The sequence below is a fragment of the Eptatretus burgeri genome, chromosome 11 (genome assembly GCF_056783735.1).
Source record: "Eptatretus burgeri isolate ZD-2024b chromosome 11, Ebu_testis_v1, whole genome shotgun sequence".
In the NCBI taxonomy this organism is placed as follows: Eukaryota; Metazoa; Chordata; class Myxini; order Myxiniformes; family Myxinidae; genus Eptatretus; species Eptatretus burgeri.
This window is the reverse complement of record NC_140971.1, coordinates 17,819,113-17,951,612: the sequence shown is the minus strand read 5'-3', so window position 1 is coordinate 17,951,612 and position 132,500 is coordinate 17,819,113. Positions and strand designations below refer to the sequence as shown.

General features: G+C 45.0%; 3 protein-coding genes and 1 pseudogene across 6 annotated transcripts; 2 read left to right on the top strand and 2 right to left on the bottom strand.

Annotated features, from left to right (window-relative positions):
* Window positions 1-26,917: 26,917 nt before the first annotated feature.
* On the top strand, window positions 26,918-79,880 carry LOC147016591 (lysosomal protective protein-like). Its single transcript, XM_085845403.1, has 15 exons — window positions 26,918-27,155; window positions 27,276-27,451; window positions 28,007-28,118; window positions 31,591-31,641; window positions 38,605-38,691; window positions 40,688-40,843; window positions 49,441-49,532; window positions 55,249-55,333; window positions 60,261-60,346; window positions 61,367-61,448; window positions 61,574-61,710; window positions 75,209-75,284; window positions 76,931-77,020; window positions 79,302-79,406; window positions 79,637-79,880. The coding sequence occupies exons 2-15, from the start codon at window positions 27,276-27,278 to the stop codon at window positions 79,718-79,720; spliced, it is 1,419 nt and encodes a 472-aa protein (XP_085701529.1). The 5' UTR covers window positions 26,918-27,155; the 3' UTR covers window positions 79,721-79,880.
* LOC147016590 (homocysteine-responsive endoplasmic reticulum-resident ubiquitin-like domain member 2 protein) lies at window positions 79,835-92,864 on the bottom strand. 2 transcript variants are annotated; one of them, XM_085845405.1, is made up of 8 exons: window positions 92,603-92,864; window positions 92,441-92,518; window positions 92,032-92,195; window positions 91,613-91,729; window positions 90,485-90,793; window positions 90,278-90,356; window positions 85,869-85,972; window positions 79,835-80,683 (listed from the first exon to the last, which is right to left on the bottom strand). In XM_085845405.1, exons 1-8 carry the CDS (start codon window positions 92,726-92,728, stop codon window positions 80,671-80,673), a joined length of 990 nt encoding a protein of 329 aa, XP_085701531.1. In that variant the 5' UTR covers window positions 92,729-92,864; the 3' UTR covers window positions 79,835-80,670. The 2 variants fall into 2 exon arrangements, with proteins under 2 accessions (XP_085701531.1, XP_085701530.1); XM_085845404.1 differs by lacking the exon at window positions 85,869-85,972 and having other exon boundaries at window positions 92,603-92,863.
* Window positions 92,865-103,765: 10,901 nt separating this feature from the next.
* Window positions 103,766-108,000, top strand: LOC147016589 (uncharacterized; annotated as a pseudogene).
* Window positions 105,456-125,678, bottom strand: LOC147016588 (uncharacterized). 3 transcript variants are annotated; one of them, XM_085845399.1, is made up of 8 exons: window positions 125,055-125,678; window positions 116,158-116,214; window positions 115,895-116,054; window positions 115,543-115,694; window positions 113,157-113,489; window positions 112,433-112,634; window positions 111,964-112,074; window positions 105,456-106,488 (listed from the first exon to the last, which is right to left on the bottom strand). In XM_085845399.1, exons 1-6 carry the CDS (start codon window positions 125,073-125,075, stop codon window positions 112,581-112,583), a joined length of 777 nt encoding a protein of 258 aa, XP_085701525.1. In that variant the 5' UTR covers window positions 125,076-125,678; the 3' UTR covers window positions 105,456-106,488; window positions 111,964-112,074; window positions 112,433-112,580. The 3 variants fall into 3 exon arrangements, with proteins under 3 accessions (XP_085701525.1, XP_085701528.1, XP_085701526.1); XM_085845400.1 differs by lacking the exon at window positions 105,456-106,488 and adding an exon at window positions 109,494-111,194; XM_085845402.1 differs by lacking the exon at window positions 116,158-116,214.
* Window positions 125,679-132,500: the final 6,822 nt, after the last annotated feature.

Genomic DNA, 132,500 nt, shown 5'->3' with positions numbered 1-132,500 from the left:
ACGCCCACTTTTCCTCGGGCCAATGGGGAGCCAGCAAGAGAGGTGAAAGGTCGGAGGCAGAGGGTCAAAGATGAAGGAGCGAGGCCACGGGGGATATAAGGGGCCGCGTTCGTCAGTCGAAGCAGTTCAGTTCGCAGGAGGAAGAGTTGAGTTGGAAGCGGAGAAGCAGTTCGCAGTGGGCAGTTCGCAGTTGGGAGTTCGCGGAGTCGGAGTGAAGAGGATGGAGCTGTGGAGAGGCGGCGGCGGCAAAGGCGGACGAGGGGGTGCTCGCGTCGGATTCGGGGAACTGCGGAGAGAAAGGCCGGCGGCGCGACCGAGGTCGTGGTGGAGACGCTCGTCGCGGGACCCGCGATTTTGTGAAATCCTCCTTTCCCCGAGCATCAGCAACCCCCTCCTGTTTCCCCCCGCGCTGAGATAGTGCGACAAAAGGGGGCCCCCTTCCCACCCCCTACCAGACACTGTCCGCGAGGCCCGCGGAGTTGAGGCACCACCGCCGCTCCGCGTCTCATCATCAGACGGGTAGGCCCGACACGGTCTCGGCCCCAGGCCCGCCTACCCCCTCATCCTGGAGGGTGGTTCTCTTTTCTTTTGCTTTGGGAATGTGTTGTCGGCACCGTCTGTGAAGTAAAATTGTATAAGTGTTGCCGTGTGCTCGCGTAGTCGGTATTAAATCTGCATTGTCGCATTTGCTTTTTGTCTTCTTCTTTTCCATGTGCTTTTGGTGGAATTGTATATGTGTGCTTTCCGTTCATCGCGAAATAAATGTGCTTATTATTGAACTGTTTTCCCGCTTCGCTTCGTCATTTCTTTCATTGAATCCCCATCTTGCTTCACGTAAAGGGTTGGTCATGGGCAAAGACGCCCGATAATTAATCGAACCGTCGAGGCCGACGAATAACACCGCTCGGTTATCCCGATAGTACGGAACGGGTCGCTTAAGTGGCCCGTGTCCGAAGTCGACCTGCGGCGAGGTGCGATCGCCCGGTCTACCCTCCGTGTGGGTACTTAGGTAGGTCGAATTTGGCGAGCAACCCTATCCCACGCGGGGGCCGATTGGCTCGATCGCGGTGAGACCGAAAGGTCCACCCGTGACTGGTTCCCGGCGTTAGTCCGAGAGGGTCACGACTGGATTGTCCGTCCGGTGGGCGACGTGCCGCGATTCGAGTTACGTGGCCGTCAGCACGCCGGCGGGCGCGAATCCGCGACACTGGTGTCAGGTCGTGCGATATAAACTCATCGCCCTCCTCGTAGCACTGGTAACGGAGAACGGGAAAACGGGCTGTCCTGTCTCCAATTAAATTCACGGGAATCGGTCCAGGGGTGAGAGGAGCGACCCCCGATTCCCTCCAAATTACGAGCGATTCAAATTAACCCTTAAAGAGAAGCAAGATGGCGTCTCAAGGCGAGCGGGTGCCGGGTGGATTAGGTATGTGTAATAGTAATGTAGAATCCATGGCTCAGGACGAGATCACCGTGCAAGAGAAACCCGTACCAGAAGGTTGGGAAAGGCATCGATGCCGTTCATCTGGTCGGTTTTTTTTATTATAACTCCACCACTAAATGTAGTCAGTGGGAGTGGCCAGGGCAGGTGACAATGCGGCAGGTTATGGAACTCGTGCAGAGCATAATTGACGAAATGAAAGAAAGGAACAACGAAATGAAGAGAAATACGCAACAAATGGAAAATGCGGGGTGAGATGCAGAGCATGGGCATAGGCCTGCAGGCAGGCATTATGGCGAGGAGCGAAACGCGGACCACGGGCGAGAAAATGGAGCTGCCACGTGCTGGGACGAACGAGCTGGGGGGGAGTGCAACGGCTGTCAGGCCCGCGGTCGGGGCAGGCGAGAAAATAATTTGGGAGACGTGTAAGACGAGACACGAGGTAAAGAAGGTATTAGAAAAATTAAAAGAAAGCCAGGAGGAGACAGAGGAGGGATTGAAGGTCGAAACGGTGGAGCGTGAGAAAAGACTTCAAGACATGACGAAGAGAGTTGATAAGCTGGGACTGGAGGGAAAAACGGACACAGAGGAACTGGGAAGACGGGTAGAAAACCACAAGCGCAAGCCGGAAGAACAGTTAGAAGCCAAAGCAAAGTCTGAGTGTGCGGAGATGAGAAAGGAATTGGAAAATAAAGTTTCTAAGTTACAGAAACACCAAAACAAAGAGAGGGAACTACAAAACGAACTGAGAGTGTTAAAAGAGGAAAGGAAGAGAACGGAAAATGAAACTTTAAGAAACCACACTGTACAGATCGAACAGCTGGAAGCGAAGGCCAGACTAAAGAATGAGGAACAAGAAAGAGTAATGAAGGAAGAACGAATGAGACAGGAGAAAGAAATCAGTCAGTTGAAAGAAATGACGAGATTGCAGAAGGAGGAACAAGAAAGACAGTGGAATAGAAAACTGAAAGAGTATGAATTTGAAACTGAACGACAAAAGGAAAAAAATAGGTTTGAATACGAGGAGAAAGTAAAGGAGCAAGGAATGAAACAGGAAGGAGAAATCACGAGATTGGAGAGGGAAGAACGAGAGGAACAATGGAATAGAAAACAAAAAGAACATGAATCTGAGGTTGACCAATTGAAAGAAAGGCTGGAGTACGAGGAGATAGACAAAGAACAGCAAATGAAACACAAAAAGGAGATTAACCAAATGAAGAAAACCATGAAACTGGATAAGGAAAGACAGGAGAGGAAACTAGGAAGAGTAATGAGAGAACAGCGAATGAAACACAGGAAGGAAATGAGCCATTGAAAGAAACTATGAGATTGGAAAACAAAGAGCAGGAGGAACAGTGGGAGAGAAAACAACAACTATATGAGTGTGAAATTGAACAACTAAAACGGAGAGCGAGATTGGAGTCAACGGAGATTGAGGAGCTACGGAGGGAGAACGAACAGCTAATGGGGCTCAGAGAGAAAGAACGACTCAGATGGGAAGGAAAAAGGAACCAGGAAGAGACAGAAAAAAGGAACCAGGAGAGAAAATGTATAGAGACACGGGAGACAGAAAAAATAGAGGAGAGACTGCACGATGAAGACGGGGTAAGTGACGCACACACACACACAGAGGTAGTGGAGGACCATGAGGGGGAGCTGGCGGACTGGGTGGAGGCCCAGTGCGAGCAGCTGGATGGCCTCCTCCAGGAACGAGGGGAGCGAGTATGCCCCCTTGAGGCGAGTCACGACCAGGTGGGTTCGGTCGTGCTTTGCGAGGTTGAGGGGACGGGTGCTGTGGACAGGTGCACGGAGAGCTTGGGGGGTATAGAGGCCCCGGAGACCCTTGTGGGGACACGAATCCCCAGTGTGGTTGTCCCGGTGTGTGTGGTGCAAGGTGTGAGTGCGTCCCCGTGTGTGGAAGCGACCCCGTGTGTGAGTGGTGTGGTGGCGATGGTGCCGGAGTACGTGCTTCCCAGCACGCCGTGTGTGGATGAGGCACCGCGGTTGAGTGCCCCCGCGTGTGTGAGTGAGGGACGGTGTGGATGAGGAACCGCGGGTGAGTGCCCCCGCGTGTGTGGACGAGGCACGGAGTGTGAGTGAGGCACCGCGGGTGAGTGCCCCCGCGTGTGTGGGTGAGGCACCGTGTGTGAGTGAGGCCGTGTGTGTGAATGAAACGGCCAGTGTGGATGAGGAACCGCGGTTGAGTGCCCCCACGTGTGCGAGGGAGGTAGCATGCGTGAGTGAACGGCCGAGTGCAAGGGAGACCGTGTGTGTGAGAGAGCGGTATGTAAGGGAGATGTCGGTGGGCATGCGGGAGCACGCAGCCGCGTCTCCCGGGGTGAATGTGATGGAATGGACTGTGAGCGTCGTAACACGCGGGAGTGCGTGGGTCGAATGGCGACGACGGCGACATGAGAGGAAAGAAAGCCGAGTTGCGGCTGTAGTTGTTTCGGGGACCGTGCCGGGTTCACCCAGCAGTGAGCACGAGGTCCGTGCTGTGCAACGCACGAGACCGCCACGTGCTCGCTTGCGAGAGTGAAGTCCCGGTCCGGAAACGCACGCGGTGGATTTGCCGATCCCGCGGACGGACAAAGTTTAGGCAGGACTACGGATTTGGACCGGACAGGTTCTCCACGCGATCGTGTGTGTTGAGCTCCAACGGGCAAAGCACATGTGTTCGCGTGGGGAACCCCTCGAGACGTGGGGCTTGTGTTTTTTTTTTATGCGCACGGTGACGTCATGGCTGCACGTGTGGTTGGAATCCGGCAGGAGGGGTATCCCTGCCGGATGGTACCGTCCAAGGAGGGACGAGGAACACGTGCAGCTGCATGACGTCACGGGCAGGTGTAAAGTGCGCGAGCTCTGAGTTTCCGCGCTGGTGCTGCGCATGTAGAAAAAAAAAAGAGCAAGCCTCACTTTCGGGTGCACAGGATTCCTGGGCAAGGGGTGGAAGACCCCCTTACTAGGGCACAGGATGGAAACTAGTTAGGGGGAAGGGTTAGCTTAGTTAGACCGACTTCATGGGGCAGGGGTAAGTCCTCATGGAGTCCGTGGAATGGATTAGTTAGAGGGATTGTAGCCAGATTTAGGTGGGGAAATTGATTAAAGAGATTAGGAGACAGTGACAGACCTGTGAATGTGTAGAGGGGACGTAGCTTAGCTACGTAGTGTTAAATGGAACGTGCTATAGTATAAGGGACGACGTGGGAGCACGAGTTCGTTTGGGGATGTAGTTAGAAGGATGGCAGAGTTCAGCGGTGAGTGTGTTGAAGAGTTGGTGAGTGAGTGAGGCCAGCGGGTCTGTGTGAGTGGAGCAAATGGGGAATGCATGGTGCGATGAGTGATTGGGGGGAGGAGTGACTCCCGCCCAAGGGACCCCGGGGTCAGTGTAGAGTGAGTTAGCTGGGTTAGTTAAATTGAAAAATGGAGGTCGTTTTGTTGTTGGTGGGAGTGTAGGCTCGAAACCCGTTTGGAGGGGTGCAGGAGCCCTGTTGCCGGGCTGGGAGCGTGGCTGCGAAAAGTGAGTATCGCTGAGTGGGTACCCCGGGCACCAGGCTAGTCGGCCGTGGTAGGCCAAGGGCCCATGGGGGGCCGGGATAGCGTAGTGGGCACGGGTGCGTCTGCTTGGTGCGGAGGCCCGGGGCGCCATTAGCCGCATGGGCAGTGTTGTGGGCAAGGGTGACCCTCGGAAAGGGGCCTGGGAAGCCAGCCTGCCACGTGTGCGTTTCAGGGGAGGTGCCATGGGGGGCACTCCCTGGTGTTAGGGAGCTGGTAGGCTCGGAGGCAGTGTAGTGCCCGGGGGTGCCATCGTCGGAGAATCGGCAGAGGGTCGTGCCTGCCAAAGGGAGCCACGTGTCCCAGCCAGGAGACCGTGTGAGGGCACGGAGAGAAAATTGGGGGGCGAGGCCCAAAATTGTGAGGACACCAACACAGGCGACGGGAATCTGGGTTGTTAGAACCAATAGTTTAAGCGAGAGGCGCTTGTTGAAAGCCCCGGGGTAGTTTAACAGTTAAATGGTTAGGGTAGATTAGGAGATGTACCATCCATCCGCACCATCCATCCCCTCGCTCTCGTTATGGGCCGCTGGACCCACTTTGGGTTACATCGCCGAACTCTGGGGAGGCCATCCTGAGGCTTGGATTGGGCCTCGACACAGGACGTTAGCTCTCCCTTATTCCCCTCCGGGAAGGGAACGTAGGGGTTGGGAGTAGGCTAGGTGACAGGATAGGTTAGCCGAACAAAGACGATAAAGGGGGTTAGGGGACGATTTATAGAGGGGAAGTAAACATAAAAATAAAAAATAAGTTGGGGCTAAATTGGGGTTTGACAAATTAAGGGAGTGGGTATGTACAGTGACAGGCAAAGGCGATAGGTGGGAGGGAGACAGGTAGGTAGGTCCGAGCCCGCCTTCCAAGTGGCCAGCACCACCGCACTCCCTCCACCAACCTCCACTGAACGGCAAAGGCTGGCCAGCTTCATCTGCTGGCTGCGTTGCTGCAAGGCAAAGGCCGGCCCACTTCATCGGCAGCTGTTGTTTTGCTGCAAGGCCAGTGCCGGCTGGATCGTCTGCAGCTGCTGTGCTGCAAGGCCTGTGCCGGCCGGATCGTCTGCAGCTGCTGTACTTCAAGGCCTGTGCCGTGTTATAATTTATTGATTTTATATATAAAATTATAATATATATATAAAATATATATATATATATAATATATATATATATATATTTTATATATAAAATTTATAATATATATAAAATTATAATATATATAATTGTTTATAATAACAAGACCACGTGTTATAATTTATTGCTTAAATAATTTATCTTTTATATATTACTTCCGACATGTACCGGGGGAATCCGCAGAAAAAATTAGTTACGTTCCAAGGGAAAACCCGCGATGAACCGGGGGCGCGATAGGTGAACCGCGATGAAGCGGTGGTTGACTGTATATATATATATATATATATATATATATATATATATATATATATATATATATATATATAATATATTTACGGTGGTGGAAATTCACAGAACACTATTCAGGTTCCCCAGAGATCAGTTCTTTCGCTTAGTACGTGTTTCAGGTTAGATTCCCCCACTGATGTATAACGGGTCTTGTTCGTGTTGCTGGGCTATGAATCTTTGAGTTCGCCGTTATTCTTTTCCTATCTTTTATTTTAAACAAACAACATCTCAACAACAAACTCTACAACCACGCCACCTCCACCACAATGCCAACAACTCTACAACCACACCATCCCCACCACAACGCCATCAACATCGCGACACCATCACGCCCCCCCCCCCCCAGCAACAGCGGCAAAGTGCCGTTGTCGCAGACACACCGCGCCATAGAGGCCACCTTCCACCCTCCGTGTGCAGTCAGCCGTTTCACGGCTGATTTGCATAATCAGATCAAGTTGAGCTCTGCCTTGGAAAAAGCCAGCCAATCAGAGCGTCCATGTGCAAATCAGCCGTGAAGATGGCTGATTTGCATAATCGGATCAAAATGAGCTCTGCCTTGAAGGGAACTGCCCAATCAAAGGTGAAAGGGGTGGAGCCAGACTGGGGTGAAGGTTCAAGGGTGAAAGGGAGCAGCGCGGGCTTCGGGTGAAGAAACCTAAAGCGGCTTCACCCCCCAGGGCTATAAAAAGGCGTGTTGGGACGCCGAGAGCGCGGTTCGTTGGGGAGTTTGTTGGAGAAGTGAGTCGTTGGTGGAGGGCAGCTCGTTGGAGCCCGTCGAAGAGAGTGGAGCGTGGAGAGTCGGGCGCGCCGCCAGGCCCTGACCAACCAAGCCCAAGAGTCGTCGAGGAGAGTGGAGAGTCGGGCATGCCACCAGGCCCCCAACCAACCAAGTCGCTATTCGAGCCGCTGCCGTGTTGCCAACGAGCCAGCGAGACGGAGACACCAAGGGTCACCGAACCGAAGACCACCGACTCGCCACCAAGGGGCGGTCAGGTAGCTGGCCCAGCCTCTCGGAGCCTTCCGGTCATCCCGGCTCTGAGTACATTAAAGGCTTACGAGCCCGTTTCTTTCCTTGGGTTTTTACCTGAAAGTCTGTGGTGCCTTTTGTTCCATGAAGTAGAACTGCCATAAGTGCATGCTTGTACAGAAATATAGAACTCGGCTGTAGGCTTTTTGCTCGTGTATTTTTCCCTAAGCCCCCATTGCTTTCCTGCTGTGAAAATAAATTCCCATTGTTCAAATATTCACCTGCTCATTTGCTTCATTTTCCTTGTATTGACTGCCATGGCACGTATCGGGAATTAACTGACTAATTAAGCCGATAGAAGCGATAATCTGGTCCGACGGAACTTGGCAATATCAAACCGCTCGGCTACGCACACGGAACGGGCACGCTTAAGCGGCTCGTGTCCGTACAAGTTCCCGTCGAGGTATAAACTCTCGGCATTTCTGTCCGTTGGATATATATATATATATATATATATATATATATATATATATATATATATATCCAAATTAATATTTCCAATGTTTAAATGAAACTGCTCTGCTGCTCAAGAGAAAGACGCTTTGCTGCTGGCACCTATTGCCTGGTGGTAATTAAATAATTCCCTAAGAGCAATTGCAATAGACGCCTTGTTGTCCAAGGATGATTATATGACGGCATTAAACAGAATGTCGTATTTTGAGAATGTGGTTACTCAATGGTGAATGGAAGGTATGATCAAAGTAATAGGCTTGTGTCTCCATTCACTCGGCCTCTTCATATTTTGTCTTAACTTTGTTGTCACCCTCTCCTTCTCACGACCAGCCTCGTATTCCCAAACTGCAATCATGATCTGAGCATGTCCATCACCCCTTCCCTCGCAAAATTACCATGTCTGCTGTTCCCTTTATCATGCTTGCCAGCTCCCCATCCCCCCCCCCCTTCCCCATTCACCCTTGCCAGATGTTTTGCTCTCCCATGTCTTTTGCAGTCCAGAATAGTGTAAAAACAATTGCTCTGTACATTTGGGAGAAAGTGAATCGTGTTTGTTATTGCTTGTCTTGTTATCCTTTTTTCCCATGCGCATGTTTGTTGTTATTTGTAATTTGATGTGTGCTGTTAATAAATGGTTTCAGACTCCGAAAGAGAAGAACTGAATTTCTTCCACACATCCTACCAGTATCTTTCTGTTCTAATCTCTACCCATACAGAATCCTGGACATTTATTCCTTCCTTAATGTCACCCCTTTCTCTTGATGCAATGCTGTCCTGATGCAGGTCAGGATGGCACGGCGGGGAAATGGCTGCCCATTCAAATGTGTTGAAAATGATACGCTTAAAAACTACGATAAAGTGAAGATATAAGCATTTAAAAGCCAAACCTTTTATTCTTCAAAGTTTTCTTAACAAAATTGAAAAATATTCCAAAATACGTCGCTCCATTGTGCCAGATCGAGAGATCGCAAAATTCACCGATGTGTTCATCTTCAAAATGTTGATAAATGCCATCGTGCCGAGCATAATGGTAATGGCTGAAGCAATAAACAATGATTCTCATGGAAGGAAGTGACATTCTCTCTTGGGTATTGCACCCATACCAAAACAATTTTTTTTTTTTTTTTAATCAGATTAAAACACCACAAAAGTGCACCGAGGCGATGCCATCATGTTGGCATGACAATGCATGGCCTGGTTTTACACTCTTGTAGAATATGGCCGTCGTAGCTTTGTGAAGATTGTACTGCGTTTCATTCCAGATTGTAATCACCAATCGAGAGTCTTACCTGCAGCTTCTATCATTTTCCGAAGGAACCAAGTGTTAAAGCAACAGTGGATTGAACAAATAAGGTGATTTGTTGTTTTATTTTTCGTCTTCCATCTCTTCTTGTGCTGTAGTCCTGCATAAATGCACATAAATGGTGTTTACCCCCTTTTTTTTTTCCAACACCTCAGTATTTACTCACTTAATTTTTTTCCAAAGAATCATTGATCAATTTCAAAGTCATAGGCAATAACTTTTTTTAATTTCTTCTCGTAAATGATGGACCTGGGCGGGTCCACAGCCAGACTTGACCACGATAGAGGAATGGTGTTCATCATTTTATTGCAGTGCCCCAGGGTTCATTATGGCTTTGTTTGTTTTATGCCCCGATGACATTTTGCATTGACATTTTGCATTTGCCGATGACATGCTTCACGATTGTCGGGAAAAGGACCGTGTTCGTGGGAATAGGCCCGTGTAATGTTGGTGATAGATATCAGAAAATTCCTTCAATATAAATCCCAGGATTCCACTCTAATTCTCAGCAAAAAAAATCATGCCCTGAACAGCTTACAGTTATTGACAGTGATACAAACTGTGAATCTGGTCAGGGCCTGACTGACTTACAGATGGCTTCACCGACAGACGGACTGTGCTTTTCGTTTATACCTCACCTGGAACGTAGTTCCTTGGAGCTTATGGGATGGCGCATCGTCTGTCCATCCATCTGTCTGTCCACAAATACTTACGACTTCTTCTCTAAAACTACACATATGATTTTATGAAACTTTAGCACAACGTTCATCATCGTGTTTGCACCAAAGTATGTTCGTGGCATTAAAAATATATATTTTAAAAATCGGGCCTGAAGGGGGTTTATGGAGATTGCACCCAAAAGAGGTATTTGCTTTCTTCTCAGAAAAGACACATAATTCCAATGAAATTTGACTACAACCGTCAGGTTGCAGCACGTCGCTGCATCCACTTGCATCCGGTACGCCAGGGGCCTCCGTCTGGCCATCCGCCAGGCATATGCCTGGCCATCCCCATCTCCTTGAGATGCTGATCAACATGCTGTAACCATGAGGCACATGGTCAGCCCATTGGACTCCACTCATGAGGCTCCCTCGCAGAGAGAATATGGTGAGCAGGATCAGCATCAGGAAAACGAGCCACATGTCCATACAGCCACAGCTGACTCTCACAGACTATGCAGGTTACAAATCTCATTTGAGTCTCTCTCAGCAACCGCTCATTGGACACAAAGTCCAACCAGCGATAGCCAAAGATTCTCCGAAGAGACCTGGTACCAAAGGAATTAAGTCTCCATCTCAGCTCTCTGGTCAGAGTCCAAGTCTCACATCTGTAGAGCAAGACTGGAAGCACCAAAGACTCTGGCAGCACCACACCCCATGACCGAGGGAATCCATGACTCCCCAGGCCTGGCCCAGATGTCCATTGACCTCTGGCTCACAGCCAGCAGAGACATGAATATCACTACCAAAGTAAGTGAAACTCTCCGTGACCTAAACATCCACACCATAAAAAGGTACAGACAAGAAAGCAACATCCAAGATGTCAGTGAAAGCCCGGATCTTAGTTTTGGCCCAGGAAACCCATAATCCCAATGGATCCGACTCCTGATTCAGTACCTCGAGGGCCCCCAAAAGGATATCCAGAGTCTCCGCAAAGATGACTGCATCATCTGTGAAATCAAGGTCAGAGATCTTGAGATTCCTAAACGGTGCACCGCAGCTTGATCTCTGACATCCACTCTAGAATCCAGTTCATACAAGTCCTGAAAAGTGTGGGCGTCAGTACACACCTCTGACAAACACCAGTAACAACTGGAAATAAGTCGGATCTGGTATCACCACATCTCACAGCACTCTCAGTACCAGAGTTTAGTTCAGACATCAGATTGATCAGTTTTGGTGGCACACCATGAAGACCAAGAATCCTCGAGAGGGCATCCTGCTTCACTGAATCGAACGGTTTTCAGAGATCAAGGTAGCCTGTAAGCAGCCTGTGCCAAAACTGTCATCTGCATTCGGTGAAGACCTGAAGGGTAAGGATACGATCAATCGTTGACCTCTTTGGTGTTTAGCCTGACTGCTCTGGTCACTGGTGTGAGGGCAGATGGTGGCAAACCTAATCAAGAATTATCTGAGCAAAGACCTTGCCTGGCACTGAGAGCAGCATCACCCCTCGGTAGTTGCTTCAGTCCAGACGATCACCCTTCCCTTTCCAGAGATGGACAACAATAGTTGGAGAGCTGGCTGAGCTTCATTCTCAAATTTGCGCCCAAAAGGTTTGTTGATCTCATTGGCCAGTGAAGACCATCCGATTTATATAAAGTGATTTCTTAAGTGCGGCTTTCTTGGGGTTAAGGATTATTTGATCCTTCAAGTTGACCCTTCTAGCCCTTCCAATCTAAACATCGCGCCCAAACTGCCCCTTCGGTATTTGGACACATAGTGTGAGATGTGTTTTAATTACATTTGTGAAGAAGTTTTAATCCCTGGGGTTAATGAATAAGAAAGGGCTAATTAAGGGTTCATTAAGGGTTCGATCTCAATTTGGCGCCCAACACTCGTTCTGATCTCATAAGATTGCTTCACCCACCCACTAACTAAATTCATCACTTAAGAACGATTTTTGTCTGGGGTTTACGGATAAGAAGGGTCTTAAGGGCGCAAGGGTCTTCACATAGCCCTTGGAAAAATAATTTGATTGAGCTGATGCCCATTCATTTACATGCCGGGGGGGGGGGGGGTCTATAGATAGTTACAAAAAACACAAATTACAACCATTTAAGAAACCATAATGTCTGGGGTTAATGAATAAGAAAGGGCTAATTAAGGGTTCAATCTCAATTTAGCGCCCAACACTCGTTCTGATCTCCTAAAATTGCTTCACCCACCCACTAACTAAATTCATCACTTAAGAACGATTTTTGTCTGGGGTTTATGGATAAGAAGGGTCTTAAGGGCGCAAGGGTCTTCACATCGCCGGAGAAGGAAACACGAGAGGCAGAGGGCACATTGAGATAATGAAAAAAAAGCGATGAGGCGGGTGTAGTCTATGTTGATTCTAATGTGTATTGTAATGTGTGTGGCACGATGATCATCAAACGCAAGTGATAAAGAGGCAAGATGAACACACAACATTCTCAGTGAAATCGATTTGATATATACACTGACGGGCCATGTTGTGATAACCGGGGGACATCCGGTTATCATGTCAATTCAACACATTGGGGGTCGAAAAATGAACATAGCATAAGGAAATTGAAAGTGAAGAGGGTGACTATACGATGCACTGTCACGGTCATTATGAGTTTTATTAGGTGACTACAAAATATCGTCCCTGTGCTAACAGTCAGAGGGAGATGACATGACAATGCCGTGAACACAGAATGATATAAGAAATCTGTCGAATGTGCTCGAAGATGGGTCTACGTCTGGTACACGAAGAGATGCATGTTTTTTTTAACAAACTCCAGATGCGTGTCTCGACTCCACTTCTGAACTGTTCTCTGAATCAGAGCCAGCGATACGAATAATGTGATAGGTTATCAAAAACTAAACGTGCTACATATCAGAGACTATAACGAATAAAAATTATTGACCATTACAAAGTAAAAATAACTTTGAGGATCTCGGCCCACCTAAACAGGCTTGACATTTCAGGTATTTTGGCTCATTCACCCTTCAGAATTATCACTATCATGATCATTCATCATCATCGTCATCATCACTTCTTGCTTCACCTTCAGATGATGAATCGATCATCAGATCATCCGTTCTGGATGGATCACCGTCAGCGTCCATTTCAACTGGTATTTTTGGAACAAGCACCTGGGGCAGTTGCTGTCCATCAAACCAGATGACTCTAGTGACCATCAACGATTTCCCATCCCGCAGTTGGAGATTTCGGTATGGTAGTCAGGTGGGAACTGCCCCCACATTGTAGCCACAAAACCAGTCCTTACACTATGTGGCCGCAACTCGGCTGAGCAAGGCGGAATGCTGCTGCCTTCGATGCTCTTCAGTTTGTCGAACGGTCACATGGAATTTGATTTGCGGTTATACGTGCGATTGACAACATCGAATCGGTTGTTGTTCAGCGTCGTGGTCTTTTTCACACCGTACATGAGGCAGACGAACTCCTCGAGGACGGCAAACATTTCATCGTCCGGCTCTTTGTAGCTGAGGGATGAAAAACCCCGAATGAATTTGTCGTGGGCACACATTATATCATACGGCCGTTTCTTCCCTTTCCTTACGAATGCTGATGTGTAGTCGCATCCCGTGAATGCATGCTGGCCAGGCAGAGCTGCGCACACATCCGGACCGATTTGCGCTGCTACATTAGTAACGTTCACGTAGCGTCGATTATCCTTACTGGACGTCCCAACTTCCATCCAAATTGTACATGTAAATCGATGAACATGGTGAAGGAGAATCACCAGTTTGTCGGTGTCAGAGGCACGCACTACAATGTCGCCATCTTGACAATCAAGGTCAGCCACTGTTCTGTCAAATGGAAGCACAATCTCGCGTCTGCCTCTGGGTGATTACAGAACAGATCTTGAATTAATTCTTTCTGCACTCCACCATTCACAATAGAATACTTGGCACATTTACCATTGACACCGAGGAAAACGATTCTTCCTTCCAGAATATGTCGGTACTGCTCCCCAGCCCAGTCATCCATCATGAATTCCGGTAGACCTCTCTTGAAGGAACTCGATTTCAGAGCTTTCTCATTGTTCTTCAGTCTTATCTGGTCCGGGCCACTGATAACGTAACGTTGCTCTTCGGCTCTTCGTCTTTCCCGTTCGCAGTCCTTAATAGAAGGTTCCTCGTAAGTGTCAAACGCTATATCTATACGTTTTGACTGGTGGGATAAGGCCGCAATGAGGATACCCCGTGACAGACCACCGTAGGTCGGGAGTAGGTTTGTTGGTAGGCAGTGAAGGAGAAAATTTCCATCTATCAGATGTACCTTCACATCAGTCGGATGGCCGTGATCAGGTACTGTTTTCTCCAGCTTGTCGAAAAGGGCGCTCTTTGCTGTATGCACCATTGAACCAACGCGCTTACACATAGACAGCGGCACAGGTGTGAGTGGAAATTTGGAGGAATTTGAGGTCCACTTCGGCCTTAGCCGTGATGAAGGCTCGTCTTCCGAGTAACTGGCTTGTACGTTTCAGTTCTGCCTCCTTTGAGTTCTGTGGGACACGTCGGTTGGTTACGCACTGTTTCGCAAATGTCAAAAGTTTGTTGCGGGTAATAGGTCACTCAAAGCGGGTCGGATCATCAAGGCATTCGCGAACGAATTTCTCATGCATCCTGCGACCTTCCTGCGGTACACTGAGCAGAGAATTATTGACGTCAACGGGGACACTCTTTCCTGTGCTGATATTGATTAGCGGCGCATCGGTATCGATGGCGAATGGATTTACCGACGAGACAATGCTTGAGGTGATTCGCTTGAGATCCTCGTTGTCGCGTTTGATTCTCGATGGACTGAGTTACATTTGAGTGTCGCTATGATGTACCAGTCCGGCCATAGCTAAGGCCTCACTTGAAATTGCTGCACGACTGCCCTTCGTGACACTCCAACGGACGCGCACAGTGTAGTTGTTTGTCGCCGATGTGAATCCAGTCATCCTCGATGCTGCATCTGCATTGACTGTCTGCTCTAATGTGAGGTCAACTGGAAGGCGTGCAAACTCGTTATTGGTCCTTCTAACCGAGAACGCTCCAGCGTTCAGTATGTTGGTCAATCCTGGATGCGTAATTTCTATATTCATGAGATCCAAACGGTATTTGGCCATCCATCTCGCGTAGTTCTGCCGGTTCATGGCGAAAAACAAATCAGTCAGCTCGGTGAGTGCCATGGTGAATAGCTCAACGTCATTTTCACTGCATGCACGGTCAACAATACGGTAGAGTTCGACAAGCTTCACATACATCATCCAGAACTGAGGTGTTGGTCCCTGAGTGCCGACAAGAGTTTGGTTCGTATATTCATCATATGCCCTACAGACATCACGAAACGTATCGCTCTCGCATACTGTGTCGATCTCCATTGGTGTGGTGAATTTGAAGACCTTTAGCTCATCAAGCACTTGATCTTTTTCCAGGTTTCCAGAAAATGCTACCTGTACTGGTAGAAGTGGATCTCGAAAAAGTGAAAAATTTTAACCCTGTCCCACAAATTTATATTTTCTCATCTATATCCGAATTTATATCTGCACCTCCGGAGCGTATTCTACGTTTATTAAACGGTTTTCGATGAAGACAACGCAATGGAACCAGGCATTCGGAATGTGGTTGTAATTTGTATTCCAGATGCTATGTGGAATGCCCTTAAGACCCTTCTTATCCATAAACCCCAGACAAAAATCGTTCTTAAGTGATTAATTTAGTTAGTGGGTGGGTTAAGCAATCTTATGAGATCAGAACGAGTGTTGGGCGCCAAATTGAGATTGAACCCTTAATTAGCCCTTTCTTATTCATTAACCCCAGGCACTATGGTTTCTTAAATGGTTGTAATTTGTGTTTTTTGTAATTATCTATAGACCCCCGTCATGTAAATGAATGGGCGTCAGCTCAATCAAATTATTTTTCAAAGGGCTATGTGAAGACCCTTGCGCCCTTAAGACCCTTCTTATCCGTAAACCCCAGACAAAAATCGTTCTTAAGTGATGAATTTAGTTGGTGGATGGGTAAAGCAATCTTATGAGATCAGAACAGGTGTTGGGCGCCAATTTGAGATTGAACTCTTAATGAACCCTTAATTAGCCCTTTCTTATCCGTTAACCCCAGGGATTAAAACTTCTTAACAAATGTAATTAAAACACATCTCACACTATGTGTCCAAACACCGAAGGGGCAGTTTGTGCGCGATGTTTAGATTGGAAGGGCGAGAAGGGTCTACTTGAAGGATCAAATAATCCTTAACCCCAAGAAAGCCGCACTTAAGAAATCACTTTTTATAAATCAGATGGTGTTCACTGGCCAATGAGATCAACAAACCTTTTGGGTGCAAATTTGAGAATGAAGCTCAGCCAGCTCTCTCACTCCAAGGCCGTTCTTCCAGTCAGTTTGGATGATGCCTGTGTTCCAGGCACAGCACAGAACTGCATGCAATGACACGAGTCAAGCATTTCCACCAGCCTTAAGAAGTTCAACATGGATGCCACAGATCCCAGGAGCTTTACCCCATTTCAACCGGTTCATCGCAGCCTGTGTTTCCATTGAAGGTGAATCACAGTTGATTTGAGGGTCAGAAATTGGGCTAGCACCACCCCCTAACATCCATCTCAACAGCTGGTGGATCAGCCTGGTACAGCCGCTCAAAGTAACCAGCCCAACAGGCCTTCACATTGGACTCCTTTGTCAAGAGCCCACCACCCTTTGCTCTAACTGCCGTACACCGAGTGACGGGCCTGGAGAAACGTAATGTTTGAATTTCCCTGAAAGCCGAATGAGAATGACTTGACCATCGATGATGCACATGGATATATACAGATGTCTATCTGTAGGACGCACGTGGTCCAACAGCAACCCCCTTCAAAGGAAACTGCCTGCTTACCTCCACTGATTCGTTCCTCTTTTGCTGCCTGTTGTACCAACTTTCACACTCTCTTCAATCTCATTCTTACCTCCAAGTCTTCAAGACAGCCGTTTACCACCATCTCAAATTATCCCCCATCCAAAATCATGATCTTTTCTCCACCCATTAAACCACCCACCACCCTCTCAAATTTTTGCTTTTGTTTTCATCTCGTCCACCCCTTGCGTTCCTTACCTGCATCTCTTGTTTGTCTATCTCCGTCTATTTTCTCCCGCCACCCTGCTGTTGGCATTTCCCCCTTCTGCTGTTCATTTTGTTATGTTGTGCCCTGATTCGTTCTGTATTCCAGCTCTTCCACAAGCCTTGACTATGTACATAAAATTGCATCGCCTCCTCATGGTCAAATCCAACATGTGACAGTTGTACTCGTTCCACCAGATAAGCATTTGCAGAGAAAACTAGGACACTCGGTGGAGTGCATACCTCCAACACGAAATGCCTGATCCACAAGAACATATCAGGCCCAATACATTTTTGAAATATCATGCTTGACAGCACTATATCGTTTTTGGCCCCATCTCTCAATGGTGAAGAATCACTTTGCAATTAAATAATTCTTGTATCTAGATCCAGATTCCGATCTTCACCAAAATCAAATCATTTTGTCCTTGTCACACACTCAACTTGTCCACCAAGTTTCATCCGAATCCGTCCATAACTTTTTCAGATGTCGTGATATATTTCGTTTTTGGCCCTATCTCTCAATGGTGAAGAATCACTTAAAAAATTATCGAATCCGTATCTGGATTCGGATCTTCACCAAAATCTAATCAGTTCATCCTTGTCACACCCAACCTGCCCAAAAAATTTCATCTGAATCCAGTCTACAACTTTCAGTCAAATTTTTAATTTCAGTCCACAACTTTTTGAGATATCCTGCGAACAGACAGAGAAACACACACAAAGATAAATAAGAAGACGCCGTTGTGCAGAGCATGATTCTTGCAAAATCCATCAAACAACTTTGACCTCAATTATAATTGGTGGTTGAATTAAATGGCCAAATATGCAACTCCTCTTCAAATTTCAAGTGAATCGGATAAAAATTGACAATTTTACAAAAACCACCTTAGTTGTTGACCTTGGGCCGACATTGACCTTTTGGCCTATGTGGACCTCCAAAATAATTGGCTCGTTGAATTCATTGACCTGAAATATATTTTCTCTTCAAATTTCAAGTCAATCGGATTAAAATTGAGGATTTTAGAAATACCACATTGGTTGTTGACCATGGGCCTTTATTGACCTTTTGGTCCATGTTGACCTCAAAAAATAATTGGTTGGTTGAATTCAGTGACCTGAAATTTAAATCCTCTTCAAATTTCAAGTGAATTGGATGAAAATTGAGGATTTTAGAAATCTCAACGAAGATGTTGACCTTTTGACCTCAAAAACAATAGGCTTCTTCCTTATGACAAACTCTACCACGTGGTGAAGTTTCATGAAGATCAGTTTAAAATTGTGACCTGTATGCGATAAACAGACAAACAAACACGACAACAGAATCGACTGACCCAATGTACAAGAAAAATCTTCGATTTTGCAAATAACAAACAAAAGACATTGTGCAGAGCATGATACTTGCAAAATCCACCCCCTCTCCCTTTCAAAGGTTGCCATGGATACATCAAATTGTCCATTTCATTACCTCCGCTACCGAAGGTGAAGGAAAATTATGTTTTCACCCCTTCGTCTGTTTATTTGTATATCTCAAAAAGTTGTGGACGGATTCGGCCGAAACTTGCTGGGCATGTTGAGCATCTGACGAGGAAGAAATCTTTAAATTTTGGTGACGATCCAGATCCGGATTCAAGAATTATTTGATTTTAAAAATAATTATATTCACAATTGCGAGAAAGGGCCAAAAACAATATATAGCATGATATTTCAAAAATGTATTGGGATCAGGCTATATGTTTGTTTGTGTGGATCAGGCAATGCGTGGCGGAGGTATTGTTACGGGTTTGGAAGCCTCTTGCACACAGTCAGCAGTCCCAAAGTTTAGTTATTTCGTTAAATATATGTGTATAGTTAGAATCCACCCCCTGTGTCTAACGGGAATTTCATGTGTGCGCTGCGAGTTATTTTGTAGTTAGTTTTTTTTTTATATTCCCCAACAACAACATCCTGCTTCGTTCCACCACCCAACCAAACCTTCGCGCACCGACTCCATTATCCACATGTTTTTGGCTGAAGGCGTGAACAGAGCCTCCATCGCCTCAGATCGAGGCTCCGCTCCGAAGATGGGCAGGGATTGTTTCCTCCAGCCAATGGACAAAGAGCGAGCAAAGCCGGGGCGCTCCAGCCAATGGGAAGCCAGAAGGCCAGAAACGACAGAGCCTCTTCGGGGGGGGGGGGGCGGGCCACCAACACGCCACCTGTCCAATGGGAGGCAGAGTTACCTCAGGACGGATCCCTCCCACCTCACAGGAGGGGTTGAATAATTGTCGGTGCGATCCGTGTGGGTTGTCTTGTCTGGTCTGCTGGCCATCTTCCGTCTTGGTGCTGGCTGGCGTCTGCTGCTTCGTCTTGGTTCCTTGGCGCTTGGTGCGAGGTTGTCTGTGTGGGTTCGAGTCCCAAGGTGGTGGTGGAGCATCCGATCTTCCCAAGCCCTTCCACAAGAATCCCGAGCTCCACAAGGGCAGGTCGGCAAGCCATGCGAATGCGGCCAGGTACCGACCAAACTGACCTCCAGCCTGTCTATCCCCTTGGCTGCGAGGGTCGAAATGAAGACAATCTGGGTCCATTTTTTTGGGGTGTGTGTGTCTGGGGTGGTGCCGTCCTATAAGTAGAAATTGTATGAGTGTTGATTGCTCATTGTGCATTGCATTTTATTCGGAATAAGTCTGCACTGTGTCTTATTATTGTAAATAAATATCTGTTAAATGTTCCAGTTCGTTGTCTGTCGTTTCTACCATTGACCCAGCATGGTGCGGGCTTGAGAAAGAGTGAGGCCGTTTGTGCCCTAAGTTGTTCTTTGGACCGATGCGGCTTTGGTAACTCCCGCTCGGTTACGCCGGATCTGAGTTGGTAAGAGCGACTCGGTTCGGACAAAGCCGGCCGAGGGTGTGGCTTCCCCGGTAGTTAGACGGCGTGAGTACTTAGGTAAATTGGAATAGACAAGTGGACCCCACCTCACGCCGTCGAAATATTGGCGACCACTGTGTTTAAGCGACCCGTCGACTCCGGAGTTATCCGGGGTGATGACCTTTCAATTCCGGTGTTCGGTGGGAGACGGCCCGACTGCTCCGTCTAGCGGTCGTCCTCGCCACCGAACCCGGCACCACAACAATATTGGTGTCAGGAGTGTGATTCGGACCCCTCCACCTCCATAGACAAATTCACGGTGTAAAATACCATGTGTTATGGTGTGAAATATGTTGTGGTGTAAAATACCATGTGTTATGGTGTACAATACCATGTGTTATGGTGTAAAATACCATGTGTTATGGTGTACAATACCATGTGTTATGGTGTAAAGTACCACATGTTATGGTGCAAAATACCATGTGTTATGGTGCAAAATACCACGTGTTATGGTGTAAAGTACCATGTGTTGTGGTGTAAAGTACCACGTGTTATGGTGTAAAATATCATGTGTTGTGGTGTAAAGTACCTCGTGTTATGGTGTAAAGTACCACGTGTTATGGTGTAAAGTACCACGTGTTATGGTGTAAAGTACCACGTGTTATGGTGTAAAATACCATGTGTCATGGTGTAAAGTACCACGTGTCATGGTGTAAAGTACCATGTGTCATGGTGTAAAGTACCATGTGTTATGGTGTAAAGTACCACGTGTTATGGTGTAAAATACCATGTGTCATGGTGTAAAGTACCACGTGTTATGGTGTAAAGTACCATGTGTCATGGTGTAAAGTACCATATGTCATGGTGTAAAGTACCACGTGTTATGGTGTAAAGTACCACGTGTTATAGTGTAAAGTACCTCGTGTTATGGTGTAAAGTACCACGTGTTATGGTGTAAAGTACCACGTGTTATGGTGTAAAATACCACGTGTTGTGGTGTAAAGTACCACGTGTCATGGTGTAAAATACCATGTGTCATGGTGTAATATACCACGTGTTATGGTGTAAAGTACCACGTGTCATGGTGACGGTATCACGTGTCATGGTGACGGTTTTTCTTCGGTATGACGGTGTTCAGTGTACAGTGCGGTTATGATTTAAATCGTTGAGCGGCAGCCTATTAATTATATTACATTTCAACCGCACTAGAAATCGAAGTGTCAAAATCACCATCATACCGAAGGAAGGAAGAAAAAAAACCTTAAAAAAAAAAAAAAACCAGGGAGTCTGGAACACTGACGCTAACCATTTCCTTGATGTGTTTCGACTTATGAGTACCTTCCAAGTAACGTGTGTCGATGTGTGTCACCGATCGCGTAACGTGAGTACAACACGTTACTCATAAGTTAGAAATAAGACTCGGGTATACTAAACATTACCTCGACGTCTTTCGCCTTTTGAGTAACTCACAAGTAACGTGTGTCGACGTGTGTCAACGATCGCGTGACGTGCCTACAACTTATGGCCAGCGTTATGCGGAACGTGTGAGTTATACGCTGGTATAAATCTTAAAATTTCAAGCATGGAAAATTTGAGGACAACCGAAAAGTACAACGTTTAAAGCCAGCGTACAACGACGTATGGCAGTGTTTTTCAGCGTGCTCTCAACGTTATCAAAACTTACCCATAACGTATTCGACGTGCACCAGCGTTTTAGACAAATTTTCCAAAAATCGGCATAAGCTGGCTTAAACGCCAAGGTGTGACTGGGCCTTAAGGGAGCCATTTCATATCGACTGTTTCATTGGAGTGCTTGATTGAATGCTTAAGCCACTTTGCGAGCACTCTCCTAGCTGCTTGGTTGTTCATTTCGGGAAAAAGTACCCGTGCTTTCAATCTCACATCAATTTGACGTACGTTTCCTCCTTTGATGGATCCCACGGTGCTGTGCGGTGGATGTCTCGAGAGGTGTCTCATCCACTGAATATGTGCAAGGATCGCTTTGTGCGATGTCCATTTATAATCCACCTCTCACTTCGACATCGATGCATCATAAACAAATCAACAAGGTCCATCCGACCAGGTGTTTGCCATGTTTGTTCTTGCTGTGAAGGCATAAAGTATAGATCGACATTTTTGTGTTATGTGGCTTGGTACATTTTTAAATTGAATTTCGATAATTACCCACATTGAATCCTCTTTCAAAGAATGCTGTTTCAAGGGAAATTTTTGTGTTGGTCGTTTTTATTTACTTGATGTGTGTGTGTACATTTGCACATGTGTGTACGTACATAAACTGTATTACCACAATGGCATTTGGCACCAGTGTGTGTGTGTTATTGGTTGTTGGTCGTTGGTTGTTATCTCCATATAGGGGTCTCAGAAAGTGGAACGGAGCCCTTCCTGGTCTCAAAGTATCCACCTCCATATGAGTGTGTGTTTGTGTATGCGCGAACATGTGTGTGTATGTGCAAGTTGCTGTTGTCTGATATCTCCACATGTGAGTGGGTTTCAGGAGATGAAACTTAGACCTACCACGTCTCAAAGTATCCACCTCCGTGTGTGTGTGTGTGTGTGTGTGTGTGTGTGTGTGTGTGTGTGTGTGTGTGTGTGTGTGTGTGTGTGTGTTCATGGAAGAGCCTATATCAGCTTCCAACGCCAACTTTGCTGCCACTTTCTTGGATGTCACCCAGTGATGGACCTTTATTAATTGTGATAGCAGGGTGGGTTGGATGTCCTTTACCATGATGACGCCAAATCGGTACTGCAGAGAGTTTGCTGAGCTTAATGTTTCTTGCCTCCGTTTTCTGTAGTCTTTCGATCTCAGCAAGCGATTTTGACTTCGTATTTGCATCAGTCCCAGATATTTCCTGCTGGTGTGTGAATTCATTTTCCAAGGCATGGGTCTCTCGTTTATCGTTGGGGGTGAAAAGGTTGAGATCGTAACTGTCAAACCATCCACCGTCCCGAAGTCCGCTTGAAGGCAACTCAGTTGTGAAAAAATGAGTACCGGTATGCTTGGCAACAGATTTTCTGAAGCGCAACACCTCGTCATAGGTTACGGCGTATCCATACTCATGCAATAGTTCAACAGCCTCTTCAGATCCAAAGCGATGGTGTTATTTCACCACAAGTCAGAGGGTTGTCTAATTAAACCATTTGGCAAGATGATACTGTATTGACTGAGCCAAGCTAAGTGATACCTTTGTCACTGCACCACCAGACAAGCTTAGTGATGAAAGACATTATCTTACTGGTCCCGTCAATGGTTGACAAATATGTGAAGCTGCTGATGTCATAATTCTTTTGAATTGGAATTGACTTGACTTCCGACCTGATTTCAGCCAAATGTTCAGCAACGTTGTCTTCATCCTCGTCCACTACATCAGTTATTATGTGGAAAGGAACAGTGTCAAAACCAAACCAAACTTGCACAGCCATTGATTTGCATGACGAGCAGATCGTTGCCAAAGTGTGAGCTCAATTTCGTCACCAACTGTCGACATGAAAGAGTCCGTATATCGTCCGTGTCCTCCAATCCTCCCAGGTAAATTTGGTGAAGTTCATTGGAGTTCCAAATACGGTGTGCTGCACATACATTCTTCTTCATGCATATGGCAGCTTGGCTGCTGGCTGGCTATCATTTTGTTGAGGCACGACTATACCGCTGACGCTGTACCTCGGAAGTACACCGGTACTCATTTAGTACACCGGTGTGTACTAAACCTCGGATGTATGTCGCTGACCTCGGAAGGAAGACAGGCTGAGTCAACCCCACCTGGTGTTGATTCCATGACCAACGGGGCTTGAACTCAGGACCTTAAGATCCCAAGCCAGCCACCCTAACCACGAAGCTTATACCAGGTGGTTTATACAGTGACTGAATAACTTTGTCAAGAGACAGATCCTCATTGGATACGGACTGCGAGGCAGTAGCTGAATGAGCTGCTTTGGCACTGCGATCACTGAAGAATGCTTTGCGGCACTCTTTGTGATATTGTGCATCTGCCGCGTGTAGATCCGAGGGGGCAGCTGAAACCCTGATACGAACACCTTCAGCTAATTTGTCGCCCCATGCATCACATGACTGTAGAATACGGTCCTTGTCAGATGGCTGACTCGGTTGATCGGTAGTGCTACAATGGCATACCATCTGCCATCGTTGAGGATGTTTTAGCGTTTGAGGCAAACACATTTGGCCACAGAAGATGCAGTGTTCCTTGAATTCAAAATTGCCGAGTTTGGATTTCCATTTTGGCGCAGGTTGACATGTTTCAGAACATTCACTTCATCCTCGCTTCTTCCAATATCGAGCAATGTGGGGAGCCAATGTGTTTGATGAAACACACGACCTGTGACAGTTGACAGTCAAATGTGGATTCTCTCGCAGTTGTACTTCTAATTCCGAGTGCAAACTGTCATCCCGTTACTTGCAGACAGCAATGATCGTTTGGATTATTTTGGGCCCGGAGGTTGAGAGCGCTTTGTCCGTCTTCCTACACTTGAAAATGCAGCTGGCCATATTCATCTGCTACCACAATCACCTGGAAACACAAATGCAAAATTGGTCTAATAAGTCACAGAAGTAAAAGCACATTTCTTGCTGGTATAACAACGAAACTATTGCAATTTCTGCATATTTCCATCAAATAGCAGCCATCTTGGTGGCCATCTTGAATATCTCGAATTTCCTGAGGTTGCCAGGATGGCATCAACCTGATTTCGAAAATGCAGGGTGGAAAGAGACAGAAACCATTTTAAAACCTCAGTCATACTGAAGGGCACGGTTGCTCATGTAAATGCATGACATGGCAACTGGACCATTTTGTGTTCGTGATATTTCGCTTTGTATGCAGTTGAAGCTCATGGAAGAGCGAGAACACTGACCGAATGGATCACGATGCAACATAACAAAAGGAACAGTACAGAGGGGTGGGAGGGGGTTGGGGGTTGGGGGTGGGGTGGAGAACATCAGGTTTGAAGGATGACAAGGAACTGACTCTTGGTCTTAGTCCCCAGCCTTTTGGGTAGTATGAGGAATAGCTTTCTGTAATATGAAAGCTACATGTTCAACAGTTTTTGAAATATCATGTACTCAAGCCAAATTACTGAGATGAGAACAAATGAGAACAAATTCAGTCAATCACAGCCATGAGCTCATCAGAATGACATGTCGTGTGGAATAGATATGTGAAATAGCGAATACAAGGAAATCAGACACAGGTGGAGGCCATTCAGCCCATTGAGGCTTTGGCACATCAACACCACACGTATCTATCAACACAAGATCCAAGGAAGAAAATGCAATTTATTTATTTTTTTTAAGTGTTTTTAAAATATTTATTTCAGTTCTTGGAGGTTTTTTTTCTCATCAGGGGAGAGGGCAAGGGCTTGGTTAAAAACACACATCAACTACCCAACACCCCTTTATGAGAACCCCACCAGCAGCACTCTGTACACATGCACACAATCACCCATCAGTGCTCAAGTTACCTCAAAGTCCTGCCAGCACACCTATACCCCTCGATATCCATAACTTCCAGGTACCCATCTAATTCTAAAAAAAACAGACAAGTCTGAAGACGACGATGGTTCACGAGGGGTATTTGACGATGTAGATTGTTTCAGAAGTCAAGGATGAGACAATGTGATCATGTTTGACCAAGTTATAAAAATGATCAACATGATGTGGTACTAGTGACAGGTTATTAGCTGCAAAATGTCGAAAACCCGGTTTCGTTCAACACCTTTCAAAATTTGAACTTTGCATAACCTTTAAAGGTCCCAAAACAATGTTGTGGACATTAAAATAAGGAAACAGGATATGTGCTATAGCTTATTGGAGTTAGTTCGTCGAAGAAGGTCGAAAACCCGGTTCGATTCCCACAACTTTGAAAATTTGACCTTTGCATAACCTTTAAAGGTCCCAAAACAATGTTGTGGACATTAAAATAAGGAAACAGGATACGTGCTATAGCTTATTGGAGTTAGTTCGTCGAAGAAGGTCGAAAACCCGGTTCGATTCCCACAACTTTGAAAATTTGACCTTTGCATAACCTTTAAAGGTCCCAAAACAATGTTGTGGACATTAAAATAAGGAAACAGGATACGTGCTATAGCTTATTGGAGTTAGTTCGTCGAAGAAGGTCGAAAACCCGGTTCGATTCCCACAACTTTGAAAATTTGACCTTTGTGACCTTTAAAGGTCAAAGGTCAAGGATTATGACCTTTGGTGCAAAACTTCCTCTGGAACATTCCAGGAACAAAATAACGTCATCTTGGCTATATGGCATTTCGCACTCCTCAGATTATCCATACTTTGATGAAATCAGCGTAAAAACAAACTTGAAGGGGGCGCCACAGGCAAGGTGTTCGAGATAGAGCAAAATGGTTTCAAGACTTTAGGTGGGGAATGACCTCAAGATTATGCATAAAAAATATTGTCATCCTCGCTCTCAAAGTTTGGGCAGTCGGATTATTTTTATGTCAAAATTCACAATTTTCTAAGTTTTTGACCTTGTGACCTTGACCTTGGGACGAAAATGAAAAATCGGACAGCGACAAGTTTTAGATCATTAATTTTGCTATTCAAATACCGAAGAACCCATTCCATTCAGTGAATTCCCTCGGAGAAGATAGATTTTTAATCCGACTACCCCCTAAAAATGGCTATTTTTTGGACGTGGCTCCACCCACAATTGGCGTAGCACCCCTCGTCCAGGAAAACACAACTTGACATTGATATCGAACACATAACCAAGTTTCATCAAGATCGGATCAAAGTCCACGGAGATATGCTCTGGACAGACAGACACACAGACACACAGACAGACACACAGACAGACACACAGAGACAGGCACACAGAGACAGGCACACAGAGACAGACACACAGAGACAGACACACAGACATAACGAATATAGTGGTCACTCTGGCTGGCACTCGTGAACCAAAAAGACCTCTGACGACGATCAGCAGTCCTTCGAGCGGTGCAGCGATGGCGATTAAACACACAGACCCCGAGGTTGGGAAGGAAAGGCTGCGCCACGACGTCGGTGGTAAAACGCCATAAGTAGTTTGACGGAGGGGACATTATAGGACGCCATAGTTTTTTGTTCTTTTTTTCGTTTTTGAGTCCGAAATGAAGTGAAGCGTCGCAGCTGAGACCTGCGGTTCCACGTGGATCGAAGCCAGAGAGGGTGGCGCTTCGTGCAGGTTCCTTATTATCCTTCGTGTTCCTCTTTTTAATTAGAAAACGCAAACAAGGAAACACTTCATCTTTCCTGCTCACGGAGAGAGAGAGGGAGAGAGAGAGGGAGGACAGGTACGTTTTGCTGCACTCGCCGAAATGGTCGTGTTCATCAAAACGATGACCGATGTTTCCTTTTGATTTTAACGTGCAGCTGTTGTCGTTCGTCGCTAACGATGTCTACCTGTTTTAAAGATGCTTCGTGGGATGCTGCTGCTGCCGGGGATCGTGCTTCTGGTCGTGCTGGACCTTTACGATGCTGCGCCGGGTGAAGACGTTGTGGAAACCCTGCCGGGGCTGAAAAATCAGCCTCGTTTCAAGCACTACTCCGGGTATCTCAACGCCTCTGGCACCAAAAGGCTGCACTACTGGTCAGTGAAGTGTCTTACGGGGTCATCTATTTAATCGGTACGCAAATATGGCTTCCTTATAGCGTCTTCCACAAATGCCCGGTGCCCCCCTAACCCTAAATTTACCTCAACATCCTGATCGCAAGCTCTTCTTCTTGATCGCGACTACCCATGCAAGCACACGCCCCTGCGCTTTTCTCCTCTTTCTCTCCCTCCCGTCGTGTGTGTGTGTGTGTGTGTGTGTGTGTGTGTGTGTGTGTGTGTGTGTGTGTGTGTGTGTGTGTGTGTGTGTGTGTGTGTGTGTGTGTGTGTGTGTGTGTGTGTGTGTGTGTGTGTGTGTGTGTGTGTGTACCTAATAAGTATATGACGTCTTGTGGACTGGCTAATACTATCTAATGTATCATATGATCCCATTTTGTTGTACTCGCTGCCCATTAAAGCTGATTGTTTGGATTGATGGTTGTCCATCTTCAGTGACCCTGATGTGCTGAGCTTTATTAAAACAAATGCCGTTTGATTTCTCTGCATAGTTCTGCTGTGGTGATTATGTTTGTTGTCCTTGATGCTCTTCTTCAGGTTCATGGAATCTCAGAATGATCCAAAGTCTGACCCCGTGGTGGTGTGGATGAATGGAGGTCCAGGCTGTAGCTCGATGGAAGGTCTTATTACAGAGAATGGTCCATTCCTGGTGCGTTTATTTTGGATGTATGACGTTTAAGAAAAAAAAATATATATTTTTTAATTTAATTTTTTTAAATACAACAAGCCCAAAAAGATACAATGATACAGTTTATTAAAAAAAAATTGCATTTTGTCACATGATTTATCAAGTTTCCTCTGTTCTTCAGTACATCTCGATGTTCACCTTTAGTTGCACCGAACATGTCTTAACAGTTAAAGACTGGAGGGGGAGCACTCGGTAGAGTGCAAAACCTCCACCGCCAATACTGCTAGGTCACTCGAGTGAACCTGATATCCTATTCATTCAATTTGACGTCAACAGTGCTCACAGAGTTATAGTTTGCAACTTTCCCTTTTACTTTTAACTTTTACATACTCAATTCATTCGTCATAACTGAATTCCTTGAGACGGAAATTGAATTTACGTGGGTATATCCACCTGAAGTTCCAAAATCAGCCGCAATTATAATTTTGGCATGTTTTTTGTTGGAAATCACTTATAACATGGAGATATGCAAAAAAAAAATCGAAATTTTGTTGAAAAAATAGTTGCAAAAATTTTTTTTTCTCTAACAATTTTTTTTTGGGGGTGGGGGGGTTGGAAATCACTTAAAACATGTAGAAATGCAAAAAAAAAAAAAAAATCTAATATTTTTCAAAATGCCCGCCATAGCGGCCATATTGGATTTTGGACCAAGTCCATAATCTTATGGCATGATCCTTGGACCATACCTAATCCCCCCCACCAAGTTTCGTCAAAATCTGTCGGAGTTTTTCCGTAATACTGTTCACAAACAAACAAACAGAAAGAGGTGAAAACGGTAACCTCCGATCTTCGATGGCGGAGGTTAAAAAAAAAAAAATCTGGAGCATCGAGGCAAACCAGCCTCGTGGGACTCACCCTGCTGCCTACACACCGCCCAGATTCAATCTGTCCCATTGAAAAAATAATTTTCTCGGAGGTTTTGATTGATTTGAGGAAACTTTTACTTTCTCCCCCTCTCTTTCTTTCTCCTCCTCTCTTTCTTTCTCCCCCTCTCTTTCTTTCTCCCCCTCTCTTTCTTTCTCTCCCTCTCTTTCTTTCTCTCCCTCTCTTTCTTTCTCTCCCTCTCTTTCTCTCTCTCTCTTTCTTTCTCTCTCTCTTTCTTTCTCTCACACACTCCAAGGAGCATTTCCTGTTTTCAGGATGGGACAGACAGACAGCATAAGCCCATTATATAATACTAGCCGAAACCCCGTCACAGACGGATTCCGTTCATTCAACCACCCTCACCAGCTCACCCACACTCGAGGGACATGGACTCGACAGGGCGTGCTTTCCCCCGCCTACTCATTCCCCGCCCCGCCCCCAACTGTTCACTCCCCGCCTCCGCCCGTCTCTTGATTTCCCCGCCCCACTTGCTCCCGGGCCCCACCCCCTGTCCACCCCTCACACTCAACCCCGCCTAATTCACCCCAGCCCCCACCCACTCATCCCCCACACCATTTCCCCCCCCCCGTCTCCCGCTTTCAATTTGCTTACCTTGCCCCTCCCCTCTTCACTCCTTGCCCCCGTCTCTTCATCCCCCGCCCCCGTCCATTGCAGACGCTATTTTTGAGGAGTGGAATTGCACCTCTCAGCGGTAACGGTCTGTCGACGGCAGACGTAATGACGTCACCGAATGACCGATGATGTCATGACGTCCTAACGCCTCTCGGCGGTGATGCCACACGTGGCCATGTAAAACGAAAAGTGTTTATTCTGCTTCAGAGTTGAAGTTTGACTATTGCCTCCATGTGCGATGCACTCTTACAAGTCCCATGTTTCTTTCAGTCCAGGTCACAGGACCGAGAAAAACGTGACGCGACCGCCAGGAGCACAAAATTGGTCCTTCAGTATTAATATATAGAGATAATTATCGATAATTAAACCTTCTGATAAGCCTCTGCAAATAACTACATAATTTGGTGTTATCAGGCGAGTGTGGAGGTTTTGTTCCCTGTTGGTATCTGGACCGATAAAGTGAAATGAGGAACAATTCATGGTTTCATGCTGGTAACCTGACTGACTGCATTTTCCATGCCATGAGGGCGTTTATGTAGTGGGGGGGGGGGGAATTTTTGTGTCTCTGCTGCCCTGAATGATCTGGTTATGGTCGGGATTGGTAGTGGGCAGGGTTTGGGGGTGAGAATAATTGATCTGAAGAATGCTTCTTTTTTTTGAAATACTGATTGATAGACAACTGCACTTGCTATTTGCTAAGTATTTTGTAAGTGTTTGATACACACAATTGTCTCTCCTTCCCATTGCACAAAATGCTTTTATTCAACATTTTAACAGCAGAACATTGCATATTAAACATGCCAACAGTACAAGATTGCATCGTCGAACACTGCGGATTGAAACATGCTAACAGTACAACGCTGCACGTTCAAACATGCTAACAGTACAACGCTACACGTTCAAACATGGTAACAGTCGAACACTGTGTACTGAAACATGCAAACAGTCAAACGGTACTGCATGATCAAAAATGCTTCATGTTCCAACATGCAAACAGTCAAACAGGATTGCAATATAGGAACATGTAAACAGTTAAACAGGATTGCATGTGGAAACGTGCTGATGGGAGAAAGCTGTGTGTGCCCGAACCCACTGGTAGTCGGAGCCTGCGTGTGCTCGAACCCTCCGATGGTCAGACACTGTGTGTACCTGAACCCGCCGACGGTCGGACGCTGCATATCCTAAAACTTTCTACCAGCATCCCCATCTCTCATCTGATGTTTATTTAGTAAGAGAAATAAGCTGCTTTTTGTGGGCAGATAATGCCAGTTTGGTAGACCAAATGGCAACTTCTGATGTGACTTGGAGCAAAATAAAGAAAGAAAGAAAAAAAAAATGGAATAATAGGACCGCACGTCTGAAACTCACCTGGATCAGGATCAACAGTCACTCAACCCCCCCCCCCACAGACCCCTTAGACTCTGACTTTTATTTTTATTTTTTTAATGCCTTGGACAAACTTGAGTACATCACGGGTGATGAAGGTTGTGGTAAAGTTTCATTGAAATCTTGCGTGTAGTTTTGGAGAAGAGAGCAAGTACCTATTTTGGGTGGTCAAAAACCCCCATAGACTCTCTTAATGAGCGCAGATTTTGATGTGGTCAATACACCTTCGTTAGGCATCAGATATGAAGCTTGTGGCCAAGTTTCATCAAAATTGTGCGTTTGGTTCAAGCGATAATGACTGAAGTGTTTAGTGACTGACTCACTCACTCGCTCACCTCCGAACACTGCTTGATCGCATAAGCTCACCATACTGAAGTCCAGGTGAGTTAAAATAATTGTTGGAATTTTTGATTGTTCCATTGTATTAATATTCCAATTGACTGGTAAAATGCATTGATTATGTTCATCTCAAGTGGGCTGGACAGATTGGAAACACAAAAAACATTTGTGTACCACGTTGTAAGCCACTTTTTTTTTCTGCAATGGACAGGTTTCTCCTGATGGATCGAAGTTGCATTACAATCCCTATTCTTGGAACATGGTGAGCATTGTGATTGGATGTTTCATTTCCAAAATAATTATTCCTCCAGACAGTTGAATGCTACATTGAATCGTATTTGTGCAATAATCACTTTAACAGGGATTAAAAAAAAATTCATTTAAAGAGCTGAAAGTGTATATTTAGTAATGTTCAGTTTTTTGGGTGTGTGTGTATATATATATATATATATATATATATATATATATATATATATATATATATATATATATATATATATATATATATATTTTATCAGCCATATTTTATGTATTTAATCTACACCCCCTTTCAAAATTTTCACCTTTTGTTGCCTTATAGCCTGGAATTAAGTTTCATTAAATCAGATTTTTCCACCTTTATTTACACGTTGTAACCCACAACTTCCAAATGAAAAAAATTCTACAGATTTCACAAAAATAATTAAAAATACAAAACTAGAATATTTTGGTTTGATAAGTGTCCACCCCCCTGAGTTAATACTTGGTGGAAGAACCTTTAACAGCAATTACAGCTGTGTCTGTTGGGATAGGTCTCCACCAACTTTGCACACCTTAATTGGGCAATATTTGTCCATTCTTCTATACAAAACTGTTGAAGTTCAGTCAAGTTGGGTGGGGAGTGTTGATGGACAGCAATCTTCAAGGCATGCCACAGATTTTCGATTGGATTTTGGTCTGGGCTCTGCCTGGGCCACTGAAGGACATTTATCTTTTTGTTCCTTAGCCACTCCATTGTGGCTTTCGCTGTGCGCTTCAAGTCGTTGTCGTGCTGAAAGGTGAATTTCCGTCCCAACTTCAGCTTTCTTGTGGAGGGCAACAAGTTTTCCTCTCGGATTTTTCTGTATTTTGCTCCATCCATATTCCCTTCTATCCTGACAAGTGCCCCAGTCCCTGCTGATGAGAAACATCACCATTACATGATGCTGCTACCACCATGTGTCACAGTAGGGATGGTGTTCTTTGGGTGATGTGCTGTGTTGGGTTTGCGCCAAATGCAACATTTTAAATTTAGGCCAAAAAGACCAAAAAAAAAAAAAATTTTTGCCACATGGCTTTAGAATCTCTTTAGTAGTTTTTTGCATATAATACCTCAACCGGGACTCAAGGTGGGCTTTTTTAGTAATGGCTTCCTTCTTGCTACCCTACTTACTGGCCAGACTTGTGGAGTGCTTGGGATATTGTTGTCACATGCACACAGTGGCTCATCTTTGACATAAAGGCATGTAGCTTTTTCAAAGATATTGGCCTCTTGGTGGCCTCGCTGATAAGTCTCCTCCTTGTTGGTCATCCAGTGTGGAGGGACAGCCTGATCTAGGCAGAGTCTTGTGGTACCATACGCCTTCCACTTCTTAATGATTGTCTTGACTGTGCTACAAGGGATATATCAAGGCCTTTAAAATATTTTTATACCCATCCCCTGATCTGTGCCTTCCCACAACTTTATCCCAGAGGTCTTTTGAAAGCTCCTTGGTGCTGCTCATGGTTGAGTCTTTGCTGTGAAATGCACTACCAGCAAGGGAAACCTGCAGGAACTGCTGATTTTATTCTGAAATAATCAGTCACCACAATTTAACACAGGTGGAGGCCAATTAACTTGGTGTGTGATTTTGAAGTTGATTGGTTACACCTGAGCTAATTCCCTCCACCACTGAAGGTGAAGGAGGTTATGTTTTCACCTCTCTGTTTTTGTCCATTTGTCTGTGTGCAGGATATCTCAAAAAGTTGTGGACAGATCCAGATGAAATTTTGTGGACAGGTTCGTTGTATGACAAGGAAGAACTGATTAGATTTTGGTGAAGATCCAGATCAGACTACTAGAATTTTTTTGAATGATTCTTCACCATTGAGAGATAGGGCCAAAAACTATATATAGCATGCTATCTCAAAAAGTTGTGGACGGATTTGAACGAAACTTTGTGGACATTGGATGTGTGACGAGGAAGAAATGATTGAATTTTGGTGAAGTTCCGAATCCGGATCTGGATCTGATTTTTTTTTTAAAGTGATTTTTCACCATTTAGAGATGGGGGCTAAACCAATATAAAACACAAAATCTTCAAAAAATTGTGGAAGGATTTGGATAAAACTTGGTGGACACGTTGTGTGTGTGTGTGGGTGGCAAGGACGAATTGATTCGATTTTCGTGGAGATCTGAATCCGAATATGGATACGATAATTATTTAATTCTTAAAGTGATTCTTCACCTTCGAGAGATGGGGCCAAAAACGATATGTAGCATGATATTTCAAAAATGTATTGGGCCAGATGTGTTCTATTGGATCAGGCAATGCGTGACAGAGATATGTGCTCTACCGAGTGCCCTTCTATTTTATTATTGCTATTATAAAGGGGGTGGACACTTATCGCTGATAAAGAAAGGCCCTCAATTGTTTATATAATCCCACCCACCTGGGCTTAGTTGATTAGGTGAGAGCTGATTGGCTATTCCCTCCATTCACAGGTGAGAGATGTGGGTGGGTCTTTCTTTATTACCTCTTCCACCGAAGGTCAAGTCGGTTATGTTTTCACCCCTTTCTGTCTCTGTCTGTCTGTCTGTCTGTCTATCTGTGTGCAGGATATCTCAAAAAGTTGTAGATGGATCTGGATTAAATTTTGTGGACAGGTTCGGTGTGTGACAAGGATGATTTGATTTTGATGAAGATCCGGATCTGGATCCGACTACTAGAATTTTTTTAAGTGATTCTTCACCATTGAGAGATGGGGCTCAAAAATGATATATAGCACGATATTTCAAAAATGTATTTCTATTTCAAAAAAAGATTTAGAAATTAAATAGCATTTCTGTTTTTTAATAATTTGTTTCTTTTCTTTTCAGAATTTATATTAACATTTGGAAATTACCCATGGAAAAATTCACAACTGAACAAAGAACCAAATCGTGGAATTTTATTTTTTCAATTTCATCGATCAATTATTCTCACCTAAAGAGCATGGGCACCAAATAATTTCGCGAAATTCAGGAATTTCTGGGCCATCACGTTATCCTGATTTGACGCCTTCCGATTATTTTCTTTGGGGTTACCTGAAGGAGCGTGTGTACATCAATAAGCCCCATACAATTCAGCAGCTCAAGGACAACATCCGTGTAGAAATTCGAGGGCTGCAGCTGGAGTTATTGTCTGCTATTGTCGAAAGAGCCATCTCTGCGAAGCTGAAAATGGAAGACATCTAAGCTGCATCATTTTTCATAAATAAAGCAAATTTATCTCCATTTTGTAAATCTTCTTTTGGTATAAAAAATAACCATAAATTATTAAAAAAACAGAAATGTTATTTAATTTCTCAATCCCGAGGTGACTTTTGGGACACCTTGTATATATTAAGAACGACGTTGGTAAAAAAAAAAATTAGGAAAAGTGAGACATCAGTAAAACCAATATATTCGGATGAGTAATTTAACTCGGTCAATTTTTACTTTTACTGTGTTTTTAACAATATGCAATACTATTTCGATGATTTTTCCTTTGTACACATGTGGAAAGGGACTAATTATCAGTGAAAGCGCAGCAGAGAGTAAAAGGAAATTCACGTGTGAGTGGAAATAAAAGCAAAGACAGAGGTTGAATGAGGGGCAGGTCACGGCGAGTAGGGAGAAGGGGAGGGAGAGAAAGAAAGAGAGGGGGGAAGGAGAGGAAGAAAGAGAGGGGAGGGGGAGGGAGAAAGAGAAATAGAGAGGGGGAGGTGGGAGGGAGAAAGAGAGTGGAGGGAAAAGAAATAAGGGGGGAAGAGAGTTGGGAGAGGGGGAGGGAGGGAGAAAGAAAGAGGTGGTATAGATGGGAGGGAGAGAAGGAGGGTTCAAAAACAAAAATGTTCCAATTTGTGTTCAAAATATAACATTGGATTGAAATTAAGTTGTTGTTTGATCATAAACTGACGTTTGTAGACACAGATGGCCAGACAGACAAAAAGTGAATCAATTGCTTCACCACGCTTTCACTTCGTATCCATAGGGTTAAGGAGTAGGTGAGGTGGTTACCACGAGACCTCTGGGAAGTGCGTGGTTTGGGACGGTTAACTTCACTCAACTGCCACCTGGGGTGGTTGGTTGACAAAGTATTTTTCTATTCCTAGTCGCAAACAATTGCAGTCAGGAAGTGTCAGTTATTGGCCACATTTGTCAAAATGAATGAGACGATGCTGTTCCTACCCTTGTGGATTTGCCAATGTAGAAACACTTCAATTATTCAATTAAGTTTGTTTTTCAAGCCTTGTTTTGGCATCTCGAATCATTGCTTTGAGGGCAAGTTTCAGGATTCATGTTGATCTGACTCACGTTTCACTTGTTATGAAGACACTGGCTTGATCCTAAAGTGAATTGTCTGGGGAGCAAGATAAAGAGAGGAAGAGGAAGGAATGTATGACTAAAACAGGGAGGATGTGAGGGGGGGGGTGGGGGACGTCGACCGCAAAGCAGCCGGGAGACATTCTAGATACATGTTAGAGATTAATTTCTTCAACATAGAATAATGTATATTGATTGATTGCCGCTGTAAATATTTTGGTGAATGGTGTGGGATGCTGTAGAAGGTGGTTCTTATTCTTCTTTCGTATGCAGCACATGGCTGTGAGTAGCATTGTGGATGGGTAGCACCTGAGGAGAGGGCTGGGTGGGTGGAGAGGGATCTTTCAATATAACGTCCATCAACGAATTCTGGTAGATGGTGAGGCGCCCAGTTCAATGTGTTTTTGTGTGATGATCACATTTAATCGCCTTGCTCATGAAGCACCAGGATAACAGTTCGTTTCTGGGACGAGATTCAAATCCATGCTCGACGTCTCAGAAGCAAGTGTGTGGAGTGTGGTGGAGCTGTGTTTGTAGGGTTTTTCTAAAAAAATTTTTTTTAAGTTTGTAAACTTTCAGATTTTTACCCTCACCGAAGGAGAGAGAATTGCATTTGGGTTCGTTTGTTTGTTTGTTCGTCCGCACAGAACTTTAGTGTTTTTCTCCACAACCGCTTGTCGGATTGAGAAGAAATTTTCACCACAGGAGCGACGACTCGTGTCGGGGCCGGATTTAGGCATGGGCAAGCTGGGCAGTTACCCAGGGGCCTCCACATATTTCATGTAAGGAAAAATGTATTTGTGAGTGCCTCAATAGTAGTTGGTAGTTAGTGGAACAGATGTAAGATATTCATCTTATCTCATTCTCTATTTTATATAGAAGTCAGTCAGTTGACTTATATGGGAGTATGGGACTTTGCACGTCTCTTTACTATTAATTATTATCCTCGAATTTTTCAAGTTACATTTATGGTCCTTGCATTTTTAAGGTTACTTTAATAGTTGGCTTACGTTTGGTTAACCCGGCTTTAGCCGTTTGCACTTTGCTCTACAAAACTGTTGAGGTGTATTCAGCTCACATCATGGCGAGAAATAGTGGACACGCATGTGCGTCACGCGTGCTCACTCATATCTTGTGTGAGACTGAGATCACTAAGATTTACATAGGGAACATTCAAATCTGTCTTCATAGCATCATCAATTTTGACAAACAACTCGTGTTGTCATCATGATGTTTATAGATGTACATTTTTATTCAGATTCTTTGTTCATGAAAAATATACTCTATGGATGACTGTAAATATGTCTTGTCACCTTTTTAGTATTCTAAGGTAGGGTGGGCCTCCACTACTGAAGGCTGCCCAGGGGCCACCACACGTCTAAATCCAGCCCTGACTCATGTAAAATGTTTTATTGATAATTATGACTTCATAGGTCACGTGGTGTGGCAGCCATGTTGGAAAAATGGAAAAAAAAAAACTTTGGACCTCTGCATCTCTGAAACCGTACCAAGGAAAAAGTTTAAACTTGACACACAGCAAGTACTCCTCATGGGTAACAAGATTGATTTTTTTTTTAATGACGTCATGGGTGCCTTCGTTATGACGTCATAATTGCATATGTAGAACGCTACATCCGATCAGTATGAAAATTTTTGAGTCATCTCGGATTAAAAATGTCCACCAAAAAAAATTATTTATTTATTAAAAATAAAACAAAATAAAATTTGACGTCATCGGTCATGTGATTCGACAGCCATATTATTTTTGTTTTTTAAAACCTACAAAAATCTTTTCTGAAATGGCTGAACAGGTTGAGGCGAAACTACACATATGACCGCCTAACCATGAGGAACAAAAGGTTCACATATGATGCCATAGGTCACATGGTTTGGCAGCCATATTGGATTTACCCTAAAACCTATAAAAAAATCTTCTTTTCCAGAAAGGGACCCTTCACACAAATGTTCCCCAAGCCTTGGGGATACCAGGGTATTCACGAATAATTGAAGTCACATGGTCTGGCAGCCATATTGGGTTGAGCAAAATGTCTTTTTTTTTAAAAATTCTTTCTCTTGAACCGCTTAATCAATTGATATGATACTTCACAGTTATGATAAAGTAGTGATGCAGAATATATGTTTCTAAATTTCAACCTGATGGGATGCATGGTCTGGCAGCCAGTTTTATTTTATTTTTTGATCTGGTTTATTTTTTTATTATTTATTGATTTATTTTTGAATAAGGCTAACTTGGCTGTGACTGGATGGGTTTGAGGGTTGAGGAGTAGCAGCTGAAATGTGAATCCTATCCAGATTCCTCTTGATAACTTCATCTTTTCTTTTTGCTTGTTTGGGTTCCTTCTGATTACTCCAATCCAGGACCGTACCTATTTGGTCTTCCATTTTATTTGAATTGAATTTATTTTAATCCCATTATAAATTCAATTGAATGATAATAAACGTCATGGGTCAGGGTTAGGTGTACGATCAAAGCGGGATGTCTTGGTACCTGTTCATCACTGCCAGCAGTTATAAAGTGGCAGTTCTAATTATGTCTCATTAATTATGTAACACACCAGTGCATAAATACTACACAAAACAAGTCCTGGTGAGGGTCTGCAATCTCTGATTGCTCTTTTTATTGTTATGTTTTTCTTTTAGGTTGCCAATGTTCTGTATTTGGAGTCTCCTGCCGGTGTTGGCTACTCATATTCTCAAGACAGGAACTACACGACTAATGATGATGAGGTATCAGCACCTTGTATTTTGGGTTTTGAGTGGGTGAGGAAATAAGGCATGAGGGTGGTAATTGCTCTGAGGCTATTTGACAGAGCTGCCCTGTAAGTCTGGTGATTCTTTAACAAAACCATCATCTGGATATTTGTGTATGTGTATGTATATATTGTTGCGAATTCGCACCCGCCGGCGTACGGACGGCCACGTGACTCGAATCGCGGCCGCCTCACCCACCGGAACGGACAATTCTGTCGTGACCCTCTCGGAATAACGCCGGAGCTAGTCACGGGTGGGGGTTTAACCCCACCACGACCGTGCCAATTGCCCACCCGCGCAGGATAGGGTTGCTCACCAAATTCGATCTACCTAAGTACGTGCGCGGATGGTCGAGCGGGCGATCGTACCACGCCACAGGCTGACTCCGGACACGAACCGCTGAAGCGGTCCGTTCCGTGCTACAGTGATAACCGAGCGGTGTTATCGTCAGCCTTGACGGTTCCGATTAATTACTGGGTGTATTAAGCCCACTTACGAACCCTTTACGTGAAGCAGGATGGAGGGTCAATTAAAAGGAAGGAGACGAAGCGAAACGGGCACAGTTCAACATGCAAGCACTTTATTTACACAACCCACAGAGAGCACACATATACAGTCAAACGGTCAAAATGCACATATCGCAACAAAAACAAAAGCAACAATGCAGAGCTATAACCGAATAAGACCGACATGCGGCAACACTTAAGCAGTTCTACTTTACAAGACACGGCGCCACAAGATCCATACAAAAACCCCGAAAAGAAAATGGTGACTTCCCTTTGGGGCCGTCGAGTCCCTCCCCCACGTCTGTCGGCGTGGTCGCGCCTGGCCGCGACTCTGTGCCCTGGCGTGGTAGGCGAGTCCTCTCCGGCGTGCCTTGCGCCGGCACGTGTTGGCCGCTCAACGCCACGGACGGGGTTTCCGGCGCTATCCCAGCGCGGATAGAAGGGGGGGGGGGAAACCTAGTTGCTCGAGGTCGCGGTGTGTGGAATGGCAGACGCTCCGTCCCGCCAGCGGGGTCTCGGGACCGCCCCACAGAAGACCAGGCCAGCGTCCACCACGAAGAGAAGAGCGAGCCGGAAGAGCGGAAGAGAGCAAGAGCACCCCCCAAAAGCGCTCCGCCCGTGTCCGACTTTAATAGCCCGGGGCTCCGCCCTTCACTTCGCCCCCGTTTTCGGCTCCGCCTCCCCTCGAGCTTCTTGGAGAAGCTTCTCGAAGGGGGGGTGCCCTGACGCTTTCCCTCCACCCCGTTCCGTCCGGGGGCCGAGGGAGTCAGTTTTTGGCTTGGAGCCAGAGCATTATTCCCCCAAAAAGAGGCCCCCACCTTTTCTCACCTTTGACCTTTGACCTGCATCGCTCTTCCTCCACTCCAAAGGGAGGGGAAGACAGGCGGGAAAAATCCACGCGCCATCGTTGTGCCTTCTTCTTTCCCTCCTTGCGTTCTCGACGGTTTCCAACGTGGAAACCATCGTAGTGTGGACTGTGGAGGATGGCGTTCGTCAGCGGGGGTAGTGGCAAAGATGATGGTTGTTGTGATGGTAATTGTAGCGTGGTTGGTGTTGTGGCGTAGTTGGTGGCGGTTTTTGTTTGCGGGGAGGTTTGTCGTTTAAAATAACAATAGAAAAAGAAAAACGGCTATCTCAAAGGATCGCAGCCCGAATGAATCACATAAATTCCCTCTATACAACGGAATTGGGCTAACTACACATGTGCTCAAGAGATATCTCACCTACGGGACCTGAATGGTGGTTTGCGAATTTCCACAGCCGTAACAATATATATATATATATATACATATATATATATATATATATATATATATATATATATATATATATATATATATATATATATATATATATATATATATATATATATGATCAAAGGTTGTGCAGGCTTTTATGCTTTTATTTTGTCAATATCCGTTTCAAAGCTATTTTTTGTTTTACCTCTTCTTAACCCATTCCTACAGACATCTTACAATAATCATCTGGCCCTGCAGTCCTTCTTCAAAAAGTTTCCAGAGTACAAAAAGAATGAATTTTACTTGACGGGTGAAAGTTACTCTGGCTTTTATTTGCCGTGTCTTGCTGTGAGGCTCATGAATGATTCGAACATCAATCTAAAGGTGACTTTGCAAACAAACATCACACAGCATCAACCCTTTACTTTTGAATGAATTGTGTGCAGGAAGGTTTCCCGGAAGCAAGAAATTGCAGAGAATTAAGACGTTTGATAAACTTCTTGTTACGTTTGCTTTCATTAGCTTGCAAGCATCAAGGGTTCTATCGTAGTTATTAGACTATTGCTTGAGCCATCGCCGGTGTTATCCAGTAAATAAGTTGATAATTTAATCTACTTTGATGTTTTATTCACACTTCAGAGAAGGAAAATATAATGCAACAGAAATAAGAGCTTTGTTCCATTTTCCTGTCAGGATTGTAAAGGTATAATCCAAAAAACCTGTCAAAATGACAACATGGTGGACCTGTTAGTGTTTATGATATAAACCCCTTGGCTCATATAATGCAGGTTTACCAGGTTCAAATCACATACAAGTATCCTTCATGTAGGAGAAGGCCACTTTGCCCATCATTCCTGTGCTACATCAAACTGTTAGGGTTAGGGTTCGCTGTGACAAGGAATAAGTGCTTCAATTTTGGTGAAGATCCGAATCAAGATCTGGATATGAGAATTATTTAATTTTTAAAGTTATTCTTCACCATTGAGAGATAGGGCCAAAAATGATATAGTAATGTATAGCCTGATATGTTGTAGTGGCATTACGTGGCAGAGGTATGCGCCCTACCGAGTACCCTTGTAGTTTCTTTTCTTTTTTTTCACTGCCAACCATGAAATATATTTGTTTACTCTTCTGGCTCACCTGCTTTTCTTTTTGGATTTAGTACCAACATAATTTTTCTTACTGACAAAGTTAAAAGTTGTACGTCGTAATTAATGCTTTGAGTAAATTAGAGAACTGGATGAGACACCGATTGTACATTTAAACGTGTTTGTTTGGCTTCCGGAATGCATTTCTGAAGCTCTCAGTGTCAGTGGAATGGTATTGCCTCTCAAGGTGCTTGTCTTGAAGGTTGAGTAAATTTTATCTTATCTATAATCCTGGGTTATGCTGTCCTGCCTCAAAATGAATTTGATTGTTCCTCATTTGTGAAGGGCTCTTGCAGTGATGTGATTAAAGTACCCCAATAATCAGCATATGTCGATCTCTTCAAGTAACCTTCTTGCAGGCCGATTTATGGTCTTTTGGCGAGCTCTACTTAATACAGCAACTGCGTTTTCAAGGTCTTTCTGACTAGCTCTTTCATTGTTTCCAAACTGCATGGATTCTTGTAAAATAATTTACTATACATGGACATTGTTTCAAGCACTCAAGGGTGAGGCACACGGCAAAACCACAAGTCAGACTGGTAAAACAGAAAACCTTTCACTCGCTTCAAACTTTAATTTTCCTGTCAAGACTTGCTTGAGTAAGTTTGACAGAGAAGAAACCTTACTGAGAAGTACAATTTGAGGAACAGGCAAAAATATTTGTATGAGAAACAATGTTTTTGCATTCTGATACAGTATCGATTTATCCATTTTTTACCTCCGCCGTCGAAGGTGAAGGAGGTTATGTTTTCACCCCCTTCTGTTTGTTTTTTGGGTAGTCGATCGAGTCAAAAAAAAAAAAAAATTCTAGATTTTTTTTGATTAAACTTTTTTTTTTTGATCTACCCTTATTTGTTGGTCGTAGTGTCAGTCTGTCCGTGTGTGTTTGTCGGGGGTTTTTGACCCCCTTGCAGTTGTTCGATTTTGATGAAATTTGGGTGGTAGGACCAGTTTATGACCTCGTTGTGCCGCGTAGGTACTGGTTGCTAACGCCCCTTTGGTTGCCTAGCAATGGGACTTTGAATTTTTTTCAAAAATCGGGCCACAACCGACTGGGCAGTAGATTCAGCCATATAGTCAAACATTTCCAGCCGGATCCTATGAAAACTGTCGGAGAAGATAGACTTTGAATGAACCCTGGTCAAAAACAATAAAAAAAACGAAGTTAGTTATATCTCAGACTATGAGTCAGATATACATGAAACTGGTATGTCCTAGTTATGTGTGAGAAAGAACCGTTGATATGGACCCCTCCGTTGCCTAGCAACGGCCAAAAAACCTCCAAATGTGGGGGTATTTTAATGAAAAAACAATCTGCAGCATTAACCCTTGAAGCTAGAATCATGAATTTTCTTGTTCTTAATCCTCAGGTCATTCCCCATCGAACAGGCCCATCGTGTCAGGTTGTATTGGGTAGTCGACTACCCATGTCCGCCTACCGGCTTGTCTGTCTGTTTGTGTGCAGGATATCTCAGTAGTGGACGGAGTCGGATGAAATTTTGTGGCCACGTTGGATGTGTGACAAGGACAAACTCATTCGATTTTGGTGAAGATCCGAATCAGACGACGAGAATTTTGTGATCCTTCACCACTGAGAGATGGGGCCAAAAATGATAAATAGCACGATATCTCAAAAAGTTGTCAATGGATTCGGACGAAACTTTGTGGACTCGTTTGGCGTATGACTGGGAAGAATTGATGCAATTTTGGGGAAGATCTGAATCCGGATCTTGTTCCAAAAATTTAAAAGTGATTCTTCACCATTGAGAGACTGGGATAAACTGATATATAGCACGATGTCTCAAAATTGTGGGTTGATTCAGACGAAACTTGATGGACAGGTTTGGTGAGTGACAATGACAAATTGATTGAATTTTGATGAAGATCCTGATCCGGATACGAGTTTTTTTTTTAATTTTTAATGTGATTCTTCAGCATTGACAGATGGGGCTGACAACGATATGTAGCATGATATTTCAAAAAGTTATTGGGCTTGATATGTTCCACTGGATTCAGCGATGCGTGGCAGAGGTATGCGCTCTACCAAATGCCCTTCTAGTTTTTTTATTGGTTAATTTCATTAACTGTTGTGGAGTTTTGAAGTGCTCTTTCTCCTCGGAATCAAGGAAACGAGGTGCTTGGCTAATTCCTTTGCTTTTCATTCTTTCTTGGAGGGAGGCTCATGGAAGAGTGAAGAAAACATCAAGGGAATGAATGAGTAGGAAAGGATGGGAGGAAACAGGAACGAGCAAGTAAAATTCTTGATTTAGGAATGGTTAATGGGGATAATAAAGATCATGAGTCAGAAATGGGAATGACCAGAGATGGTGGTGCACTGTGTGCTTGTAGTCCTGTGACAGCACAGCCTCTGGGAGAAGCAAGGAATTAAACAGTAGGGATTTTGAAAGTTTAATTAAGACAGGGTTACTGGAAGAAAGCAATCATCCTGGAGTACCTGGGTAGGGTCGGAAAACTGAGAGCAAAGGGAGCGATGTTGGAGAATAGACAGTTGAAAACCTAATGACCTGCCTTCATTGTGAGAGTGACAGACTTTTTGCTTTGGCCTTATCACGGGGATTCCAATAATTAGGAGAGCTGTACATTTCACCGAATCCAGGAGAAACAGATGTGATGCTTGGGCACTAGCCCATAACAAATAGCTTTACTCCATTGGGCTACAGACAAAAGCCTTGCAGACTGCATGTCGCCCAGATTTTCCAAGGCAAGACTTGGATCGACTGAGGATGTCCACTCTGTGGCTGGCTTTAGAGGCCAGCTTTGCTCTATGGTCTGGTAAGGAAATGTCATGGCTGATTGTCGGGCCGAGAAATTCAAGAGGCTGAATATCTTTCAGTGGATGGCCAAGGAAATAGATAGATGAGTTTTTGTTTGATGATCATTTTGGAGTGATAGGATGAGACAGATTTTTCCAGGATTGAGGATGTTCCATTTATTTATCAGACCAGAGTCGAAGGACAGACAGAATCTATCAAATAGAGGGGGTACAAGAATGGCAGAGCAGGATTTGAGAACATGGGCACTGATGCCATCTTGGCCCATCACCGAAACAGGATCAAGGCTGAGCAGAACCTTCTCTTACTGCTCATGAGAGAAGGACACAGAGTCCTGCAGACAGTGGCTACATCAGGGTATGATTTGGATAGAATGAGATGGGTTGGGTACATGAGATTTGGAGGAAAAGACATCCTCTCAAATCCTCCGAGAGGGAAGAGTCGAGTCAGGTCAGGTATGGGAGCATACGTAAGAGCAGCACATCGCTGCATCCACTTTACGCCGGTACTCCAGGGGCTTCCGTCTTGCCATCCCCCAAGCAGATGCCTGGCCCATCCCCATCTCCTTGAGATGCCGATCAACCTGCTGCAACCACGAAGCATGTGGTCGGCCAATTGGCCTCCTCCACTCATGAGACTCTCTCGCTGAGAGAATCTGGTGAACAGGATCAACGTCAGGAAAACGAACCACATGTCCATATAGCCATAGCTGATGCTCATGGACAATGCAGGTAACAAATCTCATTTGAGTCTCTCTCAGCAACTGCTCGTCGGACACACAGTCCGACTAGCGATAGCCAAGGATTCTCCAAAGAGACCTGGTACCAAAGGAATTAAGCCTCCGTCTCAAATCCTTGGTCAGAGTCCAAGTCTCACATCCATAGAGCAAGACTGGAAGCACCTAGGACCTGAAGACTCGGACTTTCATCCTCCCGCACAGGGACCGGGAGTGCCACACCCCATGATCCAGTGAATCCATGACTCCCCAGGCCTGCCCCAGATGTATATTGACCTCTGACTCACAACCAGCAGAGACATGAATATCACTGCCAAGGCAAGTGAATCTCTCCATGACCTCAACATCCTTGCCACAGACAGGATAACAACATCCAAGATGTCATTGAAAGCCTGGATCTTAGTTTTGACCCAGGAAACCCGTAATCCCAGCGGCCCCGACTCCTCATTCAGCACCCCGAGGGCCCCCAAAAGGATATCTTGAGTCTCCACAAAGATGACTGCATCATCTGCGAAATCAAGGTTGGAGATCTCAACATTTCCAAATGATGCACCATAGCTTGATCTCTCTGACATCCTTCCCAGAATCCAGTCCAGACAAATGCTGAAAAGTGTGGGGGCCAGTGCACACCCTTGACAAACTCCAGCAACAACTGAAAATAAGTCAGAGATGATACCACCACATATCACAACACTCTCAGTGCCAGAGTGGAGTTCAGACATCAGATTGATCAGTTTTGGTGGCACCCCACAAAGACCAAGAATCCTCCAGAGGGCATCCCGATTCACTGAATCGAACACTTTACAGAGATCAACGTCGGCTGCAAGTAGCCCCAGCCGAAACTCTCGTCTGCGTTCAGTGAGGACCCGAAGAGCAAGGATATGTCAATCGTTGACCTCTTTGGTGTAAAGCCTGACTGCTCTGGACACTGGTGCTCAAGCAGATGGTGGCGAACCCTCTCAAGAATTATCCGAGCAAAGACCTTGCCCGGCACTGAGAGAAGTGTCACCCCTCGGTAGTTGTTGCAATCTTGGCGATCACCCTTCCCTTTCCAGAGAGGGACAACAAGGCCCCTCTTCCAATCAGTTGGGATGATGCCTGTGTTCCAAGCAGAGCACAGAACTGCATGCAATGACACGAGTGCAGCATTTCCACCATCCTTGAGAAATTCAGCATGGATGCCGCAGATCACTGTAGCTTTACCCCATTTCGACTGGTTCACAGCAGCCCGTGTTTCCACAAGTGAAGGTGGACCACAGTTGATTGGAGGATCAACAGATGGTGATAGCAACACCCCTGACATCCAACTCGACAGCTGGTGGATCAGCTTGGTACAACCGCTCAAACTAAGCGGGCCTTCACTTCCGACTCCTCTGTCAAGAGCCTATCACTCTCTGCTCCAACTGCAGTACACCGAGGGATGGACTTGGATGAACGCAATGCGTGAATTCCCCTGTAAGGAGGACAAGAATCACTTTACCACAGGTGATGTTCTACCCCCTCACAGAATCCTCGCACATAGGCCTCCTTGTCCACCCTTGGTGCACGTACAGTTTTACGCCTCAGTTCCCTGAACAGCTCAGCTCTGCCATTCAGCCTGGCCCTGCGACTTTGGTCAATGGTATCCAGTGTCCCTTGAGAGACAAAATTCTTCTTTGCCCTGCGGTGAGCTCCAAGACATCCACCGGAAACACCAAGGATGGTGGTCTTGAAGGCACTCCACAACTCTTCAGGATTCTCAAAAGCACAAAGACCTCCCAAATCCCCACTCGACCTGTTTGCAAACTCCTCAGCTCCCCTCTCATCCTTGAGCTTGTCAACATCCAGCCTCAGCTGGGATTCTACCATTCTCCTGGATTTTAGCTGCAATTTCAGAGTTGTTTCAAGCCTGTGGTCGGTATTGAGGACCTGCAGTTCTTGATCATCCTCCAGCGACCATCAACGAGCACATAATCAATCTCCTTTGTTACACCGCCAGCGTTGGAATACCATGTCCAGTGATGAGCTTGTGGGCGCTGAAACCATAAACCAGCCACCCTAAGTCCATGACTTCTTGCAAAGTCAAGGAACTTCATGCTATTCAGGTTCACAGTTCCAGACCCATGGGGACTAACACATGTCTCATAACCATCCCTATCAGTTCCAGTCGATGTACTCATGACCATATCAGTTCCAGTTCCATTGAAATCCCCCCAAGACTGGAAGTGTATCTTGCCTGGGGCACTGATCAACCACAGAGTCGAGCGTGGCATAGAATGCATCCTTCATGGTGAGATCACTCGCCTCAGTCGAAGCATATACAGAGATCAGGGAAATGATACCCAAGGAGTGACGAATCCTTGGTCTCATAATACGCTCGTTGACCGGTGTTACCTCAATTATCATTGTAGTCAGCTTATTGGACACAGCTACAGCAACTGCTTGGGCATGGTAACCATCAGAGCGACCAGACCAATTGTAGGTGTAACCACCTGTCATGACTTCAACGCAATCCGGTCTCCAAACCTCAGAGAGAGCTGCAATACCGATGTTCAAACGCTTGAGCTCAGATGATAACAGAAAGAGGTGATCATCCTCTCTTAGGGATAGGACATTCCAGGCACCCACCAAAAAGGACCGCCTCAAGTTAACCCAAGGAGACCGCCGTCTGGTGTACGACACCTCAGCACCACTCCGACACACTCTCCCGCAATCTGACCCAGGAATGTTACCCCATGGTTTCCCTCTTTTCAAAGAATGGGGGTCCCGAAGGCTTTGCCCCAATCCCGTCATCCGGTGAGTGCCCTGCGAAGGGAAGCTGCACAGGAGGTACTCCCACAGAGTGGGTTTTCAGATTTCTTTGCGTTTTTGTGTTTTGCGGAATGAAGAGTTTTACGGTGGCTGGAGTGCAAATCCTGCCACCAACCTCCTAATAAAAAAGTAACCCAACTGCAGGGGCACATCCGCAGACACAGTTGGGCACTAGATATGGATGGCCGTTGGCTCACAAGGAGCTCCTCCGCCCTTTTACAGGTTTTGTTTTTAATCCTGCTGGGTGTCCATATCCAAACACCCTCCTCACCAGAAAACCTGGTGGAGGAGACGGTTTAGTCGCCGACAACCCGACCATGGAACAGGTTAGTGCAGTTTTACATGATACCTGCAGCAAGTCACAGATCTGATCTGGCCTGACCTGACAATAAGAGGGAAGAGTGCAATTCTACAAATGCGACAAAAGATGAACAAAGTGGTTGAGGTGTGCAGTCGGTCTGGATTTAGGGAGTTTATCAAGGAGGGCATCAGTTAAAGAAGGCTTCCTTCCAGGAGGAGCTGGGGAGGGTAGGAGGGTTCAAAGAGCAGAGGAGCTCGAGTGAAGCTGAGAGGCAGTACAAAAAAAAACCAGACCATCGACCTGCCTCCAATGTGAGAGCAACATCACTTATCATTCGGCTTCATCATGGGAGAGTCTAATAATGTTGGGAACTGTTTATTCCATAGAATCGAGGAGAGACAGATGTGATGTTGGGGTGCCAACCTATCGGGGAGAGCAGTATTCCAATTTACTTGTTTATCAGAGTTCACTGGAAAGTAAACATGAGGCAATTTTTTATATTTTTTTTTCACGGAATTGCTTTCCATGGTCGCAAGATACGTGGGAAGGTTAGTGAAGAATGATGAAAAAGCCCCTAAAATGCCAACTTTTTATTTTTCGATATACAATTACTGTACTGCATACCAAATTAGCACATCCTTGTTTTTTCTTTTTTTTTGTTTAATCTTGCCAATCCAACTGAACAAATTACATGTTCTTGTCACCTGTCAGGCCCAGCTATCTAGTCCCCAAGACTTGGGTCAAAAATGTTCCCTCACTCGCTTTGATTGATCAACTTCCTAATGATTGCTAAATATTGTTGAGGAAACCCTGTCAACCATTGCACTGTAGCCTCAGTTAAAGAATTCTGCCCTGCATGCTGATTTTTCATGATGCCAGAGCTATGTGACCTGAAAGTGCAAATAGCCAAGCTATCATGGGCAAATCAGGAGGGTATGAAATAGAACATTTTATCAGAGCATTTATATTGGATTTTTTCAGTAGTTGTACAAACACAGCATTTCTTTCGACTCCAAGCACGCCAAACTCACGTGAAATGACTAATTTTTTTCAATAAGACGAATTTTATTGAATATAGCATGCTTTCTGCTTTTTTGAGTACCCCATGTTTTCAATGCAATATGTTTTAACAGTATAACATCTTCCTGTGATTAATGACAATGCAAATGGATAGGTATTGACATTGAGTTAATTTTCCGTTTTGTTTGGTGCAGGGACTTGCAATTGGTAATGGACTGTCCAGCCTGTCGATGAACGACAACTCCATGATGTACTTCTTGCATTACCACACAGTGCTGGGAGACGAGTGAGTTCTTGTATCAGTTGAATGTGTTCATAAGTTGTAAATTCAACACAAAAGGCCACAGATCCATAACCTGTACCTTGTAATGTGGAAAATATTTTGCACTGCCTAATGGATGCATTTCAGAGATGAGCAGCGCACATCAGGAATGCGCAAAATTATTTTCATTGCTTGGTCGTTATGCTTGCTTGATAATAAATGTATTGATTTAAGAACCAAAGGTGAGGATAACTTCAGAGCTTCTTTCCTTTTTCTTTGTTTATTATTATTACTAGCAAATACAACCCATCGCTTCGCTGATGGAGTGTTAAGGAAAGGGGGGGTTGAGAGAGGAGGGGGGGCGAGGTTGGAAGAGCTATGCCTCACCAAACTTTGCTATACCATGGGATGGAGGGATGAGAGAGACAGAGACAGAGGAAGAACAAAAATAGGAGAGAAAGGTGAGGGGTGGAGGTGGGGTTAGTAAAGAGAATGATATTGTTGTAGAATTCGCACCCGTCGGGGTGCGAACGACCGCGTCTAACCAATAGCGGTCGCTTCACCCACCAAACGGACAATCCAATCGTGACTTTCTGGAACAACGCCAGAAACCAGTCACGGGTGGGTTTTTAATCCCACCACAACCTTGTCCGCACTCTACCCGCGCTACAGGGTCTGATCGCCAAATCTTCGATTTGGCAAATTATTCGCGCGGGTAGGTTACCGAGAGATTGTACCTCAATGGGACCGCTTGGAAACGAGCCGCTGAAGTAGCTCGCTTCCTTTTGGGATAACCGAGCGGGGTATTATCGCACAGTCCCGTTGGACCTGATCACTTTACCAGCTATTTAAAAACCAACTATATTCCGAGTGCAAGATGGGGCAGTTCAATGAGCGAATGGATGCAACAAACAGGTTTACATTCACACAAGGACATTTATTATAATACAGCACGTATGCAATTAAACAGGGCAAAACAATTGTACAAGCAACAAAGGCATGACAAAAGAAGTACAACCGTCTACTTATTATGTCCAGTCACTTGCACTTAACAGCAGTTCCTACTTATTAGACGGGCCCACGGACACATGTACGCGTGCGCACGCACACACACACACACACACACACACACACACACACACACACACACACACACACACACACACACACACACACACACACACACAAGAAATGGTGGCAGAGGCCTTTAATAACGAGCTCCAGCTCAGAGGACAGGTGAGCTGAAACCCAGAACCCATCTTGAACCTCTCCACCTCGTGTGGTCTTCAAGTTGTTCGGACCCGGGCTCCAGCTTGAGCGAGCTGGATCCAATCGCCGAGCCGCGATCCTTCCCGAGCTCCCGCAAATCCTCCCGCGCTTCTCAACACGTGCTGGTGAGACGAGGCGCCAATCTTTCCCGTTGATGCGTTGCTTCCCCGAGGAACCACCTCCATGAAGAGGTCGATGAGTCGCACCAAGCCAGGAACCAGAATGGAGAACAAAGAGCTCCACGAACCACGAAGAAGAAGCCACCACTCGCAGCTCGAGCCGAGCGACCGGCTTAACTTCCTTCCAAACAGGGCAGCTTGAAGCAAAAAGCTCTCCTGAGCCAAGAAGAGCACCTTGCAAAACCTCTGAAAATGTACACAGATCTGGCAGACGCTATGGACAGGTAGTCCCTCTGGGAGACAGGGCATGAGGTTTTGCAGTGAATGCATTAAATCATATAGCTCACTGAAGCTAGTTAATTTTGTTACGTTCCTAAATTTTTTGTTCACTCAATATAATTCTCCAAACAGTGGAAGAAGATATGTTTAATGCTTTGGAATTTCACATTTTCTTGTGGTATGTATGGAGGACGGAACACAGCCTTGCTTGCTTAAAGTAAATATATCTATCAGCTTTGTGAAAAGACTCGTTATTTCTATAAATCACCAGATTTCACAACAGATTTCGACACTTCTTTAGTCTGGACAATATCTGATCCTCAAAAACCCGAAATAATATTTCTATGATATACTTTAATTAGTCTGGGAGAGTAGATCGTGGAAAATCGTATCATGTAATGCATGAAATTTCTCCAAGCTCCTAATTTGAAAACTATAGGACTTACGAAAGCGATGCATACAATTCATAGTAATGATGAACAGGCATTCGATATGAGGGAGGAAAGTGAAAAATAAACTTTATCGTTAAAAAAATCGTTGCGGCCTGTTCCAAGTCAAGGTATGGGTGAGCATGCCAAAAAACATGGTGACTTCAGACCACAGCAAAGTTACCCAGGAAACGCCTTAAGACCCCAGACAGCGAGGTGGCTGAAAATCGCATGATTAAGGATTTAATTAAATAAGGCCGTTAATTATCTTCAGAAGGGGTGTTTTAATTAACCCAAACACCCAATTTTCACTTTCGTACTTCCTTGGCGATTTCTTGGTATTCATGCAAAGTTTCAGGCTGCTAGGTTTCATGGTTTTGAAGTTATGGATGACACACACACACACACACACACACACACACACACACACACACACACACACACACACACACACACACACACACACACACACACACACACACACACACACACACACACACACACACACACACCCTTTTATTAGTATTGATGACAAAGTATCATTCGATAAATAACAACAATAATTTGTGAATTTATGGATATAATTATGACAAATTTGTTTTTGAAAGCTTGGCATTGTTTAAAGCTTGGCATTGTTTAAAGTGGACTCGTGATTTTGAACCCCCACTGTATACAAGTAACGTGTGTATATATATATATATATATATATATATATATATATATATATATATATATATATATATATATATATATATATATATATATATGTATATATATATATATATATATATATATATATATATATATATATATATATATATATATATATATATATATATATATATATACATAATACATCTGACTGCCGCACCGCAGCGAGCTGCAGAGCTCGTGAAAAAAAAATGTGTGTAAACGTGTCTGTTGGAAAGAATAAATTTTCCCATAAGAGAGGGAATTTATCCTTTACCCTTCTCAACGCATCACATTTAAAATCCCAGTAGACATGGGGATGGGGCTAATCTGAACATGCATTTAAGGAAATAACTGTCTGAGGACCTGATGTGTGGATGCATTCATCAGACTGGATTCTGAAATCCGTAACTATATATATATATATATATATATATATATATATATATATATATATATATATATATATATATATATATATATATATATATATATATATATATAGAAAGACCCACTCACATCTCTCACCTGTGAATGGAGGGAATAGCCAATCAGCTCTAACCTAATCGACTCCACCCAGGGGACTCGTATTATATAAATGATTGACCCCCCCCCCAATATTGACTGCTTTTGACGTTTGCATGTGGTACATGCTTGAGTGCCTCATTGGTATTCATTGCTGTCTACGCTATCACTGATGATGAATCGGTCTGGGAGCTGAGGGGAGTGGGTTGCATTGGGATTGTTGTGTGTGAACGTCTTTATAGTTATTGAGGAACTCTGGGAATGGTTCGAAACGGGGCTTCGCACTTACCTTGCGTAAGTATTTTTGGGTTGCTTTATGCAGCTACTTTGGCTGGAGGAGCATGGGAGGGGTCAATCATATATATATATATATATATATATATATATATATATATATATATATATATATATATATATATATATATATATATATATGAGCCTGGTGTTGGCGCAGTGGTTAGGGCAACGGCTTGGGATCCAAAAGGTCCTGAGTTCAAGCCCTGTTGGGCCACTGAATTAATACACCAGGGGGTTGACTCAGCCTGTCATCCTTCCGAGGTCGGCGAAATGAGTACCAGTATACTGGGCCGATGTATACCCCGGTTAAAATAGGTGTACCATATCCCTGTGTCGTAAGAGGTGACCAGGGTTGCGTCAGGAAGGGCATCCGGCGTAAAACATGTGCCAAATCACTATGCGGATCATACGGATGATCCGCTGTGGCGACCCCTAACGGGAGCAGCCGAAAGAAGAAGATATATATATATATATATATATATATATATATATATATATATATATATATATATATATATATATATATATATATATATATATATATATATATATAGTCACCTGATTCGGACCAGTGTCCAGATCCCAATCCTGATGATTCATTGTTATGGTCGGCCTTCAGTTGGATGAGGTCAAATCCTCTGCCCACACGATCACCAATTCAGCGATGGATTGTTAAGAGAGACCATATGCCGTCCGCCGGTAAAGACGATGAAGTATATCTTTACTTCAGTTTTCAGCATAGAGATAGCTCAAACAAGAATCTGACGCTCTGTCTAGATCGTCCGTTGAAAGAGGTTGGAAGCCCGAGGGGTGGCCTAGTCAATGCGGTTGTGGTTTTATTAAGCCGCCTGTGAGGTCATTTCATCAATTTCCCACGATCATGCTTTTTAACCATGCTGAGGTTAATAAACGAATAACAAACCGCCAACCAACCGACAAAAGTGAATTTAAGGAATCAGATTTAATAAATGTGGGAGGGGAGATTGGAGGAGAGAAAAGCACATATCAACACCAATTACAGAATCAATGTACAGTACTCCACTGTAGCAATATATTAGAAACTATTATGATTCCCCCGCACCCACGATAACTCGTTCAGCTTAAACGTTTACCTCAGCCATTCACTAGACAAATACCATGACAAAGTGGGGAATTCACAGAAAAAGATGATCGACAAACCCAGAGGGAGAGCCCGGCAAAGTGTGGAGGCAGTTTGGTCCTAGTTCTGGAGCGGGGCGACTGATCGTTCTGCACGCTGACCAAGGAAGTAAAAAGGGATGCAGCGGTGACGTTCGAAACAGTAGCCCTCTCTGCAGCCTCAGCGCATCCAGCAGCACCGAGGTGAAAACAAAACTCCTCTTCAGACCCCACGGAGCAATTCGTGTCTGCCTTATTCAATAATTTATCTTGGCCGTATCTGTGTGCGGTCTTCAGTTCTTTATCATTTGCCGATCTTTTATAATGGCCCCAGCGCGTGAACAACAAAGCTACTTGACCAACAGCTCCATTCACAAGCCATAACGGTTTGTCCACCTCCTGCGGTGATGCTCATTGCCAGCTTAGCGGCCTCAAAATTTTATATGACTATTTAATGAAAAGATAACAGAGGATGGAAGGATCACAATTAAATATGTCGGAACATGCTTCCAAACGTTGTGACAGTTACATCGAAATACCATACTCTTCTGCTAAACATTTAAAAATGAAATAATGACACTAAGTTACCCTCTTTATCCCCAAACACATTCCCACAACTACATGTGTGTATATACTGCATTATAATAAATACATACATACCCATGTTTTAGGGTGTTGCATTTCTCATTCTGAGACTTCTTTTTTGTGAACACCCTTGATCAAAAGATCAGTTTTCAATCCATCTCGGATATGATAAATATACACGTCCTTTTATTTGCTATCTAAACACAGACCTCACATATTTCAGTATTTCTACAACAGAATATTTATTTTCAATCTGTCATAGTGTTTATCATGATCTTGGAACACGCAACGCTTGTCTCGTTACGTTACAAAGTCATTTGTAAAGTGAAAATGAAGCATTACTGATTTGTATTGAAGGTGATTTTCCAACCTTTTTCCTGATTATCTTGTTGTACTGCCTTGCTCCCTTAGTGAATGGTCCATGCTGCAGAAGTATTGTTGTAACTGTTCCAAATGTGAGTTCTCCGATCCAAAAGATGCTAAATGCAGGTCCTTGGTAAGTGTTCTTTCCATGTTTCTATCTCGGTTTTAAATTGTGCATGTACTCTGAATTGTACTTCACCTCAAAGTTGCATAATTGTAATCGTAAAAGTGATTATTTTGTGATCACAATTGTAAAAACTGCACTTTATTTCAGCTCTTTTTTTTTAAAAATTCAATTTCCTTTTCCAAAGGTTGCTGTGTTATTTCTTGTCAACGTCCTCTGGTTTTACTGCTGGTTTGTTTTAAATATTCAGCTGTTTTGATGTGGAAATTTCTCTTCTCATGAATTGTGAGAACGCCACCATTTGGGTCCAAACGATGAACATAACAGGTCTGTCTGATATTCAAGTGTTTGGGTTATTCTGAAATATATGTATATATATATATATATATATATATATATATATATATATATATATATATATATATATATATATATATATATATATTTTAATCTTCTGCCCCCCCACCCCCCCTCCCACCTTCATGGGGTGGACCGGTCTATAAAATTGAGAAGTAAATTATTTTCCCAGTATTGACTGCAGTACAATCCTTCTGGGAAGTAGGGGGCTTTAGCTCTGCTAAACTCATGCACAATAGGTGAAGCCTAGGCAATTGTTTAGCCAGAAGTTTACATATTGTAATTATATATATATATATATATATATATATATATATATATATATATATATATATATATATATATATATATATATTATACAGTTGTGGCCAAAATATTCACACCTTTGCACTTTTTTCAAATAAGCCAGCAGAGACATGAATTTCACTGCCAAAGTAAGTGAATCTCTCCGTGACCTCAACATCTTCACCACAAACAGGTACAGACATGATAGCAGAACACAAGATGTCATTGAAAGCCTCGAACCGAGTTTTGACCCAGGAAAGCCATAATCCCAGTGGCTCCAACTCCTCATTCAGCACCTCGAGGGTCCCCAACAGAATATCTTGAGTCTCTGCAAAGATGACTTCATCATCTGCGAAATCAAGGTTAGAGATCTTGGCATTCCCAAACAATGCACCGCAGCTTGATCTCTCTGACATCCTCCTCAGAATCCAGTCCATACAAGTGCTGAAAAGTGTGGGGGCCAGTACACACCCCTGACAAACTCCAGTAACAACTGGAAATAAGTCAGAGATGGTATCACCACATCTTGCAGCACTCTCAGTACCAGAGTTGAGTTCAGACATCAGATCGATCAGTTTTGGTGGCACCCCACGAAGACCAAAAATCCTCCAGAGGACATCCCGTTTCACTGAATGGAACACTTTACAGAGATCAACATAGGCTGCAAGCAGCCCCTGCCGAAATTCTCGTCTGCATTCAGTGAGGACCTGAAGAGCAAGGATACGGTCAATCGTTGACCTCTTTGGTGTAAAGCCTGACTGCTCTGGACGCTGGTGCTCAAGCAGATGGTGGCGAACCCTATCAAGAATTATCCGAGCAAAGACCTTGCCCGGCACTGAGAGCAGCATCACCCCTCATTAGTTGTTGCAGTCTTGGGGATCACCCTTCCCTTTCCAGAGAGGGACAAGGCCCCTCTTCCAGTCAGTTGGGATGATGCCTGTGTTCCAAGCAGAGCACAGAACTGCATGCAACGACACGAGTACAGCATTTCCACCAGCCTTGAAGTTCAGCATGGATGCCACAGATCCCTGGAGCTTTACACCATTTCATCCGATTTTCCGCAGTCTGTTTCCACAAACGAAGGTGGATCACAGTTGATTGGAGTGTCAGCAATCAGGAGGGGAACACCCCTGACGTCCAACTCAACAGCTGGTGGATCAGCCTGGTACAGCTGCTCAAAGTAAATGGCACAGCGAACCTTCACTTCAGACTCTTCTGTCAAGAGCCTACCACCTTCTGCTCTAACTGCGGTCTGCCGAGGAATGAGCTTGGAGGAACGCAATGTGCGAATTCCCCTGCAAGCAGGACGAGAATCACTTGACCACAGGTGATGCTCTTTCCCCTCGGATGCCTCGCATAATCGACCTCCTCGTCCACCCTTAATGCATGTCCCATTTACCCCTCATCTCCCTGAACAGCTCAGTTCTGCCATTCAGCCTGGCCCTGCGACTCTGGGCAAATGGTATCCAATGTCCCTTGAGACAAAATTCTTCTTCGCTCTCTGGTCAGATCCAAGACATCCACCGGCCACATCAAGGGCGGTGGTCTTGAAGGCGCTCCACAACTCTTCAGAATTCACCAAAGTACCCATTGTTTTGTGTGTATTGTTTTGTCTGGCTTCCTTATTGAGACTGGTGCTGTAATTGGTCTTTATTTTGATTACAACAACCCCTTGGGTATGGTAACCATCAGAGCAACCAGACCAGTAGGAGGTGGAACCACACGCCATGATCTCACCATTATCCGGTCTCTGAACCTCAGAGAGTCCAAATGCTTGAACTCAGATGACAGAGACAGGTGATCATCCTCTCTTCGGGATAGGGCGACGGCGCGCGGCCCACCCACTCGGGGCTACATTGCATGGCAAAAACATCCGCAGTTTGTTTCTTTGTGAGCAGAATATCTCAAAAAGTTATGGATGTATTTGAATGAAACTTGGTGGACAGGTTGGGTGTGTGACATGGACGAATAGATTCGATTTTTGTGAATATCTGGATAATAAGGTTTAACAAGGACAAATGTGTCCAAGAGCTGTGTCATTCCACCAGTCAATCTTCTTGCTGTGCTAGCTTCCGGGACATCGGGTGCCCTCGGGGCATCGGGTGCCTCCAGGGCATCAGGTGCCCTCAGGGCATCAAGTGCCCCAGCGCATCAGGTACCTCCATGTAGCCTCCCTGCCTGCTTTACTCCCTATTCTCACCCCCAGAAAGGTTTTGTCTTCACCAGAAGAACAACAACAACAACAACGCAGAGCTCTCTTGGAGCCAGTGTTCGCTATGCAACGTGGCAAAAATTTTTTTTTTAACTGATTCTTAACCTCGGTGAACGAGTTGGGTGGGTGACGAGAACAAGCCGATTAGATCGTGATTAAGGTTCAGATCTGCAGATCCAGCCTATCAGTGGGATAAAAAACGTAAACTGTTCAGGCTGTTAGAGGTATGTGCTCGACCGAGTGCTGTTCTTTGTGGTTTTGAGAAATCTTATTCTGACTCATTTCGTTTCCACGGTTACATTTAACCATTTTTTCGAGCCATTTTATCTGTTGTGAAATTTCCCTTGACACGTGACGAGATTGAAAAACCAGAAATTCAACTAAACCGCTTTTGGTGGTTTCTCGCACTGTACCGTGTGCAGTTTCATTTTGATACTCATGCTGAAGGTTTCTTCGTTCGGTTTGTCCAAGAATATCATGATTGCAGACACCTGTCTTTGCTGACACTCAGTTATGCATCTTAACAACAATTTCTGATTATTTTGTTTTGAAGTGGAAGCATCTTTACACCATTCCTTGACATTTTATTTTGAGGGAAAACTTTAAACAAAAACAACCACCTTCCCTCTGCTCGATTTTGGGTTTCACATTTCACCTTGTGTCCACTCATTGTTTCCCTGTTTCTCTGGATAGCCATTCTGATAAATACTTGTAATGTTCTGCAAATATACTCTGGGACAACTCACTCTCATGAACTTCAGGTCTCCAAGTCAGACGTAAACTGTTCCGGGAAGATGATATTTCAAAGCTTGAGTATCCAAGGAAGTAAACTTTTCCTCGTTTACAGTATTTATTTGCTATTATCAACCAAGGAGGCCTTTTTGTGCCCAGTGCAGCAGTCATGCTCTGCTTTGTGGCCTTGGACTCTTGTCAGCACCCGGAGTGCAGGTTCAACTCAACCTTCCGCTTTCTGTGGTTTCACCGCTCCATGAGACTCGGAGACGCACAACTTGTGTTATGAACCGAACTGGTCTACATAGTAAAGGAAACCTTGAAATGGCAGGTTCGATCGAATCTCGGTGCGATGCAAGCACGAATACACACTGCACGGTTTTGCTTGTACGACGAGGAGCATTCAAAGCGTGGATAAGCGTGAAATCATAAGTGGATCTACTGAGTAAGAAAATGTTTCGATGTATTTATATTTTTTTGGCACTTTGTGATACTTTATTTTATTTTTGGTACATCTTGGACGACAGCAAGTGTCTCATTCATATGACCGTCTGAATGCTCCACGTGTGCGACTTAGTAACATTAGATGCTCCGTGTGATAACGTGCACGAACACTGTGCAACAAGGCGCAGTATACCGCAAAGCCACACCATGCTCAGGAGGTGAGGTCATGGGTAACGAGTACAAAGCAAATATCACAGCACATAACAACAAACCATACCCTATTCTCACAGTGGGTCGTAGTATATGCCAGCTTAGTGGGCACGACCGATCAGCGATGCACAATACATCATTGGTGCATCCACACGTATACGCCGTGCTGAAGTCTGCGTGAATGAACGAGTTGTCCTCATGTGAAGGCATGATGTGGATCACATGACCACTTTTTCCGCAGACAGCACGAGTCATGTTTGCCTCCTCGGGTAGCGAGCCCCGCTCGCCCGACAAATACTTACGCAACGTTCAAATATTTAATGCATATTGCTAATCCTTGGTCCCGGATCGATAAACTTCAACGCATCTATCTTCCATTCACACCCACTTTGGCTTTCCAGACTTCAAATTCACTCCTTTCTACTAACTCTTCTGTGTGAACACACCTTCATCAGTTCCTGCATAAATAGATGGCATCTAATGCGGTGCAATGATTAAACGAACACATCCAACCTCAAATTCCATTGATTTGTCCGCCATCTCAAGGTGGAAATTCGGTAAGTTTGGCGGCGTGCTTCGCATGATGGTTGCAATAATCTGAGCTGATATTATTTGTGATTTGCGAGTCTTGCTGTTTCACTTCAGCAGGCGTCCAATTGTAGTTGTGTACGGTCTGTGTATGTGTGTGTGCATCAGGTTAGGATTGCTGCACAAAGGATCTTTACCATCGGCATCAATGAGTACGACATTCTCAGCCCCTGCGCTGACGGTGCACCTGCCATGTAAGTAATGGTTGGTCCTCGACCCAAAAGCATTCAGTGTGGTTAAAATATTCACGATTAATTGTATTCCAGGTATCTGGTATAAATTTGCCAAATGCTTGAGGCTACAGACCAGTAAAGTCCTTCCAAGGTATAACAAAGGATGGTAAGATATCTCAGTTAGTGTTCACTCACCTGTCTTGTCTCCTCACAAATTTGTTCCCTCGTGGAGATGAATGCAAAATATAAAGTCCCAATGCAGTTCTCGCAGTGCATTGCATCTCAGAGTACGCCATCCTTCCGATGAGGATGTAAATCTGAATCTGAATGCCGCACCTCCATTTAGGTTGCAGATGCTCAACAGCAGGGGTAGTTTGGTCTATTACAGTTCTATCTATGGCTGTGCCCTTTCAAGAACCGTGGCACCACCGAAGGTGGTGGCAGGCAGAGATTACACTGGGCAGTTTGCTTTTGTTATTTCCAGCGGTAATTAAGGGCAGGAATCGGAATTTGATGGCATCGACACAAATGGCCTCCTATTTTTGAAAGGTCCCACGGAATCTTTACAGCTCCACAGACACAAACAGTTTTATTGCCATATGGAGCACACATGAATATCACAGAGCGACATTGGAATTCTTTGAATATGAAACTGTGCATCTGAAGTTAACATCCACCGGTGAATGCAAGCTGAGAGAGAGAGAGCACCCAGCACAATGTCCATCCAAAGGATGGCACACCTATTGATGCATCATGCGGCCTGCGAAGCATTTGGTTGGGAATCGAACCCACATTGTTCAGAGGAGAGTATACTATTTCTGAGCTATCCTGCTCAGCTCCCTGTGTGCTATTGCACTGTTCATTACAACAATATTGAATGGTCATGCTCTTTGAAAGGTGATTAAAGGTATTGACATATTTAAACAGGTGCATCAACTGACCACCTTTAGTATAGACAAACAGCTTTTCAAAGCTCAAGCGATGTGTGATTTCATAGCCTCATGTCATTGTTTCTTTTTTTGGAATGCATGTGGTCTGTAGGGATGAGAATGGTGAGGTCATACCATCACATTTCCCATCAATGCTCTTCAGGAAACATGCCTTCTCCCATGCTTGGCGGAAGGTGGGTGCTCGAGTTTCCGGCTTTCGTCCACACAGGCATTCCCCCCTCATCGTGGAGCTGTGTTGTATGCAGTGCATTTTGATAACAATTACTCACAATAATATTTTCCATTGTGTTCTGCGCAGAGTGGACAGATGAGAAATCGCTTGGGCCTAGACTCGCCCTGTACCAACACCAGCCGTATGGCCAGGTTCATGAACAACCCAGCCGTGCGCAAAGCTCTGCATATTGAACCGGGATTGCCAGCCTGGGTCGACTGCAGGTGAGCAGTCTTGCGGTTATTCATCAGGTAAACTCAGCAGATAACTGGAATTGCACTCAGTACAGCGCATACCTCCGCATAACTGAACGGTTTAGGTTTTGCACCCCACTGATAGGCCGGATCTGCATGTGTACCTTAACCAAAATCTAATCAGCTTGTTCTTGTCACATACCCGAGTCGTCCACCAGGTTTTGGTGTAATCCATCCAAAACGTTTTGAAATATTGTAATATACGTCATTTTTGGTCCTATCCCTCAATTGTGAAGAATCACTTAATAAAAAAAAATAATTAAAACTTCTTGTATCCAGATCCGGAATTTCACTAAAATCAAATCAATTTGTCTTTGTCACTCACCCAACCTGTCCACCAAGTTTCATCCCAATCGGTCCATAACTTTGATATATCCTGCTCACAGACAGACAGACAAACACAGAGGTGAAAACATCAACTCTGTCCACCTGCGGTGGCAGAGGTAATGAGATAGGGATGAGATGCGTTGGAGAAATGGGAAACAAGGGTCAGTCACCTCATAAAAGTGAGAGGGTTGAGAGTATCTTCCATGTTTGTGGAAAAGGGAATGTATTTGAGTCTTTTGAGCCACACATTCAAACAAACTCGCTTTAAGTGGTTTGTCATTCAATATTATCTGTCTCGGTAATATGATTGATCTTTGTTGGTCATCACGATGTACAAGTTCATTAGCAAGAATGCCAGCTATCCTGGATTCTCCAGATTTATTCCTGACTCGCAAATACCACCTGTCGCTTCGCTGGCGGGGATACTAAGGGTGGGGGGGGGGAGAAAAAGAGAGGGGTGTGGGAGCGAGGAGGGAGGGAGAATGAGGAGGGTGGGGGAAGGGAAGGCAGCAAGAGGTGAGAGGAAGGGAAGGCAGATGTGCGGTGGAGCGTTAATTACGATTCATACTGTTTCATCAAAATGATTCTGCATAGAATAACAGTGAAGATGGAAACAAAGTAATGTCTGAAATCCATTTTCTACCGGTCATACTATAAATACCACCCTGAGACAAACACCACCCGGATATGTCCAGAGATAAATGCAGTCCCGAAAACAAACACCACCCAGACATGTCCGGAGACAAACTCCCATCCGTACATAAACACCGCCCGGACACGTCCGGAGACAAACACTGCCCGGACGTTGTTGTTCATTCAATATAATCTGTCTCAGCAATGCATTTGATCGAAACGAGTTCATTAGCAAGAATGCCACCCATCCTGGATTCTCCAGATGTATTCTTGATTTTACACTCGTGTTTTGCAGTCCCTTGATAAAGGTTTAAAAATCCAACAAAACACTTCCCTTTTGAGCTTTCCAATGCCGATGTATTCAATTGGCTCCTCAATAATATATTAATCAATTGATTATGGTCTATGTATATCCATTTCAGCATCTCCTCTTTCGCTGCTTTTTTTTTCTCCAATTTATGGAACTGCCTTGCTGATTCTGTTCAATACCATTCTTCCCTCCAAGGCACGAAGCACTTCGTGTGAACCACCATCTCGTATCATCCCCCCCATTCTCACCTTCAATCTTTATTACTTCCCATAACTCCTCCTCCCCTTCTTTCCAACCCAACCCCATTACAATACTTGTTGGTTGCTCTGATTCCCCCCCCCCCCCGGTCTCCTCTTTCCTGTCTTTTCATCCCCTTGTGTCCAACTGTTGCCCCAGTGTCAGTTTGTTTTCTCACCCCCTGTATCTTCACTCTTCCATGAGCCTCAATATCGTAAAAAAGTGTAAATTAAGAAAAAAACAACTGTTTGAAAGGGTGGGATTTTAAGAGATTAAAAATCCTCCAACTCTGAGACTGTCATCATCATCTCCATCACAAGTGATGATGGGGGATCCTACACACATTTAGCTCGGCTGAGGATTTGGCAAAGGCATCATTGATGGAAGTGCGCCACTTTCCTGAAATGGTGTGTCAGGGTCGCCCAAGTCTCCCAGCCACAGCAGTGCAAGATAGACTGAGGCTTTGAACACCAGGAGCTTTGTCCCGGTGGAAATTCCGTCCCGCTCCCACACACAAGATTTGAGATAGTGGGAAACACCTCAAGCCCTGGCAATTCTACAATTAATTTAAACGTCAAGGTAGGCAACCTTCGACAGGGCTCCTCCTCGGTAGTTGAAGTGTGAAACTGACTTCAGCACACAATCACCGAGTGTAATGCAAGGAGTAGTGTCATGTTGCTAGTGGAGAACTACAATTTTATCGACACTGATATGTCATCTGCGTGGAGGAGTTCATCTATCGTGTCGGTCATGGTATGGCATGTGCCCATGCGGCAGAGATCAAATAGATTGACATCTATGCAGTGATATATGGTAATGCCGGTGTTTTGCTGGCTTAGCTTCACGTGACGGAGGACAAAACTAAAGAATGCAGAGTGAAGGAGCAGGGATACATTCTGCTTCAGACCCTTTGTTACATTGAAGGAATTGGTTGTTTCACCACCTACTGAGACCGAGCCCTTCATGCAATCATAGAAGTTTGAAATGATGTTGACAAGCTTGGGTGGAACACCAATCTTACTGAGGAGATGCCATATCAACTCACGATTAATCGTCAAATACTTTGACCAGGTCTACAAATATGACGTGAAACCATTGGTTCTGCTCGCACTTCTCTTATAGCTGGTTTGGGACAAACATCATGTCAGTAGTAGAGCGGCCACCTCGGAAACTACAATGGGCTTCAGGAAGGAAAGCTTCGATGGTTGGCCAGAGTTAGTTCAAAATGACTACGAAAGAGCTTGCTTATAACGGAAATGAGGGTAATGTCTCTATAGTTGCCACAAGTGAACCTGAATTTCTTCTTGTACAGCATAACGATGGAGCCATCCTTGAAATCTTGGACAGTTTCAGACTCCCTCAACAGCAAGAGTTTGTGGAAGTTTGTGTTGACTGCTTCTGCTGGGATAGCATTTGGGCCTCAGGCTTTGTTTAACATCGTCTGCGGAACCACCTTAGTCAGCTCAATTATGGAAGATACAGCCTCAACGTCAGCCTGGGGGATACTATCAATGATAGAGGAGAGTACTTTTGGGAGATGAGCTCATTATTCATTGTGCTGTTAAGCCTGGTGTTGGCTTTATGGGTAGGGTGGCTGGCTTGGGATGTTATGGTCGAGTTTGAGCTCTGTTGGCTGTTGAATACCAGGTGGGGATGACTCAGCCTGTCATCCTTCCGAGGTTGGTGAAATGAGTACCAGTGTATTGGTAGAGGGGAACGGCATCAGTGGCATAGTTACGTCCCAACAAAATGAGAGCTACATGCCAGCCTTGCACCATATATAACAAAAAGAAGATGGTGCTTTTTTTTTTTGGACACCCAGGATTGATTTTGCTGCAGTGTAGACTGTGGTCTTGAAATTCTGCCACTGTTCTTCCAGTGTGCTCTCTGTATTGGGGGTAGCATACAATGACTCGGAGATGGCTGCTGATGGCTCTTCTCTGGTGGCCGGGTTGTCCAGATGCTTCATGCTAAGCCGGTGTGGTGCTTTTGGTACCTGTGGTATGAAGACATATTAAAGTGTAATTTGAGACGTCTGCAGACAAGCTGGTGGTCGGTCCAACAATCGGCACTGTGACGCATGACCGAGTCTACTACATCGCTCTTGAAGTGTTGGCTTGCAATTATGTAGTCGATAGCCTGGTGTTGGCTTTACGGTTAAGTTGGCTGGCTTAAGATCTTAGGGTCTTGAGTTCAAGCCCCTGTTCGGCCGTTGAATTAACAACAGGTGGGCCTGTCATCCTTCTGAGGTCAGCAAAATGAGCACCAGCTTACTGGTAACAGGGATTATTGCATCAGTGGCACTGCTATGCCCCTAGAAAATGATGCAACCAAGCAGCAACAATCTGCATACGAATAAATAGAAATGTAGTTAATCATGAGCCAGCTTTTGGATTTAAGGTGCTTCCAGGTTCCTTTATGGATGTCATGGTGGGAGAAGAGCTTATTGGTGATAACCAATCCAAGACTGATGCAAAGTTGTTGCAGCATAAGGCCTTGATCATTGCACTCACCAAGTCTGTGATGGCCAATGACATTGGGCCAAGTGATGGTATCACAGTCGACCCCATTTTTGAAGTCACCCACAAGCAGGATGCGGTCACTCCTTGGAAGTTGAATCTGGGTGTCAGTGAGCGTGTGAGTATAAAAAACAAGTCTTCTCTTCCATAGGGTGCTTAAAGGTCATTGTGTAAACACTGATAGAGGTATGGTCAGGTATGAGAGCATGCACCAGAGCAGCAGGTCGCTGCATTCACTTTCTGCGGTACTCCGGGGGCCTAAGTCTGGCCATACCCCAGGCAGATGCCTGGCCCATCCCCATCTCCTTGAGATGCTGATCAACCTGCTGCAACCACGAGGCACGTGGTCGGCCCATTGGCCTCCTCCACTCACGAGGCTCCCTCGCTGTGAGAATCTAGTGAGCAGGATCGGCGTCAGGAAAACAAGCCACATGTCCATACAGCCGCAGCTGACGCTCACCGACTATGCAGGTAACCAATCTCATTTGAGTCTCTCTCAGCAACCACTTGTTGGACACAAAGTCCGACCAGCGATAGCCAAGGATTCTCCGAAGAGACCTGGAACCAAGTCTCTATCTCAGATCCCTGGTCAGAGTCCAAGTCTCACATCCATAGAGCAAGACTGGAAGCACCAAGGACCTGAAGACTCGGACTTTCGTCCTCCTGTACAGGTAGCGACAGCGCCACACCCCATGATTCAGTGAATCCATGACTCCCCAGGCCCGACCCAGATGTCTGTTGACTTGTGGCTCACAGCCGGCAGAGACATGAATTTCACTGCCAAAGTAAGTGAATCTCTCCGTGACCTCAACATCTTCACCACAAACAGGTACAGACATGATAGCAGCACACAAGATGTCATTGAAAGCCTCGAACTGAGTTTTGACCCAGGAAAGCCATAATCCCAGTGGCTCCAACTCCTCATTCAGCACATCGAGGGCCCCCCCCAAAGGATATTTAGAGTCTCTGCAAAGATGACTGCATCATCTGCGAAATCAGTCAGAGATCTTGGTATTCCCAAATGATCCACTGCAGCTTGATCTGTCTGACATCCTCCTCAGAATCCAGTCCGTACAAGTGCTGAAAAGTGTGGGGGCCAGTACACACCCCTGACTAACTCCAGTAACAACTGGAAATAAGTCAGTGATGGTATCAACACATCTCACAGCACATCTCATAGTTCAGACATCAGATCGAACAGTTTTGGTGGCACCCCACGAAGACCAAGAATCCTCCAGAGGGCATCCCGATTCACTGAAATAAACGCTTTGCAGAGATCAACATAGGCTGTAAGCAGCCCCTGCCGAAACTCTGCATTCGATGAGGACACGAAGAGCAAGGATACAGTCAATCGTTGACCTTTTTGGTGTAAAGTCTGACTGCTCTGGACGCTGCTGCTCAAGCAGGTGGTGGCAAACCCGATCAAGAATTATTCGAGCAAAGACCTTGCCCGGCACTGAAAGCAGCATCACCCCTTGGTAGTTGTTGGAATGATGCCTGTGTTCCTGGCAGGGCACAGAACTGCATGCAACGACATGAGTACAGCATTTCCACCAGCCTTGAGAAGTTCAGCATGGATGCTACAGATTCCCAGGGGCCTTACCACATTTCAAACAGTTCACCGCAGCCTGTGTTTCCACAATCGGAGGTGGACCACAATTTATTGGAGGATCAGCAATAGGGATTGCAACACCCCTGACATCCAACTCGGCAGCATGTGTATCAGTCTGCTACAGCCGCTCAAAGTAACCGGCCCAGCGGGCCTTCACTTCGGACTCCTCTGTCAAGAGCCTACCACCCTCTGCTCCAACTGCAGTACATCGAGGGACGGGCTTGGATGAACGCAATGCATGAATTCCCCTGAAAGCAGGATGAGAATCACTTGACCAGAGGTGATGCTCTACCCCCTCGGATTCCTTGAACTTTGGCTTCCTTGTCCAGCCTTGGTGCATGTAGTTTTACATCTCGGCTTCCTGAACAGCTCAGGTCAGGTAGGTCAGGTATGGGAGCATGTGCCAGAACAGCGCGTCGCTGCGTCCACTTTCCGCCGGTACTCCAGGGGCCTCCGTCTGGCCATCCCCCAGGCAGATGCCAGGCCCATCCCCATCTCCTTGAGATGATGGTCAACCTGCTGTAACCATGAGGCACGTGGTCGGCCCACTGGCCTCCTCCACTCATGAGACTCCCTCGCTGAGAGAATCTGGTGAGCAGGATCAGCGTCAGGAAAACGAGCCACATGTCCATACAGTCGCAACTGACGCTCACGGACTATGCAGGTAACAAATCTCATCCGAGTCTCTCTCAGCAACCGCTCGTTGGACACAAAATCCGACCAGCGATAGCCAAGGATTCTCCAAAGAGACCTGGTACCAAAGGAATTAAGTCTCCGTCTCAGATCCTTGGTCAAAGTCCAAGTCTCGCACCCATAGAGCAAGACTGGAAGTACCAAGGACCTGAAGACTCGGACTTTCGTCCTCCCGCACAGGTACCGGCAGCGCCACACCCCATGATCCAGTGAATCCATGACTCCCCAGGCCCGACCCAGACGTCTATTGACCTCCGGCTCACAACCTGCGGAGACATGAATATCACTGCCAAGGTAAGTGAATCTATCCACGACCTCAACATCCTCACCACAAACAGACACAGACAGGACAGCAGCATCCAAGATGTCACCGAAAGCCTGGATCTTTGTTTTGACCCAAGAAATCCGTAATCCCAACGGCTCCGACTCCTCATTCAGCACCTCGAGGGCCCCCAAGAGGATGTCTAAAGTCTCCGCAAAGATGACTGCATCATCTGCAAAATCAAGGTCCGAGATCTTGACATTGCCAAACGATGCACCGCAACTTGATCTCTCCGACATCCTCCCAAAAATCCAGTCCATACAAGTGCTGAAAAGTGTGGGGGCAAGTACACATCCCTGACGAACTCCAGTAACAACTGGAAATAAGTCAGAGGCGGTACCACCACACTTCACAGCACTCTCAGTACCAGAGTAGAGTTCAGACATCAGATCGATCGGTTTCGGTGGCACCCCACGAAGACCAAGAATCCTCCAGAGGACATCCCGATTCACTGAATCGAACGCTTTACAGAGATCAACATAGGCTGCAAGCAGCCCCTGCCGAAACTCTCGTCTGCGTTCGGTGAGTACACGAAGTGCAAGGATACGGTCAATCGTTGACCTCTTTGGTAAAGCCTGACTGCTCTGGACGCTGGTGCTCAAGCAGATGGTGGCGAACCCTATCAAGAATTATCCGAGCAAAGACCTTGCCCGGCACTGAGAGCAGCGTCACCCCTCGGTAGTTGTTGCAGTCTTGGCGATCACCCTTCCCTTTCCAGAGAGGGACAACAAGGCCCCTCTTCCAGTCAGTTGGGATGATGCCTGTGTTCCAGGCAGAGCACAAAACTGCATGCAACGACACGAGTGCAGTATTTCCACCAGCCTTGAGAAGTTCGGCATGGATGCCACAGATCCCTGGAGCTTTGCCCCGTTTCAACTGGTTCACCGCAGCCCGTGTTTCCACAAGCGATGGTGGACCACAGTTGATTCGAGGGTCAGCAACAGGGATTGTAACACCCTTGACGTCCAACTCGACAGCTGGGGGATCAGCCTGGTACAACCGCTCGAAGTAGCCGGCCCAGCGGGCCTTCACTTCAGACTCCTCTGTCAAGAGCCTACCACTCTCTGCTCGAACTGCAGTGCTCCGAGGGATGGGCTTGGATGAACGTAATGCGCGAATTCCCCTGTAAGCGGGACGAGAATCACCTGTCCACAGGTGATGCTCTACCCCCTCACAGATTCCTCGCACATAGGCCTCCTTGTCCACCCTCAGTGCACGTACAGTTTTACGCCTCAGCTCCCTGAACAGCTCAGCTCTGCCATTCAGCCTGGCCCTGCGACTCTGGTCAATGGTATCCAGTGTCCCTTGAGAGACAAAATTCTTCTTTGCCCTGCGGTGAACTCCAAGGCATCCACCGGCAACATCAAGGACGGTGGTCTTGAAGGTGTTCCACAACTCTTCAGGACCCCCCAAAGCACCCAGACCCCCCAAGTGTCCACTCAGCCTGTTCGCAAACTCCTCAGCTACTCTCTCATCCCTGAGCTTGGCAACATCCAGCCTCGGCTGGGATGGTACCATTCTCCAGGATTTAAGGTGCAGCTTTAGAGTTGCTACAACAAGCCTGTGGTCAGTATTGAGGAACTGAGCACTCCGGTAGACCCTGCAGTTCTGGATCATCCTCCAGCGACCGTCAATGAGGACATGGTCAATCTCCTTTGCCACACTGCCAGCGTTGGAATACCAAGTCCAGCGATGAGCTTGCGGGCGCTGAAACCATGAACCAGCCACCCTAAGTCCATGACTTCTTGCAAAGTCAAGGAACTTAGTGCAATTCTGGTTCATAGTTCCTGACCCATGGGGACCAACACACACCTCATAACCATCCCTATCAGTTCCAGTCGATGCATTGAAATCCCCCAAGACTAGAAGTGTATCTCGTCTGGGGCACTGATCAACCACAGACTCGAGTGTGGCGTAGAATGTGTCCTTCACGGTGAGATCACTCGCCTCAGTCGGAGCATAAATAGAGACCAGGGAAATGACACCTAAGGAGTGACGAATCCTTAATCTCATAATACGCTCGTTGACCGGTGTTACCTCAATTATCATTGGGGTCAGCTTATTGGACACAGCTACAGCAACTCCTTGGGTATGGTAACCATCAGAGCGACCAGACCAATAGTAGGTGTAACCACCCACCATTATCTCGCCACAATCCGGTCTCCGAACCTCAGAGAGAGCTGCAACCCCGATGTCCAAACGCTTGAGCTCAGATGATAACAGAGACAGGTGATCATCCTCTCTTAGGGATAGGACATTCCAGGCACCCACCCGAAGGGACCGCCTCAGGTTAACCCAAGGAGACCGCCGTCTGGTGGACGACACCAGCACCACTCCGACACACTCTCCCGCAATCTGACCCAGGGATGTTACCCGTGGTTTCCCTCCTATCAAAGATTGGGGGTCCCAGAAGGCTTTGCCCCCAATCCCATCATCCGGTGAGCTGCCCTGCGAAGGGAAGCTGCACAGGAGGAATACTCCCACGGAGTGGGTTTTCAGATTTTTTGCGTTTTTGCGTTTTGCGGAATGAAGCGTTTTACGGTGGCTGGAGTGCAAATCCTGCCACCAACCTCCTAATAAGAAGTAACCCAACTGCAGGAGGACGTCCGCAGACACAGTTGGGCACTAGATATGGATGGCCGTTGGCTCACAATTAGCTCCTCCGCCCTTTGACAGGTTTTGTTTTTAATCCTGCTGGGTGTCCATATCCAAACACCCTCCTCACCAGAAAACCTGGTGGGGGAGACGGTTTAGTCGCCGACAACCCGACCATGGAACAGGTTAGTACAGGTTTACATGGTACCTGTAGCAGGTCACAGATCGAACCTGACCTGACGAACCTGACCTGACTGAACAGCTCAGCTCTGCCATTAAGCCTGGCCCTGTGACTCTGGTCAATGAAATCCAGTGTCCCTTGAGAGACAAAATTCTTCTTCGCCATCCGGTGAGTTCCAAGACATCCACCAGCAACATCAAGGACAGTGGTCTCGAAGGCACTCCACAACTCTTCAGGATCTCCCAAAGCATCCAGACCCCCCAAATCTCCACTCGGCCTGTTTACAAACTCCTCAGATACCCTCTCATCCTTGAGCTTGCCATCATCCATCCTAGGCTGGGATGGTACCATTCTCATGCATTTTAGCTGCAACTTCAGAGTTTCTACAAGCCTGTGGTCGGTATTGAGGAACGGAGCACTCCAGTCGACCCTGCAGTTCTGGATCATCTTCCAGCAACCATCAACGAGCACATGGTCAATCTCCTTTGCCATACCGCCAGCGTTGAAATACCAAGTCCAGCGATGAGCCTGTGGGCACTGAAACTATAAACCAGTGACCCTAAGTCCATGACTTTTTTGCAAAGTCAAGGAACTTAGTGCTATTCTGGTTCACAGTTCCAGACCCATGGGGACCAACACGTGCCACGACCATCCCCATCAGTTCCAGTCGATGCATTGAAATTCCCCAAAACTGGAAGAGTATCTCGCTTGGGCACTGATCAATCACAGACTCGAGCGTGGCATGGAATGCATCCTTCACGGTGAGATCATTTGCCTCAGTTGGAGCATGCACAGAGACCAGGGAAATGACACCCAAGGAGTGACGAATCCTTCGTCTCATAATACCCTCGTTGACTGGAGTCAGCTTATTAGACACATCTACAGCAACTCCTTGGGCATGGTAACCATCAGAGTAACCAGACCAATAGTAGGTGTAACCACCACCCACCATGATCTCACGGCAATCCGGTCTCCGAACCTCAGAGAGTGCTGCAATACCGATGTCCAAATGATAACATAGACAGGTGATCTTCCTCAGGTTAACCAAGGAGACCACCATCTCGTGGTCGACACCTCAGCACCTCCCTGACACTCACTCCCACAATCTGACCTGGGAATGTTACCCCGTGGTTTCCCTCCGATCATCAAAGATTTGGGGGTCCCGAAGGCTTTGCCCCAATCCCGTCATCCGGTGAGCTGCCTTGCGGAGGGCAGCTGCACAAGAGGTACTCCCACGGAGTGGGTTTTCAGATTTTTAAAAAAAAATTATTTTGGTATGTTTTGTTGAACGAAGGGTTTTTCGGTGGCCGGAGTACAAATCCTGCCACTAACTTCCTTTTATAAAGTAACCCAACTGCAGGAAGACGTCCGCAGACACAGTTGGGCACGAGATATGGATGGCTGTTGGCTCACAAGGAGCTCCTTCGCTCTTTGACAGGTTTTGCTTTTCATCCTGCTGGGTGTCCATATCATACACCCTCCTCACCAAGAAATTTGGTGGGGGAGACGGTTTAGTCGCCGATAACACTGAACAACAAATTTCAAAATTTTTTTTTTACTGGAGATGTGTAAAGTGATTAAGACTAATTTGGGTACGCTGATTTCAAAAATCATAACCGTTTCGCTGTATCACGTCAGGATTTTCAGGAACAGAAATATTCCCATTGCCTAGAAGTCAGGATTTCAATGAAATTTACATATGTCTTTAACATGTCTATTTCGTACAATTGTTGTTAACTTGTGTTATATTTCTTTCTATCAGATAAAGATGAGTAGGCGTTCCTGTACCAATCATCCTGACAACTTCTGTTATGTCTGTGGTCGGTATACCAAAAAAGATCAACAGCGAAGTATATCTACAGCAGTGAAAATGAAGGCCGCCTACTTTCACTACTTCGGGTGTAAGGTTGGGGACCAAGAACAGAGCTGGGCACCACACATCTGCTGCACAAGCTGTCACACAACCTTGACTCAGTGGTTGGTGGGCAAGCGCGCGAGCATGCCATTTGCGGTGCCCATGATATGGCGTGAGCCGCAGAATCATCATGATGATTGTTATTTCTGCTGCACAAGCATCGCCGGCTTCAACAAGAAGAATAAAGGTCACATCAAGTACGCTGACTGCGTCTCTGCTCGTAAACCTGTGCCTCATGATGACGAGAACCCCGTTCCAACACCTCCAACTGATCAGAACATAGCTGTAAGCAGTGGTGAAGAGGATGGTGATGATGAACCTTTTGAACCCGACACTCAAGAATCACACCTTCTGAACCAGGGAGACTTAAATGATCTTGTAAGAGATCTCTCGCTGTCAAAGGCGAAGGCAGAGCTGCTTGGATCAAGGCTGCAGCAGTGGAATCTACTTGAACCTAACACCAAGATATCCTTGTTCAGAGCACGTCACAGAGACATGGCTGAGTTCTTTGAGATGGAAGACACGATGACATTCTGCAGTGACATCAACGGTCTGTTGAAAGAACTTGGGTGTGATCACGATCCTGCAGACTGGCGCCTCAAAACAGCTTGAAGGCTGTTTTGCTCCACAATGGCAACGAGAAACCATCAGTCCCACTGGCTCATGCGTTCGGCATGACAGAGACCTATGAGACTATGCGGCAGCTGCTTGATTCCATCAAGTACAATGACTTCAACTGGCACATCTGCGGAGACTTGAAAGTGGTGGCGCTGTTGTTAGGGCTGCAGTCAGGCTACACGAAATACATGTGCTTCCTTTGTCTCTGGGATAGCAGAGACGACAAGAATCACTGGACGAAGAAAGATTGGGAAGAGCGAAAAGAGCATGTACCTGGTCGACACAACGTGAAGCATGTCGCCCTTGTCGACCCAGCCAAGGTTTTCCTTCCACCACTCCACATAAAGCTCGGCTTGATGAAAAGTTTTGTACAGGCAATGGATCTGAATGGGCGTGGGTTTTTATACCTCAAGGAAAAGTTTGGCAACACCTTGTCGGAGGCCAAGATCAAGGCTGGTGTCTTTGTTGGACCGCAAATCCGACAGATTATGAAGGACGAAACTTTTCCGACAACTCTAAACCCCAAAGAGCTGGCAGCGTGGAGGAGCTTCAAAGCTGTGACGGACAACTTCTTGGGGGACGAGCGCGCGGACAACTATGAAGAAATAGTGCAGCAGCTGCTGGAGTCCTTCAGGAAACTTGGCTCCAGGATGTCCCTGAAAATCCATTTCCTACACCAGCACCTGAACTTCTTCCCTGACAACTTGGGAGCAGTCTCGGACGAGCACGGCGAGCGATTCCACCAAGAGATTTCACTCATGGAGACGCGTTACCAAGGGCGGCACAACCCGAACATGATGGGCGATTTCTGCTGGTTCCTGCATCGTGAAACTGACACAGAGCAGCACAAACGCAAAGCCAAATGCCTAAAGCATTTTTAATTACATTCTAGTGGAGTTTTTCTGTAATTTCTATAATTTTGAAGCATTCATGATGAAATAAATGAATAAATGAATTTTTGTAAATTTCATTGAAATCCTGACTTCTAGGCAATGGGAATATTTCTGTTACTGAAAATCCTGACGTGATACAGCAAAACGGTTATGATTTTTGAAATCAGCGTACCCAAATTAGTCTAAATCACTTTACACATCTCCAGTAAAAGATTTTTGTTGTTCAGTGTAACCCGACCATGAAACAGGTTAGTGCAGGTTTACATGGTTCCTGTAAACTCCCCCCACAGATCTACAAGTCACAGATCTAATCTGACCTGACCTGACAAAAAATGTTGGTGCTGTATTTAAATGTATTTTCATGACTGTCATTTTCGATGCTGAAAAGGATAGGCCTATGCATTTTCAAAGTAGTGTTTGTGATGTGGTTGAGGTTACACATGTGAGAAATGCAGAAATTTGTGGTTTCGTTCAACATTACGACAAAATAATGATCGTTATTCATTGTGGTTCCCAAAAGTTGTCTCAAATTCAAGTTTTTCGTTTCTCAAAATTGTTTGTTGGTACTTACGTTGTTCTAAGAATCGTTTTCTCCTCCATCCGTGTGTTTTAGTGACGATGTCCATCGCAACTTTGTGTGGCAATACGAGGATATGCGAGCTCAACACCTGAGCTTGCTGAAAACAAAGGTCGGCCTCATTAATGACTCGTATTGTGTCCATCTTAGCTTGCTTGCTCTTTTTAGCCATTCGAAAAAGCAAAGAATTGGAGCTTCTTGCAAGGGGGTGTGTGAGATGGCTTTTGAGTGAAATTTTAATTTTTTTGCGATTGTGGAATGTTTATTTTATTTTTTTTTTGTATGCCTTGTGTGAGAGGCTCGTGTGAGAGCTAACGCGCAGCAAGGAGGGGCATGAGACAAGAGGGGCGGGAGTGAGAAGGACAAAACAGTGGGGAACAGAGACATTAGATCTGTGGAAGGGAGAGGGATAGGGCGGGGAACATGGGGAATACAAGATGGACATTACAGGGACTTTCAGGAAGGAAAGCAGGGAGTTTGAAGGAGGTGGGTTTGGGTGGATTAACAGGGGTAGAAAAGATCGAGGATTTGGATGGGGGATGATAAGAGGTGGTGCTGAACAGCTGTTTTGAAGGCCTGGAGGGAAGAATGGGATTGAATCGAGTGAGGGAGTTTATTCCGAAGGCGGGGAAAAAAGAGGAATGAAAGGGTGAAGGTGAGCAGTCATTCGTGATTTTGGTAGTTTTACCAGAAGGGGATTGTTGGCAGACCTCGAGCACCCTGTGGAAATGTGGTGGGTGTACTGTACTGTACTGGGAGATACTTAGCAGGCAGACACGAAGCGGAGGAACAGTCGAGCCGGGCTGTGTTGCACGAGTGCGAGCGCGGGCGTACTGTGCCCGCGGCTCTCCTTTATTCCGTACGCGGTACACTCACGAGCCGGCCGACTCCAGAATTACTACGACGCCTCAGACGGCGTGCACACCTCATATCCCTCGCCGAACCCCACGGCCACTCCTCCACCATCACGCCCATCATGCATCATCATCATGCCCCTCCCCGTGGGCATGGCTACACCACAGTGGGGACAAATCGCAGAGAGAGCAGGCTGTAGAGGAGACTGTAGAAGACAGAAAGACCACCGACCAGCCTGCGGTGAGAGAGTGAGACGCCCAAAGACTCAGCCTCATTGTGGGAGATGCTAATGATTCCATCTCCAACATTGGCTAAGCAAGTGCAAAAATACGGCAAAGGCCTCTTACTTGTGATATAATTAAGGCCTCTGAAGTGTCACTCGTAACACCCTCTCCCACCACCACCAGATGTGGCGCCACACGAGACACTTGGTTTCCACAGCGTGAAGCTGAGATGCCTTGGTTTCCACAGCGTGAAGCTGAGAAAGGTGGGAGGCAGGAGCACCAGCCCAGAGGGGAGAGCAGTACTCCATCAGGCTGCGGACGAAAGCTTTGTAAGTGGTCAGGAGCTCAGGTGGGCCGAGGAAGGACTTTGCACGACGGAGGATTCCCAGTCGGCGACTGGCTTTGGAGGCGAGGTTGGAAATGTGGCTTTCCCAGGAAAGGTCATGGCAGCTAGTGAGACTCAGAAGCTTGAAAGAAAGGACTTCTACCAGAGGATTGTTGAGAAAGTCGGTGGGGGGGGGGGGGTTAAACGGTCCTTTCGGAGAGACATAGTGAGAGTGTGAGATTTGTCCGGATGTTGGTTGTTGTTATTTGTTGGTTGACAACAAAGGTTGTTGACGCTGAGGATGTGATATCTGTCTGAGTCAATCTAACATACATTTTGCTGCTTTGATTTCAGAAATACCGTATCCTCCTCTACAATGGTGACCAGGATATGATGTGCAACTACCTCGGGGATCAGTGGTTTGTGGAATCTCTGCAGCAGAAGGTACACAATGGTCGCAGACACGAGTCTGTGCAGGTTGATTGACGTCGTCGAGGAATGTGGCAAGAGTTTTATCATTTTTGTTTTTACAGGCTCTCAGGCTCATGGAGGAGCTGTGATGCAAATTATAAATACATACAGATTGATACATGAGACAACACCAGATTTGACTCTCATACAAACATAGCCAATGAGATTGAGGGAGGTAACGTCACTTCCCAGAGAAATCTGGGTACCAGCTGTCACTTTTCTCTCTACACTCGATGTGGAAATTAAGGAGGAATTTTAATTTCCTCTTCCCCATGGATGCCAACCGATGGGGATTTTTTTTTTCTTCTCTGCTGTCATCTATGTATAATTCCAGAAATCTCTGTCGGTCTGTGTGTCTGTGTGTCTGTGACCGCTGTTTCTCGACAACCACTGGTCCGATCTAATTGAAACTTGCCAGGTATATTGCTGGGGACCTGAGTATGTGCCTTTTCAAGGTTTGATATTAATCGGACAAGTGCTTCCCAAGTTATGGCCATTTATTTCCCAACCAATGACAGGACACGGTGCTGCGTAGGTGTGGCCGATGGGGGAAGAGATTCTCAGCCGTGTTCCCCATTACGGGTTACAACGTAAGGACTTCGGGATAGTGATGACTTACTGTATTCTAATAATTTCTGCATTTCTTATACGCGTTTATAGATAAACACAATGCCCCAATCCAGTCGTTTACGAGAGCGAAGGAACGGCCTGTGTGGTTGTTTGAAAGTTGTTTTTTTTTATTTTTTTTTGCATGTATGGCCATGCACGTACGTTTTTTTTTTCTGGGTTTTTTTCTCTTCTCTTTGTGTTTTTCCTTGCGATGACATTGCGAAAAGGCAAAATACATTGGTGCTAATTGAATAATTGGCCATTAAAACTAAATTGCGAAAAATCGTAAGTGCGATATGCGAACTTCCAGACAGTGAGGACTTGACTTCCGGATGGTAACGACTTTCTGTATTTTTTCTAGATTTCTGTACTTTCTCGATTTCTCGATATATAAATTATAGAGAGATAAACACAATGCCCCAATCCAGTCGTCGTTTACGAGAGTGAAGGAACGGCCTGTGTGATTGTTTGAAAGTTTTTTTTTTTTTTTGCACGTACGGCCACGCAGGTACGGCCACGCGAGAGCGAAGGAACGGCCTGTGTGGTTGTTTCTGGCACATGGTTTAAAAGTTTCTTGTTTTTTTGCACGTATGGCCACGCAAGTACGGGCATGCACTAGTCATGCTAAAATACGCAATTTGGTGTGTCTAAGTCTGTCTGTGGCCAATACATTGGGTTGTTACTTATGCAATCTGAACCAAACCTGCCAGAGGAACAAACTTAGTCCCCATCCCCCCTCCAGGGTTCTAAAGGTGGGGCCCATACAAATTATTTGCAGAAGTGTCTCGTGTGGCGCCACATCTGGTGGTGGTGGGAGAGGGTGTTACGAGTGACACTTCAGAGGCCTTAATTATATCACAAGTAAGAGGCCTTTGCCGTATTTTTGCACTTGCTTAGCCAATGTTGGTTTGGACTCCCCTGTAAAGAATCTGGAGGAATTGTTTCATTGCTATTTTGTGCCTTGGAAAAACACCATAGCAAGGTGTATGCAGAGCACCTCCAAGAAAGCATAACATGGAGGAGAACCTATGTGGTGCTGCTGAGTTTTCCGATATATTTTGTGAATGCACAAATTTTCGACTGTTGTGGGTCCACGATTGGTTGTAAAGCATCACATGTGCATATGTAAAACACTTTATTCTTTGAAAGTAATTTTTAAATTAGGGTGTTTTACATTTTCCTGGGTGTATTCACTGAGTCCTCCCACACCCATCATTGAGAATATCTGGGTATTCACGACAAGTTCCATGTTTTTCCACAACAGTCGATAAACTCTACCCGCAAGCTAATGCCAATGGAATACCATCGAGGGACTTCAGATGGTGTTCTTGAACCTGATTTTTCTTTTCCTTCCAAGCAACAAATCCATTTATTACATTTTTGTCATTGACCCTCAAAGTAGCTTGACATTTGTATTGATCTTCCATGAAGTGCTGATTGAACATTTATCCCCAAACAGTTGCTTATCAAATCAATTGCCAGATATTTGGGCTCGCAATGCAAGTTTGAGTTTTGAGCATGAACAAATGAAAGTACCTGTTTGCCCAGGTGCACGGAATGGCTATTTACAAGTCATGTTACAATCTTTATTTGGTGCTTCAAGGTAGAGCACTAAAGTCTTGCTGTCACTTCACCTACTCCTCAGTTACTCAAGAGCTATCATCCATGGTATTATGAGGACAAACACGAAGGAAGACAAATTGGGGGGTTTGTGAAATACTTCACAAACCTCTCCTTCCTCACCCTGAAGGTAAGATACTCGTTTAAAAGAGTGTGAGCAGCAGTCTCAAATGCTGGCATATTTGTGAATCTTCTTGTGGGGTCAGAGGTCAATTCTCATGAACATTACTAACAACTACACATAACCTAAAAGTGCAAGGACCAATGCACTTGCTGTCACTCGTTAAACTCCATTTTCGAACCTTTCAGCTTTGGTTTACAGCCATTAAGATCATCACTTGATGAATTCTTGTTCTCCAGGGGGCTGGTCACATGAGCCCAAAGAACAAGCCGCAGCCTGCCTTTTACATGATCACACACTTCCTGAAGAACCAGCCGTTCTGAGAGGAGCGTACTCTTTCCTTCTTCCTTGTTCTGTTTGTGGTTTTGATCAAGTGAAACAGTTTAATTTGGGGTATGTTTGTTTGCACTTGTGGTTGACAAAACTCAATGCCCAGGTAATGTTAATCTGAATATAATTTACACATTAAAATCAACAAATCTACTTTTCTTTATCATTTTCGTATATTATACATATACACAGTAAAATGTTGATTCAAAGCAAAAAAATTTTTTAACCAATAGTAAAATAAACAGATTTTTAGTGCAACAATTTATGTCATCATATAAGGAGTAGTATAATAAATCATGTCCAACTCAAATGGAATGAGTATTTTGAATTGTATGAAGCAGGCTCGGCCCAAAACGCTAAAAACAGGGCAGGGGCGAGTACCCCTTATGGTGAGCATTTCAAATAGCCTCTAGCCCAACCCTATTTCAACAAAAGGTGCAGGTATTGGAGTGAGTCTGACCCCTTACAACTGGGGTCCGACTGGGAGGTAGGCCTTGGATGCCATGATACTGGTGAAAGAAAACAAAATTAAAACCAATGGTAGTAGGTTAGTTTTTAGCAGCAAACTCAGGCTAGTACCACGACCTACTTCCCAAAAAGGATCTTCAATTGCATCAATTTTCAATCACCTGTAGTGGGGTGCCAGGTATGTGGCAAGAGCATGGCTAAAGGCTCGTCTCTGTCTATGGATGTCATCCATGAGAAAAGCTCAACTTCATTTTGGCTATAAATGATTATCCACAAAACAAACTGTTTGGAAGCTTGAGCAAGGCCACAAGTCCACTCAGTCCCATGAGAAACAGCTTTCAGTTCGCAGCTGGTGGTTCAGGGAGAAGAGATGTGAAGAAGGACGCAAAGAATGAGCGAGTGGACACCAAAAAGCCAGCCCTCCGATTCTCCAGTGGGACTTCATATTGCACACGCTCCTGCCTTCCAGGTACAACTACCGCTGCCTCCTGGAGATAGAGATTGCACCGACATTAAGAATGCTTACAAAATGCCATTCGATTTTAAAAGGCTGTGCTTTGTATCAAAATTTACTCTATTGGTCCTGAAAAAGGGGGCATCAACTTCCTATGTACACATGGTAAAAATATTCAGATCAGAAATCTGCAGTCTTCACCTTTTTTGCTGTTGCCATAACAGAAGTGCAAAAGAGCAGGTCCAAGCTATTTGACATGTGACTTATAGGACTATTCAGAGCCTTTAAATCAGTCTTGATTAAAAACAAAAGACAAATCAGAGAATCTGTTTTGCAGTTTTGAAGGCTAGTTGTGGTCTTTTTCTTGAATGCAAACATCAATGTTGTACACTTCCATTTACAAGGTTTCATTTTAATTAATATGCTCTGTGATGTGCAGGACCAGAGAGAAATGGATTGTTTAAACAAAAATTTATCATTAAGACTGAATTTGTAAGGGCAAGAAATTTATATTCCTGGTACATCAATACAATATACAATCAAGCATTACAAATCAAGTAAAATAATTAATTATCTTCTCATTCAGTGCAAGCAGAGAGAACAGTGAGGCTGAGATTGGAGAGGGAGCTTTAAGCGATTTGTAAAATACTTCAGATTAGTTCACTGATTGAATGTCTGACGACCACTGCTGACAATTTTTTCCAAGTTTGACCTGCTGAAGAAAATTGAACTGTACTGCCTTTGACTTGTCTTGCAATTTGGTTGTGATGCCCACGTTACCAATAATAATGGAGCACGTGTTTGTGATTATGCATGCATGTCCACTCTTCACCCATTGGTTGGACAGCTGACCTGACATCACCCACAAGTGGAACCTGAAATCCTTAACCAAAAAGACTCGGACTTTTGTCGTCCTGCACAGGTACTGGCAGCGCCCCACCCCATGATCCAGTGAATCCATGACTCCCCAGGCCTGACCCAGATGTCTATTGACCTCTGGCTCACAGCCAGCAGAGACATGGATATCACTGCCAAGGTAAGTGAATCTCTCGTTGACCTGAACATCCTCACCACAAACTGGTACAGACAAGATAGTAACATCCAATATGTCATTGAAAGCCTGGATCTTAGTTTGGACCCAGGAAAACCATAAACCCAGTGGCTCCGACTCCTCATTTAGCATCTCGAGGTCCCCAAAAGGATATCCAGAATTCTACAAAGATGACTGCATCATCTACATACTCAAGGTCAGAAATCTTGACATTTCCCAATGATGCACCACAGCTTGATCTCTCTAACATCCTCCCCAGAATCCAGTCCATACAAGCGCTGAAAAGTGTGAACGCTGGTGTTCAAGCAGATGGTGGTGAACCCAATCAAGAATTATTCGAGCAACGGCACCGAGAGCAGCGTCACCCCTCGGTAGTTGTTGCAGTCCTGGTGATCATCCTTCCCTTTCCAGAAAGGCAACAAGGCTCCTCTCCCAGTCAGTTTGGATGATGCCTATGTTCCAGGCAGAGCACAGGACTGCATGCAATGACACAAGTACAGCATTTCAACCAGTTCACCACAGCCTGTCTCCACAAATGAAGGTGGATCACAGTTAATTTGAGGGTCAGCAATCGGGATAGTAACACCTCTGACATCCAACTCCACAACTGGTGGATCAGCCTGGTACAGCTGATCAAAGTAACTGGCCCAGCGGGCTTTCACTTCGGACTCCTGTCAAGAGCCCATCGCCCTCCGCTCTAACTGCAATACACCGAGGGACGGGTTTGGAGAAATGCAATGCATGAACTCCCCTGTAAGCAGGACGAGAATCACTTAACCACAAGTGATGCTCTACCCCCTCACAGAATCCTCGCACATAGGCCTCCTCGTCCACCCTTAGTGCATGTACAACTTTACGCCTCAGCTCGCTGAACAGCTCATCTCTGCCATTAAGCCTGGCCCTGTGACTTCGGTCAATGGTATCAAGGGTCCCTTGAGAGACAAAATTCTTCTTTGCCCTACGTTGAGTTCCAAGACACCCACCAACATCAAGGACGGTGGGCTTAAAGGCACTCCACAACTCTTCAGGATTCCCAAAAGCACAAAGACCTCCCAAATCCCCACTCGACCTGTTTGCAAACTCCTCAGCTCCCCTCTCATCCTTGAGCTTGTCAACATCCAGCCTCAGCTGGGATTCTACCATTCTCCTGGATTTTAGCTGCAATTTCAGAGTTGTTTCAAGCCTGTGGTCGGAATTGAGGAACTGAGCACTCTGGTAGACCCTGCAGTTCTGGATCATCCTCCAGTGACCATCAACGAGCACATGGTCAATCTCCTTTGCCACACCGCCAGCGTTGGAATACCAAGTCCAGCGATGAACCTGTGGGCACTGAAACCATCCACCCTCAGTCCATGTCAAGGAACTTAGTGCTATTCTGGTTCACAGCTCCAGACACATGGGGACCAACACCTGTCTCATAACCATGCCTATCAGTTCCAATTGATGCATTGAAATCCCCCAAGACTAGAAGTGTATCTCGTCTGGGGCACTGATCAACCACAGACTCAAGCATGGCATAGAATGCGTCCTTCATAGTGAGATCACTCGCCTCAGTCAGAGCATATCCAGAGACCAGGGAAACAACACCCAAGGAGTGATGAATCCTTCATCTCATACGCTTGTTGACCGGTGTTACCTCAATTATCATTGGAGTCAGCTTCTTGGGCATGGTAACTATCTGCGAGACCAACCAATAGTAGGTGTAACCACCCACCATGATCTCGGCACTATCCAGTCTCTGAACATCAGTGAGTGCTGCAATACTTTTGTTCAAATGCTTGAGCTCAGATGATATTAGATAGGTGATCATCCTATCTTAGAGATAGGACAATCCATGCACCCACCTTGTGGGACCACCTCAGGTTAACTCGAGGAGACCGCCGTCTGGTGGATGGCACCTCCGCTACACACCACCGTAATCTGACCCGGGAGGTTTACCCTGTAGTTTTCCTACTATCAAGGAATGGGGGTCCCGAAGGCTTTGCCTCAATCCTATCATCTGGTGAGCTGCTCTGCACAGGGCAGCAGCGCAGGAGGTACTCCCATGAAGTGAGTTTTCAGATATCCTTGCATTTGTGGGTTTTGCAGAATGAAGTGTTTCAAGGTGGCTGGAATGCAAATCTGACCACCAACCTCATTCAGAAAAAGTAACCAAACTGCAGGAGGACATCTGCAGCCACAGTTGGGCATGAGAAATGGATGGAGGTTGGCTCAAGGAGCTCCTCTGCCCTTTGACAGGTTTTGTTTTTAATCCTGCTGGGTGTCCATACCCATACACCCTCCTCACCAGAAAACCTGGTGGGGGACGATTTGGTCGCCGACAACCCGACCATGAAACAGGTTAGTACAGGTTTACGTGTTACCTGCAGCAAGTCACAGATTGTATCTGGCTTGACCTGCATTGTTATTTTTGCCTCTTAACCTGAAGTACCCAAAGGATCCAAGTACCCCCCCCCCCCAGACCAAAATGATCCTGACGTCCAAAAAGACCCCGTTATAGGACCCAAAAGAACAAAAATACCTGGAAGACCCAAAAGACCCGATCGTTGTCACCCACAATTAATTATGGGGGTGTTTTTATCTTTACCGGTGGTCTTGGGGGAGATGAGGAGATGCAAATTATCCATGTAAAATGTGTATCATGTAGTGCCACCTCCAGGATTCCTGCCATATGTGTATCATGTGTGTGCCATGTGCGTGTACCATGTGTGTATCACGTGTGCCATATGCGTACCATGTGCCTGCACCATGCGCGTGTGTCATGTGTGTATCACGCATGTGCCATTTGCCACGTGTGCGCCATACGTGTACCATTTGCGTGTATTGTGCGAATCATGCGCGTGTATCATGTGTGAGTCATGTGTGTGGGTCATGTGTGTGCCATATGTGTATCATGTGTGTGCCGTGTGTGTATCACGTGTATGCCACGTGTGTACCATATGTGCACCATGTGCGTGCACCACGCGAATCATGCGCATGTATCACATGTGTCACGTGTGTATCATGCGAATCATGTGCGTGTACCATGTGTATCACGTGTGTGTCACGTGCGTGCCATTTGCCACGTGTGACATGTGTGTGCCATACGTGTACCATTTGCGTGTATCGTGCGAATCATGCGCGTGTATCATGTGTGAGTCATGTGTGCTCCATATGTGTATCGTGTGTGTGCCGTGCAAATCATGTGCGTACACCATGTGAATCATGTGTTATGTGTGTGCCATGCGTGTATCACGCGTGCGTGTGCCATGCGAGCATCACATGTCATGCGTGTATCACGTATGCGTGTGTGTCACATGTGTGTACCATGTGCATATACCGTGTGAATCATGTGCGTATCACATGTCATGTGTGTGTTTGTCAAGAGCAATCATGTGCATGTGCCATGCATGTATCATATAATGTGTATCGACCCCCAATGGGACACACGGAGCACAGGTGCCCCCCCCCACCCCCGCACGAGGTGGGAAAGAAAGCGACGGACGTGCGACCGCCAAACTCGGGTCGCTGCTCGCCATGTTGAGCGCTCGACGATGGTGGGGGAAAGATACCCGAGCTGGGGCTGAGGCAGGAGGGGACGGCCTCGACCGGCACCCCTGACTGCAGGAGCGAACAGCCGAATGCACCGCCCACATCATACGCGTAACACCAAGCTCGAGCACGCTGCTTGGCAAAATGGCGCTCGCCCTTGTTTGTCGCACCGCACGCGGCCTCCGTGCGCTCTGACCCCGCGTAAGGTCAACGGCACAAGACCGTCAGGTCTATGATGGGTTTCAGCTGGTTTCTCAGAAGGTCCAGCATACAAGTCCAAATCGAGGTGCCAGGCTCCAGCAGGCTGGGTCCATGGGATTCCAAGACGTCGTCGAGCCATGAGGTCAGTCAGGACAGTCAGAGGCTCCGTCGTTAGATGCAGGTTGAACCTGTCGATCACCTCCTCTTGAAGCTGACTCCAGACTTACACAGGTCCTCTCGAAGCAGATTGCCGCCTCAACCTCAGGTTCAGTTTTCTCTCCTGGCAGAATCACCACTCGCTTTCCTTTTCTTCTCGCCTCCAAAAACCGACTGCTCATCCAGCAGATCGTGCCTCGACACCGTCGTTTCTCTGTTGCCTTCCCGGCGCACGCTCGCCTCAAAGCCCAACTGCTCAACTCCGTCCTCTGTTTCTTACCACTTTCTCTTTTTGGGGCGCACCTCTTTACGAAGCCGACAAACTCCTTCCCCAAGCTCCACCTCCCTCTCCAGGCCACTCCCCCTTAGCCGACTGGGTGGGGCCTATCGTTCGGAGAGGGGAAGGAAGAAAAGGAAGACCACCACCACTGTGCGAACAATAAACATGCATCCGACACCTCCCGCCACACATGCAACGTCAAATTACCAAAAAACCTGGCTAAACATGCATTTAATGGGGGATCTGGGCTAATCCTATATTTAATGGCATACGAAGGGCCATTTCCATAACAATATATACATATATAAAAAATAATCAGGTGCCTGTGTCGACAGTCATGGTATCAGCTGATAGTTTTTTTTTTTAAGCTGCATGAGGTGAGAATGATGTATTTATTTCTGCTGCAATTGTAGATGCATCTGCAGGATGAACAAAATGCATCTTTTGTGTGCGTGTGGAAGTGCCTTGCAGTTTTTCCAATGTCTCTCAAATTCATTCGTTGATGGTTGAAGCAGGAACAAACATCACTTTGATCTCCCTGCAGAGTTCCTCAACAACCTTTGCAAATGTCTCTACATCTGCTACAATAACTTTGTTGTGAAGAATGGCAAACCATACTATCCTTTTAACTGTGCCATATACTACATCTACTGCTCCCTTTCCTATGCGCAGTGTCAAATAAGGACCAGTCTATGGTGGCATTGAAGTCCTTTTCATGAAAAGGCATATGTGTGAAACAAAACTTGTTCTTGAATTGACTTCCAACTCCATCAGACCAGTAATGAATAAGTTTTAAGGTGCAGACAACTTGTAAACTGAGGTTGTACAAATTAAGATGGGTAACTACACTGTTCCTTCAACTTGATTATTCCAGAACTGCAATTTGTGGATTGGCTATCAATACCCGAGCCTTCAGCAGAAATTGCATCAACATAATTCAGAAGCCCCACTCAAAGGTTTGGTGGAAAGGTCAAGGGACTGAATTCCAGTAAATTCCAAGGGACTATTCAGTTTTCAGACCTTTTGGAATGGCAAATATGCTTCTTGTGGAACCACTTCCTTCACATTTTGATGCCTCACTTACGTACTTGTGGTTTTCAACTCGTATGTCCCGTATGTCACATTTTAAAATCTGATTATATAATTACCATGGAAATTTCGTTTTTAAATTTTTTTTAATGAAGAACTACCATAAATTAGAACGTCACCTAATATATTCTTTTTGAAAAGACTCATTTCCTAGTTGGATTGAAAAATAAAAAACCTATGGGATATTACATATTGGACAAGGTGTAATTAGCATAATTAATTTTTTTTCAAAATGAAAATGTTTGTTCAAAATATTCCAGTACTCCGTCCTCAACATAATTTTTTCTTAAATTACAGATCAAGAAATACAATGTCCCGTACATCACGCTAATTAATTATTTATGTAAAATATTACCTTTGCATTAGTTAATTTCCCATTTTATGTATTTTTATAAGGACCATAAACATCAGAATTTTAGCTTTAAAATGACATATTTTGCAATATTTCAATCAAGATGAATTTTTGCTTCAGAGGAGACATTAACTTGGACTTGCCGAAAACCAGATTGACAACATGCACAAAGCTGTAAAGGTGTGGCACATAGGCAGTTAGTGGTTAAAAATGAAAGCAGCACAGAGAGCAAGGCAACAATTTTCACACAAAACTGGTTCAGGAACAGGAGAATGAAAGACAACAATCACAGTGGAAATGGGGGCAGGTAGTCGAGTTCCACAAGGTTCAATTCTGGATCCATTTATAATTCCTCCGTCACCGGAGGTGGACGGAGGTTGTTTTCAAGTCTATGAGCAGAATATCTCAAGTTATGAATGAATTCGGACAAAACTTGATGGACAGGTTGGATGTGCGACAAGGACGAATCGATTCGATTTTGGCGAGAATCTGAAGCTGCATCTGGATCCAAGAATTTTCCAAGCGATTCTTCACCATTTAGAGATAGGTTAAAAATGATATACATCACAAAAAGTTGTGGATGGATTTGGGCAATTTGGTGGACAGGTTGGGTGTGTGACAAAGACAAATTAATTGATTAGATTTTGGTGAAGATCTGGAAACTGGAACTTTTTAAGTGATTCTTCACCAATGAGAGATAGTCAAAAATGATAAATAGCACAATATTTCAACTTGAACAGCACTTGGCAGAGTGCATACCACCGTCAGGCTGAACAGTTTATGTTTTGTATCCACCGATAAGGTACGGATGCAGATCCAGCCGAACTAAATTTGTATAATCTGCTTGTGCTTGGCACACACCCAACCTGTCCACCAAATTTTGTCCAAACCAGTCCCTAACTTTTTGAGATATCCAACTCAGACAGAGAAACGAGGGCAGAGGTAAAAAAAAACGTTGTGGATGGATTATGACAAAACTAGGTGGATGAGTTGGTTCGTTGACAAGAACAAGTGGATTAGATTTTGGTTCAGAAAATTATCCAGATCCGGCCCATCAGTGGGATACAAAATGTAAACTGTTCAGCCTGGTGGAGGTATGCACTCCACTGAGTGCAGTTCTAATTTTTGATAAAGACAGAAGAATCTAAAGGCCCAGTCACACCTTGACGTTTTAGCCAGCTTATGCCGATTTTTGGAAAATTTGTCTAAAACGCTGGTACACGTCGAATACGTTATGGGTAAGTTTTGATAACATTGAGAGCACGCTGAAAAACACTGCCATACGTCGTTGTACTTTTTGGTTGTCCTCAAATTTTCCATGCTTGAAATTTTAAGACATGCCAGCGTATGACTCACACGTTCCGCATAACGCTGGCCATTAGTTGTAGGCACGTTACGCTATCGTTGACACGTCGACACACAAGTCGAAACACATTGAGGTAATGTTTAGCGTACCCGAAACTTATTTCTAACCTATGAGTAACGTGTTGTACTCACATTACGCGATCGGTGACACACAGACACACGTTACTTGTAAGGTGCTCATAAGTCGAAACACATCAAGGAAATGGTTCGCGTCAGTATTCCAGACTCCCTGGTTTTTTTTCTTTTAGTTTTTTTTTTTTCTTCCTTCCTTCAGTATGATGGTGATTTTGACACTCCGATTTCTAGTGCGGTTATAATACAATATAATTAATAGGCTGCCACTCAACGATTTAAATCATAACCACACTGTACACTGAACACCGTCATACCAAAGAAAAAAAAAAAAACGGGAGTCTGGAACACTGACGCTAACCATTACCTTGATGCGTTTCGACTTATGAGTAACGTACAAGTAACGTGTGTCTGTGTGTCAACGATCGCATATCGTGCGTACAACTTATTCCCATCGCATGTGGAGCGTTGTCATACGGCAAGTACGTCGTAAAATTTTCAACATGTTTAAAATTACAAGACGTACTCCACTTACTACGACGTATGATAGCGTACTTTAGCATTTTATTCACGCATACCAAACTTACCCATACCGTATTCGACGTGTACCAGCGTTTTAGACGCATTTTTCAGAGGTCGGCATGCGCTGGCAAGATCGCCAAGGTGTGACTGCGATGTTGACACTTCCATTTCTGCAGCGGTTATGATTTGAATCGTTGTGCGGCAGCCTTTTAATTAGGATAGGCCACGTGATCGTCGGCGATACGTGCAGCACGCTATGCATAAGTGAGACTATCGTTGGGCATAGGTTGTGAAGGCCGACAACAGGTTCAGCATTCGTTGGTATAAGTTATCTATAACACAACGAAACGTTCTGTGTCCGTTACTAATACGTTATGCTTAAGACCAAGTCGTTATGAATACATCCGAATACGTCCGAAATCCGAAAAAAAACATCAAAAGTTCAACGTAAGCCAGCGTTTTACATACATTTTAATACGTTGCCATTGCTGGCTAAAACGTCAAGGTGTGACTGGGCCTTAAGGGGTAAAAGTACATATTGAGGATGTTTTATCATTGTGGAACTGTTAGTATGTCATTGAAAGAAAACTTGTAAATGCAGGAAGGAATGAGCTACCTTTGGGAGGGAGGAAGGAGTACTTGTACAGTATGTTGAAATTAGGGAAGGGAAGAGTACTTGTACGTTGAATACGTTCTCATGTTAACTTAACTCATGTTAACATGGAATATCTATTTTTGGATTGCCTATACTGTATAGTCTTTTTCCTCTCCCTCATCTTATCCTTGGATGGGGTTCTGTAACTTTAAACACCGATTGTAGCTCAGCTTCTCAAATTGGATTCATTTCTTTGGTGAAGCAGTTACCTTTGTTTGCATAACTACTGTATACACACTGTTAAAGAGAAATGGAAGGTGGAAGAATGGGGTCATTGCTTTTGCATGAGGATCACTCTCCCTCAGACTATGGGGGGGGGGGGAGTTTTCCTTCCCACACCATTTGGTGACTTACCTGGGGTGCAGCAAGTTGAACGGCAGCATTCACTTCCCCTTGAGCCCTTTGTCGATGGCCTAACCAGCCCCTTTGATGCCTGTGAGCAAACCATCACATATTATCCGTCTGTACACAGCACAGAAAGACCATCTGCTACAGGTAAGCAATGAGTGCTGCCTGAAGAGGCAAATATCTGCTGCAACGCAAGGCCGTGTATACACTCACAAGGCGATGATGAGAACTGCACAGATGACGAAGACAAAACGACTCAGGGACGAATAAAAGTACAAAATGCTGAATAGGAGCAACGCGTGCGAAGCAGAGTACACCCTGTCGAGCCAGTCTTGGTTTGCAGCTTCATCATTATCTCGATGCCCCTCCTGCGCGGCTCTGCCTTGGCCATCAACCCGATTGTCACCGTTGGCCCGCTCTTCTTCCCCCACTGTGACCGCTCTACCCTGATTGGCTGTTTCTGGAACTTCCTGGCTTGCAAGTGGTGAGGGTTGTTCCAGTGCTGCTGCAGACATGGCCTGACTGATAAAATGCATGGAGAACACTTTAGTTTGTTTCATATTCAGCTGTACATTTAAAATTAACACTTTCCACCAATATATTTTATAATGTTCGAATGAGATGCATAAAACAAATAATTATACTGCTGTACAAGAAAAAGCATCTTCAACTATGAATGTTTAACCATATCAAGTAGCACAAGTCATCTTTCACAGACCCAATTATTCCCAAAGTTTGGGAGGGGTTTGCAGAAGTCTTTCACGAACCAGCTGACCAGGACTGACATTTGATTGGGGCCAATTTGGATAAGAATTTTGTTCAGGGTGCTGGTGACAACTCACCTCCTCTTCATGAAACACTGGGATCTTCAAAGTCCATAGCTAATGCTAGCAGACAAGACACCTGGCTCAACATCCATCTGAGTAATGTTGCACTGTGATGCAACACCCTGCATGCAAAAAGCAAATCCTACAGTTTATAGTTGGAAATTGAACCCAGATTTAATGGCTGAAATGTAACAGTGCACCATTTGCACAATCCAAGTTGAAACCATCTTCCGAAAGATCCTTGATGGTGAGAAGATTTAAGCCAAAGCATGGCATCTAACCATTGGTGTTTGGGTTGGCCTGGTTTTGTTTGAATCCCTGACTCACGTTGTGAGCCCAGGATCATATCCTACATGCAGTAAATGTCCTTGCAATTAGTGAATACGTCCATTGACGTCTCCCATTGTCTGTCCCACATGCGATACATTTTAGAAACTCCACTTCCAAGACCCTTAGAACACTGCAAACAATCCTATTCATAGGAGATACCGTTTACTGAACATGTCAAACTTACTATCTCAAATAATACTGCTGTGCATACACATGCTGCAGCCAGGCCATGCTGGGTGAGTACATAGAATAGGGACTGCCAAAGGCTGGAGCTGCACCGTCACCCTGCATGGTCATGTTCCTGTGGGCAAGGACATGAGAACACACAGCTGTACCACCAGTCAAGGACAGTTAACAGGATTATCAGATGTTGAGCAATCAACTGATGTGCAGATACTCCAAACACTACCAATCTCAAGGTTGAAATCTTTCCATGTACACGCTTCTACAAACATCACCATAGACCTTGGACAGACGAAATAATTTTCTACATTTCGAAGCATTGCATGTATTTCTCTTCTGCAGCCAATCCGTGATTGCCAGTTGCATCGCAACCAACAACCTGGTGCCAAGTGGCACAAATCAATACCAAAGCCAACTCACCCTGTTGTGACAGGCTGTGTGGTGTGGTCTTGACTCAAGGTCCTTTGCCTCAACCCATCGACTGGAAGCCCTGGTGCAAGAGTGCTGGATTCTGGCAACCCCTGTGGCTGGTTCTGGCCTAATGGCTGTGTGTAAACCAAATGCAGTACGTGGTTTTCTTCTCCCTGTACGATCAGGCACGCACCACTTGATTCAAGGTTGGGACACACAACATATTTGCTTTTCAGAAGCTTATTCAACATCAGGAATGTAAAAAATGTTTACTGTTGGGTCATAACAGTGGTGCAGTGTGGAGGGGGGGGGGGAGGAGGGAGGAAGATTATGGGGGTGGTGGTGAGGAGCTGGTGATGGGTCGGTGGGGGGAAAGGGTGGTGATATTTGGGTGGGGGGGGTCTGAGGCTGTGCACACCTTCGGCAGAAGGTCGTCCAGGCGTGCATGGTCCAAGAGGAGTCGCCCCAAGTGTACAAGACGCTGGTGCTGGGGAGCCTGGGAAAGACAAACTATTAGATCACGAACTCAACAACTCGAGCGCTTATAATTGACGGAATAAATCAACCAGAAACGACTTACCGGCTGCCCAGGATAAACGTTCGCCAAATGCTCCTTGAGCTGAACCACGGACCAACCTGCAGGGCAGGAAACGTGCAAGTCACTCACCGCCTGGCTCGGTGAGCGCAAAATGAGTTTGACTCCCATGCTTGATCACACTATTATTGTAATTATTAACGGATTATTTATCAACGGGAAAGTGGGAGCCTCAAGCCCTGAAAGACCACCGTGACAGTCCAGATATGACGATCACTACCGCCTCCTCCCTCTTAAACCCAAAGCGTCCACGTAGCCCAGCTGTGGCGTCTGAGCATTGGTTGCCGAAATGCTTGAGCACGTGCTCCGAACTCTGATTCGCCAACTCTCATGACGGAGCAGCATCGATGATTGTAAACAAAGTGTGTTCCCGGATCCTCATCGGAACATCTTATTCTCTTGTTTATCTTTCCACCCATTCATCTCCAATGATGATTTTCTTTTCGAGGGAGATAATTCTCACTTCGCAGGTTTAATATTTACTATTACAATCACAAAGTGAAAGCTTGTAAGTTAGTTTAGTTCGGGCTGAGGACACGTTACGTTCATCAGTGCGATGCTCGTAAAATAGATAAAAAGCAGCAGGGGCGTCCATTTATAACGTACGCAAATATAGGGGAATTTGACCATCACGTTGTCCTTTTAATAATCCAAATAGATTGTTTCAATAATTTCCAATGTCCACTGTGTGTTTGTTACGACCTGGCCGCTTGGTAAGGGACTCGGGGTACGGTCTGTTTCTCCGAAGGTTGTTCTCTGTGTGCGGGTCGCGCTCTATAAGCAATCAGACTACACCAAGCGGAGTTTCCATCCGAATGGCGACGAAAATTTACACCCAAACTCACCGACACACACAGTATGCAAATCCAGCAATGCAAAGGTAAAGCAGATGCATACACAATTGAGCACAGTGGAATGAATACAAATCCTTTACTCGGGATCAGAGACACAGGATAAACAACAAATCAATAAACATTCCACAGGAAATCCCGCTGACATGCGGTGGGAAAGAAATGATTCGGGAAAGGCAAACAGGTACCAAGACAACACAAATAAACACTCCACCAGATATCCCAATTTAAACACAAGGGAGGTGGTGGGAACCCAAATAACAAAGGATTATGTGCTAGGGTATAAACAAATTAAATGGGGGGCGGGGAGGGGATTCAGACCTGTTTGAGATGACGTTCTGGTGGCCCCGTCCCAGCCGAAGACCACAAGGATGTGTCTGTCTGTCTGTCTGTCTCTCTCCTCCAAAAACAGAGCTCTTCACTCTCGTGAGGTTTGTGAGGGAAGAGATCGGTCCTCTGATCGATGTTGCTGATCACCTTGATTTCTCTGTTGATTGGGGAACTTGAGGGTGTGCAGAAAGAATAATCTCTTAACTTTTGAAGGAAAAGGATATAGAAATACTGTTTTGGTATACAGTCATAAGTTTCCTGGTTTGGGGAATTGGTTAAAGATAAGATTGTGTGGATTGGGGCATTCAACATTGTCATAAATCCAATTATAGCAAGCATTAAGAACATGATCTATTCATGGGTTATGGCGAACCAATTCTCGTTTTTATCTCTGTTAATGCTGCCACGAGTTTCTCTGCTTTTTGTTTTTTTTTTGTATCCCTTGTCAGGCTCGTATGAGAGCTAACACACAACACACAGCAAGGGGGGAGTGGGAAGGACAAAACAGTGGGGAACAGAGACACCAGATCTGTGGAAGGGAGAGGGATGTGCCAGGGAACATGGGGAATACAAGATGGACATGACAGGGACTTTCAGGAAGGAAAGCAGGGAATTTGAAGGAGGTGGGTTTGGGGTGGTTTAATGGGGGTAGAAAACATCGAGGATTTGGAGGAGATGATGGAAAACAGAAAAACCACTGACCTGCCTGTGGTGATTGAGTGAGAGGCCAAAAGACTCAGCCTCATTGCGGGAGATGCCAATGATCCAAAATGCCTTGGTTTCCACAGCGTGAAGCCGAGAAAGGTGGGAGGCAGGAGCACCAGTCCAGAGGGGAGAGCAGTACTCCATCAGGTTGTGGACGAAAGCCTTGTATGTGGTCAGGAGCTCGGGTGGGCTGAGGAAGGACTTTGTACGACAGAGGATTCTGACTGGCCTTGGAGGCGAGGTTTGAGATGTGGCTTTCCCAGGAAAGATCATGATAGATAGTCAGACCCAGAAGCTTGAATGAAAGGACTTCTTCCAGAAGATTGTTGAGAAAGTAGATTTGGGGGAGGGGGGGCCAAACGGTCCTTTCGGAGAGACATAAGAGTGTGAGATTTGTCCGGATTGAAAGACATGTTCCACGTGTTGGACCGGTTTGTGATTTTATCCAGATTTGCAGTGAGCGAAGAAGCTGCTGCTTGCCGGTCTGAGGGATGACCGATGGTGCGGCAGAGGGTGGAGTCATCAGCAAAGAGATATAGAGGATTTTACAGGGAGTCGGAGAGATCATTGATGAAAACCAGAAAAAGAACAAGGCCCAGAACGCTACCTTGAGGAACTCCAACCTGGACAGGAAGAGGGGATGAAAGAACTCCATTTAGGGCCACAGCTTGGCTGCTTCAGTCGAGGAAGTCTGCGAGTCATGAGTGGAGATGGCCTTGGATACCACAGGAAGAGAGTTTGGTGAGCAGGGCAGGGTGCCAGACCGTGTCAAAAGCCCGCGATATGTCTAGGGATACGGCTCTGATTTAAAGTCCGCCATTGAGGACCTCCATCCATTGTTGGGAGAGCAGAAGCAGCATTTCCAGGGTAGAGTGACCTGGTCTGAAACCAAATTAATGATTGGAAATCAAGCCATTGGAGAAGAGGAAGGATTTAATGTCTGAAGCGATGATGGATTCCATAACCTTGCTGATTGGTCTGTAGTTGCAGGATCTGTTTTTGCACCTTTTTAATGCAGGGCCATACAGTATTTCAAAACACACACACACACACACACACACACACACACACACACACACACACACACACACACACACACACACACACACACACACACACACACACACACACACACACACACACACACACACACACACACACAAGCTGCATTATATGAGTATTACAGTGGGTGAGCAAAGAGGCTCTTTCGGAAGAAACCTTGAACACAGCACTGCAGCGGGATTGTTTACCCAACGTCTTCACTGATCAAGTGATATATTCTCAGCACATGTGCACCAACCGTGCTGCAGACCATGCTTATACACGGACTAATGAAATCCAGCATGACATGCACAAATCAATACCAGTCTCTGTTATTAAATAATTCCCACCAGCATAGTCAGAGATAAATTATTTGGGGAAAGTTAATATTGACTTACACACAATTATATGATGAATTTGGGGAGCAACCTGCATCCTGCCCTGTGTGGCTTGTACAGAGCAACGTATTTTATATTATGTTCTCCCAAAAAAGTGGCAGGATGAAACCCCTTTATCAAAAAGTGGCGGGATGATCCCCTTTATCAAAAAAGTGTGGGTGGGGGGGATATGTCCCACCGTCCCTCACCCATCGTTGCCCATGGGTCGAGTACAACCCATGTGCTACCACCCAAGTGAAGCGCCAAGCATTTACTTTGCGCGTGCCATTAATCTCAGAGAATCTCGACTGAAAGCCTCCAAGGGAGAACTTAGTATATGCTGTTGTGTAATATCGTGAAAATTTTGGGTTAATTTTTGCCAACCTAATTTTTTAGTGACTATGGACCATAAATTTATCAAAAATTCTGGTTGGCATTTTTTTTGGCCGCCATATTGGATTATTGGCGGCCATCTTTAAATTCGCTCGGGTAAAAACACATTTCCGACCATATCTTTACCTCTGATAGAGGTATTTACATGATATTAGTGTCTAAATGTATGTTTTAGAGGGCTAGCAATCATTTGTGATACTTTATAAAGGTCTAAATATAAAACTTGACGAGGAAATTGTCAATAATGCCATTTTTTAGCTTTTAGCGGCAGCCAAAATAATGAAATTTTTATTATGTTCTTTTTTGATATTTCATCGCTGTTATCATGACCTAATTTGACTATTTTCCCATAAATACCTATTATCACATGTTTAATATTTATTAAATATTTGTTTCTGCTTTTTTCAGAATATAGCTACAACAGGCTAAAGAAAGATGGGAGAGCCACCTACAAAAAGACCACACACCAATACAAACTATAAACTGTGTATTAAATGTCAAAAACATAGCAGTGATTTGTTGAGACAACACCCAAAATATTCATTATATGAAAAATTTCTGCATTCTGTCCGTCGTAGGGCTGATTTAAGTGAACTGGAATTCCTTGGAATTCATAACTGTCTGGGTGAAATAACTGCAGAACAGCTAAAGGACCAACATGCGAAGTGGCATGCTCCATGCTATGCAGAAACTACTAACGTCACAGACATTGGAAGATCCAGCAGGTGGTATGAAACAGCCCTCGCTACACGGGACTCTACCCAGCTAATGCGAAAGAGAGGTCGCCCTCGATCTTGTAGCTCTACACAATCTTCTTCTGCACCAGTACGATGCACACGTTCCCAAATAAGGAAGTTCAATAAAGCTGAGTGCTTCTTTTGTCAGGGTAAAAATACAGATATTCTTCACAGATGTCAAAATGTTGGTGAAAAAATGGCAGTGATTGTGCAAAAATGCAACAATGATGAGTGGAAGGTGAACTACAGTGAACTGATAAATTCAAAGGACCCACTTTCTGGAGATTTGATGTATCATAATACCTGCCTGGCAAATCAGTGGAAAAAAATACAACCTGGTCAAGCAACCAGTTGCAGAAAAAGACCAAAAGGATTCAGATGATTCTGTAAATTTCTGCAGCCAAGAAATTGAGTTTTACAGTTGCCTTGCAGATAAACTCAGCTCTGGTGAATATATAGGCATTGATAAAGTACAACAAGATTATGACAATATGATGATGATGGATAGTTTACACAGAACTACCACTCGTGCTGCACTGAAGGAAATTATTGAAAAGAATATCGATGATGTGGAATTCACACGCCCATGTGACCGCACTAAACCATCACTAATTCACTCAAGTAAGGCCCGTGAGGCTGCTGTAGATAATGCTGCAAACAAAACTGATAGACAAGATGTACAAGCAATGTTTACGTTGATGAAATTTTCTTCAAAGGTGAAAAAAGATGACAGACTTTGTACTTTGTGCAGAAAAAAACTCTCAGTTGTCACCAGAGCATATTGAAGAATCATCTTTGACCGGTTCGAAATAATCATCAGAAGGTACTATCGAAGGCATTGCAGAATCTATTTCGACAGATGAGGACGAGGAGGTTTTTGAGCGAGAAGCAGAAGTTGACCTATTAAACCAATCGTTATCGATGATAGGCGAAAGCCCATTCGACAAACGAAAGGCGGAAAGGAACCCAGGGTATGTTCCTGAAAAGCAAAGTAAAGTGGAAGATTCTGTGCGAAAGAAATTAGAACTAGTTACTGAACCAAGCACTGCAGAGAAAACACAAAATACAGCGTCAAAATGTGATGAAAACTGCATGCCAGAGGTGATCAAAAGCCTGAAAGAAAAAAATGTTGTTTCGAGCCGTTCAGAGCAAATACGTATACTGACAATATTTGCTAGGAGTATGAGCATCAGAGGGATGATGAGTGAATTCAGTTGCTCCCAAAGAATGGCTGTGCAAGCCAAAAATGTAGAGAAAGAAAATGGTATGCTATGGTCTCCAAATCCCAAACAGGGTAAAATATTGCCTGACGAAGTGAAATCCGCCGTAACCGAATTTTACCGAAGTGATGAAGTCAGCCGAATAATGCGGGGAAAAAGGACTGTGTGGTGGTCAGGAATGAACATGGAAAAGACAAAATTCAAAAGCACCTGGTACTAAACAATCTCAAGGAACTGTTTCAGAAATTCAAAGAGAAGGACCCTGGCTTGAAAGTTGGATTCGCGAAGTTCGCCATGCTCCATCCCTCGGAGTGTGTCCTGGTCGGTTCTGGCTGTACACACAGTGTATGTGTATGTACGCTACATCAAAATGTGAAACTCATGATGTTTGGTTCCAAAATGCCACAGATAGCCGAACTTCCGAGCTATCATCATGTGATAGCATGCATAGTTTGTAACCCAGCACAACCGGCATGGTATTTCAGAACTTGTGAAAGTTGCCCATCAATTGAAGACTTCAAACCGAGCTACTGAGTGCTTATGTACTCGAGGATATTGATGAAACTCAGTTTAAACGGCGGACATCCACCGACATATCTGAACTGAGCTCCATGGTCCTGCCTTTGGAAGAATTCATTAATCAATTCTGTGAACGCGCGGTGAAATTAGTGAGACACGACTTCATTGCCAAGCCCAATCTCGGTTTCTCAAAAATAAGAAAGACGAAATCGGTGAAGGAGAATTTGTCATTATTGGAGACTTCTCAGAGAACTATTCGTTTGTCGTACAGGATGCGGCCCAAGGATTCCATTGTAACTGCTCTCAAGGGACAATTCACCCCTCGGTTTACTATTTCAAATCGGACGATGGCAAATTAAACCACGATTCGTTCACGATTATATCAGAATGTCTCAGAAATTCCATAGGAAATCCATATCAGAAACTCACGACATTGTCTCAGTCCACCTCTGCCAAAGAATGCTCATTGAACACTTGAAATCTCGCTTTGGAAATGTAAAGAAACTTTACTATTTCTCAGACGGTTGCGCTGGCCAATACAAGAATTGCAAAGCCTTCATAAAGCTATGTCGTCACAAATCAGAGTAGGGCATTGATGCAGAATGGCATTTTTTGCCACAAGTCATGGCAAGAGCCATTCAGATGGCGTGGGAGGTGCAGTCAAATGAGAAGCAACACGTGAGCCTGCGTAGACCTTATGACAGTCAAATTATTTCTGCAAAAGATCTTTTCGCCTTTGCTGAAAATGGTTTGAATGAAATGAAGTTCGGTTACAGGATACAAGAGGCGTATGACGAGGAAGAACGAAATCTGGAAGAAAGGTTAAAAACGGCCAAAACCATCGCTGGAACTCAAAAACTTCATGCTTTCATCCCTATTTCTGAAACTGCTCTTCCAGTACGCGAATTCAGCCTTAGCGAGGAACACCGTATCGAGGTAGCTATTTCAAAATCAACACCAACTTTTAACTGGAAACTCAGGTTATGTCACAGTGCATTATGATGGAAAATGGTGGCTTGCCGGCATCATGGAAGCCTTTCAGGACACTCATGAAGTGAAAGTGAATTTTCTTCATCCAAACGGGCCCACAAATAGTTTCTTTTTACCTGACATTGAAGATCACTGCATTTTAGACATTTCTGATATACTTTTCTGTAGAACCAACAACTGCGACAGGTTGAACCTACACAATCAGTAAAAAAGAAACAACTGTCAAATAAAAATTGGTTGGCAAAAAATCTTGACTATAATATGCTAGGAAAAACTCTTATCGCTTCCAGTTCCTACATGTGCATGTGGAAAATTTATGTACAATATACTGATATAGTGTATTGGAAATCTTGTGTTCAAATATTGTGCTATGTATTGCGGCATATTGTGTGTCCAGCACCCGAGTCCCCGAACAATAAAACCATCTACATACTTGAACCCATTTTCATTTATGCTGAGGTGTTGGAGTATATGAAGGGGTTTTCTCACACGAAAAAAATAGGGACCATCGGTTTGGATGTGGAGCAGGGGACCAAGGTCAAAATGCGCCCCAAACTATAACCTTTTGAATTACTGTTTGAGTGATTTTACTTTACGCGATTCGAAAGATCTTGCTTTTACGAGCATTTTGATACCAAGATCAGCCAAATCGGACCACTACAACCTGTGATATGGCCTCTGGAAGATTGTGGGGCAGCCAGGGGCACCCAAATTTGGGGGGCCCCTAAAATGGGCCCCAATGGGCCCACAGGTCATAAAAGTTGGTATTTTGAGTTTTTCACCCAAGTGAATAAATGACCAACATCTGGGGAGAAAATGAGGTATTGATGTCGGGAGGGTGTGTACACTTGAATGGAATGTCCCCGGTGCAAAGCCCGACAAACTGTGTCCAGACGAGCGCTTCCCAAATCGTCGACAATCGCTGCCAGTGAGTGGACATTGAAGCTTGCGGCAGCGCCTCCTGTGAACATGGCAGGCTTGGTGATTCATTGCCTCGTTCATTGCCTGTTCCTTTCTCGGAGCTCGGCATGTCAACTCTACTCCAGGCTGATAGAACTCTTCCTTTAAGGGATTTATTGTTGATCAAGCAGATGGGATCACAGACCTGCTCAGCTACTTCACCAAAGCAGAAGGAACATTGGAGTGGATTTTGTCAGGTCCCAGTAATTTCAGGTGTTTTAAAACTTTCTCCTTAGGAACACCAATACGCTCTGGAATTGTCAATATTCACGCAAGTCTGTCATGCGAAGATACATCCATGGAGCTCCAAATAAGGAAGCAATGCTTTGCTTTCCTCAATATGCAGTGTAACCTCCGGGATCTTTGCCTGGCTGAGGGTTAACATTTTGCCATCACCGCCGCGCCTCTGCCAGAGAGCCATTTCCTGTGTGTTTTATATTTAACGGCGATGGTCCCGCTTCACACAGGAGCTGCAAAGGCTTCATCGGCTTTTATTACCCACCTTATACTTACCTGAAACTGTCTTTTTCAAGTCCATGACCTGCATAGAAAGGTCAAACATCAATTGCAGCAAAGTTTTCACTTTCTACACAACTTCATTTACTTTCATCTATGCTTTGAAATATGACAGAATATTCCTTTTATGTTGAAGATTGATCACCTCCATTCGATCCATCTGGTGGAGTTGGCATCTGGATCGTTCCCCCATTACCTTCGGTATCTTCTTGTGATGGGCATGAATGGTATCCTTAAATTCCTGCAATGTTTCCATACTTAACCTCTGACACTGCAAAAACCCATTCAGTTGCATCACATGTTTGCAAAATATGAAATCCATATCAATGACAATCAAAATTGTTAATTCCATTGGAAGTGGTACACAAGATCAAACCCACAAGGTAAAACATTCAATAAACCAGAGTGAAGCTGGTGGCACCCCGTCACAAATCTCCAAGCTTCCCATCTTAAGCAAAGTTGAATGATGGCAAAAGGTTTGACCAATAATGACCCAATATCAAATTATGAGGTTAATTTCTTTTACCCGTTTTCACCCCTGGAACTCAAAGTCCTGATCCCTTGGGGCATGAACGGGGGATCAAATCAAAAATAATTCACATATTTCATGTTTTCCAATATTGATTGCACACACAAAGTTTCATTCAAAAATGCATCCATAATTGCATTTTCAGTGTTTGATCTCTTAACCCTGTCCCTGAGGGTGGGGCCAAAAATGACACTGCTCTTGTACCTCCATGCCATGTGCTGATACTGTAACGACGAAGTTGGTGAATTTCTGCTCAATTGTCTCGGAGGAGATGGTGTGACAGATGGACAAGGCAGACAAACAGCCAACAACAATATCCCCTACTTTTTTCAAAAAGCATCAGGATAAACACATCCATTTTTCACTAATGTGTATGCATTCAGAGTTTTTAAAAGTGTAATACTTCAGAATGAACGAGAAAGTGGAATTTGACAAAAATGCATCAATGAATATGCCTCCACCCACAATAGATGCCAACCCACTGTTAAGTTAGATCTCAATCAAAGATCACATGAAAAATTAAAGGACCTTTGAGAGAACACACCACACACACACACACACACACACACACACACACACACACACACACACACACACACACACACACACACACACACACACACACACACACGAGAGAAACTTCTGAACATATACTAAATACGACAATAGTTCAGTTGCCTGTCACCATGTTACTGATTATGTCCTTTGTCCTGAGGTTTGAGTCGAGGGTTGTCTGAATTTTTTCACACTAGCCTCACGCAGGAATTTATTCCTGTGATTTGATTCTGACGATTTGTTAGACTGGTTGAAAATATACAGCTAACATGTTCCACTAACTGCACACAGGAATTTATTCCTTTTATTAAATGTGTACACACACACACACACACACACACACACACACACACACACACACACACACACACACACACACACACACACACACACCTCCAACTGAAGAAGCTGCATAAAGCAACCCAATAAATCATGCACAAAGTCAGCACTATGCAGTTTTGAACCCTTCCCAGAGTTCCTCAACAACTATAAAGACGTTCACACATTGGACACACATGAGCATCCCAATGCTACTATACACACGCTCTCAGTGACTGGACCGGTTTCATCACTTATTGGCGAATCAGCGATATAGTCCAGGCAATCGAGCCCATTTTTTCACTTGATCGGGAACAAATTGCAACAGAATTTTTTTAGCGCAATGCATTTCTATGAGGTCCCATACTAAAAGTCCTAAGAAATCCCTGTTGTAGAAATACATCTAATTTGCATAACTCCAATATGGCCACCAAATATCAATATCTTGCCAAATCTTTGCTCTCAGATGATGTATTTTAGTGATTTAAATTTCTATAATGAGATCTTTGGATCCAAGGATGCATTTGCAATACTTAAAAATTTCATTGGATGCATCTAGGACACTACAGTATTTAACCAGATAAAAAGCTCATTTGCATAATTCCAACTGACCACCAAATATAATTTGCTTACAATCCATGATAATCGCAATAAAATGGCTTGACCCAAAACTAATATTTGGTGGACTCTGGTCAAATTTGAGGTTAATTATGTTGTTGTTTCTACATACATCATGATACATGTTGCAATTTTACAATCCCCCTGAGGTACCCCTCACTTAATGGTGCAATCCAGGGGAATCCCCATAGGAAATCCCCTTTTGGCTGTTTCAATGGAAGTTCCAACATGGATGATATCATCATGTTCTACACAAGAAAGGCAAATTAAGGTGAGTAACCTGTTAAAAACTTGAATATTGTTTTTACATTCCTTCAATTAATTACATAGGTTACATCAAATTGACAAATTACCCATTTTCTTACAGAAATAAGTTATACATATGAGATGCTAAACTAACCAGCTTACCAAGGGGCTCCTAATGGGTGGTTTTAACATGTTTAATATATTAAGTCGGTCTACTTGATATTTACGACCAGGGAGACAACAGTGGAACATGTAGGGGAGGTAGCAAGTGCAGATCGTGAGACAGATTGTGTAGGGACAATAGCTGTACAACAAGATACATGTACTTTCATAAACGATTTAACAGCAGCAGCATAACTCTATGACAGAACAGTATCTTCTACCTCTACTATAGAAGAAGTGTGTTCAGAAGAGGTGTTGGGAAGACTCCAAAGTAAACTGAATGAGAAGAAAGAAATGATGACTATGCAGACAGCAAAACTCTGGGTGCAGTATCTGAACATGGTAGACATCCTGCGAAGATTTCGTAAAGCTGAGCGGACAGGCAACTGGAAATTACACCTTCAATCAATACAATAAATGTTACCATACTTTGCAGCATCTGGACACACGCGATATGCAAAATCTGCACATGTATACCTGCAAATGATGCTTAATCTGCCAGAAGGTCATCCAGATGTCCATCAGCAATTTGAGAAAGGATACCATGTGGTGAGGCACAGTGATAGGTACTGGGCAGGACTATCCATGGATCTCACAATTGAGCAAGTGCTGATGAGAAGTATAAAGACACATGGAGGCCTGATAAGAGGAAAAGGAATGACAGAAACTCAGCGTTTGGTGTGGGTCCTTTCCATGCCAGCATGTGCAAATATCAACGAGGCCATGCAGAAGCTCAGTGGCATCTCATTTGAAACCAGTGACCAGCACAAAGACCTGTCAAAAGCTAGACAAGCTAGAGATGTCAATGACACCCTTGATATTATCAGCTATCTCGGGGAGAGAGATCCATTCGCATGGGATCAGTCCCTCATTAACATTGCAAATGGCATGACAGCCCAGGAAGGAGTCAACATTGAAAGATCTAGAACAGTTGGAGAAAAGATTCTAGCATCCATGGTTGGGAAATCTGTAGCAGAGTTCACCTTCCGGAAATGTGATCGAGCAGTGATACTTAATTCAAGATCAACTGTCAAGATCAAAGGAGAATCTGTGAAAGTAGATCCACAGTTGATCTTCCACAGACTGGTAACCATTGGGGGGGGAGGGGGGCGCTGTGAAGATCTACAGTCATTCTTCAAATATGAACTGTGTAGTTACCCTTCCTTCCCACAAACACCGCATTCCCTTCCCTTCCCTGCCCCTCCCCTCAAACAGCACCACCCTCTCGCCATTTCCCCCTAACGGTGAAGTGACAGGTTGTATCTGCTCGTTGTAAATAAACCTCAACAGAAACACTTTTAAATGACTGCTCTGCTGATATGATGTTTCCCTCTATATTCATAATTGTTCTGAATGTATTTAATGGAGAAAGGCAAGCTGTGATAAAATTATATAAAAGAGAAAGATGTCCTTCCGTTATATTGTGAAGAGCAAAGCAAACTTCCCAGGATTTGGTGGCAAAGTGTGTGAATTTAAATGTCTGTGTATCCTCTTCCTGAATAGGGTCAAAAAAAATTATTTACCTTGATGTGTTGTTGTGACAGAGGTATTATTCTCTCCTGCTGTTATTGGAGAGTCTCCTTCTTCAAGATTTTCTTCTTCTTTATTACCATCATTAAATGGCAAAATACGAGGTGGGTTCAAAAAGTATCCAACCTTAATTTTTCGTGCGTAAACAAATTAAGCTAGGGAGGTGTGGTTTGGTGCACGTATGTAGGCGATCCTAATCCGTATGCGTGAATATTTTCCCGCCTGTAGAAGCTGTCAGTCGCCCACAGACCACCGATGAGTGAGGAAGTGTAAGTGAGCGCCGTCGGATTTTCGTTTTTGACAAAATGACAGAAAAACTTGAACAATGCTACTGCATCAAATTTTGTGTAAAGCTTGGCGATTCCCAAGTGGAAACGATCCGCGAGATTCAACAGGCCTTCGGGAACGAAGCAATGGGCACCACACAGATAAAAGAGTGGTACAACCGCTTCAAAGATGGTCGCACATCAGTGGAAAGTGAAGCACGTTCTGGTAGGCCCTCAACATCCCGAAATGAGATGTCATTGACCAAGTGAGGACCCTGCTGATGAAGGATCGTCGAATCGCGATCAGAGAACTTGCAGACGAGGCGGGAATCAGCATTGGATCCATTCATTCCATTGTGACTGAGGATTTGGGCTGAAGGAGAATCTCAGCAAAGTTCGTGCCAAAGCTGCTAACGATCGAGCAGAAGCAACTCCGTTTGGAGATTGCACAGGACATGCTGGAGACTGTGAACAGCAATCCCAACTTCAACACGGTGATCACTGGCGATGATACCACAGTGATCCGTCATTTTGTCAAAAACGAAAATCCGACGGCGCTCACTTACACTTCCTCACTCATCGGCGTTCTGTCGACTGACAGCTTCTGCAGGCGGGAATATATTCACGCATACGGATTAGGATCGCCTACATACATGCACCAAACCACGCCTCCATAGCTTCATTTGTTTACGCACGAAAAATTAAGGTTGGATACTTTTTGAACACACCTCGTATTTGCAAAGAAAACGTGATCAATATAAACCAACAGCAGGACATGAAGATAAATTGCCAAAACAAACCATTTACTTCACTGCATAACATATGGAAACTGTAAAAGAGAGGATGGCACTCACTGACGTCACCAAGTTTGAATGTAAAATCTATATTTATGCTCTGCCGACATCTTATCTCATGCATATTCAGGTATTGCCTCGTGCGTATTCATCCTCCGCACATGTGTTGAGTCATCTCCACTGAAAGGGCCACAGATGTTTTGCTCTTCCCTGTCTGGAGGAACAGAGGTAGCGTGAGAAAAAAAAACAAAAGCATGGTTTTTACCATCACACTTGGAGTCTTTTAAAATAAAGGAAAAGTAATTAAAACCTCGAGCGTTGGTAACCTGCCTGGAGCATTCTTTCTTTAAAGAAAGAGGACACAGGGGCCATACTAGGATGCTCACAGACGAACACAATTGTTTATACAAATGAGATGGACATTCAATTCCAAATCTTCAAACACGGACAGAATGGAATCCCAAACATTTTTTTTTAAATAACTGGTGGGGTATGCTTGCACTCCACAAGCAGGTAAATCAACTAAATACAGAATGAGTGAGCAAGTTCGGCCCATCTCCCATGCCGGTGACATTATACGTCAGACATAATGATGTCGTAGACATGGTGACCAACCTTCCATAGTATAGCGAACAATCACCTTTAGTTAAGTTAAAGTACATCAGAGCACAAGGTTAAGTCACTGGCAATCTTGTAAATCTGTGATTCATGAACTTCGTTTCAATCAAACAGGAAAAAAAAAAATTCAGTTCCAGTAACCTACCCATAAACACAAAATGGAAGCTAATTATGTTGGTTATTCATAATTAGCTTCATTATGAATAGGTACAGTTTCTACATTAATCATGAAATATATCGTGATGGTTGTGGGCATGAAGAGGATGTCGAGCACTTCTCAGGTGAGCAAAAGGACATAGACGTAAGATGAGTCAGTTATATTGTAGTATTGTTTTGCATCGACATTAGATTGTATACACGGGCTATGTGTGCGTTGCGAATGTTTGTTAACACTAGTTTCTCTTATTTTCACCCTCTCTATTCTCAACATCTCACAAACAATGCAATAAAACACTTTTTCAATCTACAAGTGCCTCATTCTTCTGCATAGGAGCAAACTCAGAAACAGTCAAGGAATGAAGACAAGGCCAAAACCCTTCTTCCGCCACTCCCGGGCATGACGTCGCTGCGACACAGCTGTGCCAATTAGGTGCAGCCACAACCAGGAGAGTCGCCCCCCCCACCCTCCAACAGTCATCACGGGCCACTCAACCACCCGCGAAAAACCCTGCGCCAATGAGGGGACGCTGGGCCGATGTGAAGGCAGCGGGACAGCCATTACAGGGGGAGGAATACAAGGAGGAACACACGAGCAGTTGTCTTTTAGTTTTGTTTTTTATAGTCGTTAATCTTCCTCTGGCAGGTTTTTTGGGTCAGTCAACCAAGGAGCCTTTTTGCCATTCTACTGGCTTAGATTTTCATTCAACTCGCTTCATTTCCACCCACGTACATTCACACAGACCATAATGCTTCTTCTTCACTTTCTTTCCAAGTGATACCCATGGCTTTGCTGGCACTCTTACGGACCCGTTGTGCATTGCAACACCTCAATATTTCTGGAGTCACGCAGGTCATTACTTCAGTGAAAGGAAATCCAACATCTTCACCAGATGAACCGTTGCTGCAGGAGGCAGGGATGGACTGCGAGGGAGGCGAGCCTGAACGTTGAGCAGTGGGCACAGTAGTCTCCACAGAGGTAGCTGCAGATGAGGGTATATGTCCCCATGGTCATCTCTCACACGCTTTCTCTTTACCCCTCTACCCAAACTGTGTCCTTGCTTCGGGTGTATGGATCCATTTCGAGTTTACAGGTGCCACGTCATTGTTCTTTGGCATCAGAGGGAATGAACGTTTGCGGAGGGGACAAGTGGGAATGCACACATGCTGTAGATATTTGAATATGCCTCGTCTTTCTCCCCCCATTGAATTCTCCCGCCATTTTCCTGTTTGCATTCCTCAACTGCCATCCTTCCCGCGAATTTCCCATTTGAATTCTCCCAACCACCATTCCTCCCGTCATTTCCCACTCAATTGCTTGTGTTGTAATAAAATATATGGAAGTTTTACACCGCATCTTGCTTTATCCTGCTCAGGCTTAAACTGGTATAGTGATGCCGGGACAAGTGGTCTGAGTACATAACAGTAATGGCAGCCCATCGAGTAGCCTTGCTTTGCAGGGCAAATCAAGAAGCCACCACAGCCATCACAATATGTAATAATGCAAGATTAAAGGTATGCCTTGGAACAACTTGGCACTATCCAATCATGTAAACTGCTATCGTCTTTGGTCATGTGACTCTCCATGAGTGGGAGCAAGACTACGAACCAACTTTTCTATTTGGATGTTTTCGTTTATGGACATTGAAGTAGTTTTGATTTTTCCTGGTATAGTGGTTTCCAGTTGCATCAGTCTGGAAAATTTCAACCTTCCTGCCCACCAAGAAGGTACTCATCATTATGGTGAGAGAGATGAGGGGAGACCCTCACAGGTGTACTTGGATGAGGGGAGACCCTCACAGGTGTACTTGGATGAGGGGAGACCCTCACAGGTGTACTTGGATGAGGGGAGACCCTCACATGTGTACTTGGATGAGGGGAGACCCTCACATGTGTACTTGGATGAGGGGAGACCCTCACATGTGTACTTGGATGAGGGGAGACCCTCACATGTGTACTTGGATGAGGGGAAGACCCTCACATGTGTACTTGGATGAGGGAAGACCCTCACATGTGTACTTGGATGAGGGAAGACCCTCACAGGTGTACTTGGATGAGGGAAGACCCTCACAGGTGTACTTGGATGAGGGAAGACCCTCACAGGTGTACTTGGATGAGGGAAGACCCTCACAGGTGTACTTGGATGAGGGAAGACCCTCACAGGTGTACTTGGATGAGGGAAGACCCTCACAGGTGTACTTGGATGAGGGAAGACCCTCACAGGTGTACTTGGATGAGGGAAGACCCTCACATGTGTACTTGGATGAGGGAAGACCCTCACATGTGTACTTGGATGAGGGAAGACCCTCACATGTGTACTTGGATGAGGGAAGACCCTCACATGTGTACTTGGTTGAGGGAAGACCCTCACAGGTGTACTTGGATGAGGGAAGACCTTCACAGGTGTACTTGGATGAGGGAAGACCTTCACAGGTGTACTTGGATGAGGGAAGACCTTCACAGGTGTACTTGGATGAGGGAAGACCTTTACAGGTGTACTTGGATGAGGGAAGACCTTTACAGGTGGACTTGGATGAGGGAAGACCTTTACAGGTGGACTTGGATGAGGGAAGACCCTTGAAGGTGGACTTGGATGAGGGAAGACCCTTGAAGGTGGACTTGGATGAGGGAAGACCCTTGAAGGTGGACTTGGAGGAGGGAAGACCCTTGAAGGTGGACTTGGAGGGAAGACCCTTGCAGGTATATTTACTTAGACGAACAGGAATTTGGGAATAAGTGTCATTTGACCAATAAACCGATACAACTTTCATTGTTTTTTTTGGATGTATAAATGTCGGCTCATGGAGGAACAAAATTTAAAAGGTGTTCAAATTCACAGAATGACGGGAGGTAAAACCGGAATTGGCAGACAAAGAAAATACACGAGTGAATGCGCGTCAGAAAGGAAATGGGCAGAAGAGGGGGGCAAGGTGGTCAATGAGAATAAAAAGGGGTCAACAAGAGTAAAATATAAGACAGTGGGTTTGGGAGAAAGCAGGAAGAGACTTCCAGCAGCAGTTTTGAATGACTTGGAGAGGAAGAAGAAAATATATTTAGGGATTCTACTTCACAGGTGACAGAATAGAAGAATGATGAGATGCCAACAACACGGAGCACCTGTCTTCTTTTTCATCGGCCACAATTATTCCCACATTCTTGTGAGGTCGGCCGGGAGCAGCTTCGTCAAAAAGTCTCTCATGAACCGGCTGGCCAAACCTGAGATTTGACTAAAAATAGGGGCAGGAATTTGAGAGTTTCTTCAGATTGCCAGCCTGAATTCACCTAATCTTTGCAAAGCACACCAATATCTTTAACATCCACAAATTAATGCTGACGGACGGGACGCACAGTTTAACGGCCATGCAAGGAACGGCACACACAATGAAGAATCACGCTGCCTGGGAAACACTGGGAAGACAGTTTATAACTGGGGGAGGGATTTAAACCCATGCTAGACAAGTGAGAGGGGAGTGTACGTTCCTCCACCATGGAGCACCTGTAATAAAGCAATTAAATTATTGTGGAATTAAAGCATTAAATCGCTTCAGAACATTCATCATTTGAGTACACTCCATACCAGTTGGCTGCAAAAAGCACAGGTACACAAACACAAGTTCCGCTGCAATTTCTCACACACCATACCCACAGACAAGAGTGAAAAATCAATTATTCAATAAAGGAGTAACATCAGCAACATGTCTAAAATCAGAATGTTCATAAAAAATAAAAATCAGAAAATAATATGCGTTTCAACATTCATTTGTTCGCATTTCCAAAACTCCTGAGGGTAAAGCACTTCAACAGCGTTGTGTGCTGCTTGTGTCATCTCCTGATGAGCATACTCTCCGGTAAAATATCAAGCCTGAGTGTTTCCCTTTGTCACAGTTTTGGTTTGGCAATCCTTTGCAATTATATTTAAAGATGTTCAATGAAACAGAGAAGTTGAAAGGGGAACTTAAGAGACAAAACTTATCGGGAAAGATTAGTTTACAAAATGACAATTTCATTCAAAAAAATAAAAATAAAGTGTGTGGTGTGTGGTGGTGGTGGTGTGTGTGTTACCTCTACCAGTGAAGGTAAACGGCAGTAATGTTTTCACCACTGTCTGTGTGAACAGGTATCTCAAAGTTGTGCACGGATTCAGACCTATTTGGTGGACAGGTTGGGTGTGTGACGACGATGAATCAATTTCATTTTGGTGAAGATTCGAATCTGGATCCATGAGTTTCATTGTTTGTATTTTTAAAGTGTTTTACCACCATTGAGAGATGGCGCTAAAACTATTTATATATATATGAAGATATTTCAAAAAGTTGTGGACGGATTATGATAAAACTTGGATGAGTTGGGAAGGTGACAAGAACAAGTCAATTGGATATTGGTTAAGGTCCCAATGCAGATCTGGCTTATCAGTGAGATACAAATCAAACTGTTGAGCCAGGTGGAGGTATGCGCTCCACCGAGTGCTGTTCGCAGTTGTGCGTGTGTTTGACTGATGCTATCCTGAAACACTGGACGAAATGACTTAAGTGGTGGTTGGAATTTAATTAACTGGGGAATGAACCCATCATTAAGAACAGGTTATTCAAGAGTATAATAAAAAAAAATAATGTGCTTATCCCCAGTCTTTGCTGTCTCATACCCTCCTCATTAGTCCAAGAAGACTGTAACCTTTCTCCTCAAGAGACTGTAACCTTTCTCCTCAAGTGCATGCGAACAACTCCTGAGATTTTCTGCACCGGCTGAATGTCGACAATTTCTCCTACAGACTACTCTCAATACTTTGAGATGCATCGTTGTGCTATTCTCTGTCTACTACACTTCACCAATGTCAGTCTGCTTGCTTGGCACACAATGCAATTTTTCTCTTCCACAAGCAAAGAAGTTGGAAGAAGACAAAGAGAAGTAGAATTACCTTTTGGTGGATGCCAGCCTCAGATAATGTACTGACGAGCCTTGGCTCGAAAGTTGGTTTCACATCCTTCATCTTATCAATGAGGTAAAGGAGGAAACCCTTCGGTTGTTTCTATAGTCAGAGGAACATAACGATATGTCAGTGAGACAAAGATTAAATAACATGAACATTCCAAAAAAGTTGAATTAGAAGAATTAGGAGATAGAAAACAATGATAAATCAATTCGTCAGACCAATGAGCATTTCAAAGTAATAGAGAACATTTTAATCGATCTCTATTTCTTGTCCAGTCTGAGCCAATCAATGAACCATTAAATTGTGATAAAACGAGGAAATAATCAGGTTTAGAACATTCACTTCAGTTCAATCAAATTCACTGCATCATCTTACGTCTGCTCCCATATCACTCTCTGTAGTTTTACTCTTCCATGAGCCGAGACTTCTGGAGTTGACAAAGAGAAGTCATCACCTTGTATGATGTGCATTACAGGAATCCAAATGATCCAAGAGATCCTGCACTTCCGACAAAGAATAGACGATGGAACATTGAGGGCACTGATTTTTTACTCCAGAATGTCTTCATAGTTCTTCTTCTTCTTCCCCTCCTCCTCCTTGTTCTACTTTCCTCGGCATAGCCAAGCCCAAAATCTTTTAAATATGCCAGGAGATTTCTAAATGCATGGGAGAGAAAGCAAACATTACCAACACCGTCACAACATGGTAACAAAAGTATTAACTTTTAATCTCATCACAATTCCTTCAACATCGTGATACGACATGCAAATTGGATTAACAGGAAAAAGATATGGAAGGAAATTTGTTTGAAAATGTCAATTGTAAAGTCACACGTCGTCGTGGAAAAATGATCGAAGCATTTCAAAATTTGACTCATCGCCTTCCATCAACTTCTCAAACGATAACGCACAATAGCATGGGATCAACTTTCTCCAAACACAACTCATGAATAAACAAAATTCTACACGACTAGCAAGTGATGATTTTGGTCTTGTTGAGTAAAATAACCAACGGCCATGAATACATAAATTTGGTTCAACCTCAAATCTGTTCAGAAGGTTTGTCAACCCCACGTGCTCCTCTACCCTCAGCTACAAGTGCAATTGTTCTTGGGTTTGCAGTATTCGGACCAGTTTCACTTCGTTCTCATTTATCACTCGCCTCCAAGAATAACTTACCCGTTTCTTTTCATTCTTGAAGGCTTCCAAAACGCGTTTCTTCCCCTTCTTCAGGGAAATCTCGGCATCGGTGAAAGCCTCCCTTGTCGGTCTCTCGAGGTCATGAAACCTTGCAACATTGTGCTCCTCACTTTGCTTCAGCTGCTCCTTCAACTTCAATATTTTAACTTCCTTTTCTTGAAGTTTCTTGTGCAACACAGCAACATTCTGTTCGGCAATATTCCTCTCTCTTTCCAAGTGCATGTTCTTCATTCGAGCGCTGATGCTCTCTTTTTGAGGATGCTGAGCAAACCTTTGCTGCATCAATTTAATTTCCTTCTCATGTGCCACGACCTGGAACAGAAAATGAAGAGAGGTATCATCATTTCACATAACATAGACTTGTTGATTCACAAATAGAGGTCTGGAAATTAATGTGAGGGTTGGGAGGAAACATTGACCTCCACACAAAGCAAAGAGCGATGATTGAATCTATTTAATTATTTTACTGTGGAAGGCATTTTTACTCCTGACATTCATGTGCATCTGAAAAATGTTCTTTCTCATTGTACTGATTATGTGAGCACCATTAGACAATCACAAAACTTAAAGGTTCTCGTTTCGATCGATCTGAACCAGCAAACGAGTACCGTCGGACCCCGGTATTCACAGGGGATACGCTCCTGAAAAATGCCGTGAATGTCGAGGTTTTATATTTTATTTATTTTCAGACATTGTCTTTGCTTGTGGAAGAGCAATGACAGAACAAATCAGGACACACATCACCTGCTGTTCCCTTTGTTATGAAAAGGAAAACACCAACACGGGGAAGGGAGAAAGTACACCAAGATGGGCAAGCAAGGGATGCAGGTCATGACAAGGGGAAAGGGAGAACAGAAAGGGTGGACAATATGGAGACAAGCAAAATGCACCAGTTTGTGATTTTTTTCAAGGTCTGACAGGAGGGATGAGGCAGAAGGTTGAGAGATCATGATCTTGCTGATCTCTCATCCTTCTGTGTGTGTCAGAAAGTTGAGAGATGTCACAGAAGAGAATGGCATCATCAGCAACGAGATAAAAGAGGATTTTTCAGTCAGTGAGATCAGCAATGAAGATTAAGAATAACATGGGGGCTTAGAACACGGTCTTGGGGTACACGAGCCAAGACAGGGAGAGGAGATGAAAGGGTTGCATTAAGAGCCATATATTGGCAACGAGATGGGAGGAAGTCAGTAATCCAAGAGTGGAGTGGGTCTTGGATTCTATTGGAGAGCAATGCAGGATGCCAAACTATCAAAAGCTTGAGATATGTCCAGAGAGACAGCCCTGAGCTCATGTCTGATATTGAGGGCCTCCATCCATTGTTGGGAGAGTCAAAGCAGAATGTCCAAGGTAGAGTGACCAGGTCTGAACCCAAATTGATGATCTGAGATTACGTTGTTGGAGAAAAGGAATGATGTTATGTCAACCGTGATGATGGATTCCATGACCTTGCCAATTGGAAGTAAGCTTATGGAGCTGGAGTTAAGGGGAGGAACGTTTGCAGCCTCTGAGGTGTTAGCCGATTTGCAATTTCTCAGGTGGATGAAGAAGAACAAGAACAAGAACAAAAACTGGGAATATACAAATGTAGAAGCTGGTCACAGTTTATGAAATGCAAATATGCGGGGTCCACGAATAGCGGGACCACAAATGTCGTGGTCCGACAGTACTCCAAAATTAGGTTTATTTAAACAAGCACAGGATGTGCCCCAGGTCGGCCTTTACTTTGATGAGTGAACCATGGCAGCCTTCATGGTCCTTATTCAAATCCGTTCGATGGTAGTCGAGAAAAAGGCAATTTTGCATTTCTAGAAGTCACTTTGGTCAGAATCTTGAAACCGGAAACGGAAATCGAAAATCGAAAAATCGGGCACGGGGCGATGACGGATAATCATGTCCTGCATCCATCTACCAAATTTCAATTGAATCCGTCTGATAATGGCTGAGAAATAAGGCTATTTTGTCATTTCCAGAAGTAATTTTGGTCAAAATCATGAAACCGGAAATGGAAATCGAAAATCGGGGACTGAGCGTCGATAGACAATGGTCTCATGTATTCACATTCCAACCCAATCCATTCACACATAGCCAAGGAATACGCTCTGAAAACTAAGCATTACACCCCCCCCCCCCACAACAGGAAGAACAAGAACAACAACATCGTTAGAGAGCCGATGAGGTCAGGCCTGCGGCCGACCTAAAAACAATATCAAACAACTATGATGCAGCCTCCACACCATCCCCCTACATTGTGATGTTATACCTTGATTAGACACATGTAGAGTAAAACATCGAGAAACAGGTTGCCACTTTTACAGCCGGCTGTGATATCAGGACCCCAGCTTCCTCACTTTATAATGCTCACCTCGACCTCAAAATCATTTTCCTTTTGATGAAGCAATTCCTTCAAGCGGACATTTTCATGATTTTTGCGCACAGCGTGATCCTCCAACTTTTGCAGCTGGGCCTCAAGTTTCTCCACCCGCATCTCCAGTTGGAGATTTCTATTCAAAATATCTGTAAAATTAAAATGACTGTTTTAGGAGGAGAAAAGTAATGAGTGTCTGAGACGAAAGGAGATTTAATGTTAAATGTGAGAAAGATCTTTCTCATTAGGAATAACACCCCTAACAAAGTTCTATCACCACGAATCCTCCAAACCTCATCAATATATAACCATGAATTAAGTTTTGAAAGAAAGGAGAAAAAAACCTCACCTGATTTTTCTTTTTGGGCCTGCGCCAAGTCCTGTTTCAGATCGTGGTTTTGCGAGGACAGAAAATTGATGCGCGAATTAAGATTCTGCATCTCTGAACCTAGCCGATGGATGTTGGCAAGATCCCTCTGATGGCAAGAGTGAAGCAACTCCTCACAATTCTGCCGGGACAACACAAAGCATAATGGTAATTTAAACTTTTAATCAAACATACTTTGATAGATAAAGACATCCAAAGTACAGCTGAGCTTGGGGTTCCCTTACCATATTCATCAAATCATCATTTTCCATTGTGGGACATGTTGCAATTGAAAACCTTTCCTGTAAAACAAAAACAAGAGCAAATTTATACTTGTACCAGTTGGTGGTGTTTGCATTCTGAAAGCAGATACATAACTACATAAAATGGAGAATGAGTGAGCAGGAGGATCTCTGCCATTTTCTCAGACGAGGAAGCGACGCACAACCGGCACAATCCAACCACATGATCTTTCGAGCCCCCACTCCCAGCCCACAAAAAGTGAATATGATCAGTGAATCGATGGTTAGATCTAAACCTGGACCACACAGTCAACCCTCAAATATCAGGGGTTCTCATGTCACGGGTTTCAACCAATCGCGGGCAACCTATTGTTCCGATGTTATCACAGGATTTCATGTCAACCAATCGTGGTTAAGCTCAGATAAATGAGCGATTGTGTCCCGTACGTGCACCATTACGAGCCTTGTGGTGTTTTTCGTACACCATTTTTAATGAGTCCGAGAATGGTTATGAGGTTTCGTGAAAAGATGGAGTTGTGGGAACGGTTGGTTCGAGGAGAAAATGCAGCATCTCTGGGCAGTCATCACTGTGTCAATGATAGCAAGTTGAACCTTCCCCATTCCTTCAAACCTCATTCCCAAACCTTCATTTTCCAACTCCATCTTCAAACCTCATTCCCAAACCTCAGATTCCAACACCCAGACTTGAACCCCCGTTCTTAAACGCCCATTCTCATACCCTTATTTTCCGAAGGTTACCGCAGCTCATGGAACCAATCGAGGCTAAGGGATTTATGCCAGTGTAGGACTTCAATGCCGAGACAGGATTATTCTGGAAGAGGGTGCAGACTCATACCTTCCCCTCCAAGCAGGAAAGATGGGTTCAAGGTAACATGGTTAAGGAACGTGTTACCCTTCACCTTTGTGGCAACGCTGATGGTGGGTGACTTCGTCGAAAAAGTTAACGTTGTTTTTCCGATCGCAAAATCCTGCTCACCCCTCCTCCAAGCTCCCCGCTTTCTGCTCACCCTTTCCCCACTCTCCACTCCATCATGATTCCAAGCCAAGTCATGTGGTTCCTATTTTCAGCAGAGTATGTAACATACTCACCTCACTGTTTTGTCATAAATTTTAAAGGTAAATGTCTTGTGTATTTTTTAATTTACACTGCATTAGATTTCCATGTTTACGTCAATGTCAACATGCATGATGGTCAGGTCAGGAGGGCAAAAGCCCAAAATGGTGCTATTGATGTTCAACCACTCTGTACACATTCTTCTTGAAAAGATAAACTGATGACACTTGCACAGTCTCATCAAGTCCATTTCAAACAATGACCACTCGATGAGAGAAATAAACTGCTCTCCTCCTGCTATGGGCCGCAGGCTTTGTCCGTTTCCAGGAATTACCACAAAAGCGAACATCCCAGCTATGACTGAGTGGTTCAAGAGACACGAAGGTGCCCATGCAGGATTATGTCGAGGGTGATTAAATCCCCTCAAATTTATCTTTCGTCGAATGACACGACAGAGGTTAAATAGTCGTCCTGCAGATGTGATCGGCTCTTGACCCTTCACCGTTCTTGTCTCCATGCGTTGCACACATTCAAGTATACTTGTCACGTTACAAATATGGCTTCCACACAGGAAGTGCACATTCAAGATGTGATCTTTCAAGGGGAGCACATGGATCATGAAAAATATCTGATGTAATCTCATCAAAAGCACGACAAATGGCAAAAAGCACTCCTTGAGCCCCATTTGCAGCCAAAGCACATTATTTTGTCAGTGACTTTCACCTGCGTGCAGACTCCAACGTCAGTAGTCTACACGTCTGCAGGGAACTTTGGCATGCTATGTGAATAACATTGCAGTTTCGGGGATTCAGTTGCATCAGCCACCCAAATGAGCATTATCGAAAAATTTCTGCAAGAATTCACTTCTCTGAAGAAAGAAAGATAATGAAAGAAAAACAGAGTAAAAGACATGAAAGGGAAGAATAGAGAGTAAAAGGCATGAAAGAAGAAAAAGCAAAAATTAGAATGAATAAAGAGAATTGTGAAAATAAATAATTAAATAAATAATTGGAAAGAAATGTGAAAGGAACAAAGAACAAAGATGTCAGGAAGAACCCAGAGTTCAGCAGTTACTCCCCAGGCTCACATCCAGCAACATGTATTGTCCTCCACCAAAGTTGTCCTCGTCAGAGTTGTCGAATTTCTCGCCCTTCGAGTTTCAGCTGAAGTCACTCAGGATGGCACGATCAAAACATTTGCTGAAGTCCAGATAGACGACATCAACTGCAAGGCATTGGTCGATTGCGAGTGTCCAACTATCATGCGCTGATAAGTTTGAGAGGCACGAGTTTCTCCTGGAAGCCGTGTTGGACCAGGATTATAAGTTGTGTTCTTCCAAAAAAGGCCAAAATATAATATTTCAGCAGTCACTCCAGAACTTTGCAGCCCACTGATGTTAGACTCACAGGTCTGTAGTTTCCAGCTGCTACTCGTCACCTTTTTAAAGAAATATGATATATGCACCATTTTCAAATCCTGACACAAGGTCGCAGTGGATGTAGACAAGTTAAAAGACTCTCCATAATGGCATGGCTAAAGGCGCTGTCTCACCTTAATGATTTAGTCAGCAATGGCACCGGATAAAAATGTATGTAAAACGTTGGCGTACGCTGAAATTTTGATGTTTTTTTTTTTTAAGTTTTGGTCATATTCATAACGTGTTGGTCGTATGCATAACATTAGTAACGGGCACAGAACGTTTCGTTGTCTTATAGATAACTTATACCAACGAATGCTTCGCCTGTTGTCGGCATTCACAACCTATGCCCAACGATAGTTTAACTTAGGCATAGCGCGCTGCATGTATCGCCGACGAACTCATGGCGTAGCCTGTTAAAAACCTGCCGCACGCCGATTTAAATCATAACCGCCTGAAAATTGAAAGTGTGAACCACGCAGTCACACTTTGACGATTTAGCCAGCGTTTGCCGACCTATGAAAAATTTGCCGAACAAAGTTGGCACACGTCGAATACGTTATGGGTAAGTTGTGTATACGTTAAGAGCATGCTGAAAAACGATGAAGTACGCTGTCATATTTCGTGGTACATCTCGTACGTCGTGAAATTTCAAGCATGCTGAAAATTTTACGGCGTACTCGCCGTATGGCTCACATGTTCCGCTACACTGGGAAGAAGTTGTAGGCACGATATGCGATCGTTGACACAAGTTCCTTGTAAGTTACTCATAAGTCGAAACACGTCGAGGTAATGTTTAGCATACCCGAAACTTATTTTCTCCGCAAAGGCACATTTTCTTTTTTTCTCCTTGGCTCCGTGAAGGCACGTGACGAAATATCTGAAGTTGTTGCTGTTTTCTTTTGTTTTTTTGAGTCTATCACAAATTTTAAAATACATTCGGACATTTGCTTTTAAGTTTCGACGTCGACGTGACAATATCCTCAAACAGAAAATATTCAGAGAGGAGGAACTAAGAATAAGACATGAGCAAACTGAAGAGGCAATCAGACATGACGTAACGGCACGTGACGAAATATCGGAAGTTATTGTTGTTTTTTATTTTTTTTATTTTTAAACGCTGCCATTACGCCATTATACGGTAGCTGTAAATTAGAAATACGTTAAGTAAGTTCTGTGGTCGTCCGGAAGACATCAATCAAATATGTCTACATACGTCAATATGCGTTGGAAGTACGTTACACATCGGTTCAAAGCACGTTACTCATAGGTTAGAAACAAGTTTTGGGTACGCTAAGCATTACCTCGACAAGTTTCAACTTATCAGTAACTTACAAGTAATGTGCCTCGACTCGTGTCAACGATCGCATAACGTGCCTCGACGTGTGTCAACGACCGTGTAACGTGCCTACAACACGTTACTCATAGGTTATAAATAAGTTTCGAGTGCGCTAATCATTACCTCGACTTATGAGTAACTTACAAGTAACGTGTGTCGACATGCGTCAACGATCGCATAACGTGCCTACAACTTATGGCCAGCGTAGCGGAACATGCGAGTCATACGCTGGCATACGTCGTAAAATTTCAAGCATGCTAAAATTTGAGGACAACCGCAAAGTACAACGATGAAAGCCAGCGTACTACGACGTATGGCCGTGTTTTTCAGCGTGCTCTTAATGTATACAAAACTTACCCATAACGTATTCGCCGTGTGCCAGCGTTTGACAAATTTTTCATAAGTCGGCATACGCTGGCTAAATCGTCAAGGTGTGACAGCGCCTTAACACAGGAGCAAGCTCAACCAGAACCTTGGGGTGAATAATACCGTCAGGTGCTGACACTTTATTGGGATCTAACCTATGAAGTTGTCTCTCCATGTCAGCAGCTGAGAATAAATAAATAAATAAATAAATTTCAAAAAGCTTGAGATGGGTCGTCGTGAATTTTGGCACGAGAGAGATGCGTCATGAGTCATAGACTCTGCAAGAGGTTCCAATTGCTGGGGTATGAACACAAGAGTGGTCAAAGAGACATTTCGCTTTTTCCATATCCTCTGTCCAGGTTACATCTTCGACTCGAAGCATGCTCACTCCTTCTCAGGTGCAGTCTTGCCCCATAGGTAGGTGTACAGACGTTTCGGTGCTGTCCTTACCAGACTTGCAATTGCTGTCTCATGTTGCAGTCTCGCTTCTTTGAGACTAAGCTGACATTGATAAATGATGAGTGAAACAATAACATAGTCTGCTTCCAATTCAGTTCTCCGATAACGCTCCACCATTTTCGCTTTGTTGCTAAAAGTTTTAGACTATCCCGTATTAACCAAGGAATTCTGACTTTTAGTATTCCTTCCGCTCTGTGGCGTACTTCCGCACAAGGTCGTGGATCGCTGCCCGAAAGGTCAAGTTCCAGTCCAGTCCAGTCCGGACCGGTCCAGTCCGGTCCAGTTCTCAATGGATATTAGCAACAGCACATCTCATCCCTTTGCAAAGTCAGCTTTCCAGATGTTTCGGTTCTTCCCAGTCAAAAGCCATGGTGCATCTTTGAAAGGAATAAAATGCCCCCAATGGAGCACCATGTTGCCACCATTTCCTTGGTAAAGACAATTTCTTAGTGTGATGGTTACTGTCCCACAGAGGAGCGTATAGGTTCCACTGCATGCTGAGTAAGTAGCTCATCAACAGCAAAGTCGAGCAATCGACTGCTGAACAAGCTTGGTACTCTGGTAGATATCATGCTATCCCAGTTAACGTGGGGTGCATTTCGGTCACCGTTGAGGAGCACGTCCCTCGTCATTGCAAAGTGGGTTGCCAGTTCTGCAAGCAGTCTCTCATCCTGCTGTCTGTCTCGAGTTATTAAGTGGTCTGTATACAACACCAACAGTTAAGTTGTGGGCGAAGGCAGGTGTCGGTCACGTAAAAACCTGTTCTGGAAGAGAGATGGTCAGATGGTGTGCAAGTTAGCCCTGGGGCTTCAGCGATATACAGGACACCACCTCACCTTTTGCCATTTCCTCAATCTATTCTCACAATAGAGTAACCAGGAATACCTTTGCATCAGCAATGACCTGGAAACCAATTAACCAGGTTTCGGTAATTGCTTGCGCTAATGGTGTATACTCACAAGTAATTTGAGCTAATCAGTCTGGTTAAGTAGACTTCTTCCGTAAGTACACATTGGCGTGGCTATTTGAGTGGGGCCACCTGTCCTCAGCATGTCATGACAATAGGTCGTGTTGCAACTGTGCATGCCTCGTAACTAACTATCCGCGTCCCAAGGATTTTGGGTTCGAGGCCAGTTACCTCGCTCACCTGTCGTACGTTTTTTTTTTTTTTAAAGCTCCGTTACCAATTTGTGGCATTGCTATCTTTCATAAATTGAGATATGAGGAGCATCCACACTACCAGATATGCCTCTTAGTCTCGGTACTCTCCCAAGGAGCATGTCCCTCTCGTGACTTGAACTGATTACCAATTCAACGGTTCAAGGACCAACTGAAGCGATACCTCTCAAGGTTTCCCCATGCAGATTGCAGATCCAATTTTTACCCTCATCCCCGACAGGAGAACCGTGAAACACGTCTGAAGAAATGTCTCATCCTGCTTGTAGTGAACCTTCCGTTCATCCACCAACGATTCTTCTTTGCCGAAAAAAATGAGGTTGCTCGTCGTGCTCGATCGGAGACCTCAGGCGCAAGAGATCTACCCTTCCTAAGTTCGTCTATCACAGGTGAGGTAGAGGAGGATGAGGATGAAGGGCCACGGAAGCCCGAGTCTCACAGTCAGCTGCGGAGTCCCAGAAAATACCACCTTCAACGGGGGTAACACAAAGTTTCCTCCTGATGGTACCACAGAAAGCAAAGGTGTTCAAATTGTTGTGATTGTTGTTTTTACTGCACTAAAATGAGGATGAAATTATATACATGTAATATATATATATATATATATATATATATATATATATATATATATATATATATATATATATATATATATATATATATATTGTTGCGTTATTCGCGCCCGCCGGCGTGCTGACGGCCACGTAACTCGAATCGCGGCACGTCGCCCACCGGACGGACAATCCAGTCGTGACCCTCTCGGACTAACGCCGGGAACCAGTCACGGGTGGACCTTTCGGTCTCACCGCGATCGAGCCAATCAGCCCCCGCGTGGGATAGGGTTGCTCGCCAAATTCGACCTACCTAAGTACCCACGCGGAGGGTAGACCGGGCGATCGCACCTCGCCGCAGGTCGACTTCGGACACGGGCCACTTAAGCGACCCGTTCCGTACTATCAGAATAACCGAGCGGTGTTATCGTCGACCTCGACGGTTCGATTAATTATCGGGCGTATTCAGCCCACTACCAACCCTTTACGTGAAGCAAGATGAGGATTCAATGGGAGAAATGACGAAGCGAAGCAGGAAACAGTTCAACACAAAGCACATTTATTTGCGGCACACGGGAAGCACACATATTCAATTCCACCAAAAGCACACAGAAAAGAAAAACACAATTCCATTTACACAAAAAGCAAATATAAAAGCGAAAACACAATGCAGAGCTAATACCGACTACCGAGCACACGGCAACACTTATACAATTCTACTTCACAGACGGCGCCGACAACACATACCCAAAACCAAGGAAAAGAAATACCCTCAAGGATGAGGCGGGCCTGAGGCCGAGACCGGGTCGCGCCTACCCGTCTGGTGATGAGACGCGGAGCGGCGAGGGCGCCTCAACTCCGCGGGCCTCGCGGACAGTGTGTGGTAGGGGGTGGGAAAGGGGCCCCCTTGGTCGCACTATCTCAGCGCGGGGGGAAACAGGAGGGGGTTGCTGATGCTCGGGGTATAGAGGATCTTTATTATCCCGCGACGAGCGTCTCCACCTCGGCCAGGTCGCGCTGTCGGCCTCCCTCGGGTGCAGCTCCCTGCACGACGCGAGCACCCCCTCGTCTGGTGTCGCCGCCTTTCCACAGCTCCGTCCCCTCCGTTCCGACTCCAACGCACACGACGAGCAGCTCCACCGCCCGCGAAGTTTTGACTCTCTGTTTCCGACTCTCCTACTCTCCTACTCTCCGCCTCTCGACTCTCCTACTCTCCTACTCCCCGACTCTCGACTCTCCTTGTCTACTGACGAACACGGTCCTTTTATCCGCCCCGTAACTTCGCCCTCTCATCTTTGACCCCCTCCCTTCGACCTTTCACCTCGCTCCCCATTGGCCCGAGAAAAAGTGGGCGTGAAGGCTTTTTGATCCATAAATTTGCATATATCGATCGCCCTGGGGGCGGGGCCAATTCGCCCCTCGCTCACCGATTGGACGGCAAAAAGTGGGCGTGTGTCGTTTTTGATCCGTTTTTGAAGCACAAAATCCGTGATTTTGTACACGCTGTTCGGCGCGCGCCCTGCACGAGTCCAACACCGGTACCCACAGGCGGCGCAAGAACGGTGGCGATGCGACGGCTGCGAGGTGTGACGTGAAGGTCGTGGCGGTTGTGGTGAAGCGGCGTTGTGGTTGGTGGTTGATGTTGTGATTGTGGTGGTAATCATGGCGGTTGGTCCAAAATAAAGATAGTAAAAGAAAAACGGCTATCCTGAAGAGTTGCAGCACGCATAAATGACATGTATTCCCACTAGACAACGGGTTTGGGCCTAACTACACATGCACTTACCGAGATACCTCACCTAAGGGACCTGAATGGTGGTTTGCGAATTTGGTAACCACAACAATATATATATATCTCAATGGTGATGTGTATATTTCTGGGTGCCGTGTCCACCTTCCTCGACATTTTCTCAAAGTACAAGAACAGAACCCCCTTTTCCCCCTTGTCCCTTGGTTTCCAAGATTGTAGTTTTAACCGTCTCGGAATTTTTCACGAACCGAACCCCCGCGATATTGGAGGGTTCACTGTTCTCTTTTCAGAGTGTTTGTTCTGTCGAAGCAGTTTGTTACCATTAGGGTTACACTGGCTGGTTTGCCATTGCCTTCCCAGCAGGAGTTACGGAAGGAATTTGTTCAGAGTGGGGACGATAACTCACCTACTCTTCACGAAACACACCGTGGGATGTTTAACATCCACCAACTAATGATAGCAGAAGGGACACCCGGCTTAACGTCCATCGGAGGGACGGCACACACATTGATGAATCACGTCGTCTGTGAAACACCAGGACGACAGTTTATAGCTGGGTCGGGATTCGAACCCAGGATACACAGCTTAGAAACAAGAGTGCGTCCGTCTCGTCCATCCTGCCATGCATCGAAAATGGCGACGAAGTGAAAACCGACACACGGTCTCCACAGCGACGTAAACAATCTGATTTAACGAACGCGTCGATCAAACTCAACGAAATGAAACGAAAATCACGATAAATACATTAACTTGCTTCACTAACTCACCATGCTGTTGCGACCGTCCATTTTTGCGACTGTCACGATGCCAACGAACACCAACAACTTGGAACGTCGCTTGTGACGTCACTCTTATTACGTCACATTAACCACGCCCACATAATACGCAACACTGGGACCGCCCACTTCTTGCATAATTCTCGACCACGGAATGAATAGGTAAAATAATACGACACGGACAGATTCGTATCGCTTGAATAAACCACTGTTTCCCATCCGAAGTGTTATTATTACACTTAAAAACCAAATTGAAATTGGCGATAAATCTGGCGCCGTGCTGGGTGGTGTCCCGTGACCTAATCAGCTTGCTATCGCTTGCCAAGCGAGGCGTTCCTTAGCAACCATTTTGTTGTACTGTTTGTTTGAGTGTTGAACCCACGTGAAGCACGTTCTTCAACAGGTCAAGGACCAACTGTAGATACCAGGCCCACGAGTACGAGCGGTCTCTAATCTTATTGGTCGTGGAACACCCCCTACCCCATGTAAACCAAGCAGCACCGTCTGTAAGAACAGGTAGTTGGGAATGACAAGGTAGTAAACCGTTGCAGGGCATTGTAATATCCAAATAATTACCGGTCCCCGGAACCGGAAGTACCCTCAGATGAGGACGGAATAAAGCCGGTGTTGAAACCAGCATGGCGTCCGGCTGAGTCTTTATTACAACTAGCGACGAGGATAACGGGTATTAGCTCTTCAACACTCCTCCCATCGCTACAAGGGCAGAACAGCCGTAGAACAACAAAGGTAGAAAAAAAAATAGGAAAAAAATTGTGACGCCAAAACCAGGTGGGTACTGTGGTGTATGAGCATGGGGATACTTTTGTACTTTAGCTACTTTTGATGCACATGGTGAGCCAAGCACCGTGTCAGAGCGCTAGGAGCGCTGGCTCAGAAGATTTGAGCGCTTCGCCGCTGCATCCGGCTGCACAGACACTGCGCAGAAAAGAGAACTTTTACTGCACTGCGCTGGCTGAGATGTGCAGGACATCTTTGACACTCTGCCAGAAACCGAGCCGAACACGTACAACACGCCAAAGCTGCACTCACAGAGTACTTTGCGCCTCTCACAAACACGTCATACTCCCGACACCTTTTCGGCCAAGAGAAGCAGAAGGATGGAGAAACCGTAGCTCAATTCTCCACACGTCTGCGTACCATGGCGAAGACCTGCTTCAGCCAATTTGAGCCCGAGGTCATCAATGACTTCATCCGTCACCAGATCATTGATGCCTGCAAGTCAAAGCGTCTACGCACCAAACTGCGAGCACAGATGAACCTGACGCTGAAGACCGCGCTGGAACTCGGCCAAGCAATGGAGGCCTCGGAGCGACAAGCCGCTGAGATGGCTCACGAACGCACCGATCCTGAGAAAGCGTACGCCGTCCACAGCGAGAGCCACAACGCGCAGAAGCCGTCCCAGTGAGGTCACAGCAGCCGCCATGGTGGAAAACCACAACAACCGCCCCGCACAGAATCCCGTCAGGAGCCCCGTCAGGATCATCACAGAGACACACAATGCAATCGCTGTGGTCGGATGGGCCACACCGGTGATGACTGCAGATGCTCCCGAAACGTGACATGCTACAAGTGCAACCGCCTTGGTCATTTTGCCATCATGTGTCGATCAAAAAACTCTGCGCCCACCGTCCGATACGTTCATGAAGCCGCACCGAACCCGGGAGTGAATACCAAGAGTGACCCTATGCCGTAGGTGGCAGTGTGAACACCGAAATAACTGTCAACGGCATTATCGTCGACATGATCATTGACTCTGGCACCACCTGCAACATCATCAATAGTGACATTGCAAAATCACTTGTGTACAATGGTGCCGCAATGCAAAAGTACAACCGCAAAATTCATTCGGATGGTTCCGTGCCGATATCTTGCGACAACCTCATCCATGCCGTTCTCTCAGTGGGAGACAACTCTGCTACCGCTGAAATGCTAGTCGTTGCAGTTGACACCCCAGCACTGCTCGGGAAGACTACTGCCGAAGCACTAAAAGTGCTCACCATTGGTCCGCGTATGGACAAAGTCCATTGTGTGAATGAGGATATAGCTCCGATACTCAACAAATACCCCGGAATTGATGATGGCATTGGTTGCTTCAAAGGCGAGGCAGTCATGCTCCACATCGATCGAACCGTCCCGCCGATAGCGAGAAAGCACAGCCGAGTGCCATTCCACCTGAGGAATGCGATTCCACCATTCTGCGAAAATGCATCCCCTGTCAGGCGAACAGTAATCGTCAACATTCGGAACCACTCAATATGTCAATGCTCCCAAGTGGCCCGTGGCGAAATCTGAGCGCCTATTTTTGTGGTCCGCTACCGATGGGCGAATACTTGCTCGTAATAACGGATGAATACTCGCGCTACCCTGTGGTAGAACTCACCCGCTCTACTAGCGCAGAGAAAGTTATACCGATAGTCGAAAAAGTGTTCGCGATGTTCGGATACCCCATTGTTGTGAAAACAGACAACGAACCCCCGTTCCAGGGCATAGCTTGGAAAGACTATCTCAAGTCCTTCGGTGTACGACACCATAAAATAACCCCGCTATGGCCGCAAGCCAACGCAGAAGCCGAGAGCTTCAACAAACCCCTCATGAAGGCAATCCGCGCTGCGATCGTACAAGGATCGAACTGGAGAACGGAGCTACAGAAGTTCCTCCGCATGTATCGAGCAAGCCCGCATTGCTCAACTCTATTCGCACCACACCGTCTCATGTTTGGGTGGGAACCCAGAACGAAAATCCCAACAGTTGTGAACTCTGACCCGTGACCCGACGATCAACTTGCCCACCACAACGATGCCGCCGCAAAAACCATCATGAAGGCACGCAAGGATCTCCGCGCCAGCGCGTTAAAGCCCCCCATCAATATTGGTGATGTTGTCCTCGTTAGGCAACAAAGAAAGAACAAGTTCTCCACGCGCTACAACCCCAAACCGATGGTTTTCACCAACGCACAAGGCTCCATGATCACCGCAGCATGGAAAGATGGCGCAAGCATGACCAGAAACTCGTCTCAGTTTCACACCATGCCGATCACATCCACATCCAAGGTGATCGACAGTGACATCTCCCTTGATCCTCCACCCGATGAACTGGTCCCAGCGACGATCCACCCAAATCCTGTCGTAACAACGCCCGTTCCAGTTCCTCAACCACTAGTGGCGCCCTCAACGACAACACCCGAATCCACAACGTGCCCTAAAAGAACCGTTAAAAGGACGGCCGACTCATTGAAGAACTCTAAGTCGGTTCGGACCTTCCATGGTGTTTTCTACCTGTTTATTCCGTGTCCGAAGCGCGCAGCATTTTCTTGCACAGTTAGAGAGGAAATGTGCAATCTATGAAAATGATTGAAATGTTTGCATGTTCTGATAATTAGTGCCATTTTATTACCTTACCGTCTTACCGAATAGTTTGCATGGTATTTTGTTCTTATGCAAGTTGGAGAGGGATGTAATATCCAAATAATAACCGGTCCCCGGAACCGGAAGTACCCTCAGATGAGGACGGAATAAAGCTAGAGTTGAAACCAGCATGGCGTCCGGCTGACTCTTTATTACAGGCATTTATATTTAATATGTTCAATCTGTCAGGTTTTGATGTTTGTGTTGAAAGATAACGAGGATAGCAAACGATACAATGTTTTTTTTATTCCACACGCAGCACATCACCATGGCAACACCATGCTCACCGGACCTGGACGTGTTCCTTCCTTCCTTCTGTGTGAGTGCTGCTTCATCAAGAAGAAGATTACCGCACTCCGGTTGCGTCCAGGTGTAGAATCGTGCCGACGTACCCAAATTGTGTAAATATATTGTTAAGGATTCAGCAGTGGCGGGTTTCGGACGAGCGCGTCAATCACTGTCTGTAACCAGTTTGGGTTCTCGCACCCTACTCACGACAGCCAAATGTTACAAATTCGGCACCACCCTAACCACCGCCGTCTCCGGGGTTATAACGCCAGCTAGTTCAGCACAGGCCTCGGGTCACACATCTCGAATCGCGATACCAACGTACCCCTGGACCTCACCAGTTGGGAAAATAGACCCCGGTTACAGACTGGTTTTGTCAGAGACCGAGCAAATTCTGCCAGCCTGTAACCATTTTGGTTTTTATCTCCAAATCGAGCGGATCGTTCCTCGGCGCGGCACGAATTAATTCAAAGCGGCAACTTCATACGAATCAGCCACATTTATTGGGGACATCGGGGAACACGACACAAGCAAAACATTCACGACAATGTTATAATTAATCTATAACCCGTTCTTAACTAGGGAGCTACGGATTACGGGTTTCGAAGGGAACTCTAACGAGATAAACCTTAGACGACATGCAAACAAGACACGGAGTACTTGGTGATGTTTCATGGACGAGAGGAAAGTGTCAAAGGCACGAATGTGGTTCGTGACAAGCGGATGTCCACTGATTCGAGCCCCAAGCTCGAGCACTCCGCATGGCAAGATGGTGGCGCCGCACTCTTTCTTCTCAAGGCACCGCTTGCGCACGCCCTCCTCAGCGCGTTCTGACCCCGCGCAATGTCGACGGCACAAGACCGTCAGATCGATGGTGGGTCTCAGCTGTTTTTTCACAAGGTCCAGCATACAAGTCCAGATCTGGCCTGTTCACCAGACCAGGCCAAATCGAGGCGTTGGGCTCCGCAGGCGGGTCGACAAACGTGTCAAGCCGTACCGTGAGTCGGGACAGAGGCTCCGTGGTTAGACGCAGGTTGAACCTGTCGATGACCTCCTGTCGAAGCCGACTCCAGACTCACACAGCAGCCAGGTCCTCTCAAAGCAGATTGCAGCCTAACCCTCAGGTTCAGTTCCTCCCTCGGCAGATTCGACCCACAGGTTCAGTTCCTCCCTCGGCAGATTCGACCCACAGGTTCAGTTCCTCCCTCGGCAGATTCGACCCTCAGGTTCAGTTCCTCCTACTGCCGATCGCACACTCGACCTCAGGCAGATCCTCTCCCAGCCGATGGCAGACAGACCTCATTCAGTCCCTTCCTTGCCTTTCTTTCGGCTCGCTCTTTACGAAAAGCCAATCGCAAAAACCCTCATGCAGTTTCTCCTACTGCCGATCGCACCACCTCGGCGCTCTCGTCGCAGATCCACACTGCCTTTCCTTTGTTCGCTCGCCTCAAGCCCACTGGCTCCTTCCCTCAGTTTCACTTCCTTCTCTAGGCCACCCCCTCTCAGCCGACTGGGCCGGGCCTTGTCCGGAGAGGGGAAGGAAGGAAGAAGAAGCTCTCGGTACACCACCAATGTACGAACAATAAACATGCATCTACACCTCCCGACACACATGTAGTGTCCATTTACCGAACAACCTGGCTAAACATGCATTTAATGGGGGGTCTGGGCTAATCCTATATTTAATAGCATACTAAGGGCCATTTCTGTAACACTATACATGGGCGAGTAAAAATAAAGGCCAGATGTGATCTTATCTGGCGAGCAGGTTCGGAGCGACGGCTGGATCGTGACGTCAGATCGGATCGTGAGGACGGGTTTGAGGGTCCAGGGTGCTGCCTGGATAATGGTTGATCCTTTACTCAATTAGCCAAAGGAAATCCTCTGGGGTTCTGGAAGGAGGTGATCATAGATGATCGTGTTTACAGAAGATGATGAGGGTTCTTCATGGTCTGGTAACCAAGCTTGGAAGAGGGTCAGACCGCGGTAGGACAGTAACCACGAATCAGACCCACCTGAAGCGGTCTCACCCTTCCCAGAAGAGCACCACACTAAACTAGTTGTCGTAGTTTCGGCCTCAGATGGCTCTCAACCCTTGAATCCTTATATCCCAATTAAAATGGCGACACTTATTTAACAAGAATTTGGAGACGTGTCCAACGCTAAAAATCTCATATCCGGTGATCTACTAATTGAGTGTAAATGGGTCACTCAACGGAAGAAAGTGTTAACAGCCTCACATTTCGGTGGTGTTCGAGTCTCGTGTCAGATTGCTCGGTCTCTGAGGGAGAGCCGAGGAGTCATTTAGGGTATTGACCCCTCCATTGAAATCATGTCGTTATGAGCGATTAAATTGATGTGGGAGTTGCTGACGCCCATCGTCTAACTACAGTCTGGGATGAAGTCTGAAACCTCATCAGTGGTTTTGTCCTTCAGAAACCCAGAGCTTCCCCAAAAGTTTTATTGGGGTATCAAATCTTCATTCTACGTGAATATATTCCAACCCCACTAAGATGTGACAAATGCCAAAAGTTTGGTCTCACCGCTCCAGCATGGAGAGGCAAACACCGATGTAGTAAATGTAAAGGAGAGCATGAACATGGAAGCTGCACCAGCGATAACATGTCTTGTGCTAACCGTGGTTGGGACCACAGCTCAGCCTTCAGAGGATGCCCTGAATTTCAAAGCCGCCCAGATCCAACAGTTGAAAACTCAAGGGAAACTCTCCTGTGCTGAGGCTGTCGAGAAGGTCCACAAAATCAAGACCCCAAAAAACGAGGTCAATGGTAAGACCCTAAGTGAGGGCCCAGTCAAAGTACAAACTAAATCAGTGGGAGTTCAGACCGAGACGAAAGATTCAAAGTGCCAAACAGAGAGTGCAATCACCAATGTGGGTATGAATGTTGCAGAATGGGGTTCAGTGGGTTCATCACCGAAGTGGTTAATTGTTCAGCCAAAGCTAAAAGCAGATCTCAGAAAATCATGATTTCCACAGCAGCCATCAAACACCTTGGTTGGGAGGGATTTTCTTCCAGGAAGATGAACAAAATGTTCAGCCAATCAGTCCATAATCGCAGAAGGTCACACTCCAGTCATAAGACTCCCCTGCTGAGTAATGAAAGTCATCCAATGGAATGCAAAAAGTTAGCCACACATGGGTCAGAGTTTACCAAATACATCAGCGATCTCACATCCAAACTGGATATAATCTGAACACAAGACCCCTGGTGAAAATATCACGAGCATTTTTGGATTTCTGGTTACACCCTTATACGCAGGGACAGAGCAAGTGAGAACGGAGGTCGATGTGAGGTGTTCGCCAAGATTGGTGTTCCCTTCATAGAAACTGACTGCAATGCCCAGCTCGAATGTAATATCAAACTCCCCAACACAAGGGAACATTTTATAATTGTTAATTTTTACAATCCGTGCACACCCCGAATCTCCAGTCATGGCCAAAAATATTGGCACCCTTGTACTTTTTTTCAAATAATGCACCATTACTTTCAGAAAATTGTTGAAATTAAAAGATCTCTTGGTGTCCACAAAAGTATTTCTTTGGTTTGCAGTGGAACAAAACAAATAAAGCTGAAAAAAGTTCTAAATCTTTGCCAATTCCACACGAATCCGAAAATGACCTGGACAATATCATTGGCACCTTTTAGAAGTTGTTTGAAATAATTCGATTTCAAGCAGGTGATTCTCCTTGACTTTGGTGTTGAAC

Coding starts and splice junctions, on each gene's coding strand:
- LOC147016591 (XM_085845403.1), top strand. CDS start 27,276: ATGCTTCGTGGGATGCTGCTGCTGCCGGGGATCGTGCTTCTGGTCGTG. Junction 31,642..38,604: donor ATCCCTATTCTTGGAACATG/GTGAGCATTGTG, acceptor TTTTTCTTTTAG/GTTGCCAATGTTCTGTATTT. Junction 40,844..49,440: donor ATTCGAACATCAATCTAAAG/GTGACTTTGCAA, acceptor TGTTTGGTGCAG/GGACTTGCAATTGGTAATGG.
- LOC147016590 (XM_085845404.1), bottom strand. CDS start 92,728: ATGGGAGTCAAACTCATTTTGCGCTCACCGAGCCAGGCGGTGAGTGAC. Junction 92,519..92,602: donor ACGTTTATCCTGGGCAGCCG/GTAAGTCGTTTC, acceptor TGTCTTTCCCAG/GCTCCCCAGCACCAGCGTCT. Junction 80,684..90,277: donor TTCAACTTGCTGCACCCCAG/GTAAGTCACCAA, acceptor CTCTATCTCCAG/GAGGCAGCGGTAGTTGTACC.
- LOC147016588 (XM_085845399.1), bottom strand. CDS start 125,075: ATGGACGGTCGCAACAGCATG. Junction 115,695..115,894: donor GGCCCAAAAAGAAAAATCAG/GTGAGGTTTTTT, acceptor TTAATTTTACAG/ATATTTTGAATAGAAATCTC. Junction 113,490..115,542: donor AAAATGATTTTGAGGTCGAG/GTGAGCATTATA, acceptor TTTCTGTTCCAG/GTCGTGGCACATGAGAAGGA.